Source organism: Idiotropiscis lumnitzeri, chromosome 5 (genome assembly GCF_059441095.1).
Source record: "Idiotropiscis lumnitzeri isolate Australia: NSW breed Sydney's pygmy pipehorse chromosome 5, RoL_Ilum_1.0, whole genome shotgun sequence".
In the NCBI taxonomy this organism is placed as follows: domain Eukaryota; kingdom Metazoa; phylum Chordata; class Actinopteri; order Syngnathiformes; family Syngnathidae; genus Idiotropiscis; species Idiotropiscis lumnitzeri.
In genome coordinates this window covers 22,796,355-22,917,947 of record NC_142395.1, presented here as the reverse complement: position 1 = coordinate 22,917,947, position 121,593 = coordinate 22,796,355, and the positions used below count along the sequence as shown (strand labels likewise).

The 121,593-nt window shown below is 40.2% G+C and overlaps 4 protein-coding genes and 1 long non-coding RNA gene across 8 annotated transcripts; 3 read left to right on the top strand and 2 right to left on the bottom strand.

The window, feature by feature from the left end:
- Nucleotides 1–1,132: 1,132 nt before the first annotated feature.
- Nucleotides 1,133–15,766, top strand: depdc7a (DEP domain containing 7, paralog a). 2 transcript variants are annotated; one of them, XM_088297292.1, is made up of 9 exons: nucleotides 1,133–1,207; nucleotides 7,994–8,453; nucleotides 9,549–9,679; nucleotides 9,755–9,947; nucleotides 11,021–11,241; nucleotides 11,429–11,571; nucleotides 12,540–12,665; nucleotides 13,110–13,188; nucleotides 13,300–15,766. In XM_088297292.1, the coding sequence occupies exons 2-9, from the start codon at nucleotides 8,002–8,004 to the stop codon at nucleotides 13,521–13,523; spliced, it is 1,569 nt and encodes a 522-aa protein (XP_088153418.1). In that variant the 5' UTR covers nucleotides 1,133–1,207; nucleotides 7,994–8,001; the 3' UTR covers nucleotides 13,524–15,766. The 2 variants fall into 2 exon arrangements, with proteins under 2 accessions (XP_088153418.1, XP_088153419.1); XM_088297293.1 differs by lacking the exon at nucleotides 1,133–1,207 and adding an exon at nucleotides 2,640–2,717.
- A 403-nt stretch (nucleotides 15,767–16,169) lies between these two features.
- On the bottom strand, nucleotides 16,170–28,438 carry cstf3 (cleavage stimulation factor, 3' pre-RNA, subunit 3). The gene is made up of 20 exons (XM_088296749.1): nucleotides 28,218–28,438; nucleotides 27,560–27,664; nucleotides 27,319–27,414; nucleotides 22,942–22,974; nucleotides 20,966–21,063; nucleotides 20,825–20,891; nucleotides 20,715–20,749; nucleotides 20,505–20,631; nucleotides 20,350–20,427; nucleotides 20,083–20,245; nucleotides 19,892–20,001; nucleotides 19,403–19,519; nucleotides 19,089–19,307; nucleotides 18,902–19,004; nucleotides 18,244–18,313; nucleotides 17,968–18,163; nucleotides 17,612–17,762; nucleotides 17,436–17,530; nucleotides 17,295–17,355; nucleotides 16,170–16,708 (listed from the first exon to the last, which is right to left on the bottom strand). The coding sequence occupies exons 1-20, from the start codon at nucleotides 28,242–28,244 to the stop codon at nucleotides 16,509–16,511; spliced, it is 2,151 nt and encodes a 716-aa protein (XP_088152875.1). The 5' UTR covers nucleotides 28,245–28,438; the 3' UTR covers nucleotides 16,170–16,508.
- A 1,133-nt stretch (nucleotides 28,439–29,571) lies between these two features.
- Nucleotides 29,572–60,408, top strand: hipk3b (homeodomain interacting protein kinase 3b). 3 transcript variants are annotated; one of them, XM_088295907.1, is made up of 17 exons: nucleotides 29,572–29,942; nucleotides 39,060–40,380; nucleotides 46,475–46,598; nucleotides 52,007–52,126; nucleotides 52,222–52,308; nucleotides 52,871–53,055; nucleotides 53,138–53,291; nucleotides 54,419–54,542; nucleotides 54,777–54,898; nucleotides 55,037–55,161; nucleotides 55,460–55,627; nucleotides 55,928–56,260; nucleotides 56,350–56,496; nucleotides 56,611–56,855; nucleotides 57,045–57,096; nucleotides 57,938–58,077; nucleotides 58,897–60,408. In XM_088295907.1, the coding sequence occupies exons 1-17, from the start codon at nucleotides 29,870–29,872 to the stop codon at nucleotides 59,403–59,405; spliced, it is 4,029 nt and encodes a 1,342-aa protein (XP_088152033.1). In that variant the 5' UTR covers nucleotides 29,572–29,869; the 3' UTR covers nucleotides 59,406–60,408. The 3 variants fall into 3 exon arrangements, with proteins under 3 accessions (XP_088152033.1, XP_088152032.1, XP_088152031.1); XM_088295906.1 differs by lacking the exon at nucleotides 57,045–57,096; XM_088295905.1 differs by lacking the exon at nucleotides 57,045–57,096 and having other exon boundaries at nucleotides 55,034–55,161.
- A 6,082-nt stretch (nucleotides 60,409–66,490) lies between these two features.
- On the top strand, nucleotides 66,491–115,876 carry kiaa1549lb (KIAA1549-like b). Its single transcript, XM_088297037.1, has 22 exons — nucleotides 66,491–66,912; nucleotides 86,797–87,129; nucleotides 89,172–89,651; nucleotides 89,732–89,847; nucleotides 92,262–92,481; nucleotides 93,778–93,911; nucleotides 94,067–94,235; nucleotides 97,644–97,703; nucleotides 98,569–98,720; nucleotides 100,013–100,184; nucleotides 101,264–101,427; nucleotides 102,931–102,966; nucleotides 104,714–104,904; nucleotides 106,846–106,976; nucleotides 107,637–107,755; nucleotides 108,869–109,074; nucleotides 109,534–109,666; nucleotides 111,499–111,873; nucleotides 112,718–112,812; nucleotides 113,093–113,241; nucleotides 113,342–113,493; nucleotides 114,388–115,876. The coding sequence occupies exons 1-22, from the start codon at nucleotides 66,708–66,710 to the stop codon at nucleotides 114,649–114,651; spliced, it is 4,056 nt and encodes a 1,351-aa protein (XP_088153163.1). The 5' UTR covers nucleotides 66,491–66,707; the 3' UTR covers nucleotides 114,652–115,876.
- On the bottom strand, nucleotides 92,232–108,549 carry LOC148337317 (uncharacterized). The gene is made up of 4 exons (XR_015843280.1): nucleotides 108,463–108,549; nucleotides 106,816–106,945; nucleotides 95,399–95,553; nucleotides 92,232–92,471 (listed from the first exon to the last, which is right to left on the bottom strand). It is a non-coding gene; the product is annotated as an uncharacterized LOC148337317 (long non-coding RNA).
- Nucleotides 115,877–121,593: the final 5,717 nt, after the last annotated feature.

Here is a 121,593-nt window from a genome sequence, read left to right as displayed (position 1 = left end):
TAGGTCGCCCAGCTCACCTTCTGATGCAAGGAAGCTGAACTGACAACTTTGTGCTGCATACTGTACATGTCACTACACTCATTTTTCATTATATTGTACAGCATGTGTCTTATTATTTTGTATCTACATAACAATACAATTATTCCTCCTGAGATATCACTCATGGGCCAACAAAAACTCAGATATGATTGTGACAGAGGATTTTTTTGTTGGGTTGTTGTATATACAATAAAGGACCTTTTATAAATTAAATGACTTTCCTCCATCGGTTATCTTTCTCTTGATTAACATATTTCTTAGGACTGTTTTTTTTGTGAGTAGTGTCTTTTTTCACTGTTTACAAAGAAAGCAGAAAACTACTCTCCTTCAACCCTTTCAAGTCGATCATCCCTTGAAACCGATCACTTCCTTTATTACAAGTTCATTCTCGTAAGCTTGAGCGTTTTGCTTTGACACAAGCCGTCTTTGTTCTTGTAAATATTGCAATAAAACCACAAAAACACATTATCCTCATAAAAAGATGACCGGTTGATCAGGAGAATAGGCAACCTTATAATTCCTATGGTATTGAGCAGTGCACATGAGTAATTTTAATTATGTTTAATTGGTGTTAAAATTATGAGGAGGAAAAATGAACTTGAATCTTTCAGCTGCTGCGTGGTTTACAAAGACACAGTTGCAATGTAGTGCAATTACCTTTTTAAAATTTTCGTTATACATTTAATTCACCACTTATTGGCCGAGAGAAATCAGAGGGCTATAGTGAGTCTTGTCGTTTAAATGACCACTTTTGATTCTTTGTGTATGAGAGCAATGTAGCTTCGCCTAGTATGTAGCCTATTGCTATTAAAGTACAGTTGCATGGGCTGTGTAGGGCTGATTTGCTTTTGAAGGGTAACAAAGGCAAAACAAATAAAGTCAGGGCTTCTGTTCACTGGCAAAGAAACAAGAGGCTCCTAATGATTATGTATTATTCATATTAACCAGACTGCCTTCTTTCTTGTGATTGTATGAAACGATTTTCCCTTCGGCTTTTTGGCAGGCTTACAAAACACAGGTAAGCGGGAGTTCTTGGGCAAAGTGGTGAAACCTGTTTTACTTTAAACCACTTGACTTCTCGCTCTCAAAGACAGTTTCATTTCCTCTAAGGTGTGGATGTGACATATGGAGCGATAGAAGCGCCTCACCAAATTTGTGACGGGAAAAGGTGAGTGTGGCGCCTCTGTGGAAATTAACATCCCGAGCCTGATAATTGTCTGTCAAATTGGTGCATTTTTTAAATGTATTTTTTAAAAGTACAACAAGAAGTGACCAGTTTCCTTAATTCAACCTTTGTGGATTATATTATTGTCACATGGATGACTGAGAATCTACATAGACCAAGAAATAACAAAATTTTAAGCAAGCACGCTGGCATATTTTATTGATAATGTAGAATAAGTTTGTGTGATCAGATTTCTCTTGTGTTAACTAAACGTAGAAAAGACACCTTTGTAGGGATTTCCTGTGGTCTCCCTTTGATGGCATTGCCTCAAGTAAAACTGTATTACATAAAAGACAGTAAACAAACCAGTTTGACCCACCACTCTTACTGTGTGCTGTACTCGATTCACATTCCCACTCAGTATGTGACTTTGAGTTCAAAGTGTCACTTTACCGTGTTTTGTTGTTTCCGCTGTCAGATTACTTACAGCACAAGACAGATGTCACAGGGGTCACAACGTGAGTGATATTGGTACCGGATGTAGGCAGTGGTTGGACTCCTCATGATTGGGACTGAATTCTGTCCCACCTGAAAAAAAGAAACACAGCAGCCTACTCAGCTCATGTACCAATATCATGACCAACATCAAAATGTGGTATTACAAGCTGTACCTAAAAAACAGTTAATTAAAATAAGTTATTAAAAAATTAAGTACAAACGCGTTGTACTGAAAAGTTCAGAAATTAAAACTCAAATTCATCTTTGGGCAGTATTTGAATTGTTAATACTATGAATTATTAGAGGAAACGAATCCCCAATTTTTGATAGACTATATCAGGGAGGTATTAATTAAATTAACAATATGTTTGTTGTGGTTGGAGCTTGTTTCTAATATTTTGCTCCCCCCCATAGTAAAATCTATCTAACTCAAATATTTGACACCTGTTGGCATGTGGCCAATCATTTTACACGACTGAAAGTAGTATAAAATAGCATTATTACGTTTGTAAAGGTAGATATTTTTGTGTGTATAAACGGACACATGCAGTACATTGCGTCTTACATTACGCCTTGATTGTATTTTATTTGTTTCGACTAGTGTTCATCAGGTATTTTGGGGGGAAATTAAGGCAGCAATTTCGAGTCAAACGCTGGCTGAAAACTACAGCGAATCCCAGCAATTGATACTTTCAAAAAAGGTGGTCTCCTTTTTCATGCTTATTTATCTTGTTATGTAATTTTCAGTAGCTTGAAAGAAGCGCCGACCAACCTTTTATCGAGATTACTTAATTGAGGGAGGAGTACACAGCACACTCCGAGTCGAGGAGTTCCTTCTCATGTTGAAATCCGCCATGACGGGCGGTGCTGATTAGCTCATGAATAATTAATGAAGGAGGGAGGAGACAGTTTCGGAGTTCGGAGATACACGCAGGATTTAGCGTCACTTTTGTTGATGGTGAGGAAGGGGATGAGAGGAGGAGTGCATGGCTTCTGACACTAGAGCGAACAGCAGGTAAATTCTATGCATTATTGTATATATATATATTTATGTATATGTATGCTGTCATTTATTTTCCGTACTCACCTGAGTTTGGTTGACTTAATTTAGAAATTTCACAACTTCGCTGCTCTAACGCCTGAAGTAAATGGCTTCTTTTGGTAATTCTGAGTGGCTTGTGGAAATATAATTTTTTTTGCTTCCGAGAACAATATATACCATTGTTCAAATCATTAGAAACAGATTCGGCTTGCGAGTTTTTCCAAGATATTAACTGTTGTCGTGACGGATTTTTTATTTTTATTTACAAGCAGGCGTCACGTTGGACGACTGCTTCTGGTTCAGGTCTAGAGTTCGTATCCTGCGTGGAGTTATTATGTTCTAGGGTACTCTGGTTTCCTCCCACATTCCCAAAATATACGTGGAAGGCTGATTGGACACTCTCAATTGAACCGAGGTGTGATTGTGAGCGTGACTGATTGTTTGTCTGAGTTGTGCCCTGGGATTGGCTGGCAACCAGTTCAGGGTGTACCTCGCACACTCCCCGTTGCCCCTAGACAGCTGGGATAGGCTCCAGCACACCTGCACCCTCATGCGGATAAGATCAGATAATGGGTGAATAGATGCATTTATTAGCCAAAATTCGAGGATATATAGTGAACAATTCCGCAAAAAAAAAAAGAGGCTTCAAGCTAATTAATCCCACTCCCGGTTAAAGTGTACGGTCAAACAAGTACATAGCTTTGCCTTAGAATCCTCTGCTTACCTCAATGCTAACGAATAATGTAAAATCCCTCGGTCTAACGGATAGCATGTTTGTTGCAGTGACATAAACCTTTGAATATCTCAAAAATAATGATTATAATTATTATTATTAGTAGTAGTAGTAGTAGTAGTGATATTACACTAACACTGGAGTAGCACACATAGACAGACAGTAAAACAATATTTGCAAGCATAAGTTCTTTATCCTCTGCAAAGAATGAAAACTATTACTCTAATTCACTGAGGAGGTGTGACCGTTTCCATGTGGCAATCACAATTTTTCATATTAAATGTATGAAGATACAAAGCTGCCCTGTTTATTTAAACCGTTAAACTGTTTAATGCTGAGTTCCTTAGAGAATAATAGAATTGCATCGGGTTGGCTTCCCCACCCCCGCCTTAAAGAATGAAGTATTGTCAGGGATTTTTGGATCTTTTTACTGGTCAAATGTCTGGTAATGCTGATTTATTGGCTTGCGTGGTTTGTGGTTGCAAATCACATATTATACAAGTCATAAATGTATCCATGATGATGTGTGATTTATGGTGGACAAGATATCAGTCATGGTATCACTTTTTAATAAGGGTCCCCCCTTACAAACTGTGACTATATGCACAGTTTGAACATTAACATTGTTCTTAAATGTAGTCAAATAATACAATACAACATTACTTAAATAATTTATTCAATAAAGATTAAATTAAAAATTGTACATTTTGTGACTGTATGAGGGGGATCATTCTAAAAGACTAACAGATAAATAGAAATGTTCTGTTCTTAAAAGTTGAATACAACTGAACTGTACTTGGAAAAATACACTCTACTGGAGTTAAAAAAAAAAACAGGATTTAGCCAGTATATCATGATGCAAAGTTTGAAAATTGTATTTGGTAATTGTTTTGCATTTCACTAAAGGGAACCCACATATCATTAGAGGTACTGAAACCACATTTTGAGAACCACTTTTAGTGAAAAAAGTGAATGATTTGACTCTGTATGCGGCCAGGTAGTACCTTTGGTATCTTAAGTTACTATTTACCCATTTATACATTTATTTGGGATTTGTATCTCAGGATCTTAAATAGCTGTTATGAGACTCCTTCTGAGCTAGGAGTATTTGAGGTTTAAAAAAAACACACAGGTGATACAAGGTAACTTTTTTTTACACACCTGCTCCTGATGCCCGAGTTCAAACGTAAGCGGACCAATGGCAGAGAGTCCACAGTTTGCCTTAGCAGCTTAATCTCACTTGTTCTTGCATGCTAAAGGAATGAAGATTATCTGCGCACCAGCTGTTAATAGCCCGAAGCCATGTGCTCGCTGGGCAGCATGCTTGAGGTCCTACTAAACTATTTACTGCAGTTATAATGACGATGATGATGATGATAAGGCTGGTGCTGTGATATTCACTAGGGGGAGAAAAGCCTCTTGTGTTGATGACAATTTTGTCCCTGTGCAATTATTTACCCTCACTGCTGTGTGCAAACACTCCCGCACTCTTACTCTCTACCTGCCCAATCACAACGATAGAATCTGCGATCGTTTCAACTAGCTGGCTCTGGGTCCGACAATAAGCGTTGTCAGAGGTGTTACTGGCCCTGTATATTTGTGATATTAGATGTAGTTTTAGTCATTATTTTTAATTTTTATATATAGCATGTTTTTACTGTATAATGTTAATGCTTCAAAGCGTAAATGAATGACAGAATTACAGAATATTTACTTAGCATTCGCAACATAATTTATTGTGACTGGCCGTTTTTATGTGAAGACATATTTTGGTGGACTGTCATAGAAACACAAAAAAAAAATCCAAATTATTAAAACTATCATTCACCATTTTGTTCAATTCCATCGTCCTGCTGCCTCTAGTATGAATCTATTACCTCTAATAGCGATCAGGCTAGCCATAGCTAGCAACATGATGCTAACACCGATTCATTCAATTTGAGCATGTTTTTCTTTTTTTTTTCCTCATGTCTTCACAAGAGCTGGGTTTTTCGGTGCGTAAGATATTTTGGACTGAAACAAAGAAATGGCCTTTTGGGACATTTTCAGCAGCAATGTTTTAGAAATTACCGATACTGTCGAACCTTGGGGTTTCAAATCTTAGTCCAATGTGTGCAACAAGAGGGGACAGAGTTTAGTGGGTTCCCTGGATTGTTTTGTCCCATACATGACCCCTTCCCCACCATCCTTCCTCTTCCTACACCTTTTTCTGTCTTTTTTAGTCTTTAACAAGAGTTAATGGAAATTGATCAGATCCGGATTTATGCCGTAAATAGTAATCCAGGCAATTCTGTGGATTATCCAGATGGCCCTAATTTCTAATTGAAAGGATTTTAAATCACTAAAACATGTGTGACTTTATCTGTGTGTCCCCCAAAAACAACAAAATTTGCATGTTTTTCATTTGAGAAATGACACTGAGAAAAACATACAGTAATGATATAATTATGAAGAATGTAAAGAGAAATTTTTTTAAATTTATTTATTTTTTACACATTTTTTGCTAAAATTCAATGGACATTGCATTCTTCCTTCTGGAGTGCTTGGCCACCTGGAGGCAGTATATTTTAGGCTTAGACACACACGAGGAACTGTTTCGTTAGTGATTCAGTAAGATGCATGAATATTATTTTTTATGTAAAGGGTAAATAATATATGCCCATGAGAATTATTTTATTGTTTGTCTACATGTGTTGCTACATTTTTAAAAAAAAATATCAGTTGGTGAGATGCTATTTGTCATTCCCGTCTATGGCATTTTGAGTCATTTGTTAGCATTAAGTTGAATATCCATCCATCGGGGAGAACATGCAAACTCCACACAGGATGGCCGGAGCCCGGGATCGAACCCACGCCCGACGTTGTCGCTCACTGTGAGGCCATCGTGCTAACCAGTCGTCCACCCAAGATGAATAAATTGAGGCAAAATATTTGGTTGTTCTAAATACACAGCATGCAATTCTTCCGGTTCAATTTGACCGGAAAATATAACACCTCAAAGCCCCTTTTTTCAAGAGGAATCAACCCCAAAAAATTCTTTGCAGGTTCTATGCATCTTCACTAGTCCAAACATGACATTCTGATTAATATTGTGTACGTGGAATATGAGTTAAGCAGCAAAATCCACACATTTTATTATTATATTATTTATATTTATTATTATTTACATAAAACCTAGAGTAAAATAAAGGATTATCATCATATTGGCTAAAAGATGCAACACCCTGACTGTTTGACCAAGTTTCCACTTTAACGCTATCAGGTCCACCTGCATGCAGTTGCTCGCCAAACATCTGCTTTCTCGTTGTTGTCACAGATGGGTCCTAATAGCATTTGTCATGTTGTGTTGTCATAACACAGAGAGGAGCTGCTACCGTCAGGGACAGTGACGCATAGCCCCAGGCTGCTGACCCCCCCCCCCCCCCCCCCCCCCCGTCTCCTAACATTTGCTCAAGTGGCTTAAAATGCTCCCTGTGGTGACATGAAAGCTACGCTAACGTCTCATGTCGGGACCCTCTGCTTTCTTGTGATGACCGACGTAACCGTTTAAGACAATTGACTTTAAAGCGCAGACAATGAGATTTGCAATTAAGAGGATCATTAGACCACCTTACCCGTTTTTTTTTTTCTTTTGACATATTATAGTTTAGTTCAGTTTGAAAGACCAATAAAAATGGATAAAATAGTCTTCAGAATTCCTCCTGGTTTGCCACAATCATCTATGAGGAGTGGTGCGTGTGTCGGCAGTAACATTAGTCTGTGTGGAAAAATGATCCCTGTGAAATGTTCCAGGCACCGATTTTGCATGGACTTTTTTTTTTTTTTAAATTAAATTACTTAATTAATCGGTTTAGCCCAAGAGCCTTTATTCAATACAAGTTGTGAAACTCTGACTGACAACAGGGTGAAGCTAGCCACATTTGCGCCTGTTTATCATTTCTGTTCGACGACTGCCTACTGTATGCCAGGAACACAAAAATGGTGGACGTTGTTCTCTTCTTTATTGCCTTTGCAACATGGTTACTCAAACCAGTAAAGTGTTTGCCGTTCCAAACCAAACTGCGGTGGGTTTAACTACGCATGGTCTGTTTGAACTGCGGTGTCATCTGGTGCATGTGTTAGCTGCAAGGAAGACCACCCACGTTGTGGAATACAATATTAGAACATCTCTTGGAAGGGAGGTCTAACAGTATGTACATTGTTTCTTCATCCTCGGATAACCACATTGTTTTCTATTACAATGGACTCTCTGAACGCGACAATTTATTCCAGGAGGCTGATCGTATTCCGAATACATTTTCGTTGTTTGTTAGTAAAATATAGAATAGTATTTTGTCCTGTTCAATGGTTGCATTTTGATCAAATTTAAAACTGCTAAAAGCATTCTCGGTGATTCTGATGAATGAAAATTAAATTACATTTACAGATAATTTTTTTTCATGGGACAGATAGCTATTAGAGATGCAGGAGTACGGTTTGCTAACGAAGCTTTTAACACTCGTCTTTTGTTCTTCAGAGCGAGACATGGCTGGGAAGCCATTTCGGGCCACCCAAATCTGGAGCAGCATCATCTCCAACCTCCACACACACGTGGAGGTGAAGCGCCGGCGCCACAATCTCAAGTCCTACCAGGACTGCTTTCTGGGCTCCGAGGCCGTCGATGTCGTGTTGGCGCACATCACCTTGAATCGCTTCTTCGGCGATGAGGTGGTCCCTCGCCAGAAAGCCGTCCGACTTTGTCAAGCCCTGATGGATTCCAAGGTCTTTGAGCCGGTGGGCGTTAAAGTGTTTGGCAAGGAAAAGAAGCGGGCCACTTTTGAGGACAGCAGTTGTAGTTTGTACAGGTTCCCGAGCCCACAAACGGGCTTGTCACCACTGAACAACACAAAGTCCAACTCCACCGTGACGATAGAGAGCGGCTATGACTCTCCAGGCATAAACAGGAACAAGAACAGCTACAGTCCACTGCGTGAAAGGTAGGTCAAAAATATTATTATATTAACTCATTCACTACCAGCCGAGTAAAAAAAAAAAAAAGGATCTTTGACGTCTTTAGCCGTCCAGGGTAGTCAATGAGTCAATATTATACTTCAGTATAATATGCTATTGGCAGATTTTGTGGTCGTCTAACATAAAAGTTGCTTTGGCACCATCTTGTGGTGCGTTGGTGTCAAAGAACTATTTGACGTGAGGGAAAGCACTCCATTTAGACAAGCCATAGCCCCCTTATCTAATACAAAAGTAGTGCTTTGCCGCCATCTTTTGGCACAAGTTTTTCATATTCATAACAGGGCTTGTACCCATCACTACTCATGTCTCCAGAAATCATCACACATCCAACATAGCTGCCTTTGAGAACTAGAGACCCCAAAATAAATTCCTTGAGAGAATTAGCACATTTCATTAGTCACTATTTTCAATACAAATACTCTGAGCAGAGGTGTCAAATCCACCTCCAGAAAAGTAAAAACCCTGCCATTTTGTATTTAGCCACAGGTGCTTCCGCTCAACCGGCAGGAAAAGGCAGCTCGTTTAGAACTTTTATATCAGCTCCCGGTAAATTTTGTATCTAATGTTGTGTCCGGTGACTAATGGAATTGTAGAATTTAAAACGGGAAGTCAACACCAACATTTTTTTCACTAGAATATGTTCTATGTTGCCCCACTAGTCGAAACACAGCATTCTGATTAATATTGTGTTTGCGGAATATGAGTTCAGCAGTAAAATCCACCTGTTTTAGTGCATCTCAGGGGGCAGCCATGTTGATGCTTTCTGTCGACTGAAAATGACATCACAGTTGCTCAAGGATCAGCTAATGGCCAATCATGGCTGAGCTTCAGAAAACAGGTGAGCTCTGATTGGCCGTTACATGAGCCCTGATCAACAGTGGTCAATTTCATTTGACTGAACGAGACACACTTTCAGAAACACTTGAAACAGGAAATGCATTTTGTCTGATTGTAATGATATGACCTCAATCCAAATGTCGCGACTGAATCACACTAGCATCAGGTCACTCCACTTCACCAATTCCCCTTCCCTTACTGATTGCCATGATGTAACCTTCCAGACAAGAGGTGCCGACTTACTCCACTCACTCCCCCGTAAGACGAAGCAAAGTCGTGGAGGACGTGCTGAGAAATCTCAACCTAAACTCGACCGTCACGCCTCAGATGATCAACTTAGGCCTCTCACGGGAGCGTAAGTAGCTATCAAAACGTTCACAAATGAGTGGCCATCTTCCTCTTGTAACCTTCCAATTGCTCTCCGCCACAGTGGTCACGGAGGTGTGGCACCAGCAGGCCGTGTGCCGGCTCCTGCAGTTGATTGAACTCTCGCTGCTGGAGAATTTACTGGAGGGCAAGGACGCCTCGCGGTATTGTTTGCACGCTGTAGACAGCGACTCAGACCTGCTGTTGACATCAGGCTACTTGGACAGAGAAGTGCTCAAAGCCTTCAGTGAGGCACAGTAAGTGGTCGTTCTTAAGTGGAAATGTAGAAGAATTGTCTTTTGGTCATTTGTGTACAAGACATAAGCATTTTGGAGACTGACATTCTCATACGTTGAGGGGAAAATGGTTTATAATATCTCTGCAGAAATCATAAGTCAGCTCCCTGAAACCCGATGTGTCATAGTACCAAGATTGACCCCCGATAGGTATTTCGTCGGTCGGAAAATACAATACAATTTTTATTGTAGTGACGGGTGAATGACACATTACGCACTTGCTCAACACAACCGGTTGCTCATTTGTTTGTGTCCGGCAACCAGTTCAGCTCTTCAAGCCTCCTCCTGATTGGCTGCTGTGTCCTTTTAATTTTGCAATCACAGAGTCAATCAATCAGCTCGTAAGGATTTTACGATCTAACCGAATGAAGTTTAACGGCCATCCCGATCAGGGGTTTACTTACGTTACCAACCATAGCAAAAACAAGTTGAGTGAGTACGGCGCAATAACTGAGACCTTCGTATCTGGTTTTGAGGCTCCAATTTGACAATTCTGAACTTTATTATTATTATTATTACTTCATTGAACTAGCAAAACATGGAGTGATTTTCAAGGAAGTTGATTTCCACGAGAGCAAAGGTGTGTAGATATTTTGAGAGCCTGATGGCAATGATCAAAAAAACGTTTTTCCACAGTGAAAGCCAGTGCATTTTCGATTGGCTGTGTAACTTGCGACATTGCAACGCCGTACGCGACAGTTCAGTCATGGTTCAGCTACGTTTCTTGGTGGGCCCAGCATGAGTTTAAATTATCATTGCCAAATGTTAGTTTCATAAACTTTGCTAATTCCAGTAGATTTAAAAAAAAAAATTATTTTATTTTATTTTAATTTTTACAAAATGTTCAAGTACAAAATTGTCCTGCTGTATAAGACTTCATCAAATGATTTTTGATTAGCGTTATATTGCGCTATGAATACATTTTTGTTATAAGCTACACAAGAGGGTCAACCGGTTTGTTGAGATATTTCATGGCTCTTCAAATCTCCCGCTTTGTTAGTTTCAAATCCCGGCTGCTTCCTCTACCCCCTCAGGGCAGATGAATGGTTGTCTGGTGCCGTAGACTGTCTGGAGTTCCTACCCGACGATCTAGTGGTGGAGGTCAGCAAAGGTCTGGCGGGCTGCGCCAACGACCTCGTCGAGTGTAAGAAGCTGCTCTACGCTGTTCTGGCTAAGCATTATGCTCGAGCCGAACAGCCGCCGCTCCTTAGCAACCACGTGTTCGACATCCACTCGGGCATTTCTGAGCTTCTTGGTGAGAAAACTTGTTTAATACCGTAAACTCCTGTTTAGAGCTGGTAATAGACTGGCAAGAAGGTTTTACGCGATGTCTGGTGTCAGTAAAAGCTGATAAAAACAATCACTTTACAATAGCTCACAGTGTCTGCTTTTCTCTTCCCTCAGCCTTGAGTCTTCACTCATTGTGTGCATTGTGTCCTCAGTAAACGGCAAACTGGAACAAGCTCTGGAGGCACTGCAGCTCAGCCTGAAGCTGCAGGACTCTCGAAGCAGGGAGGAGCTGCGGCGGCTGCTCAGGTTCATGGCCATCGCTGCTAATACGCAAGATATTAAACTCCATAAAGAGGTGTGTACCTAGTAACAAAAGTTATGCGTAAAGTGACATAGCTATGTTATCCGAGGCAAAGCCAACGTCACATAATTGATCTATTATTAATCTATTATCTAGTTGAAACATTTATTTCCATAAAGAATACGGTAGGTGTTGTCACGGAAGGAATTGAACTCATATCTTAAGGCATTTTAATTCCAGTTAACATACAGTAAAATAAATCAGCAGATAACAGAAAACATGCTTTTGTGAAAATATTTTTTTTTTATACACAATGGTTACTTTTATGCAATGCTTTTTGTTTACGTGACGACTCAAAAATCTGAATAGTTCTTTTATTATATAAAATACGAACAGCAACAATGAAAATGCTTTTAATGACAAAGTAATTTGTTTACAATTAATCTGCAACAACATTTCGTAGTAGTAATTAGTAGTGTGTGTGGGCTTGCATGCATGCCGTGCACGTGTGTGTGTGTGTCTGTGTATGTACATATATTAATTACATCACCATTACAAAATGTAAATAATCTAAGTCATCTTTTGTGACACTCTTGGTAGTTGATTTAAAGTGGCTTTGATCAAAAAATTTTCAAATTTCAAAATATCTGCTGCCATCTGTTGGCCATAGTTAATGTTTACATTAGATTTTTTTTTTAACTTTCACATCTCAATTATCAAACCAAAGCTGGCCAAAACATTTTATTTTTTATTTTTATGGAAACCGAAATAACAGTTGACGTCAATATCCAGCGCTGGTGCTCCGCATTATGGTTGCCATTGACGACATTTCACGTCATCGGCGCTCAAAGAGATAATAATGGTTTAAAATAATAAAATATGCATCGTGTGTTTTTTTTTTTTTGATGGATGAGCTTAATTTCCTTAAATCTGTCTCTACTCCTTATTTAAATAAGAGCTCCTTAAATTGGGGTTAAAGAGTATCGTTACCATTTTTTGCTGATCCCGTGTGTGTCCCTCAGATCGAGAACCGAATGGCAGTGAAGAGGTCGTTCTCCAGCGCCATCGTGTACAGCAGAAGACTCTCCAAAGGCAAAGTGGACCTGATGGTTCTCTTTATGATGGACAACCACTGCGATCTGTTCAAAGTGAGTGTTGCGCATTACGTCGTGCTTGATAACAATCGCGCTCTCAGAAAGAGCTCCTTGTCAGCTGGGGATGACTGCAAGCTGTTTACATGAGTTTCATCTCTGATGCACATCAGGAACAGCTTAAAACTAATTGCATGTCTCTTCAAAAAAAAAAAGACGAGCTTTCCAACAGGAAGGAGGTCATAAACAGAAATGTTATGTAAGAGAAGTGCAGCGGAAGTAAAGATAATAAAGCAACTTTTGTTTGTGCTTTTCATTTGTTTTATTCTTGCATCCGATCTTCACTGACAAACATTCACCGGTCACAACATTACATATACTGGCAACTTCTCATGGCATCCAGTGGAAGAGATATGAATAAAGCCTATTTTTGCTGTTTCTGTATAACAAATCACAAATGTTTATAATCTAATCCTAAAGTTACAATTTTACTGCCATCAGGTTCCTGTTTCACTACACAAGATGGTCAGCGACAGATTAAAGAATATTGTGACAGGGGAGGATGCAGATATGATAACAGGTATGCAGATTTCACATCATTGTATCATCTATTTCACTTTATTTAAACAAAAAAATATTTACTCTTATTTCCCATATTATTGTTGTTTTCCCTTCGCCTCTGTAAATTCAGGGTCGACATATTGCACAAGACAGAGCGCAAAGGCTTATTCGGAAAACGGAGAAAAACACACACAAGAGGAATTGTGGTCGTTACTGCGGACAATCCATGAGAACCCCAACCTGCCCAACAAGGAAAGGAGACGTCTGCTAGCACAATTTTACAAAGGCCACCCGGACATTTTTGTGCAGTATTTTGGCAATAAGTTATCAAGCATGAACATGTTGCTACAGTAATATTTATGATTTGTGTAATATAATGTAAATGTGAACAATGTGGCCTTTGTGTAAATAGTGACTGTGAATGTGAATTTACTAGGAGAAAGCTGTGATATTTATGAACGAAAACTAAATCTAACAAAAAATAACAAAGTTAAACAAAAATGCTTGAAAAAAACTAACTGAAACTACATCTTTCTTTTATAAAATCAACTGTGATCATAGCATAAAATGTTCTTCGTTTTCATCTTTGTCAATTAATACCATACATGAGTATTTTAGATGTCTTTATTTTGGTATTTCTGTACATCCGCACAAAAGGAGGGATGGCAAACAGCCATTTTAATACTGTCATTTACTTTATTACACAATAGTTTGTGACATTTTTATTTTTAACTTGCACTCAACAAAAAAACTAATTCTAAAACAAATAAAAACAAAACTAAAATGAAGCATGATCGAAAAAGAATGAATAAATACATAACAAAGCTGCTCTAACAACTAATTGAAACTGAATTAAAAAAAAAAAGTCAAAACAAAATAAAAACTACCTATAATGAAAAATTCAAAACTGTTACCGCATGACCCTGCAGCACATCTAAATATATGTTACACTCACTGAATTAAATAAAACAATACAACATTTTAATTAACGTGTACCCGATGTCCAATACTTTATTTTCGATAAAAGTGGGTTCAACAGATGGCAAGAAGTACTTTCCAAAGCAAGTCTTGGAGATGGTCGGTGCACAGCTGGGAATTTTTTGTAACGTCACGTGAGAAGGTTTGGTCTCACATCAGGGTGCACCTTGCTCGCGGGTTATATCTCGGCAATGCTGCTGCTCCCTGATGAGAGACCAACCCCTCTGAGAAATCAGAATCAGAAGAAATGGGACACAGCCGAGGGCTGTTGCAAATATTGGTGGCATGAAGCTCGTTTGCCCGTATAAATCCATAAATTAGCTGCATTGTTATTCAAGACGCGCAGTTGAAAGCAGGTGAAAAAAAGTAGCGACCTTTAGTCTGGAAATTACAGTCGTTGATTTGGAGTTTAACCAAAATGGTCACAGAAAAATATGCCTCAGAAGTAAAAAAAAACAAAGAAATAAAGCTATTGTGAGAGACTTCAGCGAAGTAATCATTTAAAATTTTTTGCTTTTTCTTTTATTTCTTTTTTGTAATTCCATCATAAATGCATGTTAACCATTCAGCAGGAAATTTAAATTAGTGTGAAACCGCAAAATGCGCTTGGTCGGTACAGCATGAGGAACACAACCTTAAGTAGAAGGTGAGTAGTATATTTTATAATTTGCTATGGAATGTTTAAGTTATTTTTTTTAAATATATTTATATATGGTTAACAGTTATAATGTTTCTGCAAAACTTTAAAAATCACCAGAAGAGTTAAAGGTTTTATCATTGTTGTCCCCAGAACAAATTAATTTACTTTACATTACTTCCTATATGGGAAACTTAGTTTTGAAACTTGAACAAACAAAGTCAATCAGCATACAAGAACCAATTGTGTTCAACTTTGGAAGTTCCAATGTATCATTAAAATATTGGGACACCTGGCCGTTACAAAAATTTGATTAAATTAAGAGATGATTCAAGGTTTTCAACTATACCAGCTTTTTCATTACAGTTCATCCTAGAGCTTTTTGTTTAGGATTAAGGCCTTGGCTTCATTGTTCTTCCAATTCAAAATCATCCGAGTATGCTTTTATTGACCTTGCTTTGTGCTCTGGGAAGAACAAAGTTGGAAGCCTTATTAGGTCCAAATGTGAGTAAGATTCAGGCAGAAGTAGTCCAATCTGAGGTTGAATCAATTATTAAGCAAACGTTGCTCTTCCTGCCAAGTATGGATGTGTGTGCTTTGTGAGAGAAGAACAAGTGTTACAAATAAACAATGTGATGCAGACCAGCTGTGTCTTGAGAAAGCCTTAATGCTAATTTGAAAGTCTAATTTTGTGGTTGTTGTAAACAGAGAGATTCATGGGAATAAACCCCGTGGGCATCTAAGCCCCAAAAGCCTCGCTTCAGTCACATTATCGAGGAGCTGTGTTTCATATGAGGCGCCATTATGAGATCCGTTTACAGCAAAAACGGATGCTTTGTTAGTAAGTTACAAAAGCTTTGCCACTGTAAGCATAAACTACTAAACATTTTGATTGCAAATAAATGTTTACCATAGTCTATTCGGAACCAATGTAACTAAGAACCTGTAGAATTCAAATAAAGAAAAATTCTGTTCAAAAGTTCAGCGTGTATTTTCTTCTGTATCTTTCTTTTCATCCGTCTACTGGAAACGGCTCGACTCCTCCCCTCAATTTAATAGAATCAAAATGGAATGATGAATGGGGGGGGGGGGGGGTCAGATTTTTAAAATAGTACGTAGTTGGTTCACTTTACCACGGCCGTTGTAGTTCAAGAAAGATGTCAAATACTGCCCCCTTGTGGTCTTGGCGAAAAAGAAACTGAATGGTTGTATGTATTGGAAAACATTTGTCCCATGAGCGACAATTTTTATTTTTTATTGAGTCCATCGAAGGCAATACGACTAATTGCAATATATATTATCAGCATTTGGCTTTATATAATGAGAATGCACAGTAATTGTTCTTAGAGTTGCGAGGCTAAAAAAAGAGACGAAAGACACAAATATGAACTTAATGTACACTTTTATTGAGAACTCGTCTCCTCCAGGTATCTAAAAATATTTGCCATCACTGGAACAACACAAGGCCAAAAACTGAGCTGTTTGTCACAACCGTTGACGGTTGAATTAAAAACTTTGTACAGTATCAGTCAGTCTTTGAACATAAAAACACAAGGACACTCAGGCTTAGGTTTTGTGTGCGTGTGTGTGTGTATGTGTGTGTGACTGTGTATGGCTGCTGTACAGAGGTCAAATTCTGTCAGCCCAAAACTCTCCAAAAACAAACGTATACCTCCTTTGGCCGCTTGTTACATTCTTGTAAGGTTCGCGCCATACTGGAGGCTCTATCGAATCCTCTTTTGCTGGCGAGCGCGGTAGACGTCGTGGACGGGCGGCGCCACCGCTCCTTTGTCATCTTCCTCGTCCGAGTCGGCGTTGGGCCTCTTAAGTGACTTGGTGGCGGCGTGGTTTTCCACAGCGCCATTGCCCTCGCCGCCGCCGTCTGGTAGTCTGCCCGTGATGAGCTCCACGGCAGCCTCGACAGCTTTGAAAGGGGAGTGGGGGGGAGAATGAGTATACACTAAAGCCCTACATATTCATTGTCTCGGATCGGTGACTTCACCTATACCCATTTGCTTAAAAACTCTCGTCATCTTCCGGTTGTTGTTAATATTACTGATGAGCCTCAGGTGAAGGTGTTTTTTGTGTTGAACAACTAAACTCCTGCAGTTTATGTAACATGGGTTCATGATTGTGTACATGCTAGGTGCATGGTGTTTGATTCTTTACCGATTATTTGTCGGAATGTATACAGGCCACAGTTAATAAATCAATCCCAACGAAATAACAGTCTCCTGTTTTGTGTCCTTTGCCGCCATCTTGTGCTACCTATAGGCCATTACAAACCCCTTCAACGTGAAACACATTGAGTTACCTTAAGGGTCAATTATTCATGATTATATGCTATTCACAGTTGGGCTTGGTCCTGCACTCTGGTAATTGCCCCCACATTTTTAGATAAGCATAATGACAGAAAGATAGCGATGTAGATAAAGAGAGACGTTGCAAGATATTGAAAGTGAGCTAGAGCAATTGAGATAAAGAAAGTGAGATAGATAGAGACAACTTACTCTCTGGAAGTGCGCATCTCCTGAAAGTCTCAATGAGCTCATCCACTTGAACAAAAGGACCCTGCAGAGCAAATGATCACATATCCATTTAAAATACGCCAAGCAGCAGAACATGATGGGTGTTCGCCAGCCATTACTCACAGTGAAACACGTAGGCGGGGGGAGCAACTTCATTAAAATGACAGCCACTGGGGGGACTGGGAACACTCCGCCGGGTACCGGGTGCAGGCCTGGAGCTGCAGACGCAAAGAGTAGGTGGTTGTGAAAACAAGACGTCACAACTGTCGCAGTTCAAGAGTTAGAAGAGGAATTGGTACCTGCTAGGTGGCGCGGCTGGAATGGAATCATCTGATTGGTGTCTGGTTTGGGGTACTCTGGTTTTCGGTCTATTTCATCCTTCAGCGTGGGCGCAGACGGCGCCGTCACAGCCTCAGGAAGCAGAGCTGCGAGTTTGGCACGAGTCACATCCTACAAAGACAATTTATTCAATTCAGCAGAGTAAGAGTGAGGTAATAGGAATAAAACACGCGAACCCGATATTTCATGTCCGCTCTGAGACCAGCATAATTGACCTAAATCTATCAAATAAACATACCGAACTATTAGAATAAACTATTTAGCAGACAATCTTTCACAAAAATCCTGCAACAACGGTGATGGTCAAAGCACACACCTTGTATCCCAGAGCCTTGAGTTCACTGGTGGAGCACGGATACAAGTCCATGAACTTGTATCGGTCCACGAGCAAGGCAGTCTCTTTGCCCTCGTACTCCTCCTTGAAGGCGGTGAAACGGCGCCGCTCCACCTTCAGAATACTGGCCAGGTCGCCGATGTTGCTCTCGAAGGCCAGAAAACGAGCCCAGATTTCCCTAAGAAAATACAAGTTGATCAAAACGAGGCCGGCAAGACCTGTCGGTCAAAGAGTCAATATAATGAATGCTGCATGTACCCGGACTTCTCTGGCGAAAGATTTCCTGACGTTAGGACCCGTTCAAAAAGAACCCTGGTGTTGTTATCCTCTGTAGGGGAATAGAAAGATAAAAATGGATTATATGACTACCAGGATGGTTTTCTCTTCACCAGTGATTCCCACGGGTGAATTGGACCCAAAAGCGGGTCATGGAGCCATTTTGGGTGAGTTGCGGATAGGTGGTGAAAAACTGCAAGGGGTCCTCGTTTTTTTTTGTCAGTAAGACATAACGTTTTGAGGTTGCTGATGGTGTTATAATCCGTCGCATTTTGTTCAATATTTTTAACTTCTGTAACAGCGGGTGGCGACTTGAGGAAAAGAGGACTCCACGGGTCACAACAGTTGAGAACCGACACTTAACACAATTCAGCTTCCAGGGTGGAAAAGAAAGGCCATTTCTCAGTTCATTCACAGGTGCGTCGACCTGAACAAAATAAGCACCTGACCCCCAAGCCGTGAAGATGGAGCTTTAACTTTAACATTTATTTTTTTGCATCGAAAAATAATACAAACATAAAAAAAAATGACAAATATTAAAATTATAATTTAAAAATATAATTCACGCAAACTACAGTTTCCCACCAATGGGTACCTCCTGCTCACTGCCGATGAGAAAATATATAAAGAGAGAACCTACCGTTAAGGTGTGAGAGATAATCAATGTATGCGAGTATATATTCTGGAATGTCGCCATATTTCTTCAAACCAAGCTCAAAAATCTTAAAGGCCACAGATTTATCCTGTTGGGCATAAAAGACAATCCATTAAGTGGATGCTTGAAGCGTTTGTTTCACCCTCTGGTTACCATCACAGGCACGCATTACCTTGCTGCAGTAGTACTCCATCAGAGCTGCCGTGACGTACACGTGGTGGCGTGTGCGTAGATCCTCGCGGGCCTTTTTGAAGATGGTGCGGCCCGATTTGATGCCCTCGGCCCTCCTGGCAAATTTCATGTATTGTATGTACACCAACGTGGGGTCGATGTCCTCAATGGCCAGCAGTTTATTATAGATGCTGTGGACCTTCTCGTGCTTCATACGGCTCTATAAAATAGAATAATTAAAAAAAATTTTTTTTTTTTAAATGAAGGATTGTCTCCTTTTTCAGAGTGATTTGACAATTTCATTGAGGGACCCACTTCTTCATAGTCGGCAAATGAAAAGTAAAGAAGCATATTCTTCTTGAGTAGGGTCCCAATGGCACGCTCATAGATGTTAGCGGCTTCGTCACTGAACAGCTTGGAGTTATTCATGTCCTGAGAGGAACAAAAGGATGCTGTTTGATCATTTCAATTGCATTTGTTTAGGTACACCGTCACAATTTAATGTGACTAAACATAAGCACTCGAAGATTAAAGAAAAATGACTTGACAAAAAAAAAATAACGAGTAAAACATCGCTGAAGATATCCGGAATATGTTGCACCATATGGGACTTTAAACAATTAAGAGAGGTTGTTGCTCAAAATTGTTTTGATTAACACGGTCATAGTTATTAGTTTAAAATCCATCCATCCATTATCTCAGCCACATTTCCTCACTAGTAGTAGTTTAAATTTATCATTATTATTAAAGAGCATTAATACACTAATTATAACACTGTTATAATTAAAAATGATTATCACGCACCCCTTTTTCTGCCAACAACTTGCTGGACTGCTCCAGATACTGAGCTGACTCGTACCACACGTCAGGATGGTGCCCCAGCACCAGCAGACACTGCTCATAGGCAAACATCACTGCAACAAATCAAAGAAGTCAGGAGAGCCAAGCTAATTAGCGGAGTCACACATGAAAACAGGACACGGAAAAAGAGTCACCTCTCTTTGTGATGAGCGTCTGATCTTCTGTGCGCAGCGGGTTGCTTTTTTCCCACTGGATGTACTTCTTCCACATATCCACCTGCTGGGCCTCCTGGGGGGAATTTTGGGGCGGCACTGAGGGCGCATTCCTGTCCAACCCTTTCATCACGGTCTCATACTCCTGCGCACACCAGACAAGTGCCGATTCAGCAACACCATGTTGACATTGAGGGAACCAGTTTGTTAATTGTGATTTTTTTTTTTTTTTTTTTGCAGGTGGCCGACCTTCGCTACTCTCCTGGCGTTCATGTAGTCTCTGCTTCGATCCTCAATCATTTTCTTGGCCAAGTGTATATTGATTCCCTGGTGTGTTAAATAACCAACCGTCAGCATTAATCGTGAAAACGTACTGAGGCTGTTACAAAGATTGATGACCTCACCTCCTCATATTTGCTATAATCTCTCCAGAGTTGCTCTATGTTAATCATGGGATTCACGCAGCCCCGCTGGTAGACCCTCCGCACTGCTGTGATGCGTTGGTTCTCTGCATATGAGCCCACTGCCTCACTAGTGATTCGTAAAACAACATCAGGATCAGTGTTAAATTACATGGTACATAAAATGATGAACGGGAGGGGAAAATCACTCACACTCCCTTCAGGAAGTTAATGTAGTCCACCCAAATCTGCGAAAAATGACCACAAACCATTAGAGAACAGTACAAAATTACAAATATGTTTATAATATATATGCAATGTACCTGATATGACATAATTTCCATGCCAATTTTATCCAGGGCAAAGTCGTATGCCTGGGCCATCTTCTCCCTGAGGGCAGCAAAATGTGTCTTGAATTCATTGAATATTCATCAGCAAGCTTTGCAAGAGTCACGCGAGCTCACTTGTAGCTGGGGAGCTTTCCTTTGGTCTCTCGCACGTACGCAAGGTAACATTTCCACAGGTCGATGTGCAACACTTTCATCAGGCATCTCTGAAACAACTGCAGCAAAGAGATTGGACATTATACAATTTTTGCATTATTGTATTTAAGTTTGAAAAAAATCTATTTATAGAAAAAAAACATGGGGATGCTGAGCCTTTTTTTTTTTTTAAAACATATACAAAATCCTCTTCGAGAGCATTGGAACTTCAAGGTCAACTTGTTTTTGTTGTAAACCAAAGACATTTTAGTTTCAGATCAAAAGATGAATATGAGACAAAAGTTCAGAATTCCAGCTTTTATTTCGTGGGGTTTGCACACCTCAACAAAAAACACATTTTGTTGGAAGCCATTCACTTTTTAAGCGATCAAAAGTACTGGCATACGTGACTCATGAGTCTTACTAGTTGCTCAGGTGTTGCGTGTTAGAATGTTTGCTTAAACATTAGATAGTGCTTGTTTTCTGATTTGGGTTTCACCTGTGAAAACGGCATTTGCTGTTAAGCAAAAATAAAAAACCCAGAGCGCTGTCCAGGGGAGAAAAGCAAACAATTTTTAATCTCTGAGAAGAGGGAAAATAAATCAGAGCTGTTGCACAAATAATGGGCACAGCCAACACAACAATTTGAAAAGAAAGAAAGCTCTTGTGTACTGAGCAACGGACACGAACAGGTCGACCAAGTATAGCAACTCCAATTGATGACAGACACATTGTGAAAGCTGTGAGGGAACGCGTAAAGACAACAATCAGTCATATCACTGCCAACCTCCACGAGCAGTTGTTGCTTCACAAGCCATTGTTTGAAGAAGACTTTGAGAGAAAAAAAAATATACACATTCCATAGCTCAAGATGCAAACCACACAACAGAGAAAAAATAAGAATCAGAAGGTCAGGTTGGATTTTGCACAGATGAGCCACAAATGGAGGAACATTTTACGGACAGACATGACAAAATGACTACCAAAGTGATGGAAAAGTATGAAAAAAAAAAAAAAAAAAAAAGACACGCAAGCTCATCTGTCTGGGAGAGGTAACGTCATGGCTTGGGCTTCCATGGATGCGTCTGGAATGGGCCTTTACTGTTGATCTAACTCATGCAGAAATAATTCTGAAACCTACAAAAAGATTATGTCTGTCAATTTAAAAATAAAATGCATCCAAACTAATCGGGGAGAAGCTTCATCAGGCAAACAGACAAATGACCCAAAACACGGCCAACACAACTAAAGACTTGATCAAGGGGGGAAAAGTGGAAAATCTTAAAACTTGTCAATCAACCCAGTATAGATTTCATTTCAACTCCTGCAAGGGAGCATGAGAAGGAAAAAAAAACCTGAACTGAAAGAGGCTGCAATAAAAAAGCATTTCAAATGACGATTGCAACAGTCGGGTGAAGTCAACGTGTTGCAGGCTCGATGCAGTTGTTGCGAGGGAGGGTTATGCCATCATATATTTGTTCACTTTAGTTTAATATTGTCTGGTACGATACTTTTGCTCACTTGAAAAGAGGGAGCCTTCGTTTAACACATCTAAATGTAAATACCATGAAATAAAAGAAGGAATTCAAAACTTTTGTCTCATTTTCATCTTTTGATCTGAAACACAAATGTTCTTCGCTATACAACAAAAAGTGAGAAATTGACCTTCCCGCTCCAATACATTTGAAGGGAACTGTATGAGAACGAATCCAATCAAATCCAAACATGCAACAATTCGTTTTGAATGCGACTCCGGGCTCAACAAGCAAAAGATAAAATAAAAAAAGCTAGTATGTGGGGAAATTAAAACCGAGTGATAACTTGCAGGTATGACCGTGTGGTTTCCTAAATAACATTACTTTCATGTTGCCTTTTAATAATTTCAAAGCACATGACACCAGAATATGAAATGAATGTGAAATATATTCCATTAAATGTTCATGAGGACATTTACTCACCTTTTCTACCTTGTCATAGTTTTTTGCCTTCACCTGCAAATAAGACAAATGTAAATGCAATATTATTTCAAGAGTAATTTTGGAAAAAAAAAAAATGTATGGCTTCCAGGAAACATGCATTCATGCAAACTTGAGCACGCACAACTCAGCAGATCAACAAAGTGAAATTCACACAAGAATGACAGAGTACCGATACTTGTATAAAGGGGTTTATTATGATTTTAATGTGGGATAGATTGTGCCTCAAAACCATGGAATAACGCCAGTTGGAGGACGAGGTAAATATAATTTGAAGGGAAGAAAAAGAAAAACTGCTTCTGGTGCGTACAGGTTATTTAAGTGCAGATTTAGCAGAGCCATGTTATGAATAAACATAATAAAAAAAAAATGCAACTTGAAATAAGAATCCACTGTTGGAGGTTATTGACAGCACTTCCTAGTTTTTGGGTGAGAAAGACAAGACAGACAGTAGAATTGAGACTTTTTTTATTTTATAAAGCCAAACCGAGCTAATCTTACATATGGAAACCAAAACAACCATTGAATTTTTTTTTTTTTAAAACGATTTGTCTCGGAAACAGATTCACAAAAAACCTTATTGTTTTTTTTTTTAAGTTAAACCTTGTTACTTCTGTCCCCTCAAGGTGCTTTTTTTTTTTTTTTTAAATAAGCCTATAAACTCAACTGGTAACAAAATTAAATCAGAACGAAATAAAGCGCACACACACAGTTTAAAGTGTAAGCTTTATATTGTAGAAAAGGCAAAGTTAGACAAAAAAAAAATGCTTGGCACGCACCAAATGAGGCTGCATAAGTGGATTTTTTTTTTTCACGTAAACCAACAGTTAGTTGATTGTTTAAGTGGACTACAATGGCTAAATCAATGATGATTTACCATCAATGAGTTTGTGTTCTGAATAAGAACAAGATGTCAACTTTGGGATGTGACATTACAATCACTCAGACAATACCTCCGCTTCTCTCGTTTGTACCCTTGAGTACAATGACAATAAAGGCCATGCTGATTCTGACATGACAACAGGAGTTCAAAACATTGAGATAGTCTTCCAACGCATCAATTCTAATAGTTAGAAAACAGACTTATCAGTCATTTTCAATAAATGATGTTAATTTCATGCCCGAAAAATAACGGAATTTATTTTCCCAATGGCACAGCTAGCATAAAAGCTAATGATGCGGTACATCATCGCGATTGGAGTGGGACATATGGGGGCAAGATTCTTTCAATTTATAACTAAAAGCTAGAAGAAAGTCCTTAAAATTAACATGCTGAAACTCATAACTGAAGATGTAATACTGTCTTTGCACAATTTGCTCCAACGCTTAAGTTGCTTATAAAAAGATGGACTCTGACCAATGATCCAGGATTTTTTTTTTCTCTCTTGGGGCTAAAGTGGGCTTTGCCTGATACATAGTGGGGCTGAGAAAATAATTTATAGACATATTTTAGAATATCAAATAAAACGCTGGAGGGATTTAACTACACATAGTTCTGACGGGGTTATAGCGCCATTCTTGATTCAAGACTATGTGAAAAATCTTGTATGAAACCCACAATTGAACCTGACAATGTGAATACTGCACTCATGTCATAAGAGTAATCCACAATTGGAATTTTGATTGTCATAACAAGCTGGAGAATATAATCACATTATTTTACATAGAAGCTTCCAGGAAATTGTCCCCCCCCCGTCTCGGAACACAATTGTTGCACCCTGAAACCCAATTAGCTACGATTTGAGTGTCGTTATGAATTCCAACAGCATTTTCGTAAAAGCACACTTTTTGACACAACTCGCTAGAAGTGTCAAATTGATAATAGATTTTCATCAACATTTACAATTACGTCAGATGAATATTAGTTTCTGTGCGCACGCTGACAGATCCACAGTAAAATACAGACCCGGCAACATAGTGAGGAACTTAAAGTGGGCCTCAACGCACGCAACCAACGCATTGAGAAGCTTAGCCCACTTTCCATGTGCAGCTCTGTGCTGACATTCACTCGCTCAACATGAAAAGGGGAGGGGACCTATTTTCGACATTCAACTCTTCATATCCACAAGAAGTCCGAAACAGGACCTGTTCAACCTGGTGCTAAGTAAAGGCAATTAACACTGTGAAGGACCAACTTCAATTCCTACTGAAACATTAACACGACCATGCTAAATATAGCTTTGACACCTAACAGCTGTAGTCCTTAGTACGATCATGAGCAACACAAAGCAACCGGCATGTTCACAAAGAGACTGTCAATCACCCACCAAAATAATAACTCAATGTCATCACATATCGGCTGCAGCACAACACGATTATTGCTTTAAGTGACTGCAGCTGTGAACGTACAAACTAAAAGGCTTCAATATTCTCGACAGCAGCATTCAAGCTAAGCTGCCAAAAGCACTACCTCCAAAGAAACCGGGTTTTTGACCCGCGTTTTGCTGAAATAAAATTGACAATACTTTAAAGGGGAGGACAAGTCAATTTTATTACAATACGTTCTAAGCATTCTCACTAGACTAAATATGGTGTTCTGATTAATATTGCGTTTAAGGCTGGTTTTATCCATCTCAGGGAGCTGCCATTTGGCCTCGTGCTGCCAGTTGCTGTCGACTGAAAATGATATCACAGTGCCGAAGGGCTCAGGGTGTGAACGTCACGTGACCAAGCTGAGAAAACAGGTAAGCCGTGACGGTTGCAACCTGAGATTTTAGGTACTGTGATGTCATTTGCAGTTGACAGCAAGAGGCAAATTGGAAGCCACCCAGGATGGATAAAAATTAAGCAGATTTTTCTGCTTATCTCATACTCCTGAAACGCAACATTAAGAATACTGTGATAAGACTAGTGCGCAGAGAACATGTTTTTTTTTTTTTTAAAACTTGACTTCCTCTTTAAGGCAGAGAACTTTTGATGGCCTTCTATACTGCCTGATCGCCATTCTAAAAACAAAGCTTAAGGGGAAGTCAACTAAAACGTACTTTACAATGTGTCCCACTAATCTGAACAAGGTATTCTGATTAATATTGTTTGTGAAATATGAATAAAGCAGCAACATCTGCCCATTTTTAATCAGCCTCAGGGGGCGGCCATTTTGCCACTGGATGTCAACTGAAAATGACATCGCAGCACCCGAGAGGTCAGGTAAGGTACAATCACGGCTCAGGTTGCTACACTTGACAGAAATTAGAAAACACGTGATCTGTAATTGGTCGTTAACTGAGCAAATGTGATGTCATTTTCAGTGGACACCAAGTTGCAAAATGACCTCCCTCTGAGATGGATTAAAAAAACGGGTACATATTGCTGCTTCATTCATATTCCACAAATGCAAAATTAATAAGAATGTCGTGTGGAGACTAGTGGGTGTGCATAGAACATGTTGAAAAGAACATTTATGACTTGACTTCACCTTTAAAGGAACTGTTGTAAAAAGCACAAAAAAAATGTATCCTACGAAATAAATTTAGAATGGCCCCAAGAGGACTTGAAAATAACTGAAATCAGAATCAGGCGACTAATCGGAAAACCTCCTACACTTGCTTTAAGATCAACTTTGCCTAATAGCCAATCATAAGCAAGACCAACCAGGTGGTTATTTCCGCTGTCTGCTTCCTGCGGTCCACTGGATCTTGCTGCAATGGTGCCATAATTTTCCAAGATAGCTCATTCTTTTGTGTGGTTGTGTCACCCACAACATTTTATGTTCCAGAGCAGATTATAAGAGAAAGGAGACTTAAAACATAGTTCACACCTAACATAGGTGAATGTGCTTTTTTTGTACCCAAAAAAGTACAAATTAAAGGGGCTTAAAAATTTCTGTGGCTGCCTGTATCATTAAAAATAATGTAGCAAAAACAAACGGGAGACTGTTCCTTGTTCCATTCATTCAGCGGGAAGGTGGTGAGGAATGTCTCCAAAGCAGAGTATTTGTTCATCATATTCCAAAAGAAATGACACAGGAGGCAATAAATTGACACGACAAGTGAATAAAAGGCTAATGCACTCCAAATACCATTTAAATTGTTTTAATACTGTTGCAGACCAAACATGCAACAAATTCACTTTAGCCCATTTAAAAGAATATGACGAGGAGAATACTAATTGAATCCTGGGAACAAAAAAAAAAATCCCATTTTAACATTTAAAGGCACAATCCTCAAATGATAAATAATTATTGGATGTATATTGTATGGCAGGGTGATTTTTTTTTTGAACCAACAATTTTTAGCAAGTGGCTCAAATCAAGAATTGTGACTTTAAACCCCATCGATGTAGAAGACAGTGTGAAAAACACATTTGTTGATCATGTAAGAAAAAAATGGCATGCATACGAGAAAGGGAAAAAGTATTAACCTCTGCTTCAATGAAGAGTTTCCAGAATCTGCCAGAACTTGGAAACTGTGTGACAAGTCGCTCATATGTCTTCCTTGCTTTATCAATAGGTTGGTTCTAAAGTGGGAGAATGCATTTACATCCACACAAATGTGAGGAAAATATATGTAAGTCTTTAACAAATGATAAACCTCCACCCACCACCCTTAAGCCCAGTATTATCTTTTAACCCTTATACAGTAATGCTCTTGAGTCACTAAACCTGTGCTTCTCGAATCAGAATGCTCCAAGCGTCAAGGTCATATGGGTTTTCTTCCAACTTTTTCTCGGCCTTCTTCACCTTCTCTGGGACATACTCGGCCGCCGCCTGCAACGCAAGGACCAAATGCATGAAAATAGTTATGGTGCAGAATGGAGAAGATACCAAACATATACAATGCAGACAGGGATAGTTGATACAGCTGGGAGGGGCGTTTGATTGCGTTTAAGATAAATCTTAATAGGCACGTTTGTGGTATATTAAAAGACAACATGACCATCCATTCATTCACTTATTCATACGTTATTCATCTACATTCATTTTAAGATGATCCATTTTAATCATTCATTGTAGCATTCCACTGCACTTGTATTTAACAACAAGAGTTTTGGTGTAATTATTTCAAAAGAAAGAGGGGGGTGTGAGGCCAACAACGCCATCATAGCGACAACGCAACCACGAGCTAGGTAGAAAATAAAGCATGCTTTAGACGAACTTATCGGTACCTAAACGAAGTTATTTTGAAAGGCTGTCACATTATGCCATTACTAAGACGCAATGCATACACTTTAAAAACTTAAATGTCATAGCGAGGACAAATAGCATGCGTTATTAGCAGTAGCATTTCAGTTCGGGCCTATGCGGCATAAGCTAACTTTACCTGGTCGGCTGCTGGGTCTGTAGACATGTCTGCAAGAGTAATATGGGGTTAGAGAAGTACTACAGTATGAGTAAAAATTAAATGGCAACGGAGTAGCGAATTCTAAATCAGATCGGCGCCACACATTTTATTTTAACTGGGCGATCACGTTGTCCTCAAAGAACTCGCTGCCCAGTAACTAGCCGATTTTTTTAAAATGGCGAGGGAACTGACTTCCGCTCCGCGTCGCGAAAAAAAACACAATAAAACTTCCTGCCACAAACCATAAAAAATAAAACTAATCCGTTCTCAAAAACAAACACAAGAGTATTCACAAATGTTATTTTACTCCCCCCAAAACATGTACTTTTATTATTCCGTCATTTTTTTTACCCTCACATTTATCGACTTTTTTTTTTTACCTTTCCGACTCTGAAATACTGTATCACAAAATTCAGGACACTTTGAATTCCAATTTTTCCAGCCACTTAGAGACCCACTCAAGTGAATGAGATATTGAACCAAAAAGTTCTGCACCATTCTCATTCAAAGCTTCTTTGCAACATCTTGGGAACAATTTTCTATATTCTAACAATTTCCATATTTATTCCTCAAATTACACTCTAAATAATAGAAGTCCCAAATTTTCCACAAAGAAATTCCCACATGTAAGAGCTATTTTACATAATTCAACCTGAGTCAAACCATATTAACTTCAAATTTCAAGTTTAATTAATTCGTGATATTTAGGCATTCATTTCAAAACCAAAATTTCAAAATACAATTACAAATTTACATATTTTGTAATATTTCTTCCTCTTCCCAAATGTATTGACTGATTCAAATAATTCTAAGTCTCAAATTCTCTCTCTCTCTTCCTCTCTCCCTCTCTCTCTGACTCTCTCCAATACATGGTACATGAGGTGAGCAGAAACATTGCACGGTTCCAAAAATAGGCCCGCATTTGAACGGAAGTTAAATAAGTCCTGGAATTGCCATAGAATGCCATGGGGGCTTTCCGCAGCTCAAATTTCATGACTACTGCACTACGGTTCTAGACGTGCTGTTCCCTACTGTAACCAGCAGGGTGGGACATATGACAACCACGGCAAACGCGCGAGTGAGTGTCTGGCTAACGACCCCAAAACTAGACCAAACAAAAAGAACCCAGAGTGCTCAACCGTCTATTTCTTTGATCTGAAACTGCGCCACTTTGCCATAAATGCAGCGACAATACAGCATGGACAGATTTTTAATCAAAGTTGACTGTTGCGTTCTCTAAGTGATACATTATTCTATATTTAGGTCGTGTTTCTGCTTCGAGTTCTCTCCGCGATGGATTGCTTCTGTCTGGCCAATGCCGTCAGCTCACAAACATTCACTCTGGGTTGAAGACAGAGGAACAGGGACATGTTGGAGGCTAGCAGGGCTGCGGAGCAGCGCATCTAGACGGGGGGGACAGCCACCCTTTCCTAGATGGGCTACCTCCCCCTAAGTGGAGGGAGACACATTAGAACTGCGTAGCTCTCACCCGAGCACGGCTTGATATTTCTGGATGTTCATATGTGGGATTCAGTTGACGTTTGCAATGTGGGAGATGGTGGCGTTACCGAGGGGCAGCGCTCCCTTCCTGTCGTCTAGGACAAGATGGCAGCAGTGCAGGCGAACTGTGCATGCTATGGATTTATAAATCCGTAACATGTTCAGAGAAGCCCTGGATTATATTTATTGTGACTCTATGTGAAGGTAAGTGGACGGTGGCATCGCGTGTGCGGTTAAATTCACGATTTAGACCCAGTTTGCTTGTGAGTGACGTAACAGTGCCGTAACTTACCAACAAACTTGGTTAGCGCGTCTGTTTGGTTTTAATTATATTCTTAACTTTGTGATGACCAAACAATCATTCGGCCCCGATAAACAATTTACTAGTAGGAAAATTCCTTGTACGCCTACGTGACTATGACGTTGGTTGTAATGATTAACGTGAGTGTGTTGGGCACTCTTGGTGTTTTATTTCCGTGTTGTCATGGGGAACCGTCAACTTATACATCGTGATGACAATAGCAATTTCTACTACGTGGGTGAAACGAGCCGAGTGATTAGTGAATTGTGAGTCCCTTTTCGTTAAAAGTGTAAATCCATTACTTGTTAGAATCTTAAAACGTCAACAGGCATGTTAGCACAAACACGGAAGACCTTTGAGCTTAGCGAACCATTGAGTCCTTAAATTCTCTTGTTGTTTAACCAAATTCCGTCCTATAGCTTGCGTTTAAATAACTGGCTTTCGACTGTGGCACTTTCCAGTTATTTCTGAGCTTTTGTCTTTGGTACGAATAAATTCTCATAATAGAAAAAAACAGATAACTACGTGACCGATTTTCTGCCCGGGCACCTGTTGTTTCCCCCCCCACGCACTGGCCACAACATTAGGTACACCTAATGAACCCCAATTCAAGAGATGGTAAGTGCTGATAAGTGTCAAATTCATTTTTATCGCGAGCTGCACTAGTTACTACTTTTACTACTGAATATCATATAAATAAACATTCACCTCATCATATTATCATGTGCACACACAATTTATCACTAATTGTATTTAAAGTTAAAAGTCAATAGTGACAACAAAATATAAGCACTAATGTTCTGTTAAGTAGTGATTTGGCAAAAACAATGCTTATTTGTAAAAAAGAAAAAAAGTGAAGGAAATGTGCATTTATTTCCTACAGATTTCTAAATCCACTTAGCTTTTGTAAGACTCAAAAAATGAAGAGATAAGACCATTTTTGATGTGTTGCATCATACAGAGAGGCTGTTCGTAATACTTGTCAATTAAAAGTGATTTCCAACCAGGCCCCGTATTACACTAGTGAGAGATCATCAGGGATGTCATAACAAATCATCCAATTTCACTCAATTTTCATCAACATTATTTAATATTAATTAATAATGGATGGATGGATATTTGTTCATTCTTTTATGCCAGCAACCAACAGTGACACACAGAACAATTATATGCCCTTCCATCTGATGCCAGAACCTACTGTCAACCTGTTGCAATTGACACAACAGAATTCATCTTGGAATCTTGTGTTCAATTAAACAAAGAAACAACTCCACATTTTTAGCACCCCAGTTGATAATGTGTTTCAAAATTAGGGCTGAATTATTTTTGAAAATAATCTTAGCATGTTCCTCCAAATTGCGATTGTTTTATTTTTTTAGATCCTCTTTGAATGTATTTTCAATAAACATCCTTTGTTACAATAAACAATAGCAGATCTTTTATGCATTATAAAGATAAAGGCCAATGCATTACTTAATTTGATAGGCAGTTCATCCACTACAACAATTACAGGTAGGAACTGAAATATTTAGAGTGTCATCCATCCATCCATTATACCATCCGCCTAACCAGGTCAAAAACTCACGAGATTTACTTTGTTACCGTTGAAGACTTTCTAATGAATTTCTCGTTTGTCTGCAGTTATTTCGGCAAATGTTTCTTTTGCATTAGTGCTCGCTACCGCAACATGCCTGACAATGGAGTGAATGATAGTCCTCCTGTTAAAATTCTCAAACGAAATCCGACTGCCTTTAAGCAAATCGTCCGGTACCTCATCGGCTGTGTCTTGGGTCCGCTAACGCAAATCAGTGTAAATGGCTCGTGTCTTTGCACACGTTAGCGTCATCGTCACAGTATCTCCCACGAGCTGTCTCTCTCTCAACCACACCCACAGCAGCTTGTCCATCTTTCCATGGACCTCTGTCCGCAACTTAGAAATTCTTTTCTGGTGCTGGCGCTATTGTCTTTATCGTCTCCTTTTGCTTTAGTTATAGTACATATTGTAAAAGTTCTGCACTTGTACAGCTGACCACAAGCACGCTTTATATTATTCTAAAGTTTCGTGCTTTACTTTAGTGGACGTCGACCAATTCTTCTCATTGAATTTTTTTCCCATATTTAGAAAAAAATGTATCAAATTAATATCAAACAAGTCTTTCAGGAGGTGACAGTCGGGCGGGCATTTTATGACACTCCACACACTGTGTCTGAAACGTGTGCTTGCACTCTGTTTGTGCACGAAGAACTGGTTTTTCCGTAACCTCCGCTGCATTTAAGGTGGAAAATATAACCGTGATCACCATGACAAGCTTGGAATTTCTATGGAAAGCTGCACAGATGGGTGGAACATTTGCACCAGAAGTAAACATTAAACATACTTTGTAGCACTGGACAGGCATAGTGTTTATTTGAAGATCAGATAATTGGATTAAAATACCCATGTTTTTTTTTTTTTTGTTGTTTTTGTGATGGAGTGAGTAAGAATGTTGATCAAGAAATGTTACTTGGTAATAATTATCTAGGGCTCTTTACAATACAATCCAACTTTTACTTGCCACACGTAAGTTTCGACATAATATTGCAATAGAAACTGAAAGTAGTTGAAACTGGCGGTGCTTTTGCTTTTATTTTTCACTTTCTCGGGTCTGAGTCAGTTGATGACAATGCCATTCGACCAGAAGGAGTGAACCTGTGGCTACTGCGATTGGTAGTTATTTTCAGTTATGTGAGTTGAGCAGGCCGTAGGAGAGAAAGAAAGACTGAAGAAAGAAGAATGACTAGTATGACGCATAACCCTGAAATTGCGAACCCTCCAAGCTCATATCGGTCATCAGAATGGGAATGTTTGGGCTAACCGGTTGATAACAGTGATAGAAATCGTTAAGTAAGAAAGCTGGAATTGCTTCAAAATCACATTCTCACCTTTCACATATCAAACATAATGCTCATTGAAAGCCATTGTCCCAAAATAGATTGAAGTGGAGCGCAGACACAGTCTCCTCTGACAAATGTATTGACCATGGGCAGCTCAGCAAATTTTGCCAGTCCGACTTTCGTCATTCGCCAGCAGATGGGCCACCCGTTAGTCATCGTCAGTCTGCCTTTATTTCAAGGCAAACCAAAACTGCCTTTGTCAGTCCATGACTCCGTCATTATTTTAAGTATTGCCCCCCATGTATCGACATATGTTTTGAATCGTCTTTTATCGGAGAGATGCACCCCTCTAATGAACCCGTAAGATCTTGTTACAGTCCTACTAGAATATAATCGGTAGAATTAGTTTTAGAGACTAGTGAATGAAATGATTCATTTACGCTTCCACGTGTGATGATTGCATATTAACACCTTGGTGGCAGCAACGGTGTGTACTAATTACACTTTGTGCAGACAATTATTTCATGATGGTCAATCTCGCACCTTAAAAAAATACACTACACTCTATGGTCAGTGTGTATGTTATTAGCCAACCAAACAGCAGTGTGGGATTTTTACAACGCCTTTAACGGTTCATAATTAGAGGCATGTTGTGTCACGCAGCACCAGCGTTGGTTTAAAGTGTGATGCAGCCTCTTGGTTCCAGCTGTCCCTTTTCCACAGATGCCAATTTCTGCTGTATCCCTGCATAACCCAGTGGCAGAACATTCAGTCCGCTCTTTATATTGACTATGTACGAGAACTAATCTAACAAGCTGAGGATTTCTAAATGTTAGTCATAAATTCACAATTGAAATGCCATGTGCTCACATACCTTGGAAAATAGAGAGGCCTTTGAGCAAGAAGATCTTTTTCACGAGACGTTAAAAGTTCGTTGAGCTGTGGATATTCACAGCGGCGCCTGTTGGAAGGCAGCGGGATTGCAAGTAGAAAAATGCCCACTATTAGTCACGGATTCGTCTCTGACTTTGGCCTTCACGATGGTCATGCTGAAGTCACAGCTTAAGTTCGTCAGTGACAGACAATCTGTTGGTTCTGTTGCAGAAGATGTGCTCAAACAAGCAAAACTTCACATGGTGTATGTGCATAATAAAGGCACACCACATGAAAAGTTGAGAAATCCAAAGACATCCAGCCCACTCCACGTTGCAAAGCCATCGTCATGCTTATTGTCAGCTCTTTTTCATAATCATCTCCTTGACATCGCGCTGAACTATGCTATATATTTCTCACATGTTCAAGTGTTATCTGCAATGAACACAGCAGCTTTGTCTCACTTTGAATAGTGAAGTCAAACCACATGGCCAAAGTCAGTGTTTGCTTCTGATAGCTGCTGACTCATTGCGTAGATGAGATGGTGAAGATGGCCTGTTCCATTTTAATGCAGCTATGCTTTAACTGCTATAGATGCGGCGATTCTTTTTCTGCACAACTCTGGGATGAGCAGAATTATGTTTTAATCACCATCCGTTGAACCAAAGCAGAGTGCATTTCCTGACAGACATGCTGTTGATTGAGTCTCAACTAGTTTGTGGTCTGAATAACAAGCTTTTGGAAGTTGAGCTCGCGGCCATACTCTGGCTCCATTTGACACGGCCGTTGAAAGAGGTGTTTAGAACATTAAAGGAGGGAGGGATACTCTTTTAATATTATAATCACGAAAATGCGTCCGCAGCAAATCGTCAAATTTCTCATAGCTTCAGTCTATTACCAGTTTTATGTGACCTGACTTTATTAATGGCCCTAGATTTTTTTTTTGTTAAGTCCTTTTATGATGCATTTAGTGTAAAGAATTGGCTGATCCCCTATGAGAGAAAATGTATTTGCCTCTAACTCAGTGAATGTGCGAATTATGAAAAAGAAAAAAAAAAAACTCAGTGATATGTTAGGCATCTATAAATTTGTGAAATTTCATCACACTCAAAATGTGTATTGTTGGTCTTGGCTGGGCTTTTTTTTCCAAAGCCATATTACAGAGGTATTCAATTAAAAGTCACAGAGGTCCACGACGAAAATTTCTTCCAATTACAAAGTCCAACTTCCCGAAATGTCTAACCTATGTTCACATTTAGATATAGTTTCAATATTCAGTCATTTTCAACAGAGCGCACTTATATACTAAATATTTAGCAATGTTCCCATTAAACACCTTTGCCAGTCAAACAAATATAAGGCGTTTATTTCACATTCAAGAAAATGTGGCTCCAGGAATTTAAGGGTGCCACTTCCGGAAAAAAAACTGTAAAATATCTCCTGCAGAAATATATCAAGTGCTAAGCATTGAGTTAACATCTTTTGCCTTTTTTTTAAATCAAATAAAAATGGCTGTCCTCATGAAAAAGTAATTCAAAATGAGCTTTGACACCACTTTTTCTTTTGAATATTTTTTTAACTTCTCTTAATGAGAAAAATGAGTTTGTGACTGCCCTGCCAGTGACTTAAATCTGGGTTGGAACGGAGTCAGGGCCATTGGGATTTGGTAGATTATTTCACACATCTGGGCTTGGTGTTTTCCTTTAAATAATGTTTGTGCAACCACATTTAAGCACTCCTCCACAACTTCCCCATCACTTGAACGTTTTTTAATTTTCCCCAAAATCCATGATACTTTGACTGAATATTCGTTTGCATACCGCTGGGATGTAAACGAACATGTAAAAATCTATTATACTGCACTCGAAGTTCGATGTTTTTGCATGCGCTCACCTCAAACGTCAGCGGATAACTGTGCACAAAAGGGCGGTGCTTTGTTTCGTAGTGGCGCTTCGCAATGTTGCGACGGTTTCGGAGCATATGACGCACACTGGTTTAGAATCGGCTGCAGCCAGAACGAAACTAAATTTCTCCGTCCATTCATTGAAAACAACACGCATCAACCTTGCTAACTTTTTAGCAAGGCATACAGTCAGCCGCACTCTCTTCCGGTCTGCTGCGCAATTGGCAGTGGATCGTAAACAAAACATTTGATTGGCTCAAATCAGTGACGCCTTTTCCGTATTTTCTAGAATTGCAGCGCCAACGTTTGCGAATGCGACCTGAAAATAAATCATCGTAAATTGGCCGAACCATCCCGCCATTTGGTGATGCCTGCCATATTAGCATTGACGTGTTGCATGTTGGTTTTAACTTTTACTGCGTACAGCCGCCAGTAGTTTGTTCTATTTCCTGTTACTGTTATTTACAGCATATCGAACGCACTTTGTTTTCTCACTCAGCACCACTTGCTCATGTCTGACAGGTGTCTAGTGTTAATTTTCTTTGCGGTTTAAATTTCGAGTGGACTGCTGTCAAAAGGTCACTAGTGAGTAATTATCTTGCAGGTCAAGGTTGCTGGAAGGCTCCTGCAGCTTTGAAGGCTGTAATGCAATGCCACAGTAGGAGCCTCGTGGTTGACCAAGGGAGTAGCTGGCGTCTGCTCATAATAATAGAAGCAGCTGCCATTCTTTTCCCTTCCCACCAATTACTGCCCTGTGCGTCACATTTTGTGTCTGGCATCTCATAATTTAAGTATATTGTGTTTTTGCTAATGTGGTCTGTCTGCCTAGTTGCTCTTCCAGGGTTTTAGATGTGGAACTTAATGGGTGTCCAAAAAGGGAATTTTTGCCCGGGTTTTATCTTGCTGCGTCCTGTGGGCACACACCGCTACATTCACACTGCAGGTCATGATGCAAAAACCATGACCGTTATTTGTTAAACCTGACCTTTTTATGTGTGCGTTCACATTACAAAAATAAATGCAACTTCTAGTAGGTATGCATTGTTGCATTCATGTGCACGATGTAGAGTCACATACAAAACAAGCAAAGTTACGTGGCACAGTGTTTACGGAAGTAAATATGGTCCTGTGTGTAGTGGGTCACGTCAGCTTGACAAGAGGAGCAAGGCAGGAGGAGGTAGAAATATTTTTGGGCAATGAAACGATCCTCCTTGATCTCATTTCATGAAAGAGTTGGAGACGTTTAATAAGGATGACATCACCTCGTTGCTGCATGGAACAAATAATCCGTCTGCATTCCCGAATCACTTGTATTGCCACAAATGAAATTAAAGTCAAATATGAAAATAACAGTTTTTCTGAACAACTTTGGAGATGCATGCACGATTGTCATTCGTCTCCCAAGCACTCTTCCCCGCCCGCAAGCTTTTGATGACAAAGTATATTATATTCACATACAAAAGATGCCCAGATCTGGGAAAAAAAGACTTGCCCTGATCATATTGCATGAAAAATTTTTTTACATTTTACATATGGGTGACAAAATAATTTTTGACCCGTGAATGAGTGTGAAACCCATTTCATGCAACTTCTGGCTGTTTTCAGTAGTTCAGACTTGTCAACACAAATAAAGACGATACCGATAGTCTTGCATTGGAGGGTATCATAAAGCAAGACAAGAGCTTGTTCAACTTGTTTGTCATGTTATTGAAAAACGGTTGCTAGAAGGGTCAGAAATGTGGCTAAATGTATACCGTAGCGACCAGTTCGCTACGCTGTCATGATTGACTCTGCTTCTGCAAACCAGCTCCTGCTTTTCTAAACCACCTCCCTGATTTGTCGCCATGTTGTCGCTGTTAGCACTCCATGTCATCTGGGATGGAAAGACAATATTTGAACAAAAATCAATCGACAAATGAACATGAATAAATCCAGCCTATGAACTGTTTTTCGGTCCTGTGATTGATGAGTCATTGGTAACGGCAACTTCCAACTATTTTGGCCCAGGCTGTAATTTGTACTTTTCAAAAGGCCTACATGGCGAATCTTTTGGCCCTGTCTGTCTTCTGAGGGTTCTAACACCAAATTGACACAATGCATTGAAAAGTCTAAAAAGTTACATTTATTTGACCAAATGTTGATTAAAAGTGTGTAAAACATTGATACTGAGCTGTCCCAGACTGAAAGTAGGTCATGGGTCAGAGAATGGCACATATTGTCTCCATTCACGTTGCTCTGCGAGGGAGGCTTATTAGAAACTTTATTGAACTTCAATGCCCACTTAAATGGTTGTTGGATAATCGGATTTAATACATTCCCATGTGGGTGGTGTCCATCTGTACCCTTTAATGCCTTGTGACTTTTATTTTTGTCTGGTTGTCTTTCTCTGATGCTTTTCGTTTCTATTGGTTGCCTGGAGACATGCAGTAGGATGTATTTCAACCACAGTGAAAGGTCAGGCAAACCTTTGCAACATTAGTCATCTTCTGTGTGGAGGTGTTGGTGTGCTTACAGGGGGATGGATACGAGTCGAAAGGTGCTCTCAAGCGCTTCACTGCAGCTTGTTCTCTTAGTAGTGATGAAAGGCTGTGACAATTTCACATCATGGTTATAAGTATTATCACAATCTCGCTTAGAGAAATGAAAATGAAAATAGATTTAGCTCAGCAACGTTATTCACTTTTTGTACATTTGAAATTGCAAATTTGTGAATTGGAAGACCCCCACAATGTACGCTTGCCCCCACACATAGTTCTGCTTTCTCTAGCCTGAATCATGACTGATGGGTTTGTAATCAATTTTTTTTTTCGTAACCCGTTTCGGTCCGTAATCACAACAGGTGTTCTGAATGTACCAAAATTTGTAATATAAACCGTGTGACATCACTCGCTTCTTTTGTTGGTTCATTGTCAACAAGGATGAGTCAGCAGATAAAAACTGCTAATAATCATAACTTTTGATCATCGAGAGGAGGGGGAATTGAAACATGACGATGCTTTTGAAGTCGTTACCATTTAGTTGAACTGTGTTTAACATACGTCAACTTTTTCAATCTTACATAACTATGCAAGCAAAAAACCCCCCAAAAAAAACAACAAGGTTCTGAACCCGTTTTGTTCAGTAAGCAGCCCCGAGAAATGTTTGAAAAAGTTGGTTTAATTTTAAAGGAGAATCCCCTTAAAAGTTAACCCTTGTAAACCCTTATATGTGCTACTTTAAGCAGTTTGATCTTTTTTTATGCAACTAAGCAGCTGTCCATTTTCTGTAAAGCTTATCCTCATTAGTGTTTTTCGAATTAAAATACCAAAATGCTATGCCAAGGTTTCATATTATTGACACTCACTGTTTGTTTTATCCTCTTCCCTTCCAGGTATGGCCTCACAAGTCTTGGTTTACCCACCACACATTTATCAAACCCAGACAAGTGCCTTTAGCAGTGTGAAGAAACTCAAAGTTGAGCCCAGCAGCTGTGTGTACCATGAGAGAGCACATCCGCGGACTTATCTGAACAGGCGAAACCTTGGTATTCTGCACCCGACGAAAGCCTGCTCGTTCTTGAGCCAAGACTTGGCGGTGGACGCAAAAGTGTTTGGAGGACAACGGTACCCTGTGAAGACGGTGATTGTGCGGGGCGTCCAGAGACAACAGCCCGGGAAAAGAGGTGGAGGATCGGGCCCGGCTGCGGCCCAGCTGCGGCAGAGCACCGGGGTTGTCCACAAGCAGGACCAGAATCATCAGCAGCAGCAGAAGACAGTCACAGCAAGTGGGGGCAGCAGTGGAGCAACAGGGGCAGGAGGAGGGGGAAGGGGAGAGGGCTGCAGTGGAGGAGGAGTGGGTGTTGGAGAGGAGGAGGTGGCGGAGGGGGTGGAAGACACAGAATCGGACTGTGGAGGTTTGGACTCGGCTGACAGCTCTCAGCGATGTGGACTGAAACGTAAAAGTGAGGAGCTGGATAATCGAGGGAGCACCATGCAGATTGTGGAGGAACTGTCAATGTTGCCTGCCATGTTGCAAACAACGAATGTAGGAAACGCAGCAGCGCCTGCGGCCGTTGGGGCTGGAGGGGGAACTTCCAAGCAGGCCGCAGCACCCGTGGGTGTTGGTGCAGCAGGGGGAGCGGGAGGATGTGACGGGGACTACCAGGTAGTACAGCATGAGATTCTTTGCTCCCTGAAGAATAAATATGAAGTGCTGGATTTCTTGGGACGAGGCACATTCGGACAGGTTGTAAAGTGCTGGAAAAGAGGCACGGGCGAGGTCGTGGCGGTAAAGATCCTGAAGAACCATCCTTCATACGCCCGACAAGGTCAAATCGAAGTAGGCATCCTTGCTCGTCTGAGTGGGGAGAACGCAGACGAACACAACCTGGTGCGCGCCTTTGAATGCTTCCAACACCGCAGCCACACCTGTCTTGTGTTTGAGATGCTCGAGCAGAATCTGTATGATTTCCTGAAGCAGAATAAGTTCAGCCCGCTGCCCCTGAAAGTGATCCGACCTGTACTGCAGCAGGTGGCCACGGCTTTGAAAAAGTTGAAGAGTATGGGTCTGATTCATGCAGACCTCAAACCTGAGAACATTATGCTGGTGGATCCGGTGAGGCAACCCTACAGAGTGAAGGTGATAGACTTTGGATCAGCCAGCCATGTGTCCAAAGCCGTTTGCTCCACGTACCTCCAGTCTCGGTATTATAGGTGAGTGCAAACCTGTAAACATTGGCTTTAGTTGTTTGATTGTTTCGGCAATTCACTTTAGTGCAATTGCTTTGCGTTTTAGTGTCATTTGGAGGTAAAAGTCCTGTGTTAAAAAAAATGTCCTTTCCTTTGGCAAAATCTGCCATGCTGCACAACATCTTGCCAACTAAGGCGCCACATGCCACTGGAGTCTGAAAAAAACTGATGCCGCAGTGTTTATTATAAAAGGTTTTTCAGGCTTCACTGCCTGGGAACGAATGTGAAAAATGTTTAATTTTTTTTTTCAAACTGAATGCTTTAACTTCTAAATTGATTTATTGTTATTATTTTACAGTAGTGATAAATTAATGTGACAGTTTTTGAGTGCTAAATTGCTAACATCAACATTGTTTGTGTAGTTAGATTCCATCTACAAAGCCTGGCCAAGAATTTTCTAAATGATATCCCTTCAAGGGAGTTACTTACATGTTAATAACCCAAACTATTATAATCCCTGTAATTATAGGCTTTTTAGTTTTGGTCGTTTGTGGTTTTTACATCCAAGTCAAGAATCGTGTAAGCCTCAGCTGAGGCTACCCGCAGGTGACATTCATTCGGGCAATGTGTAGTTCGTTTATACTCCCAAGGCCTTGCGGAAACCTGAATTATCAACTCTGCATGCACAGTCCTGCTTAATGAACAACGACGCGTAAATGATTTTGGTTGGCTTTTGGTGTTTGTATTGACATAGGCAGCATAAACGTTCGCAACAACTACCGAAAGTGAATAATGAAATGATAAAATACAAAATAGCACTGAATCCTCTTAATATTATTTTATGGGAAGCATCAGCGGAAGTTCATGTTGCTGAATTACCGATACAAATAAAGCGCATTCTGGCAAGTAAGACTTGTTTTACTATTAAGTTGAAGTACATTGAAAATATCCGAAAATGGATTAGCTCAATCAATGTCATCTGAAGGTGATTTTCACATTTAGTCAAAATGTGTTGATAAACGCTCTGGAATGCGAATTCTGAGATGTATTTATTTATTTTTCAGAATCCCATTTCAGTTGTTTGGATTTCTTTGGGCGAGGCTAAAACAAAGTCTAGATATGCACAGTAAAACGCAATACTTGCAGACGAAGGCAACTAAGATACTCCATAAAAAATGTCGCTGATTCATGCGTTATTTGCTTCCTCAATAAATAGATACTAGAGGCTCACTTCTTCTGCATTACCGCCACCAAGTATAAAGACTGATTGAGTTTTGTTTTTGCTTATGTTTGTATGTGCTTATTATAATTTTTTAACTATGCCCAGTGATCACTCGTGTCTTGTGCAGCACTTTTGCATGGATTGAGGAAAAGATTTCAGGCGCCATTTACACAAAATTGTTGTCGTGACAACTATACGCAACGCAAATATGCATTGATGAATGAGAAGTGAAAAGTGGAAGTGAACGCGATTGCCTTGCCACCAATCTGAATGCTGACGTCAATGGTCTGTATAAACAAAAGACATGTTTTAGCGCATTTTCAAGGTGGGAATATGCAAGGACCTCACAGTCAAAGCAGTAGTAACAAAACAAACAAAGTGCTTAATTGTTTTTGTCGTCTTATGTAAAACTTATAAAATGAGAAAGAACTGACTGATTATTGGTTCCAGGAAATTTCTTTTGATGTATGACAGACACATGGCTGACGGGGCTTTTATCCTCTTCCTTCCTCTCTCTCATTCCACTTTTGTTTGGTAGTAGTCAACCACTGTATTGAAGGAATGGTTAGACTTAGAGCTGTTCAATAAGGCGACTGGACAGTGTTATTTAAAAAAAACAAAAAACAAACTATGAACTTGTAAAGTTCGTGTGTTTTTTTTTTTTTACATTGTTAAACAAACTGCAAAACAATGGTGAAAGGAATCTGTATACGTCAGCCAGGCCCTCTCATCCAACATCAGTGACCTTTGACGTCACTAATGCTCTTCTAGATGAAATGGCAACTATCTCACACACGAACTCTAAAATCTTGTCTATAAGCTTCCCAAAACAGTGGAAACTGCCAAACGTGTCAGATTCTCTTCCATTTTCAGTCCCAATGGTTATGGTTCATAGACTGATGTTGCAATACCAAACTCTGTGATGCACCTATAAAAAAACGTATTTTCACAAATACCATTGTATGTACGCTGTTTCGGGAAGTTGCCAAAAATAGAACAATTTGTACTTGGTTGTACTTTTGTAAGGCAGGAAGTAGAGAGCAGCTGCTTGTCATCGCTGTCTTCTCAGCGCTTTGGTTACCATTCATGCCATTCTGAAGCTCTATGCTGTTGCATACAAATGAAGGTGGCTTTAATTAACAGATATTTTAAGACGTACAAGTACTGTTACATTTGTATTGAAAATCAACCTATAGTATACGGATCATAGACATTGAACGAGAGCCCGTATAAATCAAATGACTGCATGCTATGTAAATAGCTGCAAGAATAAAATCGCAAAACTGTGCCTGCTTTGTGGAACCCGTGCTGAGCGAACTTCAGGGCTACAGCATGTTTAAGGACGTGAGTAAAGAACTGCTTAAAATAACTTGTGGGATGCTGGCCAGTGTGGCTCTATAGATGGTTAAGCAGCTAGAAGGAAATGAAAGAAGAGCTTGACAATACAATCAGTTCTCACTCCATTTGACTGAAGAATCGGTGTGTTTTGTCCATTTGTTGCTGGCCAATTATTCACGGCAACTAATAGGTAATACTGTTTATAGTCATGGGCCAAGAAACAAGCCTCTTGTACATTTTGCACACGTTTGAATAGTCTGGTAGTTTGCCAAAGTGGATTGCTCAAATAGATTAGATTTGGATTAAAAATGAAAAACTCTGAAATTTGCTCTCTTAAGTTTAACATTGTTATATTATGTAAAATGCATTTCATTCAATTGTATTGTCTTTGAAGCATGTGTTCTCATTATATTTAAGAACAAGCACTGGCGCACCCCTTATCCAAACTGTTTTCTCTTAGTTCCTTTTGATTCTGTATTAAATTACTGTGAATTATTTTGGCTTGCCTAGTTATGTTATTTGCTAGTAAAAAGTAATAATAAAATAAATCAAGTAACACGCTCCAACTGCACTCTTCTGTCAGAAAACATGCAGCAAAAATGGGAATACTGCACCAAACCAGCACGATAAATGTCTTTTTCTTTTGGGCTCGGCTTAACGAACAGTGCCTCCACACATAATGAAAGGAAATGAAATCTGAAAAGATCAACTTTACATTCCACAGTGTTATTGGTGTTTTTCAATAAATTAATGGATTTAGGGCAACATTTCTACGGAATACTAAGGAGGTTTCACCTTGAAAATGAGATCAGTCATGACTTAAGGCCCTCTCGTATTTGGCAACCTCAAGCCAAGTTGTTGCCAAGGACAAAAAAAACATGACGCTTGAACTTGTGTGTACTCAGACGACTATTGGAAAGTTCAACATAGCCTTGTCGTTGCAGTCTTGGAAATTTAATCTCCAAAACAACTCAGTGTACATGGAAGAAAAGCAAGTTGAAATGGGAATTCACTTCTAAATGACTTCTTTTGATTTATTCAGGTTTGGACTGAAACTGCAAATTTATTAGACCACCTGTGACAAAGAGACCCTCCAGCCTCATGAAATGTTGCATTTGTAATTAAATGTTAGATAAACATAACGACTTTGGTAATTACCAATACAGTACTGTAAATTTCGGGCAGCTGTTGCATTAACCTTGATGGTCCAATAAATGTAATAGATTCAGAAGGGTATATGACAACATAATTGCTGGCTGAAAAAACTGGACTCAGATGCCTTAATGTGGATGATGAAGTTCTTTGTTGTAAAAAGAGAAAATGGCAACATGATTTTAGATCAATTCAATTGTATTACCCACTAAACAGACAGCAAACAGAAAAGACATATTGCTGGTCAAAGTAGAAAAAAACCAATCAACTAAAAGGTACTCAGTTGAACGCAAACCTCCACCAATTTTAAGCATTGTTAATTTGGATTAGCATAAACGTGTACTTAATACATACTTGCCTCTTTGCATATGCCTTAATATTCCAGTTTAAGATTAATGTATATAAAGGAAACAAACCTTAGCACTTGATTTTGTTAATTGATGTCCCCCAAAACTTTTACATTTGCCAATATTAATAGTTTCAACTGTACAAACTATGATCATTCAAATTAATTTTACATTACCTTTAAACATTTTGACACTACCTTGTGACATCTTAGTGAAGGAGCGTGCTAACTTTTTCAATCGTAGGCCACAATTGGTTATAAAATTTCAGATCAGATAGATTGGGTGTTTCGCTAACCTCACCTCATCAGTGAAAAAAAATACATTTAGTATATAGAGAAACCATGCTTTAACAGGGTTTATTCATTTAATTTTTTCAAGTTCGGCGGGCCGGATTAAAACATTTAACAAGTCGCATGTGGCCCCCAGGCTGTAGTTTGCCATTGCCAGTTTTCAGGGCATTTCTGAAGGAACACAATAACAAATATGTGAGAGACTACTGAATTGACAAAATGTGTCCTCAGCATGCAACACAACTTGACTTGCAGTGCCCGTCAATGGATTTTCTTTTTTCTTTTTTTTTGCTTCCATCATGTCTCGCCTTTTTTAAGTGAGATCTAAATGGACAAATTGGTTCTAAAATGCTCCCAGTGAGACATAACATTTCACATCGAATGATGTGTTGTGGGCACTCTATGTGACTGGCATAGAAAAGGTCCATTAGATTTCCATTTGAAATGTAATGACTGTTATAACCAGCTTGGCGGGGGGAGGCTTCCATCTAAATTTGGGGTAAGAATCTTTCTTTACCTTTGGCGGCGTGTCAGCACATTAAGAGGTTTACATTGGTCGCATACGCCCAAAGCCTTGTACCCTTAATCCAAGTGCTAGGCTGATCAGAGTGAAACTGGTGCCTGTGTTCCACTTAATAATACTGAATGACCTGGAAGTTAGTGTGTGGAATTACACGATTGTGGAAGAGATGTGTAGAAATGCCTCCCGCTTGCATCAAGTGTTCACCATGTTGCTAGATTGTCTTTGTGGGATCACATGTCTACCTGTGCCTCCGAAAATACTTTCATCTGAACAAGCTGTGTAAGGCTTTTGTTTCTGAACAAGCTGTGTAAGGCTTTTGTAGGTGCAAAACAACAATACCCCTCCCTCATGTGTTGCCGCCCTTATTTGCAGGTCGGATTCCACCTTACACATTGGTGCTCCCTGATAGGACACAAGTGGGAGGATGAGGGAACTATTTCTGGAGTGTGAGATAACAGCCTCACTTAAAGTTCTGTAAACGGAAACAAAAATAGTTGCGCTACATACATGACTGACGCACTTTATGGGGCTGAGGCAGTTCCCTGTCTTTTTTGACATGCTGGTTTCAATGTTAGGCTCCAAGCCTCAACATCATACAGAAATCGCAATCTGGTGAAATAGTAAAATGTCCTTTGGCAATTATGAGCCCACTAACAAATGAAAGGGGAAGGCCTGGATCAGTGGCCGTTTCCAATCTTGAGGCCATTGTGACCATGTCGAAGTATCTTTGAGCAAGATATTGCCAAAGATAGCACTCTTGTGCTTCTCTTTTATCACTTTTCATTTTTGACTCATCGTCAATTGATTTATAGTAACAGTAAACCCTCATGTAAATGAAGAAAATCTAAGGCAGATTTTTTTTTTTTTTTTTATCTGTGAAAAGGAGATTTAATACTGTCCAAGCTCTCGTCTCAGCCTGGCCGACCTCCTAACCCACTGGCCGGGCTTGCTCATGCATGGCCATTCTGGCTCAACCCATGATGCATGCTATTTCACAGGCGAAATTATCTGACCGCCATCATGCAGAATTTTATGAGATTACGCATTGCAAATATTTCTCTTTTCCAAACAAACACCACCACCATGAATGAATAGTCATATCAAACTGGTACCACTTTTTGTTAATGTCTTATATAATGATATCACGTTAAATAGATGTAATTGAAAGTAAAATGAAACAAATTCATGCGTGTATTGTAATTATATTGTAATGTAATGAATGTAATTCTTTTTGTATTTTCTACAGGGCTCCAGAAATTATTTTGGGATTGCCATTTTGTGAAGCCATAGACATGTGGTCCCTAGGCTGTGTGATCGCTGAACTTTTCCTGGGCTGGCCCCTTTATCCCGGGGCCCTGGAGTATGACCAGGTAAGCAACCATAATCGCCTGAAAAAAAAAACTGCAGTCATGTGAACTAACCTTTTATGCCTATTTTTAACTAAAACAGACTAAAACCCTATTTGAGTTTTCGTCGACTAAATTTAGGCAAACTAGACTAAAATTTTATATATATATTTTTTTTAGAGTTTCCGTTAACTAAAACTAGACTAAAACCTTTTTGAGTTTTTGTCGACTAAAACTAAACTATCTCCAATAGGAATGACTAAATGTGATGAAAAGTAATAAGCATTTTTGTCCAAAAGATTAAGACTAAATCTAAAATGCCTGCCAAAAATAACACTGGTTATAAAGCAATGAGCAGGTCGCATTTGAACTGTTTCCTTTTCTTGAATGGGCTTTGGCACTCCTTATTTGAGGCATTCTGAATGAACGAATCGCACAATTGAACGAGGTTCAGAACGGTCGGAGTGTATTTCTGAATGCACCCACAATTAGAGTCCGAGCACTGCTGCTGTTGTCTTTTGTAAAATGAAATGCCCCCCAAAATTCGACTTATATGCAGAAGCGATGTATAGTTTGTGTTTTCTCCTTCATCTTTGTTGTCCTATTTGCATCTGTTTTTGTGTGAGTTTTCTGTTTTCTGTTTTTCTTTTGTGGATCTCCCCCTCTCCCCAATTTAAGCACATTTACTGCTTTCAAACTCAAGATGGTGAAGTTAAATATAGTTGTACCCCTGTACCACCTCCAAAATTGTCTATTCAAGCCAACATAAACACTGTCCATGTGTCTGTCTGGGCAGCATCACATACCGCATTTCCACCTTTTCCATTTGTTTTCCTTTTCCTCTGTCTTCAATTTGCTTTTCCAGTGTTCATGCAGCTTTCCAAAAGTGACAGTCCACAGTTATTCCGATTTTCCATTCTATGCATTAAAAAATGGATGGGTGGATATTTTCTTAAGTTTGTTGAAGCTTATGGTTTGATGATGCAGAATTTCTCTTGATGTGTTGAGATACAGCCTAGTGCCAGAATGCAATAGAGTTCTTCAACTCTCTGAGATCTATTTTTCTATTAGATACAGCAAAAATATATATATATATTTTTTTGTGGGAAAGGACATTTTCTTTAGATTTTGCCGTTAGCTGGTGTTGGCGAGACTGAGTAGAAATTGGTTTTGGTCTTCCCAGTGGACTCCCGACAGTGTCTTCCGGGGACCAGACTGATCAGGGCTTAAGCTGAGCCGCTTTTCCCGATCCCCTCAAAGCCTGCCAGCAAAACCTCCATGTGCCATACTGCACCCTACCTGATGACGCTCGGCCTCCTTGCACCATGCACTGAAGCCCATGAAGTATATTTATGACCAACTTTAAATAGTTTCAATCCCCGGGACGGGGGAAGGACTAATCACTCACCTCTGACACAGATTTGACCTCAGTCAACAACATAATTCATAAACTGCAAATTTAATTTGGCATTAGCCAGGTAGCATGTAATGTTGCCTTCGGGAGATTTGAGGAGAGCGTCCTCACTTAATGAAGAGACTACTTGGTGTCTGATTTCTCATATGGGCAGATGAGTTTGGATAAAAGTTGCTAAAAATGGTAGGTGTGAGAGTGACTAAAAAAGCAGGATCCTAGGTGAGAAGAAACTTGAAATACAGACCGGGCGGGTATTTTGGACATTTTGAAATAATTCCCATCAACTTGAAAAGAAAATCCAATTGACGAATCACCATCTGAAGTTTGATAAAGTTGCACGCAAACTAAACAACTCAAAAACATTTTTGAAATCATGGTGAAAAACCTATAAATGATCCGAGGCCACAGATAAAGTGTGGGAAAAGGAAAGAAAATGTCTAATTTGTCTTGTAAAAAAACAAAAACAAAACACAGACTGAAACATCTATTTGAGTGATAGAAGGAACATTTAGTTTTTCGAATTTGGGGCATTTCACCAAAATAGTACCAACAAAAGAAAAATTAATCAGTATTCCTTTGTTAATAAACAGTGACTACACAATTTACACATTAAGCTGACTAAAATTAAGAGGACACAGTGAGGCAGCTGCCTGCTGGTGTGAGGTGTCATCCATTTGCCATGGCGGGGATCTAGCTGGAGCCCTTCCGTTCCATTTTGTACTTCTCTTTCTGCACGGGCTCAGGTTCCATCTTACACTGCATATTGTATTTATAACTCAGACTCCTACTTTTCCAGTCCTCATCCTATATTACACTACCTTTTAGTTCACTTTTAATATCAGTAGCCAATCATAGGAAACGCCTCTGGTCTGGTTATAATGAGTTTGAAGTAGCACAAGTACTCTAGGTGTCAATATTAAAAGCATTCTGCTGAGCTCCCATAATCCAAAACAGCTAAGCTATTTCAGTTCTTTTGTTATTCAATTATTGAAAAATTGGTTTGAAATTGGTTGGAGTTTTTTGGGATGCTGGAACGGATTAATAGCATTTCCATTCATTTCATTGGTGAAACCTAATTTGAGATGAGATTGTTTTGCATTAAGTGTGTGGTCACGAAACAATTTTAGCTCGTTGGTTAAGGTACCGCTGTAAGACGTGAACTGAACTGCATTGGAGTTGAAAGTAGACCAAAACCACTTCTCCATGTAGACGGCATGTCATGTCTTATTAGGAAAATGACAAGGTTTTGTCACAATTGTGGAGACCAAAGGCAAGATGAAGTCCCTTAATTCAATCACGCGTCCTCTGTCAATTGTTTAGATGTGATAATTGTAATACAATATTCATAGATGAGATGTGCCTTTTTGTCACAAATGCTAGAAGCAATTGAATATTCAAATATTTGATCTTTATATGGATTAAATAAAAACAACGGTTTTCTTGGTTGATATCTACTTGATCATCTTGTGATCTCACTCTCTGCTGAGGAACGCCTTTTGGGAAAGAAGCAACCCACACACTGGCCGTTTTTCTTTTTCTTTTATTTTTTTATTGTGTGGACTGTCTCGTTTATGTAGTGCTGCTGAAGAGCCGGGAAATGTAATTATTGCACTTTTAAGTGTCTGCTCAGTATTGCATGGATCTCTTACTCGTGTCATCATGGTATGACAGGGAGTGGAAAGCAAAATTTTGTTTGACAAAGTGCTTAGAAAATGTCGACTTCAAACTACGGCTGTCCAATAGTAAACCAAATTATAATTGATAATCAGCAAAATATGTTTTATTAATAATTATTACACCAGAAGTACTTTAAACCAAATTATATATTAATGCTATGACATAATTATTTGTGAATTTTTCAATTTATTTAATTTTATAAGAAAATAAATAATTTTAGAGGACCTTGTCAAATTCCAGTCATTTAGTTTCGGACTCCATTGAGAAGCCCAGTAAGAAAATGTGGATCTAAAAAGTGAATTCAGTTAAAAATACCTCATTCACGGTCAAAATAGTAAAACATCAGGAGCTTACTGAAAGTGTAAGAAGACCCAATAAAGCTATTCATAAATTTTGGAGGGTCTTTGTCCAAATTGTTGCACAGCTGCACAGTGGTACCTCTACATTATGGAAAGATTTTCTGTCCTTACATGTCATGTCTTTATCGTAGTTACCTGTTCAGCTCATACTGTGCTTGTGTGCTTTACATACTTGGCAAATAAAGATGATTCTGATTCTGATATAATCAAATAGATGGTGGTGGTCTAATACTGCGATTGTTGTGCGTGATGAAAGCTTCTCCCAAATAGTTGGGGTCAGATTTTCTGTAAATTTCCCCGCAAAATGGTTTCGTAGACTTTTAGTATTCATTCTGCTGCTCCCGTTTTGTGTTAGATCACCAGTAAAGTCTAGTGAGCCTGTTCCAAAAGCAGCCATGACATTACCGCCACCATGCTTTTTGATGAGCTTGTGTGTCTTTTCCTTTTTCATAATTTGGCCAATGTTTCTTTCATCAACTTCTTTTGATACCCTTGGCCAAACTGCTCAATTTCTGTTGCTCAGTACACTAATAGATTCTTTGTCACCACCTTTCAAATTGTTCCAATGCTATTGAGGGGACTGTACTTTTTTATTTTTTTTTAGAAAAAAAAACCATTTAAGCGCTCCACATGTGCACACTGTACATGTGTTGTTTAATTTTCCCGGACTTGACTGTATTCATTATTCTGATTTACTGTACATCTTGTGAATTTATATAAACTGAGAAATCAGATCGCTTTCCCTTTATCAAGAACAAATGAATAAGGCTTTTCTTCATATGTTACGTCGTCTTACAGATATATTGCTTGTTTATGTCCCAGGATCATACAAACATTCAAACTCGGGTTCATCACATTCTCAGGGCCTACAGTAAACTTTCACATGCTAAATGTTTTGTTGCTCAATTACCGCATCTCTCTTTATTATACTCGGAATCATTCTTGTACGAAACGTTGTTTTTTTTTTATTGAGCTAGTAGGATATTAGACCACCCACACAGTCAAGATTGCACACTGCAAATACCGTTGATTTCCACCTCTACATCTAAGGGTTGTAATATTTCGCCTTTTCTGCTTTATTGCTGCCGTTACAGTAATGTAATTCTCAGCACTGTCTTTGTTTATACAAAGCCTCACTTTGGAGGCTGTTCAACAATGTCATTGTGTCCTTGTTCCACTTTTTTTGTTTTTTTTTTAAACTTTGTTTTATAGCCTTGTTTTTCAGCTTTGGAAAATTAATGCAAGACTTTCCCCTCCCTATTTTGTAAACCACTTCCTCGCTATAGTAATGTTTTTCAATTTTTAAAACATAACCCGCGAGGGCTGATCTTTTAGCAATGTTACATATAATTTCTGCCATACTGGCATACGCAAATAGTGTGACATAACAGGATTTTATCATTTCGGGTTATAACGGTGCTACAATGATTGACATCGTGCGACACATCTCTCTCAACGTTCGGCTCCATGATTCTTTGCGGTGCTAAATCTGAAATGCTTGTTGTCCTTAACACTTAAGTGTGATTGACGTCAGCAAGGCTTCTCACTGGCCTCCTCTCATAAACCTGTGCGTGTGTGTGTGTGTGTCGCACTCCATCGAAGAGCCATCATTACTAAGGAAGGCGTCTGGCATTTAGCGCAGGAGAACCTTGTTATCACAGCTAACTTGCAAAGACCTTGACACCTGTCAGACATCAGCACAGGGATATTTAAGTTTAACTGTTTCACATGAACTGCAGTCTTCAAGGTTTGTGCCCTGACGCAGACGATGTGCACCCAGTGACTCTGACTGTCAGGGTCTTTATAGAATGACGTCTTTGTTATTGACTTTTTTTTTTTTAATGACCTTCAGCACAGTATCTCTGTGTGGCTATTAAATTAATTTGTATTTCCTCCACTGGATTGTTAACATAACTATTAATAGAATGATTGTTTATTCTTGTCTTGTTTTCTCTCTCCAATCCTCTTTTCCGCCCAACTAGATTCGCTACATTTCTCAGACACAAGGTTTGCCTGGAGAACATTTACTGAATGCAGGGACAAAGACAACGCGTTTCTTTTGCAGAGAGTCGGACTCTCCTTATGCAGTCTGGAGAATAAAGGTGAACAGTTTATCGGCAGTCAATACGACAGAAACCTCTTCTCATATTTTTAACTCCACTGACACTCTACTTCTAAACATAATCTGTCTCCTCAGTCGACAGATGAGCATGAAGCTGAGACGGGAATGAAATCAAAGGAAGCGAGGAAGTATATCTTCAGCTGTTTGGACGACATAGTGCATGTATGTTCAACTCATCTGACTTCTAATATTATTATTATCATTATTATTATTGTTATAATAAATTATATTTGTCAAGACATTGATCATATTAAATCTATCACTGACAGTCATTCTCAGTGTTTGTGTCTCATCATTGATGATCGTAGTTCAACTGTTATTCAGGTTAATGCAAATAAGGGTAACAAAACATTTCTAAGACATTATAATTTAAGAAGTGTAGATTTTAACCAGGGTCATGGAAATTGACACACTTTATTAGATTTGCTTCTTGGGGCTCGCATACAATTATGTTATCTGGCAACCGGGTCTCAAGTTTGATACCGGTGCGTTACAGGATGTGGTTCTTTATCTGCGAAAGTGGATAAGAATCTTGTTAGTGAGAGAGTGACGACATTTTACAATCTTAATTTCTTCTCAGTTAAACATTAAACAGAAAAATGTCTCACTTGTTGTCACCATGAATAGTTTCTGGAAAAATGTCCCATATTACAATGATAATTATCATGGCCATTGGTGTACATTTAATCCAGAGGACCGAATTGATTTAAATATTTTGTTCTAGGTGAACCTGGTGATGAATCTAGAAGGCAGCGACCTACTCGCAGACAAGGCAGACCGCCGGGAGTTTGTGAGTCTGCTGAAGAAAATGTTGCTCATCGATGCGGAGGAGAGGATCGCCCCCACCGAAGCTCTCAGTCACCCCTTTGTGACAATGCAACACCTGCTAGACTTCCCTCATAGCAACCAGTGAGTCCATTGAAACTCACCGCTGCTAACTTGACGACAAGTTGGGCGTCAGTTTGACCTTTTGACCTCTTCTCGCTCACAGTGTGAAGTCGTGTTTCCACATCATGGATATTTGCTCAAGCCGTCCCAATACTTATGAGGCAGGCAACAGGAGTAAGGGACCCTTCGTCAGACCCGCTACTGCTGCAGCCACAGTTACCCATCCCTTCAACAAAATGACTGTTGTCCACCCTCAAGTAAGACATCAATGAAGTGTTTACATTCCAATCTGCTGTTCATAATTGTCTCATTGTATTATTTTGTCTTTCATCGAAAATGGGTCATAGTTTAATTTTTAACTATCAACAACTATTATGAAAAGATCTAATATTTTGGGGGTTTTCCTGGGTCTGCAATAAAGCTAGTATTAAAAAATTGTGTGTTCTTCATCCTGTCTGAAGGTTTAAAATTCTCCTTGCCCTTATTGCCTTCAAAACTGCAGACTTACCCGTCTTACTGCCTTGTAGCACTGCTGTCATGGCAACAAAATCACGTCATGTTGCTGAGGTCATGGCAACGCTGCAAATCTGTTGTTGCTGAGGAGAAATAAGGAGCTGACCCTGTTTCTGTCAATGCCACTTTATGATGCAAATCTTCAAATCCGTGATTCTGTAAATGCGATGTGGAAACAAGAAAAATTGCAAAGGAGACAATTCTTTTTCCCGTAAATTAAGTCACAACACATATCACATTTCCAAAGTGTCTTAGTATTATGTCTGACATGTTTTTTTTTTTGTTTTCGTTAAAATCCCACCCCCCCCTATGATCAAAAACTAGAGCACACTTTACATCCTCTAGTAATCTATTTTGACCCAGGTTGAAAATTTTGAGGTACAGTTTTGCAAGTGCGGTTCTTATGCGTGCAATTGAGCCTCTGCTCACCCCGCCTCATTTTACAGTTGGGCAAACGTAGAGTGCAGTGTTGAGCCAAGTGTCTAAATACATGCAACGTGATTTACAAGTCTGTGGATTTGCGAATGCGACCCTTACAGTGGACACACCGCTCAACAGTCACCAACACATTGACCACCTCGCATACCACTTCTCAGAACCTGACGCTGTTAGCTAAAGCATCAATTCAATGAACCTCTGCTTACCTTGAGGCTTTGACAAAGTATTTCAGACAGTGTAGTCTAGCTGTCAATTGCACCACCAAGATTGGAAGTCACGGGCGGAGAAATGGGGTAGGAGTATGTAAATTACCTGTATTGTGATGTCACTGTTCACAGAAAATCTGAACTCCTTGTGAACAAGACACATTTTTGGAGTAAGCATCTCAAAAAAGATATTATATTATTATAATTATATATTATTTATTTTATAGGCATTAGCACCATCTGCCCCCTCTGTGTTGCACCCTGGAATACCATTACAACCAGGAAGTGGACAGTTTGGAGGCAACGATTCATTTCAACAGGCACTCATCTTATGTCCACCCACCATTCAAGGTACGATGTGTATATTTTACTGTTATTTACAGTACGAATTGGACTTGTAATGCAATTTTTTTCTAGGTTAGTGCATGCCGTTTGATTCGTTTTAAACTTAATTTGTTTTTTATAGTGCCAATTCAAAACAAAAGTTACCACAAGGCGATTTGCATTCGGAGCAGGTCTTGAGCCAGATTCCGCAAACATTAAGAAATAAACTGTAAACAAATATTCTGTATTTCATCCCTGTAGGAATACCCACCAACACTGTGAAACCAGCTGGCTACTCTGTTCGAATGGAGGCCTCTGTGCCTCTCGTGACTCAAGCGCCCCCAATCCAGCCCATCCAAATCAGACCAGGGGTTATCACGCAGGTACTGCAGTCACGCATTTATGACATCAGAAACAATGAGGCTATAATGCGCAGGTGTAGTGAATGACCTGAAAATTGTTTAAAGATGATCACTGATTAGATAAATGTTTTTTTTTTTTGATTCTCTGATCTTAAGCAGACCTGGTCGAATCGAGCCCAGCAAATTTTGGTGCCCACTTGGCAACAGGTGACATCAGTTCCCCCACCGCCAACCACTTTGGCATCTGAAACAGTGGCGGTCCCACCAAGAGTGGGTGACTGGGGGTGAGTTAAATCTGAGCTATGTTAGTCATACCTTCTTATGATAATGCGCTTCACTACGTTGTTCTAAAACAATGTTGGTACATAGTATCATAGTATATTAAGTAGGGGTGTCATTAGCTTTAGTTGTTTGCTATCGTGTGGGATTTGGTTGCGCTACACACAGACACAGAAAGCTGTCTCCCTTGAATATTAATGATTGGTGAGTCATATGCGTGTCCTTTGGGACTGAGACCATTTTGTCAGTAATGGTGCTAAAGGCTTTTGGCTCAATGTGCAATGTTCTGTTTTCTTAATGCAGGAAAGTGCGTCCCCATGGTAACCATTACAGCTCAATGATTGCCCACCCTCAGCCGTTCTTAACCAACCAAATGACCATGCCCGCCCACCAGCCAATAAACATAGGCATTGCACATGTGGTGTGGCCGCAGCCCGCTGCCAACAAGAGAGCGAAGCCTTGTACCAACAGGTATGTCACGTGAATTGCTTTATTTTGTGAAGTTAAAATGAGCAGATACATTGCATCCTAATGAGGAGGGCTGCTACTATTTTGCCCCTCTTCTACATCATGCCAACTCTGATTGTGATTAGGCAGTTTATGGAGTGAATGGGGACTGCCATTTAAGAAAAGCCACACTTGAGTCATGTGATAATTCACTGACACTCTCTGCGTATTTCCCTGTTTATATACAAATGAATTATTTTGCCATTCAAAGGGCATTTCTGTCGTTTTTATTCACGATGTGATGTTGATTCCTTCCTCCCACAGGGGCAGCAGCTTTTCCCAAAACACAAACATCCAAAATTTACCATGCCAGTCCCCAAAGATGGCTGATACAGCAAAGAATGTGGAAGAGGCAGCAGTCGTAGAAGCCAGGTGCCCTGACGAGGGCCATGCTGTTATACCGGAACAAGAAACAGAGCAGGCGGAAGAGGAAGACGACGACAACTGCTGTAAAGTAGAGCGGGACTGTGAGGACCTTTCGGTTTCTCAAGAGCAGCGGCACGCCATGGTGATCTCTGAGCTAACTAGCCCATCTGTCAGCGTCATCAGCATCAGTAGTGATGAAGAGGAGGGCGCACCAAGGCACTCAATGGGCGAGTGAGTACACAGTGCCGGGTCCCTTGAGCAAAAAGCTTCGGCTTAGTTGTAAGGACGTAGTTGTAAGTGTCTTTTTTTTCCTTTGTCAGATGTAAAGGAGGTGCAGATTGCGAGGCATGTCAGAGCACAGTTAGTATGGAGAGAGTGTGTTCCCTCAGCAGCCCCGACAGCACGCTGAGCACCAGCTCTTCTGCCTCCGTGCAGTCCAGCGCGTCACCCTGCAAACATCCCAACAGGTATGATCAATACAAGCTATCACAACAAAGCCCTTAAGCAACAGTGTTTGACATTAGTCCACACTACAAAGTGTTGTCAGTCATGTTTTCCCCTCTCTTTCCTCTCGCCTGCAGTATGTCTGATGATGAACAGGAGAGTGGGTGCGACACAGTGGACATTTCACCTGCCTCCAACGGCAATAACAGTCCCTTCCCCGAGCGGCGGTACCACGCAAACAGCAATCAGAACCGCAAGCCTCGTGTCACTTGCGTTGCCCCGGAAACCGAGCCCAGCAAGCCAGCCGTGCGTACAGCCGCGGTTCCTCCGATGAGGGTCTTAAACAACAACACTGGCGTCGGCGAAACACCTGGCAATACAGGTAATGATGACCACATATAGTACACCATCCAATACATCAATAATGATTTTTATATTTTATGTGGAGCTCTGTGTTAATATAAGCGAGTATTGAACCCTGGATTACTTACTTGGCCACACAGGAGAGCAGCAAGTGCTAGGTCATGATAGCTCAAAAGTCTAGTCACCACTGCCGCTGTCTGCTCTACAGGTCACATGGCCTGGGATTACGGCATCTTAGTCGGCCACAGAGGTTCTCCCAGGTGATTATGGGTGACCCGACTGACTTATCTGCGCCCATCTCCGGAATGGATGTTTATTTTCTGCCAATAGTCTAATTCCAATCTGACTCTACCAGCCTTTGTGTCTGTGTGGAAGTGAGCTTCATAAAGCTACGCATGGCATGTGGGATTTGCTTCGAATGAAATATTCAAAACATGGATGACTGAGTAAACACATTTCCTGGCTGTCATCAACACAGAAGTTTGAATATGTAAAAGAGGTTTTCCACACGCCATGAGTAGGGTTGGTTTATAACAGCTGTGGCCAGTGGGACGTCAAGTGTGTCTTTACCAAATGTTTATTTAACACTGAAGTCACCCCCACCTCCTCCAACACTATTTTTGTATGATAAAATTGGGGTTAGGGAAGGTTGCTATATAAATCCTTCACAGAAACCATTCAGTCATATCACCTTTCATGTCAAAGTCATGTCTCACCTCCAACCAGCAACTGCGGCCTCACATAAAAGGGCACGGCTTGCTGTTCCAGGGCTACCAGCTATTTTTATAGCTGATGATCTGGCGTCACTTTAAGCTCTATGAAAGAGCTTAGTTACCAGTTCCTCTCTGATCCCGCAAATATGTCTATTTATAATCACAGAGATCACATTCAGAGGACCCACGCCACCATGTTGAAAATTCGGAGCTGATCAAACTTTTAAAATAGCAGACAACTGATAAAGCCTTCTGCCACAATTGTTGTTTGTCATCTACTTTTAGCAGTGACATTTCTTGGCTCTACTGTCTTTGCAGCACAAATGATAATTCTCCAAAAAATGAATATCATCCTCATCTCTTTGTTTCTCCCTCGCTTCTTGCTCAGTTTTGGAGTCTTCATACCAGTCGAAAGGGAGAGGCAATTCTGGGCGGCATCATCACCACTCCACTCCTCTCCTCAACCGTTCCCAAAAGATCACCCCTTCATTCCAGCCCCAGCAGCAGCAACCCTTAGGCTTTGGGCAGGTGAGAACACCCTCGTGCTCGCGTGCCACTAAGTGTGTTGTTTGACTGCAATGGAGATTTCCCAGAAAATGGAGCAGTAAAGTAAAACAAGTTTATCTTTCGATAACACAAATATGATATGAATCTGTGATTCTCAAAGTAAGTACAAGTACTATGGGGTTTGTGAAAGAATCACTGAATTAAATACAGTTGACAACATTCAAAAACGTGAAATAAGCTCAAACATAAATACAGTACAATAGCATTTAATCTTGAGGAAATGTTTCTTTGAGTAGAAGTTTTATATACCTTAACTTGCAATACATTGGAACTAAATCAGTATTTAAAGTCTATTTCTTTCCCATAATTTGTTAATGTTCAAACTGTGCACAATGTTAGTGTTTTTCAATAATAAATGTACTTTAGGAATGAAACGTCTGCATTGTTTTGGATTATCACATCACCCTGAGCCTTTACTGTACAGCAGGGGGGCACAACTTAATGTTGACCCAATGTCTACTTTTCAAGCAAAAAATCTTCAACAATGTACCCCCACCTGCTTACACTTAAGTCGACCGCAATCGACTGGTTGGGCGCTCCTGTCGTGCAGTATGTTTAATGTTGCTCATTATAGAGAGCTAAATTTGAGGTGGTACTTGGCGTAAAAACTTTGACAACCACTGATATAGTTGTTTACCAGTGTGCAATTGGTCATATTTTGTTCCCCCTCCTCCACATTGTATTCCTAAAGTTGCAATGAAAAGGCTTGGTTACGGCACCATCTAGTGGCGAACAAGTCCATGACGTTTGTTGTTGAAAACTGATCTGTATCTCCTCCAGGTCCAACATTTCACTTCCTGCCACCAGGAATGGAACGGCAACTTTGCCCACCGAAGACCGCAGGCCTTCATCCCGCCAACCATACATGGGCCCGCGTTCACCCTGTCCCACAGCAGTCCAAACCACTCTGCAGGCCACCCCCACCTTGGGGGGCACCCGCACTCCCAACCCACCTTGTTGTCCTATCCCCCATCTGGTCCTCTTGTCACAGCCGCGCCTGTGGCCCACCTCTTGGCCTCCCCTGGTGCCTCGCGTCCCGTCCTTCAGCCCGCTTACAGCCTCTCTCACCCGGCAGGCATCGTGCATCAGGTCACAGTGGGCATCAACCCGCGGCTTTTGCCCTCTCCCACATTGCATCCCCAAGGCCAATTCAAGCCCCTCTTCCCCCCGCATTCCTACATTGCCTCGCCGGCCTACGCCAGTTTCCCCCTCAGCCCCACCAAAATAAACCAGTACCCCTACATCTGAGCATGGGTACCCAGGTACTCTTCTCACTACCCGAGGGCTAAGCGTACGGGGCAAATTCTGTCTTAAACCACAAGCAACATGGTTTTTCATTTCCAAAAACCATGGCACAACCATAGAGAAAGCAAGCTATTTTTTGAAACATGTCAACTTGGGTGTAATTGAACTTCAAGCTTTAAAAAGAAGAAAAAAAAGAAAAGAACGATGTTGGTGATTAGGGCAAAAAAAAAAATCTGAAGGAAATAATGTATGAATGATTGAATGAATGAGTAGTTAAACTCACACTTAATGTGTTTTGCACATTTGATATACCTTTGCATTGGATCTTCTACGAATACTCCTCAAAACAGGTAAATAATTGGGGTGGTGTTGAATAGTTTGATGTTGCACCCCCGATCCCAGCTATTTTTCTATATTGCCTTCTTACATGAGCAAGACACATCCACATTTGTAAAGCCATCCCAGTCTCTAGCTCCAGATAGCCAGATGTTGTCTACGGTGTATGTTGTACCGCGTTCCGAGTATTTGTACTTTTTCAGTGTCTTTCGGTGTTTGCAATGTCAAAAGTCAATTAAGCGATTTTAAATAGGGTCGTTCCTCACCGCTGCATGTGGTCTTGCATGAGCAAAAGTGTAAACTGAACGATGCGTAGACGTCGCTCTTCTCGTTTTGTGTGACAAGACTCGCTGCATTGTATAACTGTCCCCAGCCATAGTGCCTTACATATTGTTCATGTTACTACTTATATATGACTATATACAAGACTATTAATGTACCGGTCTGCAGCACTTGAAATTCCAATCGCTCGATGCATCCTATGTGTGAGTATATATTCTGTATATATGCACATAGCCTGCATGGATGTGACGTATCGCGGATAGCGATGCTTACACTTTGGAGTCAGTGTTATATTTAAGTGTGTCGTAAGTTCCTTTTCCGTTCATGCAAGAAAAACGGCATGCTTTGCTGTTGCGAATGCTTTGCTGTCTGATTTAAGGAGAAAAAGCAACTTTTGTTTGTCCGAATGAACTAGTGTACAAAGTGCAAGTACTGAGTATTGCTTCATATTTGATAATCACTTTCTATTGAGTGAATCTCCTACTACTGACAGTATTTGTACTGTTTGACGAAACTGCAATACAATCTCAATAGTCGCCTTTCCCTCCCCGCCCGTCTACGTATTTTCATTTGGACCGTTTTCACTTGGTTTCTTCGATGTTTAGACGAGTGTTTGTGCGCGCGCGCGGGTGTGCGTGTGCGTGCGTGCCTGCGTGTGTGTGTGTGTGTGTGGGCATGGCTTTGACTAGGTAAAGAAAACAATGCAAATTAATTCCCGGTATGGATTTTTCTAAGCCTGAGCAAACCATGCAGTATTCGATATACACACATATATGGACATATATTGTAGAGCTAGAGTATTTCGTACCAATGCTTGATGAGGTGTGAGTTAATTGTGTGCAATTCTCTCATTTATGCATGTGTGACAAAGTTAACTTTTCCCTTTACATTTGTTGATGGCTAAAGGCTTCTCAGTGTCAACTGCTTCTTTTAAACATTCCGTCAGGGAGGATATATATATATATAAATATATACGGTGGGAGCAGGTGTCACCAGTCTATATACCATATATCTATATATGTAGATAATCTGTGTGCGTTTTTCGGTTTTGTTTCTTAGTTACGTGTGTATAATTTTTGTCTTTAATTTCAAATGAAGTTGCTTGGCAGCACCAAAGACTGTAATTCATTTCCTGAGCAAGGTAGCTACTCTTTGCATAAACCTCACTTAGAACATAGTCGTAGAATCGGGGTGGATTTGAAAGAAAACTAAAAAGCAACTACAAACACACTTGTATTTAAAAGCGGCCGAGGTTTTTGTCTAGCTTATTGGGCAATTAATAAGTCGTATCATTTCTTTCTTGAATGTATCATAGATAAGCTGCTAAATGATGATTGCCACTTCCATAGCTGTGAAATTAGGTGATTTCTGCGTTGTTTTTGTTTTTTTGGGTGTGTGTGTATGTAGGTCCCTTTTATCTAAAATAGAAGTGGTTTTGATTTGGGGTTTTTTTTCGTGTTCCTATTTGGAGTGTCATTGTAACTACTGTATTGCTGATGATGAACACTAGTTGCATTTGTTGTTTCTTGGGGTGTGCGCGTGTTTCGGCATCGGTATTTTATCCTTTTCGACCTATCCTTCGGGCTCATCACAGCATATAAACGATGTATCGATGTATAACATAATTTTTGTATGTTTTCATATTGACGTTTCGTACACATTTGAAAACCGTAGCTTGCAGTATCAATTTAACTTGTACGTTCACAATATTCGAGCAGTGCAGAAGCACTGCGAGAGGACATTTGACAAACGTCATTGTGCGTGTTAAAATGATCACTTATACTCACCACAAAGGAAGGCGGATGAGAATAGGCGGCCAAAAAATGAATCATGATTTTTAATCCCCCAAAAACTGATTTGATCTAGTATTTATTGTTAGAATGTTTTTATCTGTTCAATGTTCTAAGAATATCAGCTTTGCCTTGCGTTCTGATCGCTGCCCCCGCTTCGTCTCAATGTTTTTAATTGGAAAGCGGCTGTCGTCGTGTGGTCCTTACTGAAACTGAAGCAGTGTGAGCAGCACTGTGTATGTGCCTTGCGATTCAGAACATTGGAGATGCATATTGAAAGAGAAAGGCCTCGAATCCATTAGGTCTGCAAGACGCTAAACGGAGAAGTCGTGGGACACTTGCAGAAGGTGAAAATGGCAAAACTATCGATTTGTCCTCTTTTACGCTGATCATACAAAACAGTCTTGTCAGAGCTAGAGCAAGATGAAAGGCTAAAGTCTCTTCCTATCTTTTATGCCAAGTCATAAAAAAATTGCTTTTAAGACTTGTTTGGAAAAAATGCTCGACGGAAGTGCTTGTCTAATGTGCACCAGGAGGTCATTCTGTCTTTTGGGAGCAGCGACAGAAAAAAAAACTCATCTGTGAAGTTTTAAAAAAAAAAAAAAAAAAAATCTTAAAATGAACTGTAAAGTCAAAAAGCAGTCAGTGGGAAGCTCGAGTAAGATTTGTGAGCTCCCTCTTAAGTGTCGAGACCAGTGAGAAAATATTTTGAAGCAATTGGAGATGTTTATGAGAAGGCTGGCTGACTCCAAAGTAAAGCGCGTTCTGGTAATCTTGATTTGTGATCAAGGCATGGATTAGTTTCAAAGTGCTGCTGTATATATATGAAAAACAAAATCACCCTCGCTGGCTGCCTGAGGTGAAAAAGCTTGACGGCACCAACTTGCCACGCAATTTTGAAGTCAATGCAATTTTTCAAATCCAAATTTGAAATGAAGCCAATAAACCATTGTTGCTCGAGATATTTATTACCCGTTCACAAAGTGATGCAGCATCCCTGCAGTCTGACAAGTGCACTTGGTCTCCTTTTGACAGAACAGCAACTTGGGAAAAGGTGGCATAAAAGAAGCAACTGTTAAGTCTTTGGTGAGGTTCAGGTCAGGTCTTTGGCATTCTTCCAAAGTCATCCTGCCATGCCTTTATCAAAACATTGCTTCGTGCCGTGCGAGCAGAAAAAGCCACATCTGTTCCCACTGTAATGTAATGAAGGAATTTAACTCTTTGGTAAGATAAATAATGACGAGTCTTGTCCGTTCCAAATTGATGACTTACTATTAGGATCTGTGTCCCAAGACTTTTGTCCGTTCAACGTGTTTGCTGACAATAACAAAGAAACCCAAGATAAGAAGTCATCCTGTTCAACTTGTAGAAACATCAGAGGTTGGTGCATCCTGGTCGATTGCACAAATAATACACTTATACTTAATAATAATAATCCTAATAATATCACCTGTCTTTGGATTGTCACTGGCTTGAAAACAGCAAATGCAATACTTTGAAACATTTTTGCCGTCATTGCACCACACAAGTGTTCTTAGATGAGCCGTTCTTTACATGACCTTGCATGTGCGTGGCTTTTGTTTTTCGTCGAGCGCCTAGAGCACATTTGGTAACACTGGCTTTTGAAGAATCATTCAATTTCTCTTCTTGCATGTTGATTTTTCTCTACTTTGTTAAATTAAGGAGATTATTGTTGTGGATTCACGGCACGCTCACAAGTGCGCTACGTTTCAACACAGATATGGTTGTATGCTTTTTATTTGTTACTGATTATAATGGCGTATCATTTTGGACGAGAAAGCTTTTCGACAACAAGACATGAACTTGGCAGGTGATTACCGCTTGGCAAAAGTTTGCCAATAACGCGCATGGGGAAATGTAATCTGTGTTGTGGTTCCTCCCAAAGTATTCACCAGCAATGCGACACGAGGAGACGAAGCCTGCTGTTTTGAATTCTACCCATCACCTTGCTTTACAGAAATGTTTGTTTTCCTTTGGAGGATTTATGTAACATTTAACAGATAAAACCAACGATGATCGTCATGATTTTATGACAAACACGAAAATCCTCTGCTGCGGATTTATCCTTTTAGAGCTGTTAATTCAGGGTCGGTATTAGTCTCGATGTGCTACTGTGTTACAGTTTGATTTTTTTTTTTTTCTCTCTTATTTTGTTTTAACTTGTGTTCATCCCTTTCTGCAGTTTTAATTCATGCTGCAAGTTATCCATCTGTCTATATGGCTCATCAATTACACTTGATTATGAAATCCGAGCTATTACTGTTTAAAAACCTATAGATTTGGCTTTGATGTATTTTTTTTTTTGGTTATTTGTTTTATTTCCTTTTTTTTTTTTTTATTTGTCTGTGCTACACTAGTTTGCCATGTAGCAATTGCACTGTGCAATATTTACAGTATGAGGACTGGGAAACTAACTATGGATGTGATGTCTCTTTACAGTTTGCGTTAGTGTTTCCTCTCTAGTTCTCAGTGATTTTAGGTGTGACCAAGCCTTCTATACTTAGTCACATTAAGCGGGTTTTCCAGGTGACTCTTTTGGTGAGTGTCGAAGTAAGACTTATAAATGGTGTATTATTGTTAAGATTCACTTTGAATTAAAAAAAAAAAATCTATTGGCGCAGTCTTTTGGAATGTCTGCTTCATTCATTTTTGGTGTGATTGGTTAGTTAGGGCCAAATGTTTTCACTCAGGATTTTGTGTTTCAGTAACTTCACCTTGTTTCTGTTAGTGTTGTTCAACTTTTTTTTTTAAATGACAAAAAAACAATGTTTAGATTCAGACAGCATTACAGATTTATTTTGATTGAAATGAGGACATTCCATTGCATGCTGGCAAATAATAAAACGGTTAGGTGAAGAGTTCACATTCTACGACGATACAGAAAGAATGTGATTGGAAAAAAAAAAACTTAGTGAAACCTATTTGGGTCACTGATAAAACCTTCTGCCCATCCCTCTACACAACATTCACACTAACGTCACAGCTCCAAAATCTCTGATCCAAAAATTCCCAAGGGGTTATTTTAGTCCTTGACATTGCCTGCCGGAGATTTGCAATTTGCCGTGCTTATCTGGAAAGAAACTAACACAGTGACTTGGCTTCAGATAATTTAGATGTGCGGCGAAACCATTTTCTCACGTGACATAAAATATTTAACGGACAGCAACAACCGAAGAAGGTGGACAAATTACATTTTATAACCTTTGATAGCGTAAAATGAGATTATTAGCTCAAGGGGTCTTCTGTTAAATCCTGCCTATCCTGTCATGGGTCACATGGGGGCGGAAAAAAAACACTTAACTGCAACAGTTTACTTAATATTTCCCCTCATAAACTATTAACAAAAGAAAAGATGTCAGATTAATTTGGGCATTTGAATAGACTTGGATTTATTTTCCCTAATAATATATTATCATGTCCTAAATGGATGGTTCCACCATATTTTTGCAAATTAAACAAATAAAAACCATAACATGACAGCGAGTTTGGGTCCCTCACACAATTGTGCTCCGCAAAGAAATACAAAATGGTGACATGGCGCTGAAGTAACACTGCCCATTTTATTGAATATATTTTACGGTGTTATTGTAATTGCCATGTGATGCCGCAAGGTGGCGCCAAAGGAATACTTTTAGGAAGCGCCACAACTCATTGCTGCACCAAGATTCCACCAGATTGTCCCAGAGCAATGCTCTGTGAAAACAGCAAATAGGTGATCTTTACAGCGGAAAATGGAGGGTAAGGTCCCAGAAAAAAAGAGAATCTGATGCCGAACTGCAAATATGTGTGGGTTCACAATCTCCATTTACAGTCCCCTCCAAAAGTATTGGAACAGCTAGTTTGTTTATGCCGTATACTGAAGACATTTGGGTTTCCGGTCAAAATATGAACATGAGACATTTTGTTTCCAGCTTTTATTTCATGGTAATTACGTCAAGATGTGATAAACAACTGAGCGTGGATTTGTTATTTAGCTAACAAAGACACAAGAGTGTTCTATGTTAAAAAATAAAGCCATTATGTAATCAATCAGCGCTATTGCACAAATATTGGGTATAGCCAATGCAGCAATTTGGAATGTCCTGAATAATAATAAAATACTGGTGCACTGAGCAACCAACATCAAACAGGTGGGCCAAGGGTATACAACAAAAACAAAAAGAAGTAGCCTTGCTGTTCCAATACTTTAGTGGGGTAGGTATGCCAGCAGTGTATAGTGAACAATTGAATACTCCTTATTTGTTGTAAATTGCTAAAAAAAAAAAAAAGAGAACACTTCTTGGTCATTTCCCTCTCCTGTTGATCTTTCATATAGCACAGTGATAGGGAATTGGCCTTAAATGAACCTGACATGTTATTGTATTGAAGTGCAGAGTACGTTTGGTGACGGAGGCAAAATGCTGCAGCCATACGACCGTGCGCGCCTGTTGCCTGGCGCTGTGCTGACCCCTTGTGGACAAAAACAGGTACAACGCCCAAATGATCTTACTCGCTGAGGATTTAATGGCGAGTCCCTACTTAACCCGTTTGAGACTTACTGCTCTCCGTTTTGATTTATGAAAAAATTTCAATCATCGAGTTCAACATTTCATACATTGGCCACCGGGAGTTGCAGCCATAATTCGAACCTTTTGACAGTATGTGTGCGCCCTGCACCACACGCCGATGATGAAGATGATCATGATGATGATGATGATGATGATGATGATGATGATGGGTGGACCGAGCGGAGGTGGACCGGTAGGGCTCATTTCCTCATCTGGCTTCACCGCAGCGCCAAGCACACCGAAGCCCTTGCACCCTGCACCCCCCTCCCACCTCCCTGCAGCCCTGGCCACAAGACCTGATCACAAGCCCGAAGAAGCCTGAACCAATGTATTATTTACGCGCCAAACTTCAGCAACTCATCCACCGGATATGGCTGCCGGTCTGAGGAAGCGTGCGCCGGGGGCAGCCCGGGCAGCGGACCCTGCTCCGGCGAGGGATGCCGGAGGAGGAGATGAGGGGTGGCGTGCAAGAAGACGGAGCAGGTGGCGGAGCGGAGCTGTGGGAATGCCTGCAAAGTGTGCGCTGTCTGCGGGGATGTTTTTACTCCTGCTCCGATGTTCTTTGGCCGCAGAGGGTAAGATATACACACTACTCACGCGCACACACAAAACATGCAGATGGATGCATCATCACAATGCGTCTCCTCCTGTCTCCCTCCAATTTGAGTGTTGCGTTTCACACGGCATTGTTGTGCACACTATTTGCTGCAGGCTGCACGACTCAGTAGATGAATCTGGGCTCACCTGAATAGCTGGAATATAACGCGCTCCATGTCCATTGTTTCAAAGCTGTGTCGTTTCATTTGGGACATTTCATGAGATCCAATATTGGACAATTCTGCATGTTTAACATTGCATTTGTTTATTGTAGAGCCGCACTTCATCATAGTGAGAGGATGAGAGTAGTCAGTTGTTTCTGTTCTCCAATCAAAATATTAGAAACCACTCTGTGTGTTGCGGTGCAGCAGTCAATATTTTTTTTATTTATTGTTGTGATTTGTAATAGAGCAAAGATGAGATTCCAACTACGAAGAGCTGTTTCTATTATTTGGGTAGTGACTATTATCTAAAGGTAATCCTTTTCAGGTCAGATAAAGTCATTTGAGGGGTATGCAAAATATAACCAATAATGAGCAAACCTATGCAGTCATCTATTTTCTATGTCGTGTGTCCTCATGAGGGTCACAAGTGAGCTGGCGCCTATGCCAGCTGATTTTGGGCAAGAAAGATTGGCTAATCTGGATTGGTCGCCAGTCAATCGCAGCACAAGTAGAACAGTGGTACTTTATGATCAGAGTTTAATTCATTCCATGGCCACATTCGTACCTGAACACTCACACATAAAATCTTTCCAAAATGAAATGGGTGTTCGAGCCCTCCTCCTAAAAATAAATAAATGAATAAATAAATAAAACAAAGAGTGCATTTCAATAAGGAAACATAGAACTCTATAATATTGTACTTTGTACAAATGTAATTTAATATAATGTAAGAAATTAACCAGTTGTACATCATGATTTAATGCTGCAATCCAGTTTTGGTGTAAAATGCGCTATATAAATAAAGTTGTATTGTATTGTAATGCGCTGTTTCTTCAGGTGTGCCCACGTTTGCCACCAGGAGGGAGTGTAATACAATCATGCAGACAAAAAAAAAATGACTATTGCTACTCAAAGTGACTCAGTAAGCAGCTATAACAGTCATTTTTGTGGAGGATAAAGACTATGCACCTGTGAATATTATATATTTATAATATATTACGATATACTTTTACACAATAATGTCATTTTATATAATATATTATTATATCGTGCGATATTGTGTTGTTACACTATTTATTTTCAAATATCCCTTGCTTATAAAACCGCAACTTTTGATCCTGTTTGCAAGCACGTCAGTGGCGTTTTGCATTGTTTGTTAGCATTTAAGAGGAAGTCAACACCCCAGAATTATTTGCAGCAATGTGTTCTATGTGCCTTCACTAGTCGAAAGTTGGTATTTCGATTGTGGAATATGAGTTAAACAGCAAAATACAGCCGTCTGTAGTCCATTTAGTTGCTTTTGTCGACTGAAAACTTTACCTAATTTTTTTGTTCCCTTTTCTTCTTCTGTGGGATTTATACGCGGTTAGCAAACCATGTTAATGGTACGTTAGCGCCACCAACTGATATTTTCTTGCCACTGCAAGGAAACCAATGTGAATTGATGGCGCTCTTTTGTCACACTCACACAAACCTTCATTTCCTCAGCCCACATTTCTTTTCATTTTTAATCCATTTCTTGACATTAACTACGATCATTGTCTGTAATAAGCTGAAAAGAGTTATTCCGGGAATGCAAAGCATAGCAGTCGCATGCGTTTCAGAGCATCTGGGTCAGCACTAATGACACACATAATGTTGCCAAGAGTAGGTTTATCTCTGGGGTCAAGGTTGCCTGTAAAAACCAAGCTTGCTCACCGATTAAGCTGCATATTGTTTTCATTCTCATACGACTTTGACACAACACGCTGCATTTGACCCAACCAAACAAAACAAGTGAGCGCTGCAGGGACGCATGTTTAATACGATTGGATGTGCTGACCGTTTAGAAGGAGGCTGATTCGAGAGAAGCGGTGCCTCAGCAGCGATGACTACCATCCCTACCACCACATCACAGCTGCACACACACTGCAATACTGTCAACAAGCATTAGAAACGACGGGGGGCAAAGATGTTCATTAGACTGCACTCTTTCTTATGCTGACAGAAGCCGATACAATGTGCCCCCGCATATTGCCAGATTTTGGGGGAGGGGGGTGTTACGATGGAAATCTTTGCATAATTTTGATGTCAATGAACTACAGCGATGTGAGTTGAGGGGCTTAATGTTGTCAAAAGTAGTACTTTGCTGCCATCTTATGGCGTATTGGCAAGGAACTATGTTGAATTGATTTTTGGCACTTCATTTAGACAAAAGTCGGGTGTTTGCCACCATCTGGTGGCATCTTGGTGTCACCGAACTATGTTGAAGTGAGTTTGAAGAGCTTCATTTAACTCATTCACGACCAGCCGAAAAAAAAGGATCATTGACGTATTTTGCCGTCAATGGGATTAAATGAGTTAAACAATACTCGTGCTTTGTCGCAATCTTATACGCGGGTTTTTGCTACCTGAATCCTGCCACAGGTGTTTCTACTCAACCAGCTAATAAACAGTTTCAGTTGAAGCACTATTCCCTTTATTCTCTGCACCTGGATGTGAAACTTCTGTCAGGTAGCATTATTCGCATTTTGGCTGTACACATTAAATTAACCTTTGTACCTTTTTCACTCATGTATAGTGCATTCTTCCCCTGCATATGCACAATTCACTAATTGCTAGTTCAACCGCAGTATTTGTGTTTTTAAAAAAAAAATTTTTTATACCTGCTGTTTATTCGCTAAGCATTCTCACAAATTAGAGTTTTTTTGCTCAGGTGCTCAACACCATGTCAAATATAAAAGTTCTGCTTAGAAGGAATTTTGGTGCTTAGGAACTATGTTGAAGCCGGTTGAGGATCTTCATTAGCCACTTATTCGCAGTATCTCTAGGCCATGATCAACCATTTAAGGAAAGTTGGCAGGGGGTATCGATTAATCGCGGATATTTGTTGCCAGAGGGCTCAGAATGATTTTTTTTTTAACATTTCCATTTTTCTTTTGACAATTCTGAATCGGACAAGCAACATAAACGATTTGTGAGTTACTGTCAGACTTCACAACTGGATTAAACGAAGTGGATCACGTTGTCGGGCCACTTGATCACTGTCAGAATTCTGTCATCCAAACAGCCCGGTGGCATGGACAGGAACAGGAAGTCAGACAGACAGACACAGAAAGAAAGACGCATACGCATGCACTTAATAGTAAAAAAAAATAAAAAAAACTTTGTAGATTCAAACAATCACTCGTCAGGAATCTTTTAAGTGTGATCGTAATCTGCCTTTTTGCTTGAGAATACACAGTGGAGTTTACGAGTAATATTGTGCTCTAAATATTTGGCTATAATGCGCGTGAGTTTTTTTTTTGTGTTTTTGTAAAATATGACACCCTTCCTTCCCTCTTCCAGTGTGCTTGTGCTGAATCGATGAAAGTTATTGTCTCAAATTTAGTGCTAAAAAAGAAACACACACACACACGCAATCAGCAAGATTTTCCGTTTTGAACTTTGTGCGAAGATAACATAACTAACGTGAATCAATTACTCGTGTTGTTTTGTTGCCGTTCATATTGCCTCATTTTTTTTTTCAGGCCAAGATGAATACATCTTTTTAATACAAAAAACCCCAATTCATTTTAGTCTTAAATCATAAGAAGGAAGAAGTTAAGAATCTTAGTGTGCATTGTGTGTCCGCACTTTGACTGACAGGTGATCAATCGGAGATGAACCCCGCCTCTCAACTTAATGGCACTCTCGTACTGGGCCAGTTTTCCAATACCATGCTAGCACACTTACTCTTTCCCTCGTGGTTTCATGACTTAAGTTGTCGCTAATGAAAGTCAATAATGGTCAATATAGACTACTTGATGATGATGTCATTGATCATGTTTTTTAAAAAAAATAAAAAAAAATAAACTGTTTTCAGAGAATGTTGGTGCAAGTGATGTCGGAATTTTACAGCAACTGCATATTTTCAGAATCTTTCCAAAAAAAAAAAAAACCGCCCTATTTATTGAAACATTAACATTAACTAAAAAATATTATAGGTTAGTGAAAAATATGAACATAGGAGGTCTATGCACGAAGTGACAATGTATTAATCAGGCTTACTCTCGGATCGTTTTTTTTTTTTTCCCGCGTGTTCGTAATACTCCTCCGTGTTACGTAAGAGAGCAGAACGGATAATCGGATTAATGACACATCTACATTAAATACTGGCGCATGTGCCAACCTCTTCCAACACTGCCGAGGTCAGTGTCTCCTGCTTGAGTGCGACAAAAAATGATATTGAGATATTAATGCCTTGAACATTGTCTTCCCTAAAATCATACATTTATGACAATTAAAAAGAATAAAAAAATTTTTGTCACACCACATCAGTTGAATGGCCATTGTGCTGCTCCTTCTGGTGTGCCTGCTTTGACCACCTGGGGGCAGTGTAAACACACAGAGACGGAGATACAATTTATCCAGAACGTTACTTAAAATGTATCAGAGTACAAGTAGCGTGCTACTACACTCCCTAGATCGTAACCTTCCCACTTCATGACTTTGAATCCATTCAAAAGAATAATGCAAGTCAGATTATTATTATTTCCTAGCCCCAACCACAACACACACACACGTACAGTGAATACCTAACTTTTAAACCAGCTGACCTAGGAGCTGCACATCAGTCCTCTTTTTGCTCCCGCACTCATTTTTTTTTTCCTGCCTCTGCCAGCATGAGCCCTTTCAAAGCAGCCACCAATGTAAAAACAATTTCCTGGAAGTCGGTTTATACAAACAACAACCATGACTCACCCTCGATAGCATGCGGCCGACCCTGTTTCCCTCATTTCACCTCACTGTGGTGATTTAGCGCGCAGCGGTTAATTAACTCGAGGGTAAGCTTGAGATGAACGCGCCCGGTCCTGATCGACGTTTTGCCTCGGTAGATGCAGCTTGTCCCTCATCGCAAAGTCAATATGCAAACGCGTTAAAAACAGCGACGCGTTGTTTAAAATGTCAGCGTTTAGATTCCACTCACACGTCTCCATCGGTCTGGAGTTCTCGTAGGCTAAGTGTTTAAAGCCCCTGATTGATAACATAGGTGTCAAACAATTAAACATTTATTGGTGTTGGAAATGATCGCTGAGAGGTTCTTTGTCGTATCCTAATGAAATTTAAAAGGGCTCGCTCGCCTGCATTGAATGCTTGCATCCCTTCTAGAACCCACACATGTAACAAAAAAGGCACACATGGCTTCTAATTAGTACGGTGTACCATCTGTTCGGTATTATCCCCAGTATAGTTCAGAGCGATCAAGGGAATATTTGTTCGTGTGTGTTATGAGCTGCATCCATGTTTCTGTCCACCGTTGCTCTGTGTATTTAAGTGCTTGTGTATGTAAATGACAGACAAAGCTTGGGCTATGGTGCTGCCTCACAAAAATCAGTGAGTCTGATTCATAGATATACAAAACACATATTGTATTTTTTTGGACCGTAAGGCACAGATGGGCAAAAGTCTCGAAAACAAAGTCCAAGTAGAGTCTGAAGTGCCTGACCACATCCAAGTTGAGTCCGAGTCTTTAGGCCGTTCACAAGTCCCAAAATGTTCACAAGTCAAGTCTATAGTGGACAAGTTACTAGTCTCAAAAAATAGCGATGCAAGTCTCTTACGAGTCTAAGTTGCAAGTCCCCATCGCTGCCTTAAGGGGCACTTAACACACTTCAATTTTCTTACAAATCCATAGTGCGCCTTGTAATCCGCAGCGGTTTATGCATGGATGTTGGCTTTTCAGATCGTCATCTTTAATTCCGATTGATTCTTATTTACTTTAATGCATCTAATAGCTAGCATGCGTCCATTTTTTTTTTGTCATACTGGAAAAGTTTTGCTACTCTCAGGCTGAAGTGTTTTTGGCAGTGTATTTCCAATGTTGTAATGTGGGAAAATATCATTGCAGTCAATGAGGCCAAGAGGTGAATGATATTCAGTGAACCCTCGTTTATAGCGGGGGACGCGTTCCAAAAATAACCCGCAATAGGTGAAATCCGCAAAGTAGTCAGTGTTCTGTCCTCACTAGATGACTGTATGACTGCTTTATCCAGCTAGAGTCTAGACTAGCTAGCTAGACACACAGCTAACAGACGAGATGTTACGGGCCTTCAGAGTCCATTTATTAATCTCGTGAGATTTTTTGCAAAACTGCAATAAACAAAACACAACATATTTATACAGCGTATCAAATATCTAAAAAATTTTTCTGGCTACACTAGCATACATCTATGTCAAAATGTAAGAAATAAAATACAAATAATCACAACATTAAGTATGTATTTACGTTGTTTAGAGTGTGACTATTACCTTATAAAATCTGAATTAGGACAGATAAATACAACATAGGTAAGCTAACACAATTAGCCTAATTAGCAAAATAAAGTCCGCTAGCATACGATGCTAACCAATGCTAACGTCAGAAAGGACTTGTTTTAAACATGGATTTAACAACATCTGCCTTCGCAAACACATGTAACTTTGCTTGCTAACACTTCAGATTGGAAAATTAAGGAATTTTAGATGCGGGACAAGACGGCATTGGGTATGTGTTACTCTTCCAAAAGCTGACGAGCCTGAGCAAAAATGTTGACTAATGCTGAGTGTATTTTATTATTACCAACTGTTGAACTCATAATCAAGGTAGCATTTAGCATTAGCATTATAAGTAATGACACAACCACTGATCACCAGATTGACAAGCAATGTTCAAACATTTTTTTTTTGTCTGTCGGTACACATAAACACTGCTATTTGGATTTGCTCCACTGTAACCTATTTAACATTAAATGAAGCTCGGTCACAACATTTTAATTGGAGCTTTCACTGAATGAGACTTTATTGTTCTGCGACCTGACCTGGTTTTTTTTTTTTTATTCTCATGACCACAACTAAGAAATAGTTATCACATTGTCATGTAAAAATGGGAAAGTGGAATTCTTTTGTCTACATCAGTGCTATTGTTTTACAAACAAGCTCGAGCCGGGTGACTAGGGTCAGTATCTGACATGATGGCGCTTCAAGTAGGACTAAAATTTGCATTTTTTTTCCCCGAGTCTCTAAGAATAGCTCTGACTCAAATGGAAATGTAAAATGAGGAGCATCATGGCATGGTAATGGCATAATTATCCTTCATTCAAGTTGATGATTCAGGTCACCATTCCGATGACAGAGACAATACTCCTTTATGGCAGGCCATATTATTTCCCCCCATTTTTTCCCACTCAAACTGTTGCTTTAAACTAAAAGGGAAAAGGAAATATTCATGATATTGCAATATTAATTTCCGCCATTTCACACAGTCTTGAATTATTCTGCGCTTCAAAGTTTCATGGGCTTTTCATTACATGAACCAACACGTAACCTCGCGAAGCCATAAGATGACCTCATGTGATGTCCTCACTCAGTCCCTGAAGTTTGACTGAGGCCTTCTTGTAGTTTAAATAGCAATTTCTTGTCTTGCTTTTTTTTATTATTTTTTTTTAATTTAAAGTCCCATTATTTCTGTTTTTTTAGCAATCGTGTGAAGGAGAGTAGAGCAGCCCATTTGGTACATCAGTGCCAGTGAAGCATCACAAACTCTGAGCACATTAAAGGGAGAGTTCAACACTTGTTGAAGTGTTATTAATGAGTAATTCAGCTTTCCGAAAAGTCCTGCGGCCTGCATTTTTAATCACTTTTTTTAGTGTGTCTCACATTTGGACGTAATTTGAACAACTTTCACCAACATCTTTACAGGATGTGCCCTGTGTTTGACCTGAAACAGAATAGTCAGTATCAATTGATTATGGAAGTATTGACGTTGATGATGTAATATGGGATCACTAAAATATAAATGCATACAAATGTCAACATAGCAAACCAGAATTTTAAATTCACAAATGAGCTTGGACCAGGGTCGCACTGTAGAGGTGGCTGTATTTATTGCACTAGATCCTTTTGTTCAAATTAAACTCAATTTAAGATGCTTATTTTGGCTCTCAATTGCTTCTTCACACAGTTGTGCATATTACTTGTGTTTTTTTGCACACTAGCTCTCTCTCTCTCTCTCTCACACACTCACACTCAGTTGAACTATCCGTTAAAGGGCCAGATAATGCCCTACTTCCAGGTTTAACACATATGACAGAAAGGGTTTGAAAACTGAAAACTCCCCTTTTCAATCATTGCTTTTCTGGGGGTTAGGGGCAAATGCTGGAGAATGGCTGCAGCTCACACTGGGAAATTAATTTGAGGGCTGGAGGGCTGTGGAGAAACAAATGCACCGCCAACAAAATTAGGTCTTTCTCTGCCCGTGCATCGCATTTCAGCAAAATTGTGTAAATAGTGTTTGTGAAATACTGCTTTCCAACAAACAACAAGCCTCCTTGGTGGAGGTAATCATAGGTTTATTGGATTTTCCCCTCAGGTCCAATAAAATGGAAGATATTTCCACCTGCCTCCACGTCTGCATGTAGCGTTTGTTTGATTCATACCTTCGCTTTAGTGCTCTGTGGTCGCCACGTCAGTGTTCAAATGATACAGCTGACTCCCAGAGTTGCGCTTCATCCCAGGCTTAATCCCAATGTGCTCCTGCACCGCCTCTGGAGACATGCCTCTTTGCACGTTTCAAAACAAATCAATTCTGCATGCTGCAGTGTAGCAAATAGCAGTTTGCTTCCCCTCATCCATCAGGGATGTGCTGTTACATCATTTCATTGTGTGGGTGTGATGATTGTCTGAGATCACCACTCCCATGACTTTGTGCAAAGAGGAGACATCATGGTCTCCTCCCTGGATACATTTGATTTAGAGGGATTCATTTGCGACTACACTCCTTTTGTCTGTAATGTGTCTGACATAGAAGGCTTGATTTCTGAAAGGTTGTCACGTACGTTCTGTTATACTTGCCGGATTCCTGATTTTTCTGAGACCGTTTTTCATTGACTGCATTGTGACTGTCTTTCTTGCATCACAGTCCAAGCAGGTCAATGGAGGTGAAGAGCAACATTAGATGGTGATACCCTCTAGTGCAGGTGTGGGCAAACTACGGCCCGGGGGCCACATGTGGCCCGTTAGACGTTTTAATCCGGCCCGCCGAAATTGAAAAAAATTAAATGAATTAACCTTGTTATTGTTTTATTTTCTAAAATACGGTGGTTTTTCAAAGACATATATTGTTGTAATGCTTTTGTTTACTTTCATTTAAAATTAAATGTATTTTTTTTTTTTCCCAGATGAGGTGAGGTTACCAAAACACTCCATCCACCTGCTCCTGGTTCGGCCCTTCTCTCAAATTTTCGAACCCATTGTGGCACGCCAATCAAAAATTTTGCCCACCCCTGCTTTAGTGATAGCAGCGCTTGTCTCAGTAATCCAAATTGCAAGTGAGGACCTTATTCTGATGCGGTCATCATCAGAAGAGACATTGTTGACGCCCATTAAGTTGTGTTTTGTGGAGTGGATGTAGAGATGCACATTATTAGAACAGTGAGAGAATTACTTAAAAACAACTACCAGGTACAACCCATACAAATATACTATCTTTGTTATATTATTGCACACGTCCTCAGAAAGTTACAAGTTTTTTTTAAGAAAATGATAGAACGTAATAATTTACCGGAAATTATTTAGCAGTGATCGCACAGTAGGAGTAATCCAATCATTTTCCAGGGTTCTTTTTGTGCCTGCTCTTTTTCATACGGCTTTGGCTCGGCTCTCTGCTACATTGTTATTTGAAACGATCTGTCATGTGGTGTTAAGTTGGTTTGCAAAAAAACTCACCTAAAGGAAAGAATATTATCAAGAGATTTTTTTTTTTTTTTTTTTTTAGTTTAAATGGCATCTGAGATAAGAATCTGATACCTCCATCCGTCACACTTCCATGTAGTGATCTGGCCTAGTTATTATTCAGAAAGAAACCTAGCATATGGGCGGGTTCCTGTGAGGACGCCTCTTTACAGTGTCTTGTCTGCCTTTGGGCTCTAAAATAAACCCACAGCCGCACTGGGTGGACATGCGGTATGTGATGTTTAAAATTGAGCCCTGATATTCAGTTTAATGACATTTTCTTATTTAATCTGAGAACCTAGCCGATGGTTTTGCCTGAGCTTTCATCCATTATGTTGTCCCCTTTCCTAACATTTTAATAATCTAATTTCTTCTTTTATTCATTAAAGATCAAATTTGTTTTCCATTAGTAGTGTCTGAGAAGCTACATCACACACATTCACAGAGGACCTAATTCTAGAGCAAATACCGTATTTTCGCAGTAATAAGGCGCACTTTAAAGTCACAAAAATTCTCCTTAACAAACAAAGCGTCCTGTCAGTCGATGCGTCCATTAAATGGACAAAGTACCACTCACGTCCATCATCCCTTGTCATCAACGAGCTGTTGGAAGTGCATGTTAGCACACCCTGCCGGGCAAAGAATGAATTGTTCATGCTTACAATCGACCGTGACAAATACACTATCTGACTATAATGTTTGGGTGATGGTGTTGGAAAAAGCTGGACAAAGGGCAGCTGTCCACAATGTTTTAGTCTGTCTTATCATTTATGTTATTGCAAGCAAGAAACGTCCCAGGTTTAGACAACAGACAAAAAGTCCAAAGCATAACAGCCATGCAAATCTCTCTAAACAGCTATGGGATTGTGGGTCTCTGCTCCCAGAATGCATTGCTTGAATTAGCTAAGGCTGAGTGGCTTTTGTGTTATTTTCATTTTTTTGGGGTATATTGATGGCATGAGAGATACATGTTTGTGTTAATCTTATTTCTATGTTTCATTGTTTGCTTGTATGATGAGTTTTTTATTTTTTTTTGAAACCGTGACTCTAAGGAGTGTGGTAAGCAGCCAAGTCCCTCCCCTGACGTTGCTTTGTAGGCTATTGCCAATGCACCTAATATTGGCCTGAGCCATTGTCAATGTCAGCTATTGTCAATAGAGACTTGGCGTCTGCTGCAACAATGGGGTGATTGCTCATGTTATTGGGGCATAGTAGGCTGCTATCGGCTGTGTCAGTGTGGGCAGCTCTGCCAAGTTCATGCTATGCTAACAGCAGCTGTGCTATCGTCATGTCAGGCGGTGCGTCCAGTATATGTTACAAAGACAGAAATAGCGCCCTCAACAGGTGTTGCGCCCTTTGACACGGCGCGTCTTTTGGGTGCGAAAATACGGTACTTATTTTATGTTGAGCAGTTCAGCACAGCGGTATCTAATGTGGTTATATTTCTAAAAAAGTAAGGCAACAGAAGATTTGATGGCGGTGTGGGTGTGTGTGTGAATTTTATAACACCATAGGATAATATAAGATTAAATAATATTGGATTTTTATTTTGATGTAAATATATTTCTGTTATTATGGAGGATGCAGTAGTACAATACACATTTTTAATACAATCTTAAAAGGTAAGTCAAGCTCCCAAAATAATTTGCAATCAAATGTTTTTGCGTTTGTGGAATATGTAATTAATATATATAATTTTTATCCATCTCAGGCGGTGGCTATTTAGTCTTTTTTTTTAATATAAGCGCAACTAAGACACGTCTGCCATCTTGTGGTGAATGTTGATTTTACAACTTAAAACTTCATGTGACCTCCTACACACTTGCACTTGGATATACATATTTCATTATATATTTTTTTAAATATATTTAGTGTATTTTCCAGGATTTGAACCCTATTTTGCATGGAAAATTTTGTCAGCATTTTATGAAGAATTATTTGGATTTGTCAAAAAAAATAATTTAGGCAGGTCGCCAGTAGCCCAACCCGGATTCTATCCGTTTTTCTACCGCTTATCCTGTTCTGTACGACCACCTATGTCCCAGCTAACTTTGTGTGAAACGTACAATTGTCACTGGGTACCTAGAGTCTCTCAACGACTTAGCAGTACGGGGAGCACATGCAAATTCCACATATAAAGACACAAATGGATTGAAACTCACGACCTTTTACTGCAAAGCAGACTTACTAACCACATGCGCCACCAGCCTGCTCGGTACTGGTGTTGATCTGAAACAAAACCGCTGCTTTCTCTCTGAAATTTCCATCTAATTATCATAAATATGCAGACCGCAGGGAGCTCTTTGTTCTCTAAATTAGTTGTTAGTTTCATAATTATATTGAATAATATGATTGATTACTGCACAGTGAGAGTAGGAAAAAAGTCAAAAGACATTTTACTGTCATAGTCTTGCTTGTCATACTCTCAATATAACATCTCTAATATTAGTACAGTGTCGCTACTCAGCATCTGTATGAGAGGGGTAAAGGTTGCAGCGGTGTGATGTTCACCTGTCTATCATGCAGCATCGCGAAATAAGCGCGGAGATTTCTCACATTTTTGACCTCATTAGAAACATGACAGTGGGGTGTCCACTGCCGTCACAGCACCAGCTGGAGAAACGTGTGGGCTGACTTGGAGTCGCCGAGGCTTCCCTTGCAGAGCTGATCCATCATTCCGTCAGGGAGAACCCACGATGATTTTGTTTGGTCCGGCTGTGGAGCATCAATTTTAGAACACGTGATCGTTGCGATGTGACACTTGAAGAGGGAATGCTGTAATTAGCACAAGATATGCGCTTCTTTTTATGCTCAAATCGTTCAAAATGTCCTCTTGTAAAGTCGGCTTGTATTTGATTGTGCCTTGCAGCTTGCACCTCGGACTACAGAGCATTTACGCTTAAGTCACTATTCCTATGCTCAAGGTCTCAGTTGGCTTTCACAGAAAGCTTAGCAGACTTTTTTCACCCTATTATCGCTCATTGTCCGCTTTCCTTCAACCTCCCCTGGTCTTGACCAACCTCTACTGCTCCCTTTCTGAAACGGATTAATCTGAATCAGTAGCATGACTTAGTAGTAAATTGTGTCTGTATTGCATTATACACCTTTCAACAATTTAGATTTGTACACAAACAGGTGTAACATTCGTAGACAGCATACCACAGCAATCACAGGCTTACATTCTTTATCCTCTGCGAAGAATGACAAATATTACTTTTATTTAAATCTTCGTGTTGTATGTCTGTATGTGTTCTACTGCCCCCTGGTGGCCTAGACGTTCACACCAGGGAGCAGCACAATGTCTGTTGAATGCAAGCATTAAATAATTATCATATTGTAATTATTTATATTCTATTTAATAGTTTTTTTCCGAAGTACTATTATGTAGCATTTTAGTTTTCTTATTTAAAAAAATCCTACAAAGGTTTTTGGTTCTGTTTTTTTTTTTTGGGGTCGCTAGAATGGATGAATGGTATTTTTATTCATTCCTATACGGAAAAATGATTTGAGATATGACGATGGTCACGAAACGAATTAAACTCGTAAGCGAAGGCACGACTGTACTGATAAACCGGCTGTCACTTGACTGGAGAAGTTCTCACTCCCTCTGAAGTGTCTCTTTGGGCCCAATTAAAGAGTGAGAGGAAGGGACATGTGATCATTCTCACACAGTCATTCCGGAACATTCTCAAGTTGCTGGCTTGCCTTTGGGCTCATTCTGTCGCAGCAGATGACCAAACCTTGAGATCACCTGCGCACATCACCCTGTGCGACTGAAGCCTTGTCTTCCTTCACAAACAATAAATGTGACATTGTAGACAGTGAAAATGTCCAGTGCTTACATTGTGTTCTGTGAAGGCTTGTGTTAAATGATATAAAATCCGCCGATATTGACAATATTTTCAAGCTAATTTATTGCATTCTGTGAGCCACTTACTTTCTGTTATTGTTGCTCAGACACCTGAAAATATCTTATGTCCCCCTCGTGACAAATGATTAAGCAAAAAAATACGAGAGATGGTGGAATTTTGGCGGTTCTTCTTGTGGGAAAGTTACGATTTTGTAAGGCTGAATTATGTGACTTTTTAGGGTGCTTTGTTGATTATTTTCAAGCAAGTCACTGCTAGAGGGGATGACACATTGATAAGTCCATCAGCTTTTCTAACGTCTTACTGAATTTTAGAGTGTTTTATCTTTGGTATTTCATATCGACCAGCGACATTTCCGTGTTGGCGAACTAAATATGACATTGCGGTAATGACACAATTTAAGAGTCTCCAATTTACGAAAAGCTAAATAAAAAGTTTATTTATTCATATTATTTAATTTATTTTCTGGAGCAGAAAATAATAATCCAACAATTACTGTGCAAACCAAAACAATAATTGCAGCAAACTTTCTCAACACATCTTTCAGTGGACCGCTTAGCTGCCTAACAATTGTTCAGAATTTTACTACCTGGGATTTTTTTGTCCGATACTTCACCACACACGCAGACGTGCTTCGATGTGAGAAGGCAACAGTGAATAATCGTCAGCTGCCCAGCAAGGCACTTGACGTAAAATACAGATCAAATTGAAGCGACTGCGTTGTTGCTTGTAAGACAAAATTCCAGCGACAGAGGATACTGACCTTTGTAATTTTCTGGGTACATTTTCTTTTTCATATTCGCTTATGTTTCAAACAACAAACACCACATCTACTGCTTTGCTTTTACTCTCCTCCCGTGTTGGAGCAAGAACACCCTAACTGCCTTTGAATCATATTTGACAACTTTGTTCCAATTCTGCATCGCATTGAATTCAACATTATTCACAGGGGGGCATTTTACAGCAGATAATGTTGTCCCTCTAAAAGTGAATTTTCCGATTAATGAGAACGTCCCCATCAAAAGTACTCGGCCTGCCAACTTAAGTAGAGCAAATGCATAACTCAGAAGGTGACGTCGTGCTCACCTTGTATGTAATCTCATTAGCTGGCGCTCTCCCTTGACCCCCAGCTGCCATTTCACATCCACCATGTCGACTGGCGGCCGCAATCCCGGGATCCATCAGAGTCACAGCATGCAGTTATCTCCTCGTCCTGTCTCCTCGCGCATCATGCCCGTCGCAGACGACCATGAGTTTTAATACGGTGACATCCTCGTCTCTGCACGCAGATGCGTCATACAGAGCCGCGCTGTGACAAGATGTTATTTGAAGTGGCACAATGATGTACTGCTGTTGGAGTTTTGATAATGTGATGAATTACTTTTCCACTGTCAGCACTAAAAAAAAAAAAAGAGCTAAAATGAACAGCAATGTAAGGACAATGATTATATTTTTAATTACGCTCATTATAATCCCTTGAGGCGAAATTCAAGTCACACGCACTCCTCTGTATATTTGTGTTGGACATATTCGCGCAGGCCCGGCGATATTTGGACAATCACATGGTCATTTTGAATTAGCATTTTAAGAGAATTCAAATGTGATTGAAATGTAGACTATCAACTCAAATAGTTGAATTATTCAGGAATTACAGCTTGCATACATTTTGGCAGATCAAAATCTTAAATCAGGATAACTGACGTAATTGTGATTGTAGCCATAATTTCACGTTCGGAGTTTAAGCCAAATTTTGTCATTCTCTAAATATTTTTTTTTTTATTTCGCATCCATTCTAGTGGTATATGTGCAAAATCTAGATATAAAAAACAGCTGTCACTTCGACAACTTCTAATAGAGACAGAGGACTTCTTTTTGCTGCTTTTAATGGTCCTTCCTTCTTTCATAGCCTTAATTTCTAATGACGAGAGGATCCTGAATAACAAGCACTGATTTTTTTTTCTTTCCTTTTTTTCATCTTAACCAGCCCATTTGAATTCCAAGGAGTGTCATGCCAGTGTTCCATATTCAGAATGCAGATGAGCAACCTTTTCACTGAATTTGACACGTTGTCACTGACCCAAGATGGTAAATTATTGGATTGAATTTAAGAAGAGCTCATGATCAGGAAGGATACAAAAAAATGTGAGACGACATCACAAGAGGCTACACTCCAAGGTTGACAACAGTATGTAGCGATTGAATCATGCATTACGTGCATTTACAAGGTCAAATAACTTCCACAGGAGTAGTTCATCATATTCAAAATCGATAGTATACAATGTAATTTATTTAGGTATATGCATTATATTTTCCATTGTTTTCTTTACCCTTCTTCTCTGATTGGCTCAGACAAATCGTCTTGTTCTGCAAGCTTATAGTGAGGCATGCGGCTTCCATTTTGTTAAATTGCCAAATATGGTTTCCTGGCCAACAAAGGGCTTCTAAAAAAAAAAATCTTTCCTGGAATGGCTTGCTTTGTACACCTTGTGCGCCATTTAGAGAAATTGCATCTTTCTGAATGTGCACATTGAGGCCAAACAAATCAATAGCTTTGGGCATCTATTTTTTCTTTCATTTTTTTTACTCTCAAAGTGTTCGAGCAAGCAGATATATAATCTTTCATGTAAGAATTCAGCGAGAATGTGTCCCCCGTTACCTTTTAAAACTAACCTGAGTAATGGCTTTCTATTGCCTGTGGTAGAAACTGCTGAAAAAAAAATATAACGCTGTTTGTTAAGTGTTTGGCTTGATTCTTTATTTCTTGTCAAAAGATTTTTGGACCGTTCTATGCTTCACATCATTTGATTAAACCCCTTTTGTTGAGTGCATAAAACAAGTTTCATACGGGCATGCTTAGTGCGGAAGCACACGAGAACCCTGACCTCAACCCCATCAAACACCTTTTGGATGACCTACAACCAATATTGTGAGGCAGGTCGCCTCGCTTATCACCATGTGACTCATCCCCGCGTGAGTGTGTATGGCGTAACACAGCAATGATAACCTTGAAGCCTCGAGCACAGTGACAGTGTGTCGCAGAGTAAATCCTGACTACAGCAACCCAAAGTGCACAAGACGACACACACAAGCCTGTGAGGCCAATTTCGACAAAGAGCTTCAGTGTTCTGTATAGCTGGACTTTTGCCTGGTGGGAAAGAGATGAGAGAACAATACAGAGGTTATTGGGGAAAAAAAAGGCAGCTAAGAGTATGTTGGCTATATGGGCCAACGTAAGAAGTCTTTTTGATTGTGAATGATGACAAGGAGCGCAAGGTAGATTAGTGGTGAGCGCGTTTGCCTCCAATGTGTGTTCGGAGTTCGCACAAAAACATTTGTGTTAGACTGAATGAAGAGTGCTGTTGCCCCCCCTCAGGTGGAAGCTCACCCTCTTGGCCCCAACCCATGCACAGCCATGGTTAGAAACCCTAATTTTAAACTCTAACCCGAATTTAAAACCTTAATTTGAAACCCTAACTTTGAAAGCCTAATTTGAAAACTCCAGCTATCGTTTCAAACCATATTTCTAAAGCCAAACCTTGTTTAAAACACTAATTTGAAACCCTAACCCTCGTCTGAAACCTCACTTGAAACCAGAAGACACGCTTAAAACCCTACTTTAAAATGCCTGCCCAAGTTTAAACCCTGCTTTGAAACCCTAACCCCAGATTGAAACCCTAATTTGAAACCCAAACCCTAATCTAAAACCATAACAAGTTTAAAACCTTACTTTGAAATTCTGCCCCTAGTTTAAAACCCCAATTTGAAACCCTGGGCAGGTGCAGCAGATGAGAGTCATCCCAAGTGGATGCTCCTCAATCCCAGTTGGTTGCCCCTCCCACATCTTGGTCATTACCCAATCGGGGTAGATAGCTATGTGAATGCCCAGGGCCACCTGACCTGACCCAAATGGAATCTGTCTTTGCGAAAGATTGAAAAAGACTTGAAAAAGAAGATAGACATCTTGTTAACCGAGCACATGTCGACATCTCCGCATGGCTGCAGTAGTTAAGTGTTTCCCGGGCCGAGCTCCCGACAGCTGACGCATGCAAGCGCCGCATTGTGTCACCTCAGCAATAACCATCGCTGTGCACACAGGACGCACGACGTCAGGACCTTCCTAACGTCCCACCGGCTTATAGTCACACTTGGAAAAAGACAATAACAACATCTTATTTTGCGTTTGCATCCACTGTGTTTGTGCGTCTTCCATGAAAAGTGTCCAAACCTGAGGGATGCCTCTGGCGCCTCATCATAAGCAGACGATCCTCGTTCTGAAATGTGTTTCTCTGCTCCCAGGGTTCTCTGCGCCTCTCTTTGGAAATGTACTCTCTTGTTTACCATTTTCTGCACTCAAGAGCACAAAAACAGCTGAGAGCAAAAGGAGAAGTTGTGTATAATGGAGCATGCGGTGACATGTTGGACTGTTGGTTACTCAAACATAGTGCTATCTGCTCAGGGGATGAATATAAAGCATTTGTGTGGACTTCTGAGAGAAAGTTTTAAATTGGAAAAGAAAAAAAAAAAAAAAAGGAAATATTTTCAACCATATTGTTAGAATGTTTATTATTGTGGTGTGCACAGCATTTGTCCCGCCCAAATAACTAGAAAAAGTTACCAAAATATTAAAAACAGCTCTCATTCACAATAAGCTACAATTTGTTCAGTGAAACCTTCTGCGACACTGTCAGTCACAATGTCAAAGCAGAATTTCTGGTGTAGCTCTTGCATCTGTGTTGAGGTGTACCTAATGTTGTGGTCTGCAATCTTAAGACCGCGCAGCGCTGCTTTTTAAAGAAATACTGGAAAATCGTGTTTGGTTGGTCAATAATCTCAATTCAAGTTTCCGTGTAATTACGAATACAGTGCGTGCCTTGAACTATCAATTTGGGTCATTCTGAGTTTTTGGAGATACGGAATAATGTTACACAGTCACCAATTTTGTCCCAATGCCTGTATTGTACTGCCCCCAAGTGGCCAAAATATAGACACCACAAGGAGCAGCACAATGTCGATGGGATTGAAACCCCAAAAAAGTAGCAGCAAAAAAACTATATTATTTAATTCTATTTTATTATGTCCTTTTTAAATGTTTTTATACAGTACAGTATTATGGAGAACCGCAGTGCTTTCCTTAAAAACGATCTTCATTGTCTATTTAACCTCACCTCCAATCCCTTTGTTGTTCTCTTTTAACTACACTTACTTGTCAAACATCATCAGTTCCACTTTCTCTTTTCCCTCCTGCTTGCCAAAACTTCATTTATCTGATCACCTTGCCATCTCTGGCCCGTTGTTGAAAAACCATCCCATATGCGTCTCTCCGGCAGAGCAGGTGGCTAACCGGTAATAGCCAACACCTCAGTGAGGATTGGCATGCAAATCCGTGTTAGCAGTGCAGGGCAAGTGCTGGAACGTCTATTTGGTTCGTGACCTTATGGCAGATTTCAAGCAGCTCACACATTCTTTGGTACCTCATGGGTTCACACTAAAAAAATAGGGTAAAGTCTGTACGCAGAAACCTCATGTAGGAACGTATTTTGCATATATCGTACATGACTGTACTCGACATCTCTCCGAGTATTCCACTTAATATTCAAAGTTTCCCTTCCAATCCCATAATATGCTGTAAAGCAGAGCTATCTGGATGCACTTGACCACGTCGAGCGTATGCAAAATGGATCTGTTGATGAGCGGATGTGAATCAAAAAGCAGAGAATGGGACCGGCACTAGAATAGTGAAGACTCTGAACTGGCCGATTGTCTCCTACGGCTTTCTGATTATGACCGTAATGTGAACGATGATTTCTTTCAGCGTTTGACTAATTTGACCGTTTGATGTCTGCTGCAGAGATGTTTTAGTATTTTTGCCAAAGGGTTCGAGAAATTGTAGAGACTTGTAATTTACAATCTTGCTAACTTGGCTGAATAACATTCATTAACTTGTGTATTGGAATGATGTATAGAGGGGTCCTTTGGCTCATATACAACCATGGATGTTGCATTTGATAGAGAAATAGAATAGAGAAATTGAGAAACGGCGATTAAAAGTATCCTGTTTCTGGAATATTAACCTTCTATCGCCTTTGTATTCCATTACCAGAAAAGAACACCTACGATGCCTCTGGCTCCTCGTCTTTAACAAGCGACCCCGCAGTCCCAGCTGCTCCTGTTCATCCATCAGCTGACCAGCGGGTGCCTTTTGTGGTGCCCCACTCAGAGGCTGGCTCCGAATCTGAGGGGCAAGGCCTATCGGGCCTACCTGCCTTTTCGTCTGTCTTAACTGTCATGGCGGAAACTGTCAAACACCCAGAGAGCCTTGGTCATACTCGAACTTCCCCGACACTCTCCACTGATATCAAGATCACCCGATGGCCTTCACACAGTTCCAGTCGAGACTCAGAGACGCCGTCTTCATCGTCCCCAGGAAGTTCATGTAAGACTACCTTGTACACCATTTTTTTGACTTTTTCATGCCGACAAAGTGTGTTGGTCTTGACTATTCGGAAACACTTCATCATCATCACTGTCTCTCGCCACGTTCTCATACGATCTCGCCAGCTTAATGCTAATCACATTTGCACCTCTGGTAAATTTGGTTCAATCAACCTAACGTTTATATTTTTAAGGAATTTAGGAATAAACCAGATTACCTAGAGAAAACTTACTCAAGCACGGGGAGAGCACACAGCCTCCACAAAGGAAGGCCGAGATTCAGATTCTGTGAGGCACACATGCTAACCGCTAGGTCACCATGCGGCCCTAAATCATAATCGTCACATTGTTATTGGCTCTTGCCAATCATCCGCTCTATGAAGGTATTAATCCACCAATTTTTATTCAGGTACCACACATCACAACTGTCTCGTTACCGTCGTCATCCCCAGCAGTAAAAAGGGCCATAAATTGAAAGTACACCTAATTGATTCATCACTTGATAATGTCCAAGTAGTAAGAAGAGACACATCATTCACTCCATGAGCAGTGTTACATTAAAAGAACTCACAAGCAGTCAGTTAGGACGCCTGAACATCAATACGAGAGTTGTAGATACAAATTTGTTAACACACAGTTCACCACTTCACTTAATTATTAGAAACATCTATTTGTTCAGTCATCTGATACCTCTGATATCTTGAGAGACATAAATGTGATTTACAGGAGGACAAAACTGGCCTTAAGGCCTTACTATAATTTTTTTTTTTAATGACAGCATGGGTGAAATATTAGGATGACTGCTCAAATCTATGTTATCGTACGCTTACCTGATTTATTACTTTGAGTCGCAACTCTGAAGCCTGAGTCCACCAAGGCTTGACTATAGTGTCAGATTAATTCCACTGGCCGAGTAATAAAGTCATAAATGTGAGGAGCGCAGAGCCCAGGAGGATGACAAATGAACTGTCGTCTTTTTCTTAAAAAATGATAGACTGTCTTGGAAGCAGAGCTACACAAGTCATTATATTGTATCATGAAGGAAGGACCACAATTCTCTGTCAAGTAATCAACGGAGCACTATGAAGGGCGCTGCAACCAAGAGTAACGGAAAAGTAATAAAATGCTTACTGGAACGAACCGTACCCAGTGTGCTAGTTTCACAGATAAATCCCAAAACCTTAATAGCGGTGACACGGCCAATGATGGTCAGCATACTGAAGCACTGAGCTATTAAAAGTTATTTTCAGCTTTGGCACAAAAGTAATGGCATCACACCGAAAGTGGAGCACCACCAAAGAGGAGTCATTTTTAAAGAAAGGCTTTTGAATCAGTTTTTGGCTTTTATTTGTCAAATTCAAATTTAGCAGCAGATGGGCCATCATGAGAACATCCAAGTTTGGATGGTTGACAATTATGCACGTGCATATGAAAAAATTGGAGTCATCTAATAGTAGTGAGAAGTGATTATTGTTTTTTTATTTTTTTAGCAATGGTGGATCATTCCTGCACATGAATGAGCTTATCTTGAGTATTGTGAATGTGGATGCCGCTTGTAAAGAAGATTTAATCCTATCTGGGTTACTATTGGATTTTATGCTGTACAGTAGTGAGTTGTTAAATTTTAAATTTCTTTTTTTTTTTTTAAGGTGTTAATTTTCATTCGTTTTTAGTGCGGGGTAATTAGTTTTTATTATTATTTTTTTTAATGCATTGATTTAGTTTAGGTTGTATTAGTTTTAGTATTAGATTTTTTTTATTTGGAGTATTAGAGAGGGAAAAAAACAAGTCAATAACTATTGCGTAATGACTGTTAACCGTACAGTTATACCAAAAGAAGTGCACCTCAAAAGTTCATTTCTGGAAGGAATTGGCAAAGACAAAAATGAACATTTTCGCTGCAAATAGAGTTAGTTTTATAAACATAGTCATTTATTTCACAAGTTTTGGTTAACTCCAATAACATTTCTTTACCCAGTCTGACCTCATCCACAGCGCACCCCACATGGGTACTCCCTCACACTAATATTTGTCTTCTTACAGTAGCAGAGAAAGAGAAGTTAACCGCTGGGACATCAAGAGTGTCTGCGCCCGCCCCTCCCAAAGAGGCCAGACTAGCCCCCTCTAAATCCACCGGAACGACTCCTCCTGGGCCCACTGAGAGGACTTCTCAGGTATTGCCTCTGACTGCTCAACAGGACACCACAACAGCCTCGGTGAAGCTCAGCACCTCAAGTGTGGCTGCAAGCACCACGGCAAGAATGCCCCACAGTTCCACGCCTTCGCAAGGAGTCACCACCACGCCGTCAACCCCCATTACCTCGATGCTGCCTGTGACCACCCCTTGGAAAACAACCACCACAACCATCAGGACTCCATCTACCAAGAGAATATTCCTCCCACCCATCTTGAGAACGAGTCCTCCAAGAGGAGGCACGACTGTCTTCATCTCCCCTTTTACCACCACGACTGAAGCTCCTCCTCAGCAGTGCAATGTCACTGAAAGAATGTGGGTGAGAACAGGTAAAATTTGACCCGTGTTGATTTGTGTATAATAGGTCACTTCTCAGTTTTTTATTCATCTCTGCATTCCTGTGTCATAGTTGTGTCCATCTATGTGCGGAGGAACAGACTGGACAGCATCCAGAGGCAGAATCTGCGACGGGGACTCAGTCAAGGCCTCCGGAAAGCCCTGAATGATAGCTCAGCCCAAGCACAGGTCGGATTCCTGCTATGAATTTGCTTTCTTTAAACAGTGCGTGGAGAGTACATCGAAAGAGGGATGCATATTGTCTGGAGCAGATGGATGGAGTTTTTTGGTAACCTCACCTCGTCCGAGAAAAAAAAAAAAAAAAATTTAAATGAAAGTGAACAAAAGCATAACAACAATAAATATGTCTTAAAAAAACACAATTTAGAAAATAAAACATTAACAAGGTTGATTCATTTAATTTTTTTCAAGTTCCGCGGGCCGGATTAAAACGTTTAACGGGCCGCATGTGGCCCCCGGGCCGGAGTTTGCCCACACCTGGTCTACATGTTAGCGGGCCTTATTTGTGGTTCACAGCGGACAACAAGCAACTTGGTTTTTGTCTTTTTTATCTAGAATCACAATAGAATTTAAGACTTATTTCTCCTCCCTGTTTCTTTTTATATCACATAGGTGTACCTAATGAAGTGTCCACAGGGTTATATTGTGGTTTTAATGATAGTTGAACGAGTCTGCAATATTAAAATACAATTCTGTGTTTTCATTGTGATATAATTAGGGTTAGGCATCAGTTGAACAATTTCCGGTTCCAAACGATTCTCAATTCTGATTTCCCCCGATTAGGGGGTATGGTCAGAAAAGATTGCATGGTTTAAATTAGGTGTTCAAACTGCAACTGCCCACATTTGACACGGCCTATGTCATTAGCCTGCACTTAAATATTGCGATATTTAACATGTATCTGAAGAAATTACATTTTTTTGTTATCTAATGAAAGGAGTACTTTTTTTTCCACGCAGAAAAACAAGTAAGCTCAGTGTGTTCTTAGCTAATTACCACCTTTCCATGAACTGCCCGCGAGCTTTCCTCTGCTAAGGACTTCTCAGCATTTGTCAACACTTCCCGTTGTTTCCCTTGACACACATTTGGAAGTTTATAAACTCAAAAATAAATTGACTACTTAGACCAAGGACCCTCATGTAGGCTATGTGAGGACTGATATAGAAATGAGGTTGAGTGATTGCGTCCCACAAGGCAAAGGTTGAAGAGGTGCACTGTCTAAATTAGGACTGCGGCAATCGTCAAGCTGACATGTCTTCTGATTGGGAATTGAAAAAAAAAAATGCACATTACTTGTAGGTGATCTTTGCAGTGGTCTAAGTACACAACATCACATTGGCAGTTTTTTTCAGGTCACTCAATGAGTTAATTATAACACCTGATATGACCAGATCTGAACCACTGCAAACTATAACAACAACAACCATGTCACAAAACTAAAAATCTCCCTGATAGTGTTATTTGAAGCTACCTACCTGAAGGTCAGTGCGCTTCCATGTCTCCTTGAAGCTCACAAAGTGTCTTGCCTCACTGCACTCCCATCACCCATTTCACCACAGGATCCTTGGGCTCCTTTTAGTAGCGCTGCGCTTTCACTCGATGGGATTCAAGCTGCTGGCAAGGGCGGTCGCTTGTGTGTTTTAATTAACGCTTATAAATGGTAGGGAGGTGAGCAAACATGACGATGATGACACTGATGATGGCCCAGTTTGCGTCCCTTTATTCAAGCTCGCCGATGCATCATTCTCGCGCATTGATATGCGTTTGAGAATCCTAAGAATGATCAACGACATCAATTTTAATGCATCTTTTGGATAGGTATTTTTAGCTGCAGAAGAACTTTTAAATTGAGCACAGTTTATTTCATGATGGAAGTTAGCAACTATTATTATTAAGACTCACTTTACAACATCTTAATAATAAGGGATATGGTGATTTATGTCACGGACATCGTGCCACGTTGAGTTACGGCGAGTATAGTGAGCCTGTATTCTTTGAATGAAAGTAAGACTACGTAATTTATTATTTATATTTGATTTCTCTCTTGTAATGTTTTTCTTCTCTGAACACACCTAAGGGCTGGTCCTTTCTTTGAAAATGAGTCAAAAGAATCCCAGAAAAGCGACAAAATGGCAAAACACTCAGTAACCTATTTGCTGTGAAAGTCAGTCACTGCCTTGCAAAGTGAACTAAATTATTCCTCTTACATTTATTTGTTAGTAATGAAGTTATGAGCAACATTCATACCCAAATTAGAGGTGGGAACTCCTAATATCAGGTCAATATTTTACTCATGATACCAATTATCATAACATTGAGATAATTCATAACACCAGGAAAAATCTTGATATGATATAAAACCACAATAAAATTAGTTTTCCTAGGCTGTTCCTTTGGCAGTTTGACTCTAGAAGGGAGAGTAAACTAAGATCGAGTGTAAATGACAAAATAGTCATGAAGCATCCATACTTCCACATTCGACAGCCGAACCACAAGATCTGAATGATTTTTCCTCTGCTTCTGAGCAGTATAAGCATGCAATGTGAAATGTTTTGTATGTCTTTAAATTGTAATGTTTTTAGGTGGAGACTGTATTTGGTTCACCCAACATGACGGTGGCTTATCACGTGACTGGAAGAGACATGGTTTATGTCCCCTCCATGGTGATTTCGGGCTTGGATGCTTATGGTCGCGATAAGCTGATTGCAGACCTGCGTCAGTACCTCCCCATGGTTACAGCTCTCCCCATTCCCGTTGCAATGTGGAGAACTAGCCCGGCTCCTGGCTTCCAACTGAAAACAGGTCAGGATGAAAGAAGAAAATAAGATGAGCTTAAGACTTTCTGCTATAGTTAGGTTATTATGCTTCTGATGAATCGAAAAAGGGCACATTTCTTCCTAAATAGCGACATTAATAATAAACCACACTCAATTAAATAATATTATTACTAATAGAAACACGCAGTAATAACATTTGCCCTCCACATAATATGCAAATATGGAAAATTCCAGCACAAAACCCGACTGTACCTTGTGGGCTCATCTCATTTGTCTAATTGCAGAGTCCCCAAGCCCTCCTCGCTCATCTATTTACATGCTAACGTCTCTCCTATGGAGATGCGCGGAATGCAAATTTCAAATGACTTGTGAGTATATAAATAGTACTTTGAACGTGAAAAATGCGAAGAACTATGTTTTTATTTTTCTTTATGAGGCCAAATGCATTTGCGAAATAGCTAGAAAATGAACAAAAGCATTACAACAAATATATGTCTTCGACACACCACAGTATTTAGAAAATAAAACATTAACAAGGTTTATTCATTTAATTTTTTTCAAGTTTGGCGGGCCGGATTAAAACGTTTAGTGGGCCGCATGTGGCCCCCGGGCCGTAGTTTGCCTACGCCTGGTCTAGCTGGTACACGCTTGTTTTTGTAGTCAGCATCGAGGGGCAGCAAGACTTCCGTGAGGAAACATCAGACGTCCTTCGATGCAAACTAGCCCATGGGAGCTCGCGAATATCGTTAATAAAAACATCTGTGTCGCATTCAGTGTTTTGAGGAGCAAGGAGATAAGAACGTTGCAATTCAGAGTCCTGAGATGCGCCCAATGATTCGTTAGTGTTCTCCTTCTGAGTGGTTTATTAGTGGTTGGCAAGCCAAGTTAACCGGTATGAATTGATGGTGACCAGATGTTGCGAAGTTTGCTGCTGCCACCTAGTGATGGGGGTCTGAAGCACACTTGTTTCTCAGGTTTTTTTCTCTTGAATATCAAGATAAAAAAAAATTGTGAAGCAATGGCTCGTATCTCAAGACACCACTGTAATTGGTAAATTAAATTATTTGGTTAATATCATTATAATTATAATATGAATTACATTTCCTAGTTTAGATTTGTCAGATTATATTGAATAAATCAGTAGATTCTATAAAAGTGATATGTGTGTTATGTTTTTTTTATGCGTTTCCACCAAATATACAAAGGAGAAATATCTTGAAACCTGTTTGATGAAACTACAGTACAGAGTCAGATTGTGTTAGAGATTTAAATATCAACATTCTTAAATAAAGGTGAATGACTTCTCCTGTTTCTGCTCCAGTTCTGCAGTTTGTGGGAGCTGTCGATGATCCGCGGTCTTGCCAGTTTTCCCAAATGATGGAAGAGAGGCTGGAGAAAGTTTTTTCTGAAGCACAGGCCAAAGTGCTCAGTATCAACAGCAAACTGTCTGTCCAGGTGAGGAAACTATAATCCTTTCAATTTGTGACATGAGGAAAAAAAAAAACCCCGGTTTATGTATGAATTCTATAAAAGAATTTACTTTCTTGCTTTTCCACCCTTTTGCTCCGGGGTAATTTTGTTTGCCCTTGTCTTAATTTTCCTGTTCCCAGATGCTGAGTGTCTCCCAGGCTGCAGGCTCTTCTGCTGTGTCATTGGTTTACAGTGTGAAAAATGGGACTGTCTTTCTTAATGGCACCACTGCTTCAAACCTCCTCGGTCAGCTGTCCTCTGAGCTGGTGGGCTACTTCCTCTTCTACCCACCGCTAGTCGTCGCTGAACGTAAGTCACGATTTTGCCCGTAAGGCACAACGGATGTCATTTAACTGCACCCCCCCCAAATTGATACATACTATGCCCTTTTAACCTGTGTGTAACAAAGCTTGCTGGTCGTTGTTTAATATGAAGTGATACACTGATATACTCTCTCATTATTCAAGCTTACTGCGACCTTGTGCAGCGTTACGCTTGCAAAAAAACAAATTAACTGTACATGTTTCATCTCAGCCTCATTTGCAAGCCAAGTTCTCTGTCGATGTTTTAGATGTACTTAAAGGAGAAAAACAGCACTGACAACAGGGAATCAGCATGAACCTAAACAGCATTCCCGTCGAGACCCAGTATGCCGTCTGTTCTCATTCCACATGCAGCCTCGACTGCTTTGAGTCAAACGCAAAATTTTTCGGTCTAATAAGAAGCAATTTTAAAACTAATTTTCCAAAGCCCAGAGAGAGAATGATTTATTTCATCTCACGATGAGATCATCTACACAATTCATGTTGCAAAGTTGGGGGGAGTTAGACGCTTACTTCTCTGAGATGTAGATTGCTGTCACACACAAAAGGCAACACCCGAAGGGAATACATTGAAAGTGTCTAAAAAGTGCATCAACTGTATAATTTTGCATTTACTTTCTTACAGTAGATATTGAAATTTACCACAATTTGCTTTACGTGGCAATAGCGATGTCGATATTTGGAATAATGTGCCAAAAAAGATTCGATTTTGTTGTCATGTCTGTTGCAAGTCAAATTGTGTCCGCAAACAAAACAATTTCAAGATTGCCAGCAACCTCAGCAATGTTTTTTTTGCTCACGTTTGACTGCAAGGCTTTGATCTCGGTCCTTGTAAGTGGTCTCAAATACTAAAGGAGTCGGGACTTTATTTCGAGAAGGCATTTGAATGGAACCAGTTGCATTTAATGGATTTTTTAAAATGTAATTTTCACTATGGCAGTGGATTATTGTGAATCAACTATTGACATATGGCGGTTATGTTTACACTGAGCGTGACGATGTATCTGGATGCTGTTAATGAGCATTGAATTAAGCACTCATTAAAATGACATTAGGGTGTGAATTTGCCTCCAAACAGTTTTGCTGCCAAGAAGGAAAGAAAACTAGAAAGTGAAAAGAAAACTGCAAATGAGGCGGTTTGTTTTTCACCTTGTCCTTCAGTGACGTCACTGCTGCTCGCGGGAGGTGCGACTCCCTCCTCACCTCCAAGTCAATTTGTCCCGGAAATAATTAACAGCAGGGGATTCTCCCACCACCTTTGGACTTGGCTCAAACAACATGGAATCACCACCATCCTGCAGTGCCTGTTTACAACACAGAGTGCACCACTGCTTCAGTCGTGCCTTTTTTTTGTGGGCTTGAAGCTGCTCGCAGCCGCTTCACTCCCACTTCACTTTCCCTCAAGTGGAATACACTGCGAGCCAAAAGTCTGTTTTGAGCCAAAACAATAGATTGAAAACTTGTCACACATGCTTCTGGGTGGCAATAAGTCAAGCATTCTCAGAGTAAACAAACCCTTTACATGCAGAGCGTAAATGTATTTGCCTGATTGCCAGTGTCAGTTGAAATGAAGATGCGATTTCAGCAAGTGCGGTATGTTGATTTGAAAAGAAAAATGTGCTGCATGCAAATTCAGTCATACTGATATAAGATATCTAATCAGGCATTGACTTTCTATTTTCGGCTCATGGCTGGTGTGCTGCGAAGTTTAGGTTTAATGTAACGAAACATTTAAAAACATGTCTGCGGGAAAATGCCTTGCACAAACCAAAAAAATGGAGGTTGGGTTCGTCCCATTAGAGGCAGCTATTGCGCGTCTTGCAATGTACAAATATACATTTTACAAAAAAAAAAAAAATTCGATTAATCAAATCTATTCTTCTCACAAACAGGTCTTGCCGGATTCATTTTGATGGAAATTAAAAACAAAACAAAAGAAAAGCTAAACCCTTTGGGGAATAGCTGATGGTGCAACAAAACCCAACGGGGTTAGTTATCACTTAAAGGTCAGGTGTCAGTATTAGGCACTCTGAAGTACCCTGATGCCTTTTGTTGGCAAAATTATCACAAAGGTTCTCGTTACGTATAGTGCGAGTGAGAGTTATGGAGAAAAATAAAGTGGAATTAGTATCATCCAGGCTCAAATTCAAAAGCTTCTCGAAGCCAAATCCCACCAATGAGCACCCCTAAGCTGGTATTTGGTTTACTTACAAGATCAGCCTCCCATTAAAATAAATGGACACACAGCCAATTATTAATGGCTCTGAGAAGGTAAAAACTGCCTAGCTTGCATCACCAAATCTGATATTAAGCATCTGCTGACATTGCCTTGACTTAGCGATAACCTGCTATTGATGTGTTTCTGCTAGTGTTGGGATGATATTTGTGTGCTTCAGCAATTTGAGAATTGACCCGGTGCAGTTGAGCCGTTAGAGGAATGTGGACCTTGTGTAGTTTTGGATCGGTTGAGACTGCATGCTTTAACTCATTCGCTACCAGCCGAGTAAAAAAAACAAAAACAAAAAAACAAAGATCTTTGAGGTCTTTAGCCGTCAATGGCTACCACCTTCCATCTCAAAGGATCCAATGATGTCTTTAATCCAAGACCCAGTCCTGCTGCTTCAACGCTACCTGTGACCCAAATTTTTAAACAGATTTTGCATCGCGCCTTGCAACTACAATGCTGGATCCCACCCTCAGTCTTTTCATCAGCCATCGCTGTCATGCCTAAGTGGACGTGAGTCCGCTCTCACAGGCCAGCAATGCAGCGTCCCTGCAAACACTGCAGCAGCCCAAAGCACAGGCGCTTAATCAAGCAGGAAATAGATGTAAAAAGAACACAGCATCAACCAGAGCTTAGGCAGCCGAGGGCTCTCCTCGCTGCTGTTTGTCTGACATGCAGCCAGCTCCGATTTGTTTCGCACTGAATCAGATATTTTACACCTCATAATCTGATTACAATGATTGAATCAGCGACTCACAAAGAACATCGCTTGTTAGAACGACTGTTGATGTGAGAATGATGTGATTGTTTTTTCAATTGAACAATCAACACTAAAAACAATTCAATGATGACTGAAACAACAAAGCAATTTGTTGACGACGAGTTTGCAATTTTGTTAAGCCTTATATGGGAAGATATGGTACGTGAAGCTCTGATTTTTTTTTTATGAGCTTTCATTTAATTTGATAGGTTGTCTCTCTGTACATATAATTTAGTTCAAGTTGCTCAACAAACTTGTTAATATCAGCGCTACAGATACCTACAGTACAATGACATCACCTTTCTGTCGTGTACTGTATGTACAAATAATTTGGATGTAATTTTGATGAAGTTAAATTAAATTATGCATTCATGCTCATTATGCATTATTTTTTGTGTTTATCCTCTCAGCGCTGGAGTATCACAACCTGAACACCTCTATTGCCACCAGGGACTTTTGGGTTATCACAGGTAAGAGTATTAATTCATTTATAACATTTATTTCCTTCACCGTAAGGTTGTGCGTAGAAATCAGCCGCACATGTTGCAGTATGTGCTTTTTTTTTTTAACATGCATTCTTATTCACGTTTTCGTTCTCAGACAGTAGCAGGCCAGGTTCTTACTTTTACAATTGTCAGGTAACAGTTAAGGGACCAAAATGCTTCTCTCTTGGTGACATTTAACCAAGGTTATTATAGCCAATGAAAATTAAAACTGAACAAGCATTTAAATCAAATTAAAACTTCTTTAAAATTCTTTCTTTAAAAGAAAACTGACAAAAAAAACCTAACTGAAACTATGTCTTAAATTTCTGAAACTAACTGACTAACTAACTAAAAATGTCCATAGATTTTGTCTCTTTAATTAATATACAGCAGCAATTGTGGTTCCTTTGTTCTTAAATGTATTTATTTCAGTATTACTCTACATACATACAGAAGAGTCGAGGTTTGAGAATTATAGTTATTTTTATTTTATTAAACTATGTATACCTAGGGACCTTTTTTTAATATTGCACTTAGCATATAATCCATATTTTATGAAAAACTAAAACTAATATTAAAACAAAGAATAAATTAAAATGAAGCATTTTCAAAAAAAAAAAAAATTAAAATAAATAAAACAACACCTGGTACAGACTACTAAGGCTGGAGGGTCGAGGCCGGATGGGTACCGCGATAGCGGCCGTAGGGCAGGGGACTGACCGTCAAAAAAGGGTCAAGTGCCCAGCTCTGTAAACAGCCAACTTTTGCAAATGTGTCTAATTTCACTTCTGTGTCTGACAGATTTTTAACAACCCGCTGTGGCTCTCTCATGTGTCGTACCCCTTCACAGTAATCCAGGATGTGGATAACGCCAGCCTGGCTGAACTGTACCAAAGCTTTGCCAGTCTCATGGAGCAGCGGCTTGCCGAGTTGTTTGTGTTGGCAGGCCAGCAGGGCACTCGCTTCAAACGAGCTACCGCTGTCGGCAGCTACACTGTCCAGGTATGATAGAGATAGTCGTCCATGGGGATTAGCAGCTCTCAGTTGCTCTGGAAGAAAGAATCATATATAATAGATGCCACTGAGTGCTTCACGTGGATTTATAGCATGCAGTGAGAATCCCGGTCTCACAGCATGAAGGGTCAGATTAGGATGTTGTTTCAAATTTCAGTTTGGACCCTACTGTCTGGAGTTTGTGCGTTGTACCTCTACTTGCATGGCTTCTCTCCAGTCACTACGGCTTCCACGCGGAGTTCAGAACCATGTTAAATTCACAATATCCCTTTCCAATGCATGACACCCTCTCACCTTTGCATGGCTCTACAAGCTATTGACGGTTTTCTATTTGCACTATTTCTGCAACATGGTCAACCATAGTATTCAGCGTGCCAAGTGGATATCAAAAGAATGATTTACACCACTGCTGCTTGCTCATTGGTGGTAGTGTTGCGCAAGACCACACTATTCAAGACCCAGGCTTTCTCAAGACAAGAATGCAACATGACCAAGACAAGAACAAGGTTTTTGGGAGTTGAGATCCAGTCAAGACCAAGACCGAGACAATGACAAGACCAAAAGAACAAAAATCCAATTTTAAAACCACGACAAAGATGAACAGTTAAAGAGCAATCGCTTTTAAATTTCTCATTTTCTTTTAAACATATTTGACAGCCATGTCGAATTAATCCATTTAAAAACTAAGCGTCCCAGACATGACCAAGACCTTCAAAATGTGTTTTATTGGTCGAGTCATTGTAACATGAGGATACACAGCTAGCGTTGATAAAAATGAACACATATCCTAGACTTAATTTTACCCTCTTGTGCATTAACTCCAGACACTTTACAAGCTCCAGTTGGCTGCAGCACTCTGTTTTCTTGGTGCTCTCCGACTCCACTCAGACATGCAGAGAATTACCGAAAATACAGTGGATCCTCACTTCTCATCTATTGCTGTTTGTTAGCATGCCTCGTTCAGAGTGACGCAGGCAGTGCAATGTGTTTCTTTCAGTTTCCCTTGGTAGTAATTTGCAGTGGATAAATGACTGCTCCAAACCGATTTGAGTAGAAATGAGCTGAGCCAAGTCAGGACTGTGTATTGTAAAAGCTTCATTAATTGTTTGTAGTTGTAATTGTGAACGTGAATGGCTGGTACAGTTCAGTTGGGTTCGGGATTGGCTCGATAGGCTCCATCTTGCTTGTGAAATTATTGTCCATTGGGTTTCTTTGGTTAAATATGAAGACATCAGCACAAGTGATATTTTATTGTTGTCCTTCTGTTTTCGTCTGGTCAGATGGTGAGTCTCAGAAGAGTGCCGGGATTGAAGAATCCAGCAGAGATGACCTACTACGTGCAGCACAATGGCATTCCTTTAGCGGGCGCGTCAGCTGCCAAGGTCCTCAACACGGTGGATTCTCAGACCATGGCGCTCACCCTGGGCTACTTTGTTCAACTGCAAGCGGAGCGTAAGCAACAGCATCTTTTAAGCGTTTGACAAGTGGACGTTGACAACTTCAAACGGCATAGCGGGTTTAGAAAGAAGAGCTGCTGGAAGCTTTGTGTTCTATAATCTCTCTGAAAGGCTGCCGCCAGGACATTGTCTGTTCAGGCTGGAGAGCTGCTCTGTGCTTGGTGAACAGCGCATGAGGGAGACAGTCAAGGTAGTTAAGAGCTGGTAGATTGCTGCTCACAATAGACAATCGACATTCCGTTGAGCTGAACGTGGAGTATTTTAGCGTAGGTGTGACGGCCATATCCGAGTGTTTTCGTAGGATGAAGTGGACTATGGATTATATTATGCATTCAACATGCACATAATTTGGTAGGTCCACTTGTGCTTTGTACCACATCGTGTAGTTTTCATTATGACATTGAGTTTACAACTGTATATACAATTAAACATCACATTTAATAGGAGATAAGGACTGAGCCCTACTAAAAAAAAGTGAACACCACACTCTAAAAAGGGTTATAATTGCCTAGAGAGGCCACAAGATGGCGGCAAAGCACTTCTTTTGTCTCAGTGAAGCTCCTCAACTGACTTCAACATTGTGTCTTGGCACCAAGGTGCCACGAAATGGTGGCAAAGCACTATGTTTGTCTAAATGACGCATTACCAGTCTATTTTTTATGCATAAAAAGAACAGTGGGCATCATCTGAATACCAGATAAAGTACAGAGATTAGCTGTTATCTAGCCATCTATCCCTCCATTTTCTATACCATCCAACCATCATCTTATCCGCTTATCCTTGTTAGGATCCCAGGTGAGTCAGAGCCTGACAGAGCCGGGTTGAACCCTGGATGGGTTGACAGCCAGGGCCTGTATTCAATCCCTATCTGATAAACTTAATCTCTTTCACGTTGCCATTTATTTATTTATTATTATTTTGCACAGATCATACAACCTGCGCAGGATTCAGTATTTAACCTTAAAATGAGTACCGTAATGTTGAACCAATCCTTTAAAAACGGTGACGATTTAATAAAAACAACATGATTGGTGCAATAAAATGATGACAATGATAATGTTTTACATTCCTCAGCTGTGGTCAAGAACCCTCCAAATAACCTTTGGATCATCGCGGCCGTGTTGGCTCCCATTGCTGTAGTGACACTCATCATTCTCATCATCACAGCAGTGCTGTGCAGAAGAAACAAAAAGGACTACAAAGCGGATGCAATTGGAAACCTCAATCCACGAGCGAAGGTAACCGAGTAGAAATTCACAAGCCGAATTCTTCTGCATCTAAACCATCCATTCAAACACCCTATTAATTTTTCTCTCTTGAGCCAGCTACACATCAAGCCATGAGGCCAAAGAACAATTCAGGGTTCTGTAACTAGTTCGGCGGTGATTCCAAATGTTAAATATATACATTTTCATCCAGAATATGTATCATTCATTTAGATATAGACACACCTCCATGACTGACGAGCTTCCTTCTGCTACAAAGATTTTAACAAGCCTCCAGAAATATATCGAATCTTACTATTTGAAGTCTTCATCGTCTGAACACATCTAGACTTTCAATATAGGTGGCAATTTTGTCGCACGGCTTCAGTTGAGTGAGGGAAGAGGGGAAGATTTTAAAGTACTTCTCTGACATCTTCAGCATCATTAGATTTGCTCCCAAGCATTTTTCAGCACTTTGAATTTCTTAATACTACATAAGAATAATATAAAGTTGGAACAAACCAGTGGCGGTTCGAGGAAGCTTTACCTGGGGTGGTAGGAGGTTCAGTTGGGGGGGCAGAGGTTATCTGACTTCTACATACACACTCATGCACGCACACACACACAAGTTGCAAGTTCAGATTTCCTTTTCTGCATTCCCAGGGCAGGCAGGTTTTATGTGTGTAACATGGCAAGGACTTTTGGACACAGTCCTATTAGACATGAGAGAGACGAGCTAGCAAGCAAATGAAGTGTGGGCTTTTTGGGACGTGACGTCAGCTATACACCCAGAGAAGAGCTGTGATTTGTTGGAACCAGAATAATGATTTCCACGTTTAACTTGGAATCTCTGTAATAAATAATTACATGTTATCGAAGATCCAATTGCCGCTACAACAATATCGTATGAAAACAACAAAACTAAACAAAACAAAAAAATTATTAGCATTCTGAGGTTTAAAAAAAAAAAAAAAATCCCCGTGCATCCATAAACGCAATCCTGCATCAAAAGAACCAATCCTGAACGGATTTTTCGGAAAAGTCCATGTTATAGTGTCCAAGAAAAATGGCTAGTGTAATCTTTGTGTTTTACAACCAATTGTCATTAGTTGCATGAATGGCATTTTTGGTGTTTATGTATGTTTACATTACTCTATTCATATTAGTGAATTGAATTAGTTCATACAATACATGATGCGTCTATATAATATGTGCCCTGAGATTGACTGGCAAATAAATCACTAGCCCGTCACGCAAAGTCAGTTGAGATATGCGCCACGTCCCCAAGTGAAACAGAAAATTGACGGGTGCAAAAAAATTGCTCCACGATATCAAGAAAGTCAAAAAATTGAGACGATAAGAAATAAAAAGAGGGATACTTACAACATCAAACTATAATTTATCTCAGAATTGATGTAGCGTTTACATTCATCCCATCATCCATTCTTCCATCCAATTGATCATCCAGCTGTTATTAAAATGAGAAGCCTGTCGCTACCTACTATGTCTTGTTAAAACACTTTACCTCGCTTTCAGATGGTGTACCGGCGGGACGTCAACTACTATCATCAGGTATAACAATTTCTGTCTTTGCATGGTGTCAAATGAGCGGTTAGAAAGAACAATCTACCCTGCTGTATATTGTGCCATGCTGATGAAAACAAACAACACAGCAGCCCACTGGAGCTCTAACGCTTTTTACAATGCGATTCTCTTGGATGAAAGACAATTGGCTTCAAGCAGTCTCCAGATGTTACTTGACACATCCAGCCAGCTCTTACACAGAGTGTTTATGAAGCACAAGCGTGTGAACTTACAAGATTGCAAAGAGGCAGGGTGTCGATATAGCCCGCTCAAACTCCTCCGAGCACCTCCCGTGTACTGTTATTTTTGCTGAGTCGGGCTTCTCTTCACCCGAATAGATGAATGAAAACAAAAAGTGACACGCTCAGCACATTCCGCTGCTTTATTGATAGTAATAAAAATCATATACTACCATCTGTAATCCACAGTTATTACAGTACACAATTGATCCCACTACGATCTTTGCATGTAAAAACACCCACGTGGTGATTTCCCTCAGAGTGAAAATGGGGATTGGTTTATTCTAACAGATGTTGCGGTCAGTGCATACGTTGCTTCACTTGTAATTCATTTCAAGTGAGCTGAATATTAGACATGGCTGAACATTCAGTGATTTCTATAGACTGTATGAGGACGTGCACTAATACAAAGAGAGAGCTTGTTCAGTGGAGTGTCACATTGATTTTGCAACGCCGGATGGATGCATTTGAAGGACTATATTTTTCAATTTGAGTGTGTGTGTGCGCGCATGGGACTGCTTCGCTTTCTCTATACAAACAGTAAATCACTTTGTGTCCACTTGTGTATTTTAATGTTTAAATCCATCATTATTTTTTTATGAAAACTTGCCAATCTCATCTTATCACCACCCACTGTGAGTGTTTATTGGACACGACTTTGGAAGAAGATGAAAAGGGCTTTAGTTAAATCAATTTTGCATCTCCAGTTGAAGGCACAGCGGCGGGGTAAACAGTTTTTTTTTTCCCACCCCTAATTTCTCTAGAAGCTCAAGTAACATTTATTGACAGCTATTTTTGGACACCTGAGTTCATGACATTCTTCTAAATGCCTTAAAGATATTATTCACTTTTGGAAAATTTTAAATACAAGAATAAATTTTCGCCCTAATGCATTGAACTACTCGGAGTATGTAACGCCTGCAAAATTATTATACATGAGAAAAAATGTGTCATTGACCAAAACATTTTAACAGATGTCCACTTTTATGTCTTTCTGTGACTCTTCCAGTCTCTCTGTATTGCTGTTAAAACATCCTGAACACGTGCACGTGTGTATTCAGAGGTTCAGAAAAAAATCGAATTAAGTTCACTTGTAAAGGTTATAGTGTTTTTTGGTCCATCCTGAAATTTCACCATTTTTAACCGAATATTCCAGATTTTTTTTTTTTTAGTGTATGCTATATTCTATGCAATACGTTGACAGGTTTAATGTGCATTTGTAACCAAGAAAGACAAGGCAATGAGCAAAATAAACCATGCCAATGAATGTACGTGCTAAATGCTAATAGAGATAACATCTGTGTTGTTACAGATTTTCTCAAAATAAACGCTGTTTGAATGTTATGATGGGCAACAAAGTTTGAGCAAGCACCGCAAACAATTACGTCCTAAACATTAGAGCTGATACATAAGATGAGCAAAATGATTTGATGCTATGACATTAATGTAGAATTTGGTTTCATATTGTTTCTTTACTGTAACCCCCCCCCCCTCAGCCTGTTCAAGGTTTTGACTATGCAAAGCAGCATTTGGGGCAGCAGGGAGGAGACGAGGAGACCCTACCTGCTGGTCAAGATACTTTGATGTTATCCCTGAAAATTCGGGATGCGCCACTTTCGCTGGAGAAGACCTTGAAACACGAGGGCACAGTCAACAAGACCAAACTCAATAGTGACAAACACAAAAGGTATTTTCACCTCCATACAAATGCGCTGCATGAAAATGGAAACCCGCAGTATGCCCAGCCCATTCAGAGAACTCAAAACGTAACCTCCTAATGCCATAATGTTAAATAATACGCAGGCATGAGCAGAGTCAAGTCAAATTGACTGTTTTTGCTTATTTGATAGCAAGAAGTGCTGCTCTGAAAATGAAATGTCATGTTAAATCATGACTGATTGTTTAATGCCGCCACAAAAAGAACAGAATCTCTCAAAGCAATTTCGAAGCAGGATAATAAGATAAAACTTAAATGTATGTGACAGAAGGGAGAAAGCGTTTGGCGTCAAGATGACTCTCTGTCGCCCATCACATGTTTTTATTTGTTTTAAACAGGCGAAATGCTAGTAAAACCCCAGGCCTAAAACTATGTTCCCAGTGAACAAAGCAAGTTTCCTTAAAGCATACTTGGATTAGTTTTGCATAGAAGAACATAGAAGTACTCCACATGATTTAAATTATTGCGTTCAAGTTTAGAATAGTGTAACTTGTAGTTGCTCCCAGACCTTTGTCCATCTCATGATAATTTTTTTTATTCAACGCCCCAGTCAAGGCATGTTTGTGGCATGTATGCAAAGCTGTCAAATAGCCAATACGGCTTACATAAGAATTCAAACATATATCTTTGTTTTGTGTAAATGAACAGCGCGGCACATAAGTGTCCAACTCAAGGCCCGGGGGCCATATCTGGCCCGCAACCTTATTTGATGTGGCCGGAGAAGGGCACATCACGTGCGTCAACTTCCTGTTTCCAGCACATTTCTTTTTTACTTTTAACAACACTGAGATATGAGATATTGCCATTTATTTGTTACCAATGCTCCCCCTTTAAAATAAATTGAAAAATTGTTGAACAAACAATTACTTACTGGCTTCTGATTTCAAAACTGCCTTTCCATCAATTTGTTATAACATAAGGTAATCATACATTTATATAGGGTTCACAGTCATAACGACCCTCTGAGGGAAACCATAACTACAATGTGCCCCGTCCACAAAAATGAGTTTGACACCCCTGGAGTAGCACATTGGACTAATGGGTTGGTGGTTATGACTGAATAGTTGGAGGATGATTTGAAATAAAAGTGCGATATCACGAGTGACGTTAGGAATGTTTAATTTTGACCACTCATTTCAAAGACTTACATAATGTAGTTCCTCTCCTATGCCAAATGCAGTCACCGTTATCTGCAGTAAGCTCCCTCGTCCCGTAAGGAAAGATTTTCCATCCTGCCATTCCCTTCATCCCATTAGTCACGATTGCACATATCTTTTAACCTAACTTCTGCCTCTCAAGCGACCAATGTAAATGTATTCTCTACGTCTCTATTAGTTATCACACAGTGCACGTCTTTGTTGAGGCCATGCTGCGCCGCCTCAACGGGAGCAGGGAGGGCATCCTCTGTTCCTCTGGCTGTTATCATTCTTAGCAGACAAATAAGGGATGGACTGCGGCGCTTTGATGTCACTGTCGGCGCGGCTCTAATTCCAGCCTCAGTGCAGCGTTTAAAGGCCCTTTAAACACGATGCGGAAAGAGCCAGCGTTTGTCTAATTACTAGCAAAATGATGTTCTATTACTTCATCCTTTTAAATGTAGCGGACACACCCATGCGTGTAGTCATATGTAGAATATTATTCATTGATAAGCATCTAAGCTTGCTGCTTGATTTAACACTAATTTGTAGAATAGTCCTGTATCCGTTTACTATAATCCAGCTATGGTTGGATTGCTGTTATTTGAAAAAAGTAGTAGTGTTGCGCGGGTCTGTTGTTTTAACAAACAATTGCCAAGATAGTTCAATATGTTTCAAAAGGTGAGACTGTTAAAAGGAAGGGTGACAAAACCTGGCTGCAAGCCCGGTTTTTGTGAGAGCTCACCGCCACTCCTGTTGCTATGGTTACTTGCAGCAAGTTGTTGAGTGAGGACGGTTCCGTCATCAGCAGCGAATCAGAGCCGCGCAATTCCGTCCGGGGCTTGGCGGCGCCGAAAGTCACAGCGCAGCAGAAACTGACAAAGGAGGAGATGCGCAAGAAGGACGGTGAGCGTCATATGCACACACGCTGGTGTAATTACAAAATCATTCATGCTTCTTACCACAAGGTCACGTGGTTAGGTGACAATCACATCCTGTTTTGTACGCAACATGCAAAATTTGTTCATGTGTAAAATTGTTGCATTTGTGAGAATAAAACTGTACTATTTAGCCGTATGCAGAAATGGACGTGATGTTTTTGCATATAAAGCACACATTAATAATATATTATCATACAGCATGTCACTAGTGGATGCTGTGAAATCAGCCTCTTGACATGCTAGAAACACATGTGCACCCATGACTGATTACATTAAAATAAGCCCAGATTTCACACACAGTAAGTGAATTTATGAGACGAGATCACCATCATTTCAGTATATATTTTTGTGTCATTATGAGTTGTGAAATTTCTGTCAGGAAAAGTAGCTGCCTTGGCTTAATAAAGGTTGGGAAATGCTGTAGTTGCTTTCGACAGCAGACTAGTTGAGACTCAATAAATAGCACGTCTGCTGGTTGCCGCCAAGTGCACTCTATTTTGCCTCAATTGCTTGTCTATCAGAGACAGGGTCAGGAATTCATATTTCAGACCATAGTTTTGATTCACAAAAGACTGGTCAGTTATTTGTAGTTGCTTTGTGAATGAATTCATTCTCTTTTCTTTAGATCCGTATGACACCTCCTCTGGCTCCCTGCAGCTCATTTCAATAAAGCCCATGACAGCTCTGCTCAATTACTCGCAACATGTTTCTTCTGAACGTGACTCGGCAATGCTCAACGGAGAGGTAATTCATCTGCACCAATGCAAACTTACTGGCTGAGATTTGTTGTTTCTGTCTTCAAATATGTCTTGATTAAAGTCCTATTGTGAACACACTTTTTGTGTTGCAAAGTTTGCTGAGGTGGGGATGTTTTGTTGAGTATTTGGACTCAACCGTCTCTCTTAAGAAAGACTTCACAGGAATCCTTTTTTTGTGAAGGATGAACCTATATAAATAGATACATGTGCATCTGAATTAAATGAATCGAATTGTTTTTCTTTAGGATTTACTGTAAACAGCTGATGAGATACAGAGCCAGAAGATGGAAAATGGAATCAATTTAACTCCAGACCTAATCTGCAGTGCGCATCTAGTTGATTCAATCTGTTCATCTTCTATGCTTACTTGTCCTTCTAATGGTCACGGGTGAACTGGGGCCGATCCCAAATGAGTTTCAGTGTGAGGTGGGGTACATTCAGGCCACATATTGTAGAATTAAAGGAATGTACAGCTGGCCTCACAGAATCTTTCTGCTAACACCTCCACACAATTAGTCACTGACGCCAGGATGGGTTTAGACCTTCTCTTATATGACAGGTGTGAAACGTCCGACACTCGCAAAATAAAATGGCGGCGCAGTCGGCAATGCAAATAGTTCGCATCCTAATTTCCGATTTACAAGAGCTTCTAATTAACATAAATCGAAGGTTAATTATTTGAGAAACACTTACAGGGAATGCCGTTTTAAGGACTTGAGCGTCAGACACTACTTAAGTACTACGAGCTTCATGTACATCATAATTGGTGTGAGCTGAAAGCTCTCGTACTCGCGCTGACTTTTTTCACACTTTCTTAAAGGGACAGCGCACCACTAAATTGAAGCTTAAAGGGGAACAGCACCAAACAGTCTCTTAACTATAAACAACTGAAAAAAATAATAAAGACCAAACAAGGAACCTCGGCAATTCTTTCAGTTATTTATTTCATAGGTGTGATTTTTCTTTTTTTAAGCCCAGATCAATGTCTGTCCACTCTGTGTGCAAGAGTGTGTGGCATAACCCTCATGAGCTGTTTTAAGAACATTAACAAAAATAAGTTTTCCGAATCGTCTGTTTTTATTCTGCTCCATACTCATAGGTGAATTTAGCCCTAAAGCAGCGATCGGACATCGAACAGTACAGGAACAAGCTGAAACTCAAGGCCAAGAAGGGTTATTACGACATCCCTCCAATGGATGGCAGCAGCTACAGCAGCCAGCCCCTCTCGCAACGACAGCGGCATGGTCATGAGAGGGCGGAGCTTGAGGAGGAGCGAAATTCCACCTATGTCAAGTCTCACGTGAGGTGCGCAAGAGTGGAAACGTGAATGAATATTGTGTAATCAGAAAGCTGAATTTGGAATTAACAACGGTTGAAGTCGACTGTACGTGTACTTAAACTTAAATTTTACTCGTGTATTAAATCTATTTTTGCTATTACTTTTAATGCGAGCAATCCTTCAGTGAGATGCAATTAAATCACACTCTACCGCAACTTGTTTGTTTTCTGTCATCATAAAACCTCCTTTCACGCTCAAGGGACACTAAAACAAATGAATGGCTTTAATTGATTTGTTCTGAATGTGTTCTCTTTATTGCTAGGCTGTTCCAAATATACCAAATCTGTGTTTAACGAGTGTGTTGCCTAAATTTGGATCCAAAAACTGTACAATCTGGTGTGGAAAGGATCCAAAATCTCAATACATGCTTTATCTTTTCTTGCTTTTTCTATTTGCTCACTTTATTTTTCTAATGTATCCTACAGGCACAATCAGGTAGGACAGACATCGTATCGCAGCAGACAGAGCCTGAACAGTCCAAGTCCTGGAGGAACTGAGATGGATTTGCTTGTGATGAGAGAGAGACCCAGGAAAGGCATCCGGAACAGCGGCTACGATGTAAGTCCCATATGCAATCAAACTGTGATGTCATTTTCAGTAGACAGCAAGTGACAAAATGGCCGCCCCCTGAGATATACACAATTGGGTGGAGTTTACTGCTTAACTGAGATTCCACAAACGCAATATCAATGTTAAGACTAATGGTGTTGCTTAGAACATATTCTTGTTAAGAAATTTTTAGATTGACTTTCCCTTTAACTAGCATATTCTTGTCTCTAGTAGTACTAGTAGCCCGCTGTTGTCAACTAGAATGTCTCTGCCTCTCTTGTCACATATTTTTTTAACTTGTGCTTCCCTCGTCATTCCATGAGCGCGTAGAACTGTCATACAGTAATGAAAGGCAGTCGTAAAAAAATCACTAGTAAGACAGTCATGCTACTCGTGCATGTTCGCGTTCTACTTAGTAGTGAGGAATAGGAGCATTAGAAGATTAATGAATACATTCTCACCTAAGAGTAATTTAGACTCTTCAATTATCGCGAGCATACGCCATACTGTATTATATTTATCATTCATCATATTTGTAATAGGCTTAAACCCTTTTTTTTTATCTAGTCACATGCGTGGTGAAAATAGGCCAAAGGTTTATCAGACATGACATGTTAGGGCTAAATCTGCATCTTGGCCTATTTGACACTTCAAGCTAAACGCCAACATGCTGTGCTTAGGTGTGGTCACCAACAGGCTGCTGGAAGACACTTGATTTCATTTAGAATCCCAAATGAACATTTATAAGGGCTTGATATATAATGCATATCCATCTGCTGCCGTCTTTTATTGTTCCATTATGGTTCCTGGCTCCCTGGTGTAATGGAGCAGACTCTTCCCCCTTTGTTGTTTTTCCTGTGAGCTGTTCTTTTGTAAATTATAAGCAATGATATCAGTGACTTAAATGCCATTGCCCCACTTTGGAAAGCAATATGCTCCAAATGTTTTATGATGTACGCTTACTCTTTGGTGTGGTACAGCAAAATGGAGGCAGCGGTACTATTAATATGAAAATTGATGTTGATGTGCATTACACTATAGGGCGATGACAAATAATTATTTTGATTAAAGACGAAAAGCTTGAGAAATCTTTTAAAAATGCTGACCTCCAAATTGTGTTTTCTTGTGCTGTGTATCAGTGTCATCGCTTTTTTTCAACCTATGCAGCCTGCATGACCACCACCCCCTTCCCCCCTTCTCAATTTCCTGGCTTGTTGATTACAATGTGAGCATTGTAGGTGCAAGCCCCGACACTGCACAGGTTTCTCCCTTTACATGTTGCAGGGGGGGACTGATTTATGAGGTGCACGACGGCGAGTGTCCCATGGCAACCTTTTATTTGCACAGGAAGTAGGGCAGCTTGGACTCGCTTTCATTTATGACAAAATATTCAGGCTTGGTGAATGGTTTTGAAAGGGAGAAATCTGAAAGTTATGGAGTGGTTAAAATTTGTTCAGTAGAAAAACAAAGTGGGGTCGGGATCGAAAAGTTGTTGGTTGTTGTTGCATCTACAGTCCGATAAAGTATTTAGTTATTCGCGTGGCCTTTCACGCATTACTGTGAACACGTTGGCAACATCCATCCACTTACTTGCTGTATCACTTACTCTTTGCAGATTACACACAATGCAGTGCAACTGCAGTGTGATTTGTGTCGAATGGCATTTGTGTTGGCTGTACATTTAAATTTCAACAGATTTTCTTGGACACCTTCCCTACAATCTTGCATCCAATTACGTATTCTATGCAGGAAACACACAATGCCTTTCCCATGCCATTTAGCAATTTCATAGTTGAGTGTCATTGATTTCCATGCGTCAACACCCTGCATGTGTATTCCAGACCGAGCCTGAGTTGATTGAAGAGACAAACGTCGACCATTTAATGGATCAGAGGGGCTTCGTGTACGGCCGCGGTCTGAAAGGCCAGTCACAGACGTCCACCCTGAGCTCACAGCCATCCATTGATGAAGTGCGGCAGCAGATGCACCTGCTCCTGGAGGAAGCATTCAGCCTGGCCTCGGGGGGACACTCCACATCCGGGAGGCACTCCCACCACCACCGCTCCCCTTCTGATCAATACAGCGCCGTTCCAGCTTCACTTCCCTATGCAGATGTGGTGACCAGTGCCCCGGGTACAATAAGCTGTGGTCGTGGAGGACTGCAGTGGAGTCCGTCTTATGGAGCCGACGTATACCAGTGCAGTTTGCCCAAACCAGTAAGCAGGATGAGATATTATAATGTCTCTAACGCCGGGGTGTTCAAACGACAGCCTGGGGGCCGCCAGCCATCCATTTTTTAGCGGACTGGAGCTTATGATCTAATTTAGAATCGATACAACCTGAGTCATACTTACTTTCTAAACCATCATCTAATAATAATAATAATAATAGTAATATTGTATCAGATTTAAATAGCACTTTTCTAGATACTCAAAGACGCTTCACCGTGGATAATTATTCTTGCACTCACACGTTAACACTCTGGAAGGGGTAAACTACATTCTGTCGCCGGAGCTGCCCTGGGGCAGGTTGACGGACGCATAGCCTACGGCCCATTCGACCACTTCTAAACGTTCACACCCAACTGTACACCCGTGTGAGTGATATTGGAGGAAAGACAGGCTTCAAGCTGCTTAGCAACAAATGTGATATGCCATAGATGGGCTAATGGATAGATCAGTGTCATGGTGATACAACCCTTTAAGCAATTGATATTTGAACACAAATGGCAAAGCAACACATGTAGACATACATCAATACTCACCGGCATACTGTACATTACCGATACTCTGCAAAAACAACTAGAATTACTGCTGCGTACCAAGAAGCTCTGACAGTCTCATGAACTTGTTCATATTTTTGGCGGACATGAACTGAATGTAGTGCTTATTGACTTCCGTGTGTGAAAACACACCGGAAATTAGTCTTCGCATGTCGTGGGATAAACGTCTAATTTGGAACCGCATGAAAATGCGATACAAGTGGCCCTTGGAAGAAAAAGTTTCGACACTCCATCTGTAAAGAATCATGTTTATGAGAGTTTCTCGTTATGTCTTGCAGGCCTTTCACTTCACCCAGCTTCCTGACATGGCAATTAGCGCTCCTCCTCCTTTACCACCTCGCACTGGACCACCTCCTGGCCCCTCCTTAAGACGGTAATGCTCATTAGGTTCCACTCATACGTACACATGCTGTCTGCTGCATAGCCAGCGTCGATTCCCACTCACATCCATTTGCAGGGACTTGATATTCTCTCGGTAATGTACTGTGACCAGTGTGATTTCAGGCCCTGTGTACATTTTAATATTGAACTAGTGCAGTGAGGAATGGCAAGAATGTTAATGAGCTAATTGCTCTTCCAAATGGAGTGTGTCTGCCCTCTACTGGCGACTGCTTAGTATAAGTCTACATTTATGTCTCTGCAATCCCACTCAGTTCCATCTCTGACCTGGGGCCCAAGGGAAGAAGCTCTCAGACATCTGCCACTGAAATGCAGACTCCCCATGACAACAACCCATATGGGCAGAGTTCCCGGGCAGCACTTCCATCCATCACTATAGAGCAGCCTGTGTCCAACTACTCAGGTGAGTCAACGACAGTGAACCGAGCTGACATTTTAAAAGTAAGTCACGATGTGGTCCCCCCGACTCTCCATGTTCTCACTCTCTCATGAACTCTCTTCAGGAAATCCAATAACGGCCGTCTATTCCATCCCAGCCAGCAGGCCGGGCTACTCGGACTATTTCGTCTCTGCCTCGCCAACCTCCTACCACAGTCCCTCTTGGATGTCCTATCCTCCAGAACCGGAAGATGTCTCGCATCAGTGGGCAGACTCTGTATGACATTTTATTTCATTGAATTAATATTTGTAATGTGTATTTTAGTGAGGAAAAATAGCACTCCAAAATATTGTACGACATAAGAACATAAAGTAATGATATAATTAAAGAGAATTAAATAATTTTCGTCACTGCATACGTTGAATGGCCATTGTGGCCACCTGGGGGCAGTAGAGACAGATTTCAACTTCTCGTTCAGCTAAATAGTACAGTAAAGCGCTAACATTAGCTTTTTTTACACAGCGTATAAAAATATATAACTCCGTGCTGTACTTTTAAATTGCCTGCATAAATGTGATAAATTTGAACCATTGCTTAAAGGTTTACAACACAGCAACGTTGATCCTATTTAGCTTTAGCATCAGGTCTGAATGGACTTAAAGGCAAACTATGTGGTTGTTTTGAATACACATCGTGTATTTCTGTTTGTCCTATAATTAGTAAACTTCAACCGCAAGGGGCAATAAACAGCTTAAAGTCACTTTTTTTGAAGAATTGTTCACTAATTCAATGAGCCAAGTCAGAGGAAAAGGATTGTCTGCCCTATCTTGAAAATCTCATCAAGCTGAGTCACTTGTGTCTCAAGACACTACTTCAGCGGTAAATGAAGCAATTTGTCATAAAATCATAAATCATGAAAACAATTTGTTCACTCCAATGTATCTTACCACCTTAGTATGCAAATGGAAAAACTGTTTGCATCCCAAATATACTCTTTAAAATGGTTATTTGTCAATGTCAAAACAACTGACTAACCAAAGAATGGCGCTGATAACACTTTGCTGAGATAAGCTTTTATTTGTTAAAACTATAAACACATTTTGGCTTTGGATTTTTATTTTTTTTTTTTATAAACAATGCTGAATTTCTGTCGCCGTTTTTTTTTCCCAGCTTCCATTGCCGGGTTATGTCGAGGCGTTTCCTCATCCTCGCTACCCACAGGGGAGCCCGTCCATACTTCCTCTACAGTACACTCAGGCTCTGGACCAACAGCCTGCCGCCCAGAGCACAGCATCGCAGAAAAGCTTGCAGCAAGAAGGGATGGACACGGACAGCATTCCCCTGAGCAACCTCTCCACGTCTGCACTTGTGCACGCTATACGACAAGAGGTGGCCAAGCTGGCAAAGAAGCAGAGTGACATGTTTGACTTCTAATATGGATCCTGCCTCCTTGTCTGCAGGTGTTTAGCGTCGCATTGGCCCACAAGACTCATGAAAGCGGCACTCTTTCAGACTGATTTTTGATGTTTGTACTGTAAAATGACCAGATCTTATTAACCCATTGACTGATTGATTTATTTTCTTACACCAGTCAGCTGCTGGCATAAAGCGACACTGCAATTGTAGTTTTAAGTAATATGGAGACGAAAACCCACCTCCTGCGATTGATGTCCGATGTGGCTGCTCACGTCATTGTAGATATGTCTATACTACGAGCATACAGTGTGGTGAGGAGGATATCTTTATTTGAAAGGAAGTGAACCATCAAAGCATTGTTTTTACCAAAAGTACCAAACACTTCCCGACAGTCTGTCTGTTGACCGCAGTGTATACAAGCATGTAAGATGATATTTCATTTCATCTGATGGTGTCACATAGATTTGGTGGCGTCCCTGTCAGCCCTTTTTAAGCATCACAGTATCGTAACCAGCTGCCTCATCCGACTCAATTCCAGTATGTTTAATTTTGTCTTTTTATCATCAGGCTCGGCCCACCATAAAACCCTTGCGGAGGAATAAAAAAAAAAACATTATATCACTGCACGCACTTAGTGATTCGTCAGAGGGGAAGAGACACTCGTAGTTTACTTTGGGACAAAAGCCTTCATGGGTTATGCTAAACTCAATTATTACTGAAGAACTGCTGTCTGGGGATCGTTTAAAATGAGACTCTGTGCCAATAAGTGCATCGAGGTTTATGGCAGCGATACTGTAAACATCCAGGTGCTAGAAATTACCCCCGATTTTGCTAATAACATGCAGCGCTACACAGCAATGATGTTAGAAGAAGGCTTTGAGTCACAAAAAAAAAAAAAAAAAAGGATTTGACTAAAATATATAATCCACAGTTCAATTTATCATTTTTTATCACCCAAGAAATGTTTTGTGGTCAAGCATTCTGCTCAAGAAAATACTCATTGAACAAGTTGCTCAACTCTCCAAAGTCGACCTTCCGCTGATAAACCAGAACGGCAATTAAGGTTTGAACTGTACAACTCGCAGTCAAGTCATCTTTGCATCCATCAGCGATGAATGCAGGCCCATGGTGGAAATACAGTGATATAACTAAAAGGTTTTTACGTGATCATTGGATGAACAAAGAACTGTAAATGAACATGAGCTAAAACACTAAAGTAAAAAAAACACTTTGTGTCTCTGTCTTTGAATGGTTTCTTAATTTCCAATTAATCTGCTCATTGAGTGGAGTTTGTGAAAGTGAAAGTACTGAGAGCCTTTGTGATTAATATTAAGTGTTCTTTTTTTTTTCTTTACTTTCCCCCTGAAAATGTAATTTCCCACAGTTCATAACTGGATTTCTCTCAGCCAGGTGAGAAAGCATGTCGACTTCCATTGTGAAAGATTACATTTGTACAATTTGTAACAACACTGATGTGATTTCCTTTCCGCAGGCTTCTCTATCTCACTCTCGTCAAGGAGGTTCCGCCAGACGATGGTGGGGGCAAAATCAAATACATCACAGAGTTGATCTGCTTTTTGTCAAACTGAGTTTACAATTGCACCCTACCGTGGAAACAATCCAGTTTTAATAGGAGGGGAAAAAAATGAAACAGAGGTTGCACTAGACCTGTTAATCCCTCGTTAATCTCAATCTGTCATTGCTTTGTGGTGATATATTTTGAAACTATGAGTTTTCCCTTTCAGTGTAATCGCCTTGGATTATGACTGACTCTCTGCAGCCATTGATTTTTTTTAAATACCATTTTTCCCCTATGCTTTCACGAAAGTCTACACACCCTTCTTCAAATCCCCAGTTATTTTGTCACATTAAAATGAAACCAAGACACATCATTTCAAAATTGTTTCCACAATTAATAGGACCTACCACCTGTACAAATATTTTTAATATTTTTTTTTTTTTTGGGGGGGGGGGTTGGAAGTAAAAATAAACAGTCAGTTTTCACAACTGTACACGCACTCTCCTGGCGATTAAGTTCTGTTCAGAATTAACTCATTACATTCAAACTCAAAAAGGCAAATTTTAAATGGTAGTCAGCGCACACCTCCCAAGATTGAAAGAATCCCTGATTTTATCCCATATGTTCTCCAAATATTTTCTTTACAGTTACAGCTGAAGAAAAACAGCCCCAAGCATGTTTCACTGTTGGTATGGTGTTCTTTTGGTCATGAGCAATGAGTTGTGTTTGCGCTAAACAAACAATTCATGGCCAACATTTTTAACTTTACTTTCATCAGTCCAGAACATTTGCGTGTTTGGGAGGTTTTATTTCGGTTGAGTGACTCCTGGAACTTTTTTGACACACTTTATAATTCTAGTTTTGTGGGAACAATTTGAGGATTTCAATTCTGAGTCCACAACTAAAGCTGTTTTAAAGCATGTTTAATGAGTGTGTGTGAAAAACATGAGAGCCTTAAACTTAACCTGGCAAACACTTTTGGATGGAACTAAAATGGTGATTCTGAGTCCGTGTTGTGTAATTTAATATCAGATTAAAAATAACGACGCTCATATTTCAACAACACTGTCAAGGAGAGATTAAAATTAATTCCTTCAAATGAATACATTATGAGAAAACAACACAATACTGGTTAGTATGCATACAGTATATTCCTCTTCTTATGTCTGGCTACTCCGGTTTCCTTCCACATCCCAAAAACATGCCGTTAATTAAAGAACTCGACTAAATTGTCCCAAGGTGTGAACATGATCGTAAATGTTTGTTTGTTTGTGTGTCCTGCGATTGGCTGGTTAGCAGAGCAGGCTTTTACCCCGCCTCTTGCCCCAAACCAGCTGGAGTATTTTCAAGACGATCCATGACCCAGATGAGGAAAAGCACGACAGAAAATTAATAAATGTTTCAGTCACGCTGCTTTGATTTAATAAATTATAATTTGCTTGCAATCCCATCAGTCACATCATTCTAATGCTAGAGTGCATAATTTCCTCTTCATTATTTACGTGTATACCGCCCGCCAATCTTTATTTTGCAGGTCAGAATGGTGTGCTGGGAGCGTATAGTTCAACATCTGACCACCAGGGGTCAGCATCGCACCATACCAAACCAAGACAAGCAAGTGTCTCGTTCTTGATAACTAGAAAAAGTGTGTGCGTGTCGTGTCATTTAAGAGGAAGATTCAATATATTTTGTTTGATTTAGTTTGCAACGTGTGTATTATTTGTATCAGTACTGTGCATGATAATTAACATGATGTAGCCCAGTTAAATCTTTATTAACTGGGACAGATGTTGCACATAATCAAGACCAAAAGACTACCGTGTATCATCAAATAGTAGCCTCTCCTCTAATTGACGCTGCGGATTAATACATCCCTGGCTGCTTTGTCCATTAAAATTAATTAACGCCTCTCCTCGAATGGACATCTAATTTTTTTCCCCCTTTGGGAATAACAGTAGTGGTGCGATTCGATATCTTGAATTACGTTACCAAGGGGTTTCCAAACTCAAATCGAGGTAGAGATTGTAGCCTACCATTTTGATAATTTGTAAGAATAGGCGTGTGATGTATTCTACAGATTTTTTTAGCGTGTTATTTAAAAAAAAAATAGTATATTATACGAAAACACAACATCAAAATACAGAAACACTGTTTGATATTATATGAATTAAACATCATGTAATTACTCTAAATAACAATTTACATTCAAACTAAGAAAAGCAGAAAAAAAGGAAGAGAGGAGCAAAGGGAGTGCTCGGTACCTGGGGGAGTTTTGGGTTTGGGGGGCAGGACCGTGGACCCCTGCCTCACTGGCCTAGAGGTTTTTTTCCCCTCGAACTAGTGTGGGTGGTTCATTCCCCTTACCTAACCTACCCCTAAACCTAATTCTAACCCTACCCTAACCCCAACCTGGCCTACACCTAACCCCAATCCTAACCATAACCCCAACTCTAACCCTAACCCCAACCCTAATCCCACCCTACCCTAACTTTACCACTAACCCTACCCTAATCGTAACTCAAACCGTAACCCTAATTCTAAACCTAACCCTACTCTAACCCTAATCTTTACCCCTAATCCTAACCCTAAACCTAACCCCTAACCCTACCTTAACCCTAAACCTAGCCCTACGCTAAATTTAACCCTAACTCTAACCCCTAATCCAACCCCAATACTAACCTAAACCTAACCCTAACCCTGCCCTAAACCTAATCCTAACCCTAACCCTACCCTAATCCTGAACGCTAACCTCACCCTAACCCTACCCTAAACCTAGCTCTACCCCAAACCCTAACCCCAACCCTAACCTCAACCATAGCTTTAACCCCAAACCTAAAATCAATCCTAACCCCAACCCAACCCTACCCCAACCCAACCCCTATCCTAATTGTAACTCTAACCCTAACCCTAACCCTAAACCCTTACCCTAACCCTAAACTAACCCTAACCTTAACCCTAAACCCTAACCCTAAACCTAAACCCTAAACCTAACCCTAACCCTACCCCAATCCTGAACGCTAACCTTACCCTGACCCTACCCTAAACCTAGCTCTACCCCCAACCCTAACCATAAACCCAATCCTAACTCCAACCCTAGTCTTAACCCCAAACCTAAAATCAATCCTAACCCCAACCCTACCCGAACCCTATCCTAATCGTAACTCTAACCCTAACTACCCTAACCTAACGCTAACCCTAAACCTAACCCTAAACCCTATCCTTAAACCCTAACCTTAAACCCTAAACCCTAACCCTAAACTAACCCTAACCCTAACCCTAACCCCTAACCCTAAATCTTAAACTAACCCTAACCCTAAGCCTTAACCCAAACCCGAAAAGGTGATTCTTTGTCTCATCTTGAGCAGCTTCCACATGAAACTCATCCAAGCATGTCTGAATGACATTTGCTTTAGTGCACTGTGAAGATAAAACAGCCTCCCCCAAACTGTTCCCATAAAGTTGTATGCATGGAATTGTCCTAAATTTTTCGAGGATGAAGAATTAAGATGTCATTTTAATCATGTGCTTACTGAGGATATTAAAACCGCAATTTTTCTCAACCCGAGGGCAAATGATAAAAAGAAATAGCAGATCACTCGAGTGTTAAGTTATAAGCGAGTCCACCACTGACTCCGTTTAATACCACAGAGTCATTTCGACCCTCAGCTTTTAAAGTTTGCCCTCAATCACAATGCAGTTAGACACTGAGGTGAAAGTTTAGTCCCACTCCAGAGGAACATAAAGGCTGATATAACTTTTTTTTTTTTTTTTTACAGTGACGAGCTATCTGCAAATCCATTGTTTTCCCTTGACCTGTCCTTGCGCACCACGTTGTGCTAATTTGCTAAAGCTCTACGCTGATGTCTGCTCAAATGTCTGTGATAATTACTTTAAGTGGCTTTTATTAAAGATAATTGGCCTTCAGAGCAAGATCACAGCCAATTACAGTGCTCTACCTGGCAGAGGAAAAAACACAATGGGAACTATGTCAGTGAAATAAAGTGGAGAGTCACCATAAAGAGAATGGATGCCACTGTAAATAAAAAAAAATTAAAAAAGTGTCACTTCAAGTCACAACGTCCCACTAAAAATGGCCTTAATGATAAAATACAGAGCATGAGTGTGTACACAATGCTCAATGGACATTTCATGAGCTAATACGAGAGGAGTGTAAAAATGTCTGCCCTTGCAAAAATATTAACATGTTTCCTCACTTAATTAGTTGTCTGGGATTTACTCAACTGGAAAAAGCACAAAAGGGTTTTGTTTTTGTGCCGAGCGCAAGTCTAGCACACAAAGTGTTGTCCACAGGCTCTATTTTCGTAGGTGAGGGTTAGGTTAGGGTTAGGTTTAGAGTTAGGATTAGTGGTTAGGGTTTGGTTAGGGTAGGGCTAGGGCTAGGGCTAGGGCTAGGGTTAGGGTTAGGGGGTAGGGTTAGGGGTCAGGGGTAGGGTTAGGGTAAGGTTGGGGTTAGGGGTACGTTTAGGGGTAGGGTAGGGGCTAGGGGTAGGGTTAGGGGTAGGGTTAGGTGGAGGGGTAGGGTTAGGGTTGGGGTTAGGGTTAGGGTTAGGGTAAGGGTTAGGGTTAGGGTTAGGGTTAGGGGTTAGGGGTTAGGGGTTAGGGTTAGGGTTAGGGTTAGGGTTAGGGTTAGGGGTTAGGGTTAGGGGAAATTAGGGTTAGGGTTAGTGTTAGGGGTTACGGTTAGGGGAAATTAGGGTTAGGGTTAGGGTTAGGGGAAATTAGGGTTAGGGTTAGGGTTTAGGGTTAGGGTTAGGGGTTAGGGGTTAGGGGTTAGGGTTAGGGTTAGGGGTTAGGGTTAGGGGAAATTAGGGTTAGGGTTAGGGTTAGGGGTTACGGTTAGGGGAAATTAGGGTTAGGGTTAGGGTTAGGGGAAATTAGGGTTAGGGTTAGGGGAAATTAGGGTTAGGGTTAGGGTTTAGGGTTAGGGTTAGGGTTAGGGGTTAGGGTTAGGGGTTAGGGGTTATGGTTAGGGGTTAGGGGTTAGGGTTAGGGTTAGGGGTTAGGGGTTAGGGGTTAGGGTTAGGGTTAGGGTTAGGGGTTAGGGGTTTAGGGTTAAGGGTTAGGGGTTAGGGGTTAGGGTTAGGGTTAGGGTTAGGGTTAGGGTTAGAGTAGGTTTATGGGTAGGATTAGGGTTAGGGGTAGGGGTAGGGCTATGGTTAGGGTTAGAGGTAGGTTTAGGGGTAGGGTTAGGTGGAGGGGTAGGGTTAGGGTTAGGGTTAGTGTTAGGGGTTAAGTTAGTGTTAGGGTTAGGGGTTAGGGGTTAGGGTCAGGTTAGGAATAGGCTTTAGTGGATAGGGTTTGAGTTAGGTTAGGAGGCCAATGAAAAAATCATTTTGTGTAAGAATCAAATCTGGGTCGCCTGCACAGCAGTCAGTGTCATTCACCATTTGACCAACATTGCTGGCTGACACACTAGGGAC

Bases quoted from the DNA above. Each gene is read 5' to 3' on its own strand.
- depdc7a (XM_088297292.1), top strand. From the start codon at position 8,002: ATGGCTGGGAAGCCATTTCGGGCCACCCAAATCTGGAGCAGCATCATC. The intron at 9,680-9,754 runs GTAAGTAGCTAT...TCTCCGCCACAG, and splicing joins CTTAGGCCTCTCACGGGAGC to TGGTCACGGAGGTGTGGCAC. The intron at 9,948-11,020 runs GTAAGTGGTCGT...CTACCCCCTCAG, and splicing joins AAAGCCTTCAGTGAGGCACA to GGCAGATGAATGGTTGTCTG.
- cstf3 (XM_088296749.1), bottom strand. From the start codon at position 28,244: ATGTCTACAGACCCAGCAGCCGACCAG. The intron at 20,428-20,504 runs GTGAGGTCATCA...TTAACACACCAG, and splicing joins ATTATAGCAAATATGAGGAG to GGAATCAATATACACTTGGC. The intron at 17,763-17,967 runs GTGTGTGCTTTG...TTGTCTTTGTAG, and splicing joins TCAAGGCTCTGGGATACAAG to GATGTGACTCGTGCCAAACT.
- hipk3b (XM_088295907.1), top strand. From the start codon at position 29,870: ATGCTATGGATTTATAAATCCGTAACATGTTCAGAGAAGCCCTGGATT. The intron at 40,381-46,474 runs GTGAGTGCAAAC...TATTTTCTACAG, and splicing joins CTCCAGTCTCGGTATTATAG to GGCTCCAGAAATTATTTTGG. The intron at 55,162-55,459 runs GTGAGTTAAATC...TTCTTAATGCAG, and splicing joins CCAAGAGTGGGTGACTGGGG to GAAAGTGCGTCCCCATGGTA.
- kiaa1549lb (XM_088297037.1), top strand. From the start codon at position 66,708: ATGGCTGCCGGTCTGAGGAAGCGTGCGCCGGGGGCAGCCCGGGCAGCG. The intron at 102,967-104,713 runs GTATAACAATTT...CCCCCCCCTCAG, and splicing joins ACGTCAACTACTATCATCAG to CCTGTTCAAGGTTTTGACTA. The intron at 107,756-108,868 runs GTAATTCATCTG...CCATACTCATAG, and splicing joins CGGCAATGCTCAACGGAGAG to GTGAATTTAGCCCTAAAGCA.